The following is a 111,645-nucleotide window of genomic DNA, read 5'->3' on the forward strand; positions in this document are numbered from 1 at the left end:
ATATATATAATTTTCTGTATTGTTCTCAGCAAGATATGATGTGTCCACAACTATGTCCAGACATTAAGATATTCAAGGAGATTGTTTCTTGTTTTGTTGTTAGGTGCCATCAAGTACCTCTGTACAACAGAACAAAAGCCTGCCCACTCCCTTGTCATCCTTATAATGATGTTAGGTTTGAGCCACTTGTTGCAGCCACTGTCTCATTGAGAGTCTTCCTCATTTTCCCCTGCCCTTTACCAAGCATGATGTGCTTCTCCAGGGACTGGTCTCTTCTGATAGCATGTCCAAAATAACTGAGACACAGTCGCACCATCCTCTCTTGTATCATTCTGGCTGTACTTCATCCAAGACAGATTTGCTTGTTCTTTTGGCAGTCCGTGGTACTTTCAATATTCTTTGCCAGCATCATAAGTCAACTGTATATATTTTCTCCAGTCTTCCTTGTTCAATGTCCAACTTTCACATTCATGTGAGTGATTGAAAATAGCATGGCTTGGGTCAGCCACTCCTTTGTCTTCAAAATGGCATTGTTGCTCTCAAATATTTTAAAGACATCTTGTACAGCAGATTTCCCCTATGTGTGTTGTTTAATTTTCTGACAGCTGCTTCCATGAGCATTTAATGCGTATTCAAGCAAGAAAAAACTCATGACCTTCAATCTTTGCTCCATTTATCATTATGTCACCCATTAGTTGAGTTGTGAGGAATTTTGTTTTCTTACATGGAATTGACTTTTACTCCATACTGAAATCTGAAAGTCTGGATCTTCATGTTCCAATAGCACAACCTTGCAAGGAGAGTGCTCAGAAATCATAAATGTTACTCTTATTTTTTATCTGAATATTATGAATCCCCTTTTGGCATACCTCACTGCCATTGAGTTGATTCTGACTCATAGTGACCCTACTGGGGAGTAGCTCTGTTCCTGTGGGTTTCCAAGATTGTAAATCTTTACAGAAGTGGAAAATTTTATTGTGCTCCCATGGAGACTCTGGTGGTTTTACAGTTATAACCATATATATAATCATATGTAACACTGACCTTATTGTTAGCAGCCCAATGTGTAAACTACTATACCACCAGGACACCTGTATATACCACTAAAACCACAACAACAACAAAATAAACCTCACTGTCATTGAGTTGATGCCAACTCATAGCAACCCTAATTGACAGGATAGAAATGCCCCCTTTGAAATCCCCAAGCCCATTTTCTCCTGAGGAGTGGCTGGTGGTTTTGAACTGCTGACCTTTCAGTTAGCAGCCCAACTCATACTCACTATGCCACTAGGGCTCCTATGAACATACATGCAAAATGGCCCAACAATATCCTAGCCAATATAATCCAACAAAATAGCAAAGAATAATACAACATGATCAAGTGGGATTCACTCCAGGTATGTAAGAATGGTTCAACCTTAGAAAAACTATTAATGTAATACACTGTATAAATAAAGAAATTAAATACATGATCATATCGTTTGATGCAGAAAGGGAATTTAACAACATCCAACTCGCATTTGTGACAAAAGGAGTCAGCAAAACAGAAATAAAACGGACTTTCCTCAATGTATAATAAAGATCACATCCGCAATATCAATGGCCAGTTGTCACTCCATGGGGAGGAAGTTAAAGCATTCCCCTTTGAATAAAACTACTCATATTCAATATTCTGCTGGAAATCTTAATCAAAGTTATTTGACAACAAAAAGAAATCAAAGCATTCAAACTAGCAAAGAAGTAAAATTCTATTTGCAGATTGTATAATTCTATATGTACAAACTTCCAAGTACCTGACAAAAATAGTTGGAAATACTTGAAAAGTTTGGGAGAGTGCCAATGTACAAAACTGAACTGGAGTCCTGTATACTAAGGAAGAGAGCTCTGGAAAGGAACTCAAGAAAGCAGTGCCATTTACAATACCCACACAAACAATGAAATACCCAAGAATTAACCTAACCAGAGAAGCAAAACACTTGCACAAAGAAAACTACAAAACACTACAACAAGAAACCAAAAGGTGCCTTAAAATGGAAGAATATACCATGATTGTGGATTGGAAGCCTTAACACTATAAAAATGTCAATGTCACCCAACCGAAAATCAAACTCACTGCCATTGAGTCAATACTGACTCATAGCAACCCTACAGGACAGGGTAGAACTGCCCCTGTGAGTTTCCACAGTTAGAAAGCCTCATTTTCCTCCCTCTGCATGGTCAGCAGTTTGAAACCAAGGGAGAAAGACTGAGCTTTCTACTCCTATAAACAATCACAGGTTCAGAACCCCGCAGGGGTAGCTATGAGTCAGCTATGAACTTGGTTTTTTGTTTTGAGTAGCAGGTTTTGAATTGCTGCTAGCAGCCCAACATATAACCACTATGCTACCCAAAGCAATCTATAAATATAATGCAATTCTGATCCAGATCCCAACAGTCTTCTTTAAAAGTTACGGGAAAACTAATTGCCAACTTTATCTGGACAGAAAAGAGACCATGATAAGCAAAGAAGAAGAAGAACAAAACAAAAAAAAAGAGACCATGATAAGCAAAGAAGAAGAAGAACAAAACAAAACTTCCAAACTACACAGCCATGGTAGTCAGAACAGCCTGATCCAACAGCAGATACACAGACCAAGGGAGTGAGTAGAGAGCTAATAAATGAATCCATTCATATGCATGAAACCGATTTTGGACAAAGAGCCAAAATACATTAACTGAGAAAATATGGTATCTTCAACAAATGGTGCCGGCCAATTTGGATCTCCATTTGTAGAAGAAAACAGGATCACTACCTCATTCCTTATAGGAAATGAATTTGGGATGGATCAAGGGTCTAGATGTCAGCCCTCAAACTATAAAGGTTGCTAATTAAAAAAAATAAGCATAAACTTAAGGGGCCTAATATGTGGACTCGAAACCATATGTGACCTAGAAATTGCTCTACTTTGGTTTGTACCCTAAAGAAATAAAGAACAAAGCATAACCAGCCATATGCACACCCATGTTTATCACAGCACTAATCACACTAGCAAGAATATGGAAACAAGGTAACGAACATTGGTGGAAGAATGGATATTCTTTGATATATACACACACTGGGATACTGTGTAATGATGAAACTGTGAAGTGCCTCACGACATGGATAGGTTTAGAGGACATTATTCTGAGTGAAGTTAGTCACACACAAACATTTTTTTTAAACCCTCAAGACAAAAGTTTTTCATACCCAGGCAAACAGACTTTGATGGTCACTAAGGTTGTAAGGGAAAGCAGGAACAGTGAAGTAATAGGCTGAAAGGTAAACAGGTGTTAACTTGTGTGAAGGGGAAGATAGTGTCCTAAAAGAGATGGTCAAAAAGGGGGGAGTGGGACTAGACAAGTCACTAGGAGATTTCATAAGTTGGTCATGTTGAATGCAAAAATGATGATCTTATATGAAAACTCCCACCTAATTCACAATAGAAAGTTTTTTAAAACTTTTGTTGAAATCTTTACAGCACGTTTGTGTATATTCACTAAAAGTTGAAAATAATTAAACTCTCCTTCCATAGATGTACATATACAGAATCTAGGGCAAATTTATATATTCCATAAAATATTCCATTTAAGATAGAAATGGTTATCAAGGCACTAAAAACATTAGTGAATCATAAATGTATTTCACTGATGGGGGTAAAACAGTCTGGAAAAGCTAGAAATTCCATGAGTCCAAGTATCCGACTCTCTGGAAAAGGTAAAACTATGGAGACAGCAGACAGGTCAGTATTTGTCAGGGTTCTTTGGAGAGGCCAGAAATGGGAAGTGATGGAAAATTAAATAGGTGTACCACAGTGATTTTTCAGACCAGAAGAACTATGATGCATTGAGGATAAATGTAATTTTTCAAAACCCACAGAAGTTTACAGCACAGAGAGCAAACCATAATGCATACAAATTTTAAAAATTGCTTAGTTTAGTTGTTAGTAAATATTTTTTTCTAAAAGAAAAATGGATGTATTAGAATGTCAGCATATCCAAGGATGGAATGCAGAATACGTTCAAAGAAACAAGTGATCCAAAATCAATGGCGAGGAGGGTGTCAGAGGCCTGGTAGAGCTTAACCAAGGGTAATGTAACCAATGGGAATCACTGAAACCCAAATGAAGGCTGAACATGATAGTGGGACAAGAGAAAAGTGAAAGGAAATAGAGGAAAGAACTAGGGGGCAAAGGGCATTTATAGAGGTCTAAATACAGGCATGTACATATATAAATATATTTATATAGGACTATGGGGAAATAAATCTGTGTGCATATATTTATAAATTTACTATTAAGGTAGTAGATGGATATGGCGCCTCTACTCAAGTACTCCCTCAAGGCAAGGACACTTTGTTCTACTGAACTGGCATTCCATGATGCTCACCTTCCTAGCATGATCGGTGAAGACAAATGTGTGCATAAGCAAATGTGGTGAAGAAACCTGATGGTTCCCAGTTATTACAAGACATAGCATCTGGGGTCGTAACGGCTTGAAGATAAACAAGTGGCCATTGAGCTGAGAAGCAACAAAGCCCCCAAGGAAGAAAATGAGGTGTCGATGGGATCAGGTATCAGGCATCAAAGAACAAAAAATCGTATCATTGTGAATGAGGGGGAGTGCGGAGTGGGGACCCAAAGCCCATCTATAGGCTTCCCTTTACATAAGGGTCACAGGGAGGAGATGAGCCAATCAGGGTGTAGTATAGCACTGATGAAACGTACAACTTTCCTCTAGTTCTTTAATGCTTCCTCCCATCATGATCCCAATTCTACCTTACAAATCTGGCTAGTCCAGAGGATGTACACTGGTACAAATAGGAACTGAAAACACAGGGGACCCAGGACAGATAAAGCCCTTAGGACCAATAATGAGAGTAGCAATACCAGGAGGGATGGTGGGGGAGGAGGGAACCAATCACAATGATCAACATATAACTCCCTCCCTAGGGGACAGACAATGGAAAAGTGGGTGAAAGGAGACATCGGACAGTGTAAGACATGAAAAAAATATATAAATTCTCAAGGGTTCGTGAGGGAGAGAGGGTGGTGGAGGGAGGGGGAAAATGAGGAGCTGATACCAAGGGCTCAAGTAAAAAGAAAATGTTTTAAGAATGATGATGGCAACAAATGTACAAATGTGCTCGACACAATGGATAGATGTATGGATGGTGATAAGAGTTATACGAGCTGGCAATAAAATGATTTAAAAAATAAAACCTAAAAAAAGAAAGCACTTCATTGCTATGAATTGAATTGTAGCCACCAACATTTATGGTGTAAATTCTAACCTCTATATCTATGGTTATTATCCCATTTAGAAATTAGTTGTCCTTGTTATATTAATAATGTAGGATTACTGTAAGGTGTTTTCAAAGCTATTCTCTTTTGAGATACAAAGCAAATTTAATGAGCAAATAAAAGCGGTAGAGATGAAGTAAAAATAGATGCCAGGACTCATGGAGATTTCCAATCATGGAGATTTCCAAGTAACCAGGAAACAAAGGATGAAAAGACAGGGACCCTGATCTAAATCCAAAGGAGAAAGAAAGCCTCCTTGAATTTGTACTCTTAGCCTAACTGTGATAAAATACATTTCTCTTTGTTGATCCACCCACCTGTGCTATTTCTATTATAACAACCCTAGATAACCAAGACAGTCATTGAAAGGAATGGTGGAATAAGGTGATTACCAAAGAAATTTAGGAAATGAGTGCAGTCTATAAGCTAAGTAAAAAGTGATTGCACTTTGATACCATTGGTTCCTATGCAAGTATGGCTGAGAGTTCTAAAGCCATTATACATGTATACTGGAATTGAACGATTAAGTAAATGGATGGTTGATGGTGAGACCCAGGTTTCTTACCATTTGAGTGGAAGGTTACAGATAAGTAAGAGAAGCAGGCTAGAACAATACACGTAATAACGAATTAGTGTTGGGAAAACTCATTTAGCTTAATATAGATTCAGGGTTATATAGAAAATATTTAAATGTGTGTGATATACATAGACAGGCGTATACACACATTGTCTTTTACTGGCCACTGAGAGATCCTTGGAGCAATGATAGAATCAACAAGCACATCTAGAGCCCAAGTCTTGGTTACTAACACCATTCTCCAATAAAAAGAAGCAGGACTCTAGGGAGGAATATTCTTTAACTTATCTGGAATTCAATAATTGACTCAGGAATTTTGCAAGAGATCCTGCAGTATCTTTTAGTGCTTTAAATGAGAAAGTACTCAAACACACACAATGGTGGTGATGTTAGAGAAATACAAAAGCCAACGGAAGGTGTTCCCAGTTACCACAACTAGGACAATAGGACCAACAAAAAAAGTAATATTAAATTCTAACCAGAAGTATAAAATAGCTATCTATGGGTCCATCATGATATAAATTAATGTTGAAACAAATTTTAAAATAGGATACAATAAGAAAAACTTCCTTGTAGAATTCCAAGTAATTTACGGAATATTTTGCTCTTTAAGGATGTGGAGAAGAATTTCCTCTCTTAAGTTTTAGTACAGTTACTTTCTTCAAAAGACTACAGTGAAACAGAGATTATGAGAAACTAACTTTAAAGCAAAAATGCAGAAAAACACTGCCTCAAGCTAAACGATCAAGGCTAAAATCAACAGTGATAGGTCTTATTGATATTATATACTTGCGATAATTAAAGATTTGTGTCAACTTGGTTGGGACAGGATTCTCAGCGGTTTGGAAGCCAACATATATTAATCCTCTGTGATGAAATTTAATACCATGTAATCACTTTCATGATGAGATGTACTGTGCTTGCTTTTAACTTGGCCTGGATCCTGCATCTGGCTCATTATCTGACCTCCAGTTCTTTGAACTTGAGTCAGTGATGTGCTGTATTTGCTTGCTGATCCTGGGAGTCATTCCCCTGTTCAACCAGAAGCCTGTCATCTGACCTACTGGCCTTGGGTTCAATTAGTCTTTGCAGCTAGGTGAATCAAGATCAGCTTTCAGCTTGGTATCTGATCCACTGACTTGGAATTTACCTCCATCTATGACTGTGTGAGCGATATCCTTGATATAAATATAAACTTCACTTATTTTGTGTCTCTAGAGAACCAACCTAGCCTGAGGCAATACTCATGACATGATATGATGAGAATGGCATTTTATTTTTGTTAACTTCCTCTAAGAATATCTGTAATAAGTCTCCTTCAAGTCTGTTCAGATTCATAGCAGCCCATATATAATAGAACAAAACACTGCCAGATCCTCTTCCAATCCACAATCCTTGTTATATTTGAGTCCATTGCTGAAATCTGTGTCAATCCATCTCTGACAGTCTTCCTCTTTTTCACTGACCCTCTATTTTCCAAGTGTAACGTCTTTCTCTGGAGACTTGTCCCTCCTGATAACATGTCCGAAGTATATGAGATGAACTCTCCTCATCTTCCCCTTCTAAGAAGCATTCTGACTGTACTTCTTTTAAGTCAAATCTCTTTGTTCTTCTGGAAGTCCATGGTGTATTCAATGTTCTTTGTCAATATTCTAGTTCAGAGACATCAATGCTTCTTCAATCTTCTTTATTTATTGTTCAGCTTTAATATGATGTTGATGGAAAATCCCATGTCCTAGGTCAGATGCACCTTTGTCTTCAAAATGATATTTTTGCTTTGTAATTATTACATGGGCTAAGGGTGAGGGAGATAAATTTTAAAACAAGTAGATTAAAGTATCTTACCATGAAAAACAAGAAAATACTGTGAAACTATCACAACCAAGAAGAACCTAAGGAATTTTGGTCTGACACTTAATTCTAGCCCCAATCTAAGAACAATTATTTATTGTGACATGGCCCTGCTTCATATTTGCTCTCAGAAAGACTTCACTGAAGATATTGGTACTGCTCCCTCAATGCAAGAATACTTTCTTCTATTAATTTGGCATTCTATGATGCTCACCTTCCCGACACAACCACTGAAGACAAAGAGGGTGAATAAGCAAATGTGGTGAAGAAAGCTGATGGTGCCCGCTATCAAAAGATATAGCGTCTGGGGTCTTAAAGACTTGAAGGTAAACGAGCGGCCATTAAGCTCAGAAGCAACAAAGCCTACATGGAAGAGGCACATCAGCCTGTGTGATCACTAGGTGACAAAGGGATCAGTTCTCAGGGATCAAATAACAAAAACTCATATCATTGCGTGCTCACCTCCATGATATGATCGCTGAAGACAAACGGGTGCATAAGCAAATTTGGTGAAGAAAGCTGATGGTGCCGGGCTATCAAAAGATATAGCGTCTGGGGTCTTAAAGGCTTGAAGGTAAACAATCAGCCATCTAGCTCAGAAGCAACAAAGCCCACATGGAAGCACACCAGCCTGTGCAATCATGAGGTGTCAAAGGGATCAGGTATCAGGCATCATTAGAACAAAAAATCTTATCATAGTGAATGAGAGGGGGAGTGCAGAGTGGAGACCCAAAGCCCATTAGTAGGCCACTAGACATCCCCTTACAGAAGGGTCTCGGGGAGGAGACGAGCCAGTCAGGGTGTGATGTAGCAGTGATGAAACATACAACTTTCCTCTAGTTCCTAAATGCTTCCTCCTCCCCCACTATCATGATCCCAAGTCTACCTTACAAATCTGGCTAGACCAAAGGATGTACACTGGTACAGATAGGAACTGGAAATTCAGGAAATCCAGGGCAGATGGTTCCTTCAGGACCAGTGGTATGAGTAGAGATACTAGGAGGGTAGAGGGAGGGTGGGTTGGAAAGGGGGAACCGATTATAAGGATCTACATGTGACCCCCTCCCTGGGGGACGGACAACCAAAAAGTGGGTGAAGGGAGACATCAGACAGGGTAAGATATGACAAAATAATAATTTATAAATTATCAAGGGTTCATGAGGGAGGGGGGAGCGGGAAGGGGGGGGAAATGAGGAGCTGATGCCAGGGGCTTAGATGGAGAGCAAATGTTTTGAGAATGATGAGGGCAATGAATGTACAAATGCGCTTTACACAATTGATGTATGTATAGATTGTGATAAGAGTTGTATGAGCCCCTAATAAAATGATTAAAAAAAGATATGGATACTGAGCAAAGTGTGGTTGAAGAAACTAGATGGTACTTGCCTATCATCAGAAAGAATAGCATCTGGGGTCTTAAAGGCTTGTCTTAAAACAAGGAGCAATCTAAGGGAGATGTCAACTAAGTCCACATGGAAGAAGCAAGCACACAAGTCTGTGTGACCCAAGGATTGTAAATAATATAATCAAAATCCGAAGGAAGGAATGGTATCAGAGCTTAAATTGTGAACTTCTGGTTTGCAGAGGGCTGTGGATGACAGTGGAAACCCAAAATCCATTTGCAGGATCTACACATAGAATAAACCTCCAACAATATAATAATAATAGAAAAGAATAAACCTTCAGTGATTTCCCTTTGACCAAATCTGAGGGAGGTGAATAGTCTGGTTATCAGACAGAGTATTGCAGAGAGGATTATAGTAGGCTAAAATGTAATCTGATTTGACCCTCATTTTGACACATCAAAAAATTCTAGCACTTTGGGGAAAATGCGTGTGGTCTGTCTGGTGACTCCCCACTGAATGAGACCAGTCGGGCAAACAGTCTGGCTATCATGCAGAGTGCATTGGAAAATGGAGTATGACAGATAGAACTTGATTCAAATCGAAGGTCCTATCAGTTTATTTCCCTTTGAAACCACTTTAAATTTGTTCTAGTTTTTAGTATTTTGTTTTCTTCCAAACTGAATTTTTTATTTGTTTTATTTGGTTATTGTTGTTAGCTTTTTTAACTCTTTGTTTGTATTTTTGTATGTTTTTTGACATATGAAATCCAGAATGAGTGAGTCCTGGGGGGAAATGGAGAGCTAAAAACAAGGAGTAAAAGAAAAAAGAAAATGTTCTAAAACTGATTGTGTTAATGATTGTCCAGCCAATCTTGCAAGCTTTGGGAGGTGGAAGTCAAGCAGCAACTGGTTTATTTTGAACATCATATTTTGTTAGGAAATGTGAGAGACAGACACACTAGAGGTAGACAAGTTCTTTCTTGTGCTTCCTCGTCACCATGTGTCCACACATTGTTTTCCACTCACAGGTTCAGTAGTCATGAAGCCTCAACCCATTTCCAAGGAGTTGCATAAAGTTCCTTTAGGTCGCAGATAGCAGCTAAATATGCAGAGTTTACATATTTCTGTGCATTTTCACAGGTGCCAGTATTTATTATTTTCCTCTGATTTGTAGTTTTACTATTTATTTCTCACAACCCTTTCCACAGTTGCATAAGATCTAATTACTGTAATAAATTCTTTATTCCATAGGAGTGCTACTGATTTTGCATCAGGATTAGAATATACCTGGTAAGAATAATAGAGTAAAATATTTATAGAAAAATAATTCTCATGTACAGAGGAACAAACAATATGTCACCAAATTGAAGTTTAGCATTAAAAAGGAAAATACATTTAACAAGTGAAATTTATTCCACAGTCTGGTTTAACATTAAAAAATGAATCAATGTAGTATTAGAGACTTCTGGTTCTGGATGAGATGGAGTAAATGCATCCAACCATATTTCTCCCTCTGAGAACAACTAACTAATTATATATACTATATAAATATGTATATATGGCAGTATATGTTATATATATGCAATATATGTTATAGGAGGCAATATGTGTGTATATACATACGTGTATTATACATATAGGTGTGTAGATGTGCCTTCATCTATATAAGGCAACAATTTATATACAGTAATCAATCAAAGCAACAAAAAATTTCATTTTTAAAATGTACAGAACATAAGGCGGATATTTTTGTTTCGTTTTATTTTATTTGGCTGCCTATAACATGGCCTAGGCTCTAGAAAAGTCTATTTAACAGAAGGGGAATGGGTGAAAAACTATTGTTTTTTAATATTCAAGAAAAGTTGTTGAAAGGATTTGGGGAAGATAGTGGTGTGAGAGAGTATCTAAGATCCACACATAAATGGCAAGAATAGCAGCTAGAAGCCTGGAACCAATCCAGTCAGAATTCTGACATTGTAGATGAATGGACACAGCAAGAAACTACAAACGGAATAAAAATAAGGACATATCCTATAGTAGGAAAAGCATTTGGTCCACAACTGCTTCTCTTCATAGTGTGGCACATTGATGCCTGAAACAGGAACACAGAGTCACTTCCAGCCAATACATGCCTCTCCTGTGCACCGAAAAGGGCCCTGATATCTGGCTCCAAATATATATATTATATACATAAAATTCTGCACAGAGCGTTTTTCAAAATGTCACTCTCCTTCCTCTCCCAGCAGGGCAAATAGATGACTTCACTTCACTGAACCCTACCCTCCAATCCCACAATAAATCCTTTATTATTGATAATTACCTAAAATATAAATACAGTAAATCTTAAAAGAAAAACCACTGAGTGTGTCAGAATGGAGTTTAAAATGATTAATGTGCATGCTATCTACAAGAGACAAATTGTAGATCCAAAGACACAAATAGGTTGAAAGTGAAAGGTTAGGATATTGATTTCAGGTCTTTCTTCCTTTATAATGTATGTGTTTACCACAATACTAGTGGGAGCGTTCATTGTACTATTCTCGATAATGGTCAAAACAGGACTTCTGGCAATGTAGAAAACTAGGCAGATACACTATACAGATACTCTACAACCAAGACACAAGAGATGAAATGAAACAGATATAAATGATATTCCCAGAACCCTGAACTGCAGAGGAAAGCACATAGAAGTGAATTAAATGGCAATGAGGAAAAGAAGCTAAAAAAAAGCAGCAAGAGAGAAGGCAGATAGGTAAATTGTTGGCTAGCCAGAGGCAGTGCAGTCATCTTGTACTTTAGCAAGCTGCATGCATTGAGACAGCAGCCTGAGAACACAAACACACACTAGCGATTGGTAGCAAGAAAGGTAGACTCCTCCTTTGTTCCCCACACCCTCTTAATAGCTAGGAGTGTGGCCAGCCCCCACTTTCACGCATCTAGGGATAAATGACACAGTTTACCCTGCACAGCACCTGATCCACCTGAGATGGAGCCACCTCCTTATGGATCAGGCACTAGGCACAACACCTCTGTATCTAGAGGGGCATGAACCCCATCTCATCATGCCTGCAGAATGTACAGTGCAGTATGAGCAACTTGTTTTTTGCCACCCCTGGCTACTTCTTGGCAGTGCAGATAAGAAGTCCTTTCATAAACATGTCCCTTGCCTCCAGATGGTCTCTGAGCCCAAAAGAGTACTGTCAAGGTATGAGCACCTTAACATCAGTCATCTTCTGAGCTGGCATAAAGTACTTCCTTATCAGATACCTTTCTCCTAGAAAAAAAAAATCAAGGCCAGCAGGATCCCCATACAGAACTGAGCATCACCCACCTCCACCAACATAGGCTAGCAGGCCCCTCATAGTTTTCTCCTCTCTAGATCCTACCACTAACGCATTTTCTCCTCTGTTGGCTCATTCTTCCTTTTCTTTTCTTTACCTTTCCCTGTTCTTACTCTCTGTCCTTTTTTCCTTTCTTTCTTGTTTTTCTTTTCCCCTTCTGTTCTTCTTTCTCAGTTGTTTTTCATTATCGTTCTCTTTTCTTTTTCCCCCTTCCTACCTTTCCTTTTTAAGGATATCATTTTGACTGGATCCACAATTAATGCTTATGTAAGCAGAAGTCAAGAAATCAAAGTTTGTATTCCATTTAGCACATCGACGGCATTAGAGCTCTTTAAAGTATTGAAGAGCAACGACTAAGGTGTGCCTAATCCAAACCACAGTATTTTCAATTGCCACATATGCATATGAAGATCAGACATTGAATAATGAAGAACAGAGAAAAATTGATGCATTTGAATTATCAATGGAGAATAATATTGAAAGTATCATGGACTGTCAAAATAGTAAACAAATATGTCCTGAAATAAGTACAGCCAAAATATTCCTTAGAAGTGGGGGTGGCAATATGTCCTCTCACATACTTTGGACATGTTAGGAGATACCAGTTTCTGGAAAAGAACATAGGAAGAACCTCGGTGAGATGGATTGCCCCAGTGGCTGGAACAATGGTTTCAATCATAACGATTGTGAGAATAGTGTAGGACCAGGGAATACTTCTTTCTGCTGTGCCTAGGGTAGCTCTGAATTAGAACTGATTTAAAAACTCCTAAAAACAATAGTTTTGCTTGCGGTTGTTCTTATTTCTCTCTTGTCTGTTTTTATTTCTTTCCTTATTTACTTTTTAGTTCTTAAATCTTTTGTTTTTGCTGCTGAAACCCAACTCTTGTTTCTTTTCTTTATTGTTTGAATTTTGCTATTATTTGTTTTGGTTTCTCTCTCTTTCTTTTCCTTTTTATCCCACCCGAAAGGAGACAATAACCATTTCCACACTCCTAGCCATACCCATAATTCTCAATGCCCCACACACTGGGTCCTAGCTGGTACTCATACTGGAGCCCACATCAGCCAAAGCTGCCTGAACAGTAAAGAGAGAACTGCACACACACACACACACACACACACACACACTCTCTCTCTCTCTCTCTCTATCACAGCCACCATGATAAAGTGGGTGATGCCCAAGGAAATATCAACATACAATCAATAAATGTAAACATAATAGCACCACAATGTTTCAGAGACAATCATTTCAGTTCACACAAACAAGCATGATAAAGTAGCTCAAACAGGTGATCAAAATACAGACAGGAATTCTTTCTCAGGAAGAAATGGCATTGTAACTACCTAATAAAGAATTCAAAAGAATAAAATTTAGGTAGCTGAAAAATAAATAAACAAAAATATGGGGGGAAATTATGAGAATTCAAGAAAACACTATAAGAACAAACAGACAAAATAAATGAAAAATTTGAAACCATATATAAACAGCAAACACAAATTGGAAAAATTAATGCTTAGGTTTTAAAATTTGATAAAACACTGATAGAGCAATAGGGTAAAATTGAATCAATAGAAGGACAAACTAATGAGTTTGAAGACAATCTCTCACTACGAATCCACTAGAGGAACAATCAGAAAAGAGAACAACAACAAAAACCTCTGAAGAAATCCTAAGTATTATATGAGACACCATCAAGAAGATAGTACATTTAAGCACTTTCAAACCTAATGGAAAACACACGAACAGCATAAAACAAAAATTAGCCAATTAACTGCATCAAAAAGACTTCACCAAGAAGTAAACATAATCCACATACTGTGAAACAAATGTAAGTGACATATTGGACAGTGAAGTAGTCTCTAAAATGTATAGAAAACTTTAACATCTCAACAATAAAATAACAAATAAAAGAATTTAGAAAAATTGCAGAGATGATAAACAGGCAGTTCATCAAAGACCAACAAATACCTGAAGAAATGCTCACACTTGTTAGCCATTTGAGAGATGCATATCAAAAGAACAATGAGATACAACTCACCCCAGCATTTGTAGCAAAGTTCAAAAACAGATAACAGAACATGCTGAGGAGGGTGCAGAGAGACTGAAACCTTCACACATTGGTGTGACTCAGAAAATAGCAAGGCACTTCCTTAGAAAGTCAGACATATAAATACATTTGATCTATTAAGCTCATTGTTAGATGTATATCCTAGAGAAATATTTTATAAGAGTAGTGTTATCAAAAGTCAAGAAAAATTTTTTTACATAAAAGGAAGCATTCTTTGTTGGTTACCAGGGATGGAAGAAGATGAGATGGGAAATCATTTAATAAAGGGTAGAGACATATTAACTTGAGTGAAGGGGAAGACAATATATCATAAGGGGAAAGCCAGGGGGGAATATGTGTGCTACAAAGTTAAAGACAACAGAGAAAAATGATATTATGAAGATAATCCTGAAATAGAAATCACCTTTCAGTGGATGCAAGCTGAAAAAGTGTGGAAAGTTAATGGGAGAATGCCCACAAACTTATATACATAACTTTGGTAGAAGAAATTTCTACACATAAATTTACCTGTACTGCAAATATATTCATTAATATACTAGCCCGTATATTGGATAACATACTGAAAACCAATTAGTCATAACCAAAGACCTCCAGGGCATGACTTAGTACCACAATCTAGAGGACATCCACCTTAATTGGCTAATGGAGTTGATTCAGACAATATTCTACATCCTACTTGAGGGTGGCATAACCATGCTAGCTGGAAGTAAGGACAACTTGAAGTACTTGCTAATGAAGATCAAGGATTGCAGTCTTCAGGGGGGATTACAGCTCAATGTAAAGAAGACACAAATCCTCACACAACTGAACCAATAGATAACATCATGATAAATGGAAAGAACGTTGAAGCTCTCAAGGGCTTTGTCTTGCTTGGATCCACAATCAATGCTCATGGAAATAATAGTCAAGAGATCAAAAGACTAGTTGCATTTGGTAAATCTGCTTCACAAGAGCTCTTTAGATTATTGAAAAGCAAAAATATTACTTTGAGGACAAAAGAGCGCTTGACTCAAGCCATGGTGTTTTCCATTGCCTCAAATGAATATGAAAGTTGAACATTGAATAAGGAAGACCAAAGGAGAATTGATACATTTGAGTTGTGGTGCTGAAGCAGAATATTGAAAGTACCATGGATTTCTAAAAGGACAAACCCATCTGTCTTGGAAGAAGTACAGCCATAGTGCTCTTTAGAGGCAAGAATGGTAAGACTTTGTCCTACATACTTTGGACATGTTGTCAGGAGAGACCAGTCCCTGGAGAAGGACATCATGCTTGGTAAAGTAGAGGGGCAGTGAAGGAGGGGAATGACCTCAGGGAGATGGATTCACACTGTGGCTGCAACAATGAAATCAGGCATTGGAATAATTGTGAGGATGGCACAAGACTGGGCAGTTTCACTCTGTTGTGCAAAGAGTTTCTATGGCTCAGAACTGGCTGGATGGTACCTAACAAAACCAGCAACTTCAGGGATCAACAACCGGAATCTTAAAAGCTTGCAGGGGCGGGGAAGGGGGGAGTTGAGATGTACGTATTGGCCTGTCATCAACAAGAGCAAAGAAGAGTGAGGAAAATTAGATACTTGAGGGAAAAAAGTACTTCAATGAACTAAGGGACAGCATGAATGTCAATTTCCATAACCCTGAGACCAGAAGAACTAGATGGTGCCCAGCTACCATTACCACCCACTCTGACCAAGATCACAATAGAAAGTCTGGACAGAGAAGAAGAAAAATAAACAGACAACACAATTCAAAATTATAAAAGTAGGCCACACTTACTAGTCTTATCAATACTAGAGGAACTCCTGAAAATGTGGACCTTAAACACCCTTCAAACCTGCAAATGAACCCACCCCAGGAGATCAAATTTCAGCCAAACAATAGACAGGCCAGTAAAGCAATTAATAGCAGGGACAAATGTACTCCTCAGTACAATCAACCATCGCAAACCAAAAGGACAACATTTGCTCTGAGATAAAGTTGAGATAAAGGAAGTGTCAGGAAAGAAGGATGAATAGAAATTGGGAACCCAGGGAGAATAAGGGAAGAATGATGTTACATTGAGGGGATTGCAAACAATTTCACAAATCAAAATGTGTAAAAATTGTTGAATGGAAAGCTAATATACTCAGTTAACTTTCACCTAGAGTTTAAAAAAAGAAAAACAAAACCTACAGTTTACATCCTATTTAATGGTGAAAGAATGTAAGCTGTTATTTTAATATCAAGAGCAAGATAAGGAATTCTACCCTTACCACTTCTACAAAACATTGTACTCAAGGTACTAGCTAGGGAAATTAGTAATATGAAACAAAATGCATCCAAATAGGAATGGAAATTAACCATCTATATCTCTACCTTCAGATAACATGATAGTATATATAGAAAGCCTTACAGTATCCACACACAAAAAGAATATTATAACTAATAAATGAATTCAAGCCATTTATAAGAAATATTATGAAGATACAAATATCAATTGTATCTATGTACACTATAAGTAAATGATCCGAAAATAAAATTAAGAAAACAATCCTGCATAGTATAGTATCATAGATAATAAAATACATATTGGAATTTAACAAAGTAAGTGCAAGACTTTTATAATAAAACTCTAAAACACTGCTGAAAAATATTAAGACATAAATGAATTAAAAGCCATTTCATATCCATGTGTTGGAGCTCTTAATATTATCAATTTACATTTACATATTTCATATAATCACCACCAAAATCCCATGGACTGTTTTGCAGTATTTGACAATCTGAATCTAAATTTGAAATGAAAATACAAAGGATCTAGAATGGCCAGAACAATTCTGAAAAAGAAGAGTTAACTTGGATAACTCTCCATTTTAAAATATGGTATAATAATCAAAAGAGTGTGGTACTATTTAAGGAAAGATACATTCTTTCATGGAATAGAATAGAGTCCAAAACTAAATTCTACATTTATTGTCAATTCATTTTCTATAAGGATGTAAAGACAATTGGATATAGAGTAGTATTAACAAATGGTGCTGAGACAACCAAACATTCACATGCAAAAAGATTATGTTGAACTCTTATTTTACACCATACACAAAAAATGTTCTCAAGTGGATCATATACATAAATATAAGCATTAAAATGATAAAATGCTTATAAGAAAAATTAAGAGAATCTCACGAATCTGTTTATATGAAATCAAAAGCACAGATAAGAAAAGAAAAAAATGAATAAATTGAACTCCATCGAAATAAAAAAATGTACCGTGAAATAAATCAATAAGGAAGTGAAAAGACAACCCAGATAATGGGAGAAAATATTGAAAATTAAATACATGAATATGATAAAAGATTTATCTACAATACTTACAAAGAAAGTTCATATCTTAATACTATGAAGACAACGTAACTAAAAATGGGAAAAGTAGCTAAACAGACGCTTATCTAAAAATATTCAAATGACCAATAAGAACATGAAAATTTGTTATAAATTAATTATTAGGAAAATGAGATACCACTTCAAACCCAGGAGGAAGGAACAGGCAGTCTACTTCTGAGAGATTAACTACTGAAAACCTTATATTTAGCAGTGGAACAATATCACAACCACTAAGAGGGCTATAATAAAAAACACAAGCATTAACAATTATCAGTGAAGGTATGCAAAACTATAATTCTTTTATCTTGTCGATGAGATGGGAAAAGGGTGCAGTCACTTAGGAAAAGTTTGGCAGTTCATCAAAATAATGAGCCACAGTTTTTATTTGACTCAGCAATTCCATTCCTAGATATTTATTCATGTGGGAATATATGTCCGTGCAAAAAGGTACAGAAATTTTTATAGCAGCAATAATATAATAGCCAAAAATGGAAACACATTTTTTATTTATTTACCCATCAACTGATGAAGGAATAAATCAAAGCAGTGTATTCATGAAATTACTTGTCAATATAAAGACATCTATAAGTTATACATACCAGGATATGGATAAAGTTGGAAAATATTAAGCTACGTGGAAGAATTCAGTCACCAAAGGTCGCATTTTGTATGATTCCATTTATAGGAAAAGTCTATTCTAGTCAAATGTATAGAGAAAGTATTTGATTATTGTTGCCTTCAGCATGGGAGCGTGGGAGCAATAGAGAATTACTGCTAATGCATACAGATTTCCATTTAGGACAGGAGTAAATTTTTAAAATTGGATTGCGGTGATGCTTATCCAACTCTTTTAATTAAAAAATTGCATTGAATACTTCAAATCAGTAAATTTTGTAGCATGTGAATAAATAAATATGTCTTTAAAACTGAATAAATTTGAACTGGCTATATTATCTGACAATGTAAACTTCAAAACAGGCAATATTAACAGAAATAAAATAGGTCATTACATAATCATGAAAGGGTCAATTCACCAAGGATAAAAAAGAATTCTAAATGTGTACTTATCTAACAACAGGGCTTTAAAATATACGAACCAAAAACAGAAGTTAAAAACAGAATAATGTATATCTATACAGTTGGAGATTTAAACATTATTTCCACGGTAATTGATAGAACAAGTACAGAAAAATCAGTAAGTATATTGGTATTTTATTTTGATGAAATTCAATTTATTCATTTTTTTCTTTTCTCATCTGTGCATGAATGATGATACTATTAACAAGTTGCATTATTTGATATATGGGAAACATACAATTCAACATCAAAATAAACTTTGTTTTCAAGTGCACATGCCACATCTAATAAGAAATATATTTCTGTATCACAAAGCAAAACTAAACAAGTTTAAAAGATTTGAATCAAAGTAGAGTTTGCAATTGTGTAGAAATAAATTTAAAGTCTCAAAATTCAATGCCATTGAGTCAATTTCAACTCATTAGTAACAAATTAAAGAAAAATATCTAGGAACTGCATAAAGGTGGACATGTCAATAATTACACATCTGGATTTCCTTATGAACAAGGAGTAACAGAGACCAAAGTTACCATCCTACTTTACACAACTGAAGGAAAAAAATCCAAAATATATGAAATACTGGTTGTCAAAAATGAAATAAAGGATAGTGATCCCTGAAAGATGCAGAACAAATAAAATGAGCCAACTTCCAGCCTGTAAAAGATACCAGGGTGTAACTCAGGGAAAAGGAATCCACCCATTACCTAGTAGTCTCCCTGTGCTGAGGAAGAAGGTCTGGAAGTCTTGTGGGGACAAGACATTTAAAGATCTCAGGAGAACAGAGCTGCAAGGTCAGAGCTGTACAGATGAAAAACTGTGGAGATACGTAGAGGGTGCTCATTCATTACAGACAGAATCACCTGAACGGGCTAGGTATGAGTCTACCAACTGGCTTTCAAGCCATATGCGGCCCTTTCAATAAGTACACATGGTTCTGACGTAAAATTGAACATTTTAAAAGGATAATATTCAGGCAATAGTGATTGTATTTGTTTGTAAAAATATATTTATGGCTCGCAAATCATTTTTAAATTGTAGTAAAAGACAGAATTAGCAGTTTCATCTCAAAAGCTTGCCAACCCCTAGGTTTGAGGGAGTATTACCTGACACTCACCCAAGGTATGTTATTATCAGCCAGAGTAGAAGATCTCTTAATTCATGGGCATATCACAGACTCCTAGGAGCCCTGATGGTGAAGTGATTACACATTCGTCTGCTAACTGAAAGGGCATCAGTTCGAAACCACCAGCCACTCTGAGGGAGAAAGACCGGGCTTTCTACTCTGGTAAAAAGTTACAGACAACAGAAAATTGGGTGAAGGGAGACGTCAGACAGTGCAAGATATGACAAAATAATACTAATTTATAAATTATCAAGGGTTCATGGGGGAGGGGTGAGTGGGGAAGGAGGGGGAAAACGAGGAGCTGATACCAAGGGCTCAAGCAGAAAGTAAATGTTTTGAGAAAGATGATGGCCACAAATGTACAAATGTGCTTGACACAATGGATGTATGTGTGGATTGTGATGAGTTGTACCAGCCCCCAATAAAATGATTTTTTTTAAGTTACCGTCTCAGAAACCCACAGGGGCAGTTCTTCCTGGTCTATACGGTTGGTATGAGTTAGCATTAACTCCATGGCAGTGAGGGCTTTTCTGGTTTGGTTTGTTTTTTTAATGGTAGACTTCAATACATTGGCCCTTTGGTATATGACAATGAAAATAAGGTTGTCATTGGTTAATTCCTCCAAAGTGGACAACCGATTCTCCATAGTCTATTCTTAGTGTGGAAGTTCCACTGAATCCTTCTCCACTCTGGGTGACCCTGCTGGCATTACCAATGCCATTGACATCGCTTCAAGCATCAGAGCACCATAGAAGTCATCACAGTATGACAGGCAAGTGGGGTGGCGTTTCATTCTGTTGTATTTAGGGTCTTTGAATGGAACTGACTTAATGGCACCTAACAACAACAACAACAACAACATGATAGACTACTCAGAAAGATCTTTCCTCCAAAGAGAGCAATTCAACCCTAGACTAAATGCTGGTCTGGTCTCATCTGAAAAGAAAAAAAAAAAGATTAAAATCAAGACAAAGAAATATCAACATGTTTTAAAGTGATTAAATGTCATTCTAGAACCACGGTCAACAATAGGTATATTTTCTAAAACCGAACTCATTGTTATTGAGTGGATGCCAATTCAAAGACAGGGTAGAATTGCCCCAGGTGGCTTCTGAGACTGTAACTGTTTACCAGACTTGAAAACCCCATCTTTCTTCGATGGAGCAGCCTGGTGGTTTCAACTGTTGACCTTGCTGATTGCAGCCAAATGCATAACTGCTAAGCCACCAGGGCTCCTCAAAAATAGGTATAGGAAGGTAAAAATATGCAGTAACCACCAGGTTAAAATTCACAGTAACAAGCCAAACAATGAGGTCAGGAATATGACCCATAAAGAGGAGACAATCCAGTCAATTAAAAGGGATAAAAGTTGACATTGATGATAAGCATTGAAACAATTGTTATGCTTATAGTCCGTAAACACATAATGCCATGTATGGAATATAATATTTTTTCAAGGTACAATGAACTGTAATTGCAATCTTTTATTCTTTTTTCTTTTAGTACATCAAGGGGACTTCAAAAAGTTTATGGGAAATGGGATGAAAGTAAATAGAAGTTTTCCAAATGATTTTTTTCTTTCCTCATTTTTATTGGGAGCCCTTGCAGATATAACATTCCATAGTTCAAATATATCAAGCAGTATTGAACAATCGCTACCACAATCAGTTTCCAAACATTCTTTTCTTTCCTGGACTCCTTGACATCAACTCCCTTTTACCCCCACACCCACCCCACTCTACACTACCCCCCTCCCCCAGAAACCCTTATTCTAATTGATGTCCCTATCGATGCATCAATCCTGGGTTTCCTATACTGGAAAACATATAACACAAATTCAAGAGGATGACCCCAATGACATAACATAACACATCTAAGAAAACCCCCAATATGAACAAGCTGTGTGTACGTGTGCATGTGTGTGTGTATAATTGAAAACCAATTATATATTAAAATAAATAATTTCTAAAACCAAATATATATGCAATTGAAAATGTTGAAAACCAGATCAAGCCTAACATGTATCAGAGTGGGGATCAACTGACATGGTTTTAACCATTCATGTCAGGTTTATCCCTTTGATCTTATATAAATCCACTCTGTTTAGTAACCACTTTCCTCCCATGCCTCTATTATGAATAGAGGAAAATCACTAGAGGCTTATTTTCTATAACATTCCCAAAAATGTATCTTGGGTTCCCACTGTCATCATAGCCTTCTGCAAACTGGATTCTCACAATTTAGGCTCTCATAGTATCCCCTCCTTTGACTTCAGATTATATGATGTACAATCCTGCGGTGACTGATGTTGGTGTGCTTCTTCCATGTGGACTTAGTTGACATCTCACATAGATGGCTGCTTGTTTGGAGACAAGCCTTTAATACCCCAGATGCTATTTTATTTGATAGCTGGCTACTATCTAATTTCTTCACCACACTTTGCTATAGCACCCATATCTTGTGTTCCCTTCCTGAGGGCGAGTACTGAGCAAGGCCATGATGTAAGAACTAATTGTTCTTGAAGTGGAGCTAGGATTTAGTATGAGCCCAAAACCCCCTTCTGGTTTTACGTTTTTTTGTTTGTTGGGGTTTTTCATATGCCTTTGGATCCCTTTCTAAACTACCTTATTAATTTATGGTAGAGAGTTTTATTGGTCATAAAGAGCTTCCATTGACATTGTCTTTAAAGCCCTTTTGAGGGAGGGAGATTGGGCCAATGTAAGCTAACACCATATCACAGTACCTGAAGTATTCACTTGTACAGAATCTATCATTTTATGGCTGGAGGCTATTTATCCAAACAAATGGGGTTAATTGTCAGGGGAAATTTACAATAATGACCACTGAGAATGTCAGTCACAGGTTTGCCAGAATAATACCTATCTTAATACAGCGTATAGGGCATTTATGTAGCAAGACACGGTTTGTCCACCTACCAACACTTCAACAAGCTTGATACAACTGTCTTCCAATTCCTCAGACACCGTGTATTTCCCGACGTCCTCAGGTTACAAGTGTGTCTGAGGTTGAGTCCAGTTCACCCAGTGGAGTTTCCCATTTAGATCTCACGGATGCATCTCTGGAACATGCTGTGCTCCGTGAAGATCCAGGACTCAATACCCCAGCATGCCATGGCACCTGGCTTGGGTCCCAAGGATGCACCAAAAAGCCTGAGCTAATGTGGCCCATTCGGTGCATACCACTAGGGCCACTACCCACTAGGGTCCCCAAAAGCATTCTCAGTCATTGTTCTTCCCCAACTGGAGGTCAGTTCTCCCTCTTTTCCTACCAACAGACATGCATTTGTGTTCCCCCAGATGTGCTTATTTTCTTTCCACTCTCCTGTGTTCTTTTTCCCATCAGTATCCCTCATCCCTCTTACAGGGCTTTCGACCTGTCCTCATCATAGACTAGCATGGCAACCACTCAGTAAAACACATCCCCTTCCCCTCCCTTATCCATTTGATCCCAGCTCACATGAGGTGTCCTCCTGCAAAGTGATTTTCAAAATACTTACCTAGTGCAGATAGTGCATGGTTCATTGACACCAGTCAGTCTCTCTATCAGGCTGTCTGAACCTCCTGGCCAGCAGACTGGATGCCCTACATGCCTGAACTTATGCCCATCCTGCTACTTGTTCCTAAAGCAGTGGAATCATGCAGTATTTATCTTTTTGTATTTGACTAACTTCACTCAGCATAATATCTCCCAGATCCCTCCATGTCTTCAAGTGTTGCATAGTTTCGCTGCTGTTTTTTGGGGATACATAGTATTCCATTGTGTGCACATGCCAGAGTTTTCTTAATGCAATCTTCTTCTGATGTAAGTTTAGGCTGTTTCCAACTTCTTGCTATTGTGAACTGTACTGCAATGAACCTGGGGGAGCATACATCTGTTAGTGACCTATTTCTTATATCTTTGGGGTATATGCCCAATAATGGTATTGCTGGGTCATATGATATTTCAACTGCCATCTGTTTTTGGAAATGCCCTATCTCTTTCCACAGTGGCTGTACATATTTACAAGCAACCAGCAGTGAATAAGTGTTCCAATCTCAGAACACCCTCTGCAGCATTTGTTGATCTCATTTTTTTTAATTGAGCGATGGTTATGGGTGCTAGATGCTATCTCATGGTTGTTTTGACTTTTATTTCCCAGATTACTAGTTAATGAAAGTGTTTCCTCGTCTGTTTATTAGCCATTCTAGAATAATCCTTTGCGAATTGTCTGTTCAGGTCCTTTGCCCACCTTCTCAGAGGGTTGTTAGCTTTTTTCTTATAGACTTGTAAAGTTCTGTAGATTTCAGTGACTACTCCTTTGTCCATTATGTCATAGCTAAAGTCTTCTCCAAATCTGTGGGTTCTCTTTTTACTCTTTCAATGAAATCACTTGATGCACCCAAGTGTTTTATTTTACTAGGTCCCATTCATCTATTTTGTCTTCCACAAAGTGTGTGTCCTTTGGTATCTCAGAGAGCCCATGTAATCCCAGCACCTGGGCACTTACACTTGTCCTAATTTTGTCAAGGATGTTCCTAATAGCTTTGGATTTTACATTTAGGTATTTTATCCAACTAGAGTTTGTTTTTGTGCCTGGGGTGAGATATGGATCTTCTTTCACTCTTCTGCAGGTGGATATCCAGGTTTTCCATCACCATTTATTGAAGAGGGCATCTGCTTCCCATTTAATGCTTACTGGGATTTTGTCAAAAATCAGTTTTCTGTATGCAGATGTTTTTTATTTCTGGGCTTTCTCTCCTGATCCCTTGGTATGTGTATCTATCATTATACTATTTCCAGGCTGTTTTGACAACTGTGGCTGAATGGTAGGTTTTGAGATCAGGTAATGCAAGACCACTTACTGTGTTTTACTTTTTGAGGATTTATTTGATTATTCTGGGCCTCTTCCCTCTCCATGTGAAGTTGGTCATTAGGATTTTTCATTTTTTTAGAGAATGATACTAGACTTTGGATCAAGATTGCATTGAATTTGTGGATTGCTTTAGGTCGTATTGACAATTCACAATATTCAGTCTTCTGACCCATGAACAATGGATTTTTCTTCCATTTGTATAGGTTCCTTTTGGTTATTTGACTAATGTTCTCTAGGTTTTTTTTGTATAGATCTTTTGTTTTTTTGGTTAGATTTATTCCTTGGTATTTCAGCTTTTTGTAGTTATTGTGAATGGTATTGTGTATTTTTGGATATTCTCATCTCTGGCATATAGGAATTCAATTGATTTCTGCTTGTTGAACTTGTATCCTGCTAATCTACTAGCTACTCTACTAAGCTCCTTAATTGTTTCCAATAATCCTGTTTTGGAGAAGTTAAGGTTCTCAATATGTAGAATCATATTGTTTGCAAAAAGTGAAAATTTCACTTCTTCTTTACCCAATTGTACTCTCTTGATTTCTTGCTGCTGTCTATGGTACTGGCTAGGACTTCCAGCACAATGTTGAACAAGCGTGGGGATAAGGGACGTCCTTGTCGGGTCCCCTTATTCAGTGGAAATTTTTTCAGCTTTTCTCCATGGAGTGTATTATCGGCTATTGTTTTTCATATATGGCCATTACTGTGTTGAGGATTTTGCCTTCTAATCCTATATTCTTGAGAGAGATTATTAGGAATGGGTTTTGGATATGGTCAAATGCTTTTTCTACATCAATTGATATGATCATATGGTTCTTTTGCTTTTTCTTGTTAATGTGGTAGATTTTGTTAATTATTTTCCCAATGGTGACCTATTCCTGCATCCCTGATATGAAGCCCATTTGGTCTTTTTTTTTTTGGGGGGGGGGTTACTGGATTCTAGTAGCCAAGACTTTGTGGAGAATTTTTCATCTATGTTCTTCAGTGATATCAATCTGTAGTCCACTATCTTTGTGGGGTCTTTGCCTAGTTTGGGTATCAGGGTTATGCGGGCTTCATATAATAAGTTTGGGAGTTTGCTTTCCCTTCCTATATTCTGGAAGAGTTTGTGTAGGATTGGTATCAGCTCTTCTCTGAATATTTGATAGAATTCTCCTGTGAAGTCATCTGGACTGGGGCTTTTGTTAGTTGGGAGTTTCTTGATGGTCTTTTCTATTTCTTCTTTTGCTATGGGTCTGTTTGAGTTCTTAATATGCATATGCGTCGATTTGGGGGGGAAACGTTTTTTGAGGTATTTGTCCATGTCATCCAGATGATTAAATTTGGTGGAATACAGTTTTACATAATACTGTTATTAATCTTTTCATTTAATTTTGTTCTGTTGTGACTCCACCTGTTTCATCCCTAATTCTAGATATTGCCATCTGCTCTTTTCCTATGTTAAGTTTGCTAGCAGTTTGTCAATTTTGTTGATCCTTCCAAAGAAACAACTTTTGCTTTGCTGATTTTTCAGTTTTGCTGTTTAGCAACTCATTTATTTCAAGTCTAATTTTTATGGTTTCTTTTCTTTTGCTGTCAAGTTTATGCTGTTGACTCTGTTCTAGTTGTTAGAAGTATTGTGTTAAGGTGATTCCTCTTTTATCATATGCATATTAGTAGCTATAAAGTGACCTCTGATAACTCATTTTGCCATGTCCCATAGGTTTTGGTATATTTTGTTATCATTATCATTAATTTCTAGGAACATCCTAAATTCTTCTCTGATTTGGGCTATTTCCCAGTCTTTTTTTATTAGTCCACACAATTTTTGGAAGCTTCCTTATATGTACTACATACTATCATTCAGTGCACAGTGGTTACAAGCTGCTAGCCACAAGTCAGCAGCTCAAAATCACCAGCCACTCCGCAGAAAGGCAAGTTTTTCTACTCCCATAAAGATGTTGAGTCTAAGAAACACATCAGGGCAGGTCTACCCTGTCTTATAGGGTCACCATGAGTAGAAATCAATTTGATGGCAGTGAATTTGGTTTGTTTCGGTAGCATTTTTCAGATATTCACTTGAAAATGTTAGAATTTCTTGTTCAAAATATTATCAAATACATTTCATTTTCTAAATTAAATCTGGAACTTCAGTTGCTTGAAAACTCAGACCCAAATGCCGACTTGCCAAAGTTGAGAAAATAACCATTCAGATTACCATCACTAATTTTGTGACTAGAAATGCCAGCCTCATTCACAGCAGTAATTCAGCAGTAAAACTTCCACAAGTTGAGTTTTTACCCCAAACGACAAAATGCCAACTTTGTCCAACTCCAGCTTCATCATTGGAGTAAATTTTTATGATTGATGTATGTGTGTGTGTGTATATATATATATATATATATATATATATATATATATATATACACATATATACCAGTAAGTTTATATACAATATAATATATAATGCTTTCGATGCCAAAGGTAAATATTAAATTTATTAAGCTACTGATAATAAAATGCTGTGATTAGAAAACCTAAAAATATTGAGGTATTCAATTTATAACTGAGTCTTCAGAGCATAATGTTGTGGTAGGTTGAGACTATTGAAGCCTATATTCAATATATTTTAGAAAATGTGGAATATATTAACTCATTTACTGCTATGGAGCCAATTCTGACTTATAGGTTTTCTGAGAATGTAACTGTGGAGGTAGAAAGCCTCAACTTCCTAGAGAAATGTAAGATTTAAGAAAAAAATATTACTGTTGGAGGATGTAAACTACAATCTCTTTGATAAAAAATACTGTACATATTAGGTGGGATTAATACAAGATCATAAATTCTAAGAGAAAATTAAATGAAAATAAAGACATACAAACTAAAACTCTTGATAATGAAATACAGGGAGGAGATAATAAATAAAATGAGAAACACCTTTGAGCTGTGGGATGGTTTTAAGCCATTTTAATATACATGTATTAAAGTCTTTGAAGGAGAGTAGTAAAGAGAAAAATATTTTTTAAATTAATGGCTAAAAACGATAAATTTGATTAAAATAGTTAAAAAATCTCAATGTGCTCAATGAAATGCAAACATTAATGACATTTAAAAAAAACTACTCCAACGCATTTTAAATCAAATTGCTCATAGCAAATGATAAAGAAAAGTAATTTTAAGCTAGACAAAGCAAAGATACTTTACGTAAATCAGAAGCAAGGTAATACCAAATGTCTTACCTGAAATCTTGTAAGCTCTAGTCCAATAAAGCAACATCTTTATAACACTGAAAGAAGGATAAATTCAAACTCGAATTCCATAACTAGAAAAATAGGTCTCAGAAAAGAAAAAAAATAAATTTTCAGAAACAGAAATTTTGCAAGAATTCATTGTCATCATATCACTAGCAGATCTGCACTAAAATAATTTTAAAGACATTTTAGAAGATATAGTTATTGTTGAAATCGTGTGCTATCAAATAAATTCCAACTCATAGATACCCTGTATGACAGAGTAGAATGGCCCAGTAAACTTTCCTAGGCTGCGATCTTTAGGGTACAGATCACTAGGGTTCTTCTCCCAAAAAGTAGCTTGTGGGTTCATACTTTATATATTCCAAGTCATTGTTATTAATAGATGTATGCATCTGGTTTTTATAATTTTGAGTCATATCCATCAGCAAAAAGAGGTCCCCCAAACTTTACTCCATCTGCATCATATGTTTGGCACTATTTTAATAAAGCACATCTTAAGTGTCTTCGAACCTAAAGGGTTCATCTTCTGGCACTATATCTTACAATATTCCACTACTATTCAAAAGGTTTGTACTGGCGCATCACTTACAAGTGGGTGGTCTATTCCTTCTTATTTCTTTGCAGTCTGGAAGATCCACCAAAACCTGTTCATCCTCGATGATGCTGTTGACATTTAAAATACCGATGACATAGCTGCAAGCATCATTGCAACACAAAAGCCATCACATTACAACAAATTGATAGATGAATGATGGTTACAACTCAATCCAATGGAAAATCTAGCCACTGTAATAAGGTAAGAAAAAGAAATATAATACATATATATTAAGAAGAATTGGAGCAGTTGCTAATGAAGATAAAAAATTATAGATTAGTATGGATTACAAGTCAATATAAGGAATACCAAAAGTTTCACAACTAGACCAGTAGGTAACACCATAAAATTTGGATGAATAATGCATGAATACATCAATATACCATTGATAAAAAAGCTCAAAAGAAAATGTTAAAACATTTATGCTAAACTAAAAATCCAAATGATGCAAATTGGTCTTATACAGAAAAGGCAGTTTTTACAAAGAGGGTTTTATAACTTTAAACGTATCTCTTTGAATATTTTAAAATGTTCAAATCAAGAATCTCTAGTTCCATCCTAGGAGATTGAACAAAGAAGAGGGAGTTATGTGTAGAACAAACAGAAGAAATTAAATAATTAAGTGGGCAGAAATCAATGCTATTGAAAATAGAAAAACAATCGATATAAAATCAGCGAAATCAAAAATCAGTTCCTTGACAGAACAATAAAATGACTCACCAAGGGAATAAGAAAAAGGGAAGAGATCATTAATAACAAACATAAAAGGCATGACTACTGATTCTGTAGACATTAAAATGATAATAATTGGATGACATGAGCAACTCTGTGCTAACAAAATTTTTAAATCATTTTATTGGGGACTGATACAACTCATCACAATCCATACATACATCAATTGTGTCAAGCACATTTGTACATTCGTTGGCCTCATCATTCTCAAAATATTTGCTTAAACCCTTGGTATCAGCTCCTCATTCCCCTCCCTCCCTCCCTCCCAGCTCCATCCTCCCTCATGAACCCTTGATAATTTATAAATTCTTATTATTTTGTCATGTCTGACACGGTCCAACGTCTCCCATCACCCACTTTCCTATTGTACGTCCCCCAGAGAGGAGGTTATATGTAGATCCTTGTAATCAGTTCCCCCTTTCTACCCCACCTTACCTCCACCCTCCCGGTATCGCTACTCCCACCACTGGTCCTGAAGGGATCATCTGTCCTGGATCTCCTGTGTTTCCAGTTTCTATCTGCACATCATCTGGTCTAGCCAGATTTGTAAGGTAAAATTGCGATCATGATAGTGGGGGGGGGGCATTTAAGAATTAGAGGAAAGTTGTATGTTTCATTGTTGCTACACTGCACCCCGAATGGCTCGTCTCCTCCCCAAAACCCTTCTGTAAGGGGGTGTCCAATTACCTACAGATGGGCTTTGGGTCCCCACCCTGCACTCCCCCTCATTCACAATGATATGATTGTTTGTTCTTTGATGCCTGATAACTGATCCCATTGACACCTCATGATCACACAGGCTGGTGTGTTTCTTCCATATGGACTTTGCTGTTTCTCAGCTAGATGGCTGCTTGTTTATCTTCAAGCCTTTAAGACCCCAGATGCTATATCTTTTGATAGCCAGGCGCCATCATCTTTCTTCACCACATTTGCTAATGCACACATTTGTCTTCAGTGATCATATCGGGAAGGTGGACACACAATGATATGTTTTTGTTGTTGCTGTTGTTGTTCTTTGATGCCTGATACCTGGTCCCTTCGACACCTCGTGTTCACACAGACAGGTATGCTTCTTTTATGCTAATAAATTTAATAATGTAAATGAGAAAAACGTATTCCTTGAAAGTTACAAACTACCCAGACTCAAGGAAATAGAAATATACAGCCGGGGTAGCCCTATATGTACTACAAAACTTGAATCAACAATATAAAATCCTCTTTTAAAAATAAAAGCATTAGGCCCAGATGATTTCACTGGGAATCCTGTCAAACATTTTAAAATGAAATAATACCAATGCTCCAGCAGGTTTCAAGAAAGTAAAAGCAGAGAAAACACTTCCTAAATCATTCTACAAGGTTTATTCTCAAAAATCATCATTTTCAAAAATCAGATAAACATTATAATAAAAGAAAGCAACACAGACACGAAAATAGTCAACAAAATAATCTAGCAGGTCGAAAATAATAATGTAAAAAGAATTATATAGCATGATATAGTGGGATTTATTTAAGGTATGTAAAGCTGTCTCAGCACTCAAGCATCAATTTATGTGAAGAAAAATATATGATCATATCAATAGATGCAGAAAAGGCATTTAACAAAATCAAACACCTATTCATTATAAAAACTCTTAGAAAACTAAGAGTAGAAGTGCACTTCCTCAACTTGACATCTTCCTCAAAAAGACATCTTAAAAACAAAACAAAAGCAAAACCCTAAGCTTGGCATAATATTTAATGGTGAGAAACTAGATAAGATTGGGATAAACGTGCTACGATTGGAATCAAAGAAAAGATGTCCTTTCTCACTACTTCTATTCATCATTGCACTAGATATCCTAACTAGTACAATAAGCAAAACATACAAATGAATAAGATGAAAATCATAACTATTGTTCTGTCCCTTTCTGGAAGAAAAAAGAATTATGAAAATTAGAAGATACATGGATACAATTAATCTAATGAGCCATGCAAACAGCCATCTCCAAAAATACCAGAAGTAGATGGTGACTGGTTACCACTATCAATTGCTCTGAAAACAATTACACACATGGTCTTGTATTAAGTGGGAGAAAAACGTGACAAAACTCAAAATTTAGGAGACTAGCCTCGCTTGTTGAAAAGCGATTAGTGGAACTATATAGACTATGGCCTTTAGTAATTCTTCTAATCTGGAATTGGGCTCTCCCCAGAGGCTCAGTTTTAAAACCCAGCATTAGATCTATAAGGGGGCAAATAGTAATATTCTAAACATCTTAGAATAATCAACCATTTACAATTAAAAGGGAAGGATTTACCTAAGAACAAATTTCAGAGAGTTAGGAAACAGGAAACAAAGGAAGTCAGTAGGATAAGTGTTGGTACACTGAAGGAGTTGCAATGAAGGAGTTGGAACAAAATGTAGATGAATTGTTGGACATAAAACTGATGACTGGCTCTGCAAAACTTCACCCAATTCACAATTTAAAATAGGGTTTCTTCTTAAGTAAGTGAAAAGAAGAAGAAAAAGGACAGGCACTAATTTTCAACAGCAAATAAAACTGTCTTTATTCACAGATGAAAGTTATATCTATGTCGAAAATCTCAAAGAATCCACAAACCACACACACACAAACACATACACCTCAACCTGGAACAAATAAGTAAGTATAGGCAAATATAAATCTATGAAAACTACTGCTTTCCTTTATACCAGCAATGAAGCTCAACATTTGAGAGAAAGTACAATTTGTGTGGTTGCTGCTGTTAGGGTTCATGGAGTCTATTTCAATTCATTGTCCAAGCTCATCATACATCAGAACTAAATACTGACCAGTGATGCTCTATCCTCACAATTGTTTCTCGGTTTGATCTCATTGCTGCAGCCATTGTGTCCATCTACCTTGTTAAGGTCTTCCTCTGCACTAACATGGGTCGGGTGCACCTTAGTCCTCAAAGTAACATCATGCTCATCAACACTTTGAAGAGGTCTTGTGCTGCAGATTTGCCCAATGCAATACATAGTTTGATTTCTGGACTACTGTTTCTATGAGCACCGATAGTGGATGCAAGCAAAATTAAATAGCAGTACAACGACAGGAAACTACCACAAATTTGAGCTGGATTCAGAAGAGGACATAGAATGAGGAACATTGTTGAATAATAGATCAGGAAAATAGTGACTGAAGGCAGAAAATACCAGAAAGAGGTTTACTTATGTTTTATTGACTATTCAAAGGCATTTGATTTTGTGCTTCATAACCAACTATGAACAACATTGAGAATACTGGGAGTTCCAGAACACGTTATTGTGTTCATGTAGAACCTGTGCATAGACCAAGAGACCGCCTTTGAAACAGAACAAAGGGATATTTACTGCATGGTTTAAAATCAGGAAAGGTGCAGCTCAAGGGCGCATCCTTTTACCATACTTATTCAATGTGTATGCCGAGCAAAAATCTGAGAAGCTGGATTATATGCAGAAGACTGCGGCATGAGAATTGAAGGGAGACTCATTAACAACCTGTGATTTGCTTGCTGAAAATGAAGAGAACTTAGACCATTATAAATTAAAATCAAGGAATATAGTCTTCTATATAGATTACAACTTAATTTAAAGAAAACAAATTTTCTCACAACTGGATAAATAGACAACATCATACTAAATGGAGAAAAGATTGAAGCCGTAAAGATTTCATTTTACATTTATCCATAGTCAATGCTGATGGATGCAACAATCAAGAAATCAAATAACGTATTTCATTCGGCAAATCCACTGTATAAGACTTATTTAAAGGGTTAAAAAGCAAAGGTGTCACTTTGAGGACTAAGGTATGCTCCACTAAACTTAAAGCATTTCCAGTCACCGCCGAAGCATGCGAATGCTGGACACTGAATAAGGAAGACAGGAAAATAATTTATTTAGTTGAATCATGGCATTGCCTAAGAATATTCAAAGTATCATGGACAAATTGATCTGCCTTGGAGGAAGTTCTAAATAGAGAAGTGAGAATTCTACTTAGCGTCAGGAATGGAAAGACAGAGAGACTTCCTGTCATGTGCTTTGGACGTGTTATCAAGCGAGATCAATTCCTGGAAAAGGATATCATGTTAAATAGACTAGAGGTCAGGGCTTATCTCCTCGCCGCAACCCTTCCGTAAGTGAATGTCCGGTTACCTACAGATGGGCCAGTCAGGGTGCACTGTAGCAACGATGAAACATGCAACTTTCCTCTAGTTCCTAAAGGCTTTCTCCCTCCCTCCACCCCCACCCCTCACTATCATGATCCCAATTCTACCTTGAAAATCTGGCTGTACTGGAGGATGTACACTGGTACAGATAGGAACTGGAAACACAGGGAATCCAGGACAGATGATTCCTTCAGGACCAGTGATGAGAGTGGCGGTACCAGGAGGGTGGAAGGATGGTGGAGTGGAAAGGGGGAACCGATTACAAGGATCCACATATAACCTCCTCCCTGGGGGATGGACAACAGAGAAGAGGGTGAAGGGAGACGCTGGACAGTGTAAGATATGACAAAATAATAATTTATAAATTACCAAGGGTTCAATAGGTTCAAGGATTCAATAGGGAGCGGGGAGGGAGGTGGGAAAATGAGGAGCTGATGCCAAGGGATTAAGTGGAGAGCAAATGTTTTGAGAATGATGAGAGCAACGAATGTACAAATGTGGTTTACACAATTGATGTATGTATGGATTGTGATGAGAGTTGGATGAGCCCCCAATAAAACGATTTAATAAAAAGAAGAATAGAGGTCAGGGAAAACGTGGAGACTTCCCAAAAGATGGATTGACATTGTGACTGCAACAATGAGCTCAAGTATAGCAACAAATTGTGAGGATAGTGCAAGGACTGGGCAGTGTTTCAATTTGTTGTACAGTTTGCTGTGAGTTGGAGCTCACTCAGAAGCAGTTAACTTCAAAAAATGCTTTTAATGAAGATACATTTTATATCAATAATGATTGCAAGTCATCTTCTGAATATGGTTTTAATTTCTGGCAGTTTCTTGTAGGTATATTGCTGCAACCTTTTCTGTATTATCTTTAGCAAAATTTTGCTTGTGTGTGCTATTAATAATACCTTTTCAATAATTCCTGCATTTTGGTGGGTTATCTTTCTTTAGAATGTGAACAAACATGGATCTCTTTCAGTTGGCAGGTCAGATAGCTGTTGTTAAATATCCTTGTCATAGACGAATTAAGTGTGAGTGTGGCATCAAGTGGTCAAAATGTTTCGACTGATATTCCATCAATTACTAGGGCCTTTTTTTTGGCCAATGACTTCAGTGCAGCTTGGGCTTCTTCCTTCAATATCATTAGTCATTGATCATGTGTTACCTCCTGCTGTGTTTGACCATTACCCAATTATTTTAATATCGTGACTTTATGTATTCCTTCCATCCTCTTTTGATGCTTCCTATATCATTTAATATTTTGCCCAGAGAAAGCTTCCTTATTGAAACTCGAGGGTTGAGTTTTTTCAGTTCTTTCAGGTTGGGGAATGTTGTGCATGATCTTCCTTTCTGGTTTTCTAATTCTAGGTGTTTGCACATTTATTATAATGCTTTACTTTGTCTACTTGAGGTGTCTTTTTTAATTTTCTGTTCTGCTCTTTTAGTTAATCCTTGCTTCCATTTACTTTAGCTATTCTTTGTTTAAGAGCAAATTTCAAAATCTTTTCTGACATCTATTTTGGTGTTTTCTTTCCTCTTTTTTCAATAGCCTTTCACTTTTCTTCATGCATGAAACTCTTTATTTCATCATCCAGCTAGTTTGGTCTTTGATAAATAGTGTTCATTGCATCAAATCTGTTCTTGAGAAGGCCCCTAAATTAAAGTGGGATATACTCAACCTTTCACTTTGGCTCTCATGAATTTGTTTTAATTTTCTTCAGCTTCAACTTAAACTTGCATTTCAGCAATTGATGGTCTGTTCTGTAGTTGGTCAGTAGAATTGCTGATCATAGAAGACTGTCTGTTCCCATACATTTTCAGTTTGATTCGTGTATATTCCATCCGGATATCTAATTGTGTAGTCACTGCTTATGTTGTTGAAAGTAAGCTATTTGCAATGAGTAAGTCCTTGGTTTTAGAAAGTTCTATCATTCAATCTTTGCCATCATTTTTCTCTCATCGACTATATTTGAATGTGTTGTTAGGAAAAACCAGTCCCTGGATAAGGACATCTTGCATGCTGATGTAGAAGATCAGCAAAAAAGAGGAAGGCCCTCAGCAAGATGGAGTGGCACAATGAGTACAACAATGGGCTCAAAGCATAAGAACAATTGGGAGGACGTTACTGGGCCAGGCAGTGTTTCGCTCTGTTGTACATAGAGTCACTATGAGTCAGAATTGCTTTGATGCCCTAACAAGACTATATTTCCCAACTACTTATCCTTTATTGTCACTGTTTGCATTTCTCTCATCATCCTCAATGCATCATGATTTCATGTTAAAGAACCTTCAGACTACAGAAATTGATTTTAAAAATTCAATTTCTTCACCTTTGGCAGTACTGATTGAGGTGTAAATTTGAATAATAGTCATATTAAGTGGTTTTCCATGTAGTCATATGGCTATTATCCTATCACTGACAGCTTAATATTTCAGAATCTTACATGTTCTTTTTAAAGGTGAATATGGTACAATTCCTTTTTAATTTGTCTCTCTCAGCATAGTACACCATATAATAGCCCAATTCCAAATAGCCAATACCAATCTATTTCAATTTGTTTTCTGTTTTATTTTTGATGATGTCAGTGTTTGTGAATTCATATTTTGTGTATCCCAAGTTCCTATTATTAATGAATTTTACAGCCATTTAAGAATTAGAGGAAAGTTGTATGTTTCATCATTGCTACCCTGCACCCTGACTGGCTCATCTCCTCCCCACAACCCTTCAGTAAGGGGGTGTCCAGTTGCCTACCGATGGGCTTTGAGTCTCTACTCTGCACTCACCCACATTTACAATGATATGATTTTTTTGTTCTTTGATGCTTGATACCTGATCCCTTCAAGAGCTCGTGGTCACACAGGCTGGTGTGCTTCTTCCTTGTGGGCTTTGTTGCTTCTGAGCTAGTTGACTGCTTGTTTATCTTCAAGCCTTTAAAACCCCAGATGCTATATCTTTTGATAGCCGAGCACCATCAGCTTTCTTCACCACATTTGCTTATGCACACATTTGTCTTCAGTGATCGTATCAGGAAGGTGGGCACCCACTCTGTGATGCTCACCCCCCGCCATCTTTATCCCAATTCTACCTTACAAATCTGGCTAGACCAGAGGATGTGCATTGGTACAGATAGCAACTGGAAACACAGGGATTCCAGGACAGACGACTCCTTCAGGACCAGTAGTGAGAGTGGTGATGCCTGGAGGGTGGAGAGAATGTGGGGTAGAAAGGGGGAACTGATTACAAGAATCTACGTATAGCCTCCTCCCTGGGGGATGGACAGCAGAGAAGAGAGTGAGGGGAGACGTCAGACAGTGTAACATTTGAAAAAATAATAATAATTTATGAATTATGAAGGGTTCATGAGGCAGGGGGAAGTGGGGAGGGAAGGGGAAAATGAGCAGCCGATATTAAGGGAACAAGTAGAAGGCAAATATTTTGAGAATGATGAGAGCAACAAATGTACATATGTGCTTGACACAATGGATGGATGGATGAATTGTGATAAGAATTGAATAAGCCCCAATAAAATGATTTTTAAAAAAGAATATTAACAACAAAAAAAGCAAAAACAAACAAACAAGAATATTTATAAAGAAAAGACAACCAGCCATATTAAATTAAGGCAGAGAAAAATCCATGTCGAGAAACAAGCAAGAAATATTTAAACCTAGAATAAATCCAGAATGGGTCAAGGGGGAGATCAAATGACCAGCTATCATATTATACCTTAGTGCCATCCACCATAATCAAGTTTACAATCGTCTCTGTTGTATTTCAAAGCTATTTTCTTCCCTCAACTGTGGTCAGATGGAATCTACCAGAGGCTTAATCTGCATCCCTGCAGATTGATTTTGGGTTCCCACTGTCATCCACAGCCTTCCGCAAATTGGGTATTCACAATTTAAGCTCTTATATCTTTCCCTTCATCATATTTGGGTTTTGTAATTTATTATCTTTGGATCACACAGGTTGATGTGCTTCGTTTATGTGGACTTCATTGATGTCTCACTTAGATGGCTGCTTGTTTGAATGCAAGTCTTAAACCCCAGGTGTTATTGTTTTTGATAACTGGGCACCATCTGCTTTCTTCACCATACTTTACTGTAGCATCCATATATCTTCAGTGATCTCTTCATGAGGGCAAGTTCTGAACAGGGCCATGTCATAAGAACTGAATGTTCTTAGATTGGGGATAATTGAAATAAGTGGGAGCCCAGAATCCATTCACTTGTCACTGCTTCACTTTAGAAGTCTCGTTATCATTTTATGACAGGAATTATCAATCATTCCCCTGGGACATAAGGCATTTCCATTGAGAGTGGCATTGAGTTATTCAATGGCATAGGGTTTAACACACTTTTGAGAAAAGGAGGCTATGCAAGTACAGCCCAACTCCAAGCCGAAATTCATGACGACAGCCTGAACATTAGACTGTCCTTTCAGGGTGCACAACAACCTTCATAGACCACACCAGAAGAATCTGATTTGGAAATCCCATTAAGAGAGCTGGACTTCACCTATCCCAGATTAAAGGTAATAGAATAACTCTCTTGGACTGAAGACTGAAATGTCCAAGACAAGCAGAAGTAGGTGACTACTATCCCCAGGTTATAGATTTGGAAATCATTGGACTTTGATTCAAATCTCTTGTTTTGAGGGTGGCCAATAAATAACAATTGAAGAATAGGATATATTTGATGTTTTCATATTCTTTGCTTTTTTGTGACATGGCTTAGTCAAGCCATGTCTCTGTGAATGAGCGTTATTGGAAGTTTCACCCTAATGCCAGCCCTCATTGTTTGCATAAATACTGTCCAGTCACTTACATTTTTAATCTGTGCTAGTCAACAATCCATGTATTTTAGTCTACTTCAGATCATCAAACCCCTTTACTCCACTTGATAGCCCTCTCCCTTACTTCATTGTCTTTATTCTATGTACCACGCCTTGTCTATCAGTTTATCATACTGTGGGGGCCTGTGTGTTGCCATCCCTTCTTTATTCTATATCAATACCACCCCCTTTATCCTACTTAACCTTCATTATCCTACTTGAACTTCTTTGTCCCATGTCACCCTCCCCTTTATGCCATGTCACCACCTCCTTTTTATTCCATGTTACCTTCTCCTCTTATTCCATGTCAACCCTCCTCTTTATTCTGTCACCCCCTCCACTTTATTCCCCTTCACAGCCCTTTATTCTATGTACGTATCTCTATTCCTTGTCATCCCCTTCCTTCTATTCCATTCCACTCCCTACCTTTTGTTCCATATTACCCCTCCCTTCTATTTCATGTGACTCCCCTCCTTTTATCTTATAATGTTCTTCCCCTTTATTCCATGTTACCCTCTCTTCTTTATTCCATGATATCCCTCACATTTATTGTACATCACCCATCCCCTTATTCTATGTCAATGCCCCTGTTTTATTCCACTTCACTGCCCTTTATTCTACTTAACCTCCTTTATCCCATGCCACTCACTCTCCTTTTCTAATGTCAACTTCTCCCCTTTATTCATGCCTCTTTCTGGCCTTTATTCCATGTATGCTTCCCCTTTATTCCATGTCTCCCTCTCTCCTTTACTCCATGCCATCACCTGTCTTCCTTTCACTTCAGTCTCCTTTATTCTACTTCACTCTCTTCTTCCCTGTCACCCTTTCCCTCTCATTCCACATCAACATCCCGTTACTCTATTTTGCTTCTTTTATTCCATGCCACATCCTTTTCCTTGTTCCATGTCACTCTTCTTTTTATTCCATTTCCTCACTCCTTTATTCTACTTTACTCCCCTTTATTCTACTTATCTCCTTTAACCCATGTCACCCTTCCCCTTTATTCCACATCACCTTCTCGCTTTTGTTCCATGTCATCGCTGCATTTTGTTCCACTTGAGTTCTATTTATTCTATTCCACTCTCCTCCATTCTACTTACATTTCCCATGTCATCTTCACTTTATTTGATGTCACTCTTCCACTTTATTCCACTTCACCCTCTCTAATTTAGACCATGTCACCGTCTCTATTTTAGACCACGTCACCCTCTCCCATTTCTTCTATGCCATCATCCTCTTTAGTCTACTTCATGCCCCTTTATTTCATATAATTCTCTCCCTCTTAAGGGGCACCCTGATGACATAGTGCTTTTACATTGGGTTGTTAACCCCAAGGTCAGCAGTTCAAAAATCATCAACGACTCCACAGGAGAAGGATGAGGCTTTCTACCCACAGGGGCCATTCTATACGTCTGATAGGGTCGTCATGAGTCTAAATCAAATCAATGACATTGCGGTTCAAGTTTTCTCCCTCTTATCCTATATAATCCCGGTGACAGTTAGATTTTGTGGCAGATTGGCTGGGCTAGGAATCTCAGAAATTTGGCAGTTGAGGCCTTGCCCATGATGTGACCTAATATAATGCGATAAACTCCATGATGAGATTTGCTGTGGGCAACAAAGAAATTGCAAGAGGCTTAGGGTGAAGTATAGCCCTCCTATTCAGGTCACTGTCCTGCTGTTAAAAGAAGTTTCCCCAGCGGTGTGGCCTACTCCTGTTTACACACACTCTATGGAAAGGGCTTATGTCTTCTTGCTAGTGCATCATTTGCTTCATTGACCTCCGGTTCTTTGGACTTGATCCAGGGTTCCACCATATCGCATGCTGCCCCTGGGGTCTGTCTGCATCCTGTCATATTGCCTACCAACCTTGTATTCATTTGACTGTGTAGCCATAAGCCAGACATCCTGGCTTTGGATTCATCTGCCTCTGCTTCCACCAACATGTGTCCTTACTGCTTCCAGGCTCCTCTTCCTGCTTCTTGGTTCATCAGCCCCAGCAGCTACATTTGCCAGAAAAAACCACCAGCTTAGCATCTGACCCATAGATTCAAACTGGACTGGACTTTCCTTCTTTTACATCGATGTGTGTCACTTTTTGGATATAAGTGTCACTGCTTTTGCTTCTTTAAAGAACTCAGCTTAACAGAATCTCTTCCCTTTCTCATATCACCCTCTCACTTTTATTTCATGTCAACTCCTAAACTTTACTTCATGTCACTCTCTCTTTTGTTCCAAGTCACTTCTTCCCTTCATTATATGTTACCCTCTTCCCTTTATTCAATCTCACCCTTCCCCCGTGTTCTATGTTCTCTCCCCTCCTTTATTCCATATCTCCTCCTTCCCTTTATTTCACCTCACCTACTCCTCTTTGTGCCTGATCACCCTCTCCTCTTTATCTTATGCTAACCTTCCTTTTCATTCCATGGCAATGCCCCACTTTATTATACCACACTGCCTTTTATTCTACTGAACCACCTTTATTCCATATCACTCCCTAGAGTCCATGTCACCTCTTACCTTTATTCTACAACACTCACTTTTATTCCATGTCATCCTTCACCTATATTCCACATCACTCCTCGCCTTTATTCTGTGTACCACCCCCACTTTATTCTATTCCACTCTATCTCCTTGATTTAATGTCACCCTGTTGCCTTCATTTCATATACCAATCTTTGTTGTATGCCACCCTCCTCATTTTATTCCATGTCACCTTCTCCCCTTTATTCCCTACCATCACATCCTTCATTGCATTATAGTACCCTTTATTCTACTTCATCCCCTGTTCCATAGCACCCTTTCCCCCTTACTCCACTTCATTGCCCTTCTTAAATTCCATTCCACTCCCTATTCTCTGATCCGTGCCTTTCGTCCCTTTATTCTACTTCAATCCTCTTTATTCTGCTGGCCTTATTTTTCCATGTCACTCTCTCTACTTTATTCTGTGACACCCTCTTCCTGTATCCCATGTCATCCCCCCTTTATTTGACATCACCCTTTACCCCATATTCCTCGTCACCCTCTCCCTTTTAGTCAGTGTTATCATCCCCTTTATTCCACCTCACGCCCTTTATCCCATGTCACCGCTCCTCTTTATTCATGTCTTTACTTCTCCCTCTTATCCCATGTGAGCTCCTGTTCAGTTCATGTCACTCCTTCTCCTTTATTCCATTTTGCCAGATCCCTCTTATTCCATGTCATCACCCTTTCATTCCACTCACTAGCTCTTATCCTACTTCACCCTCTACCCTTTATTCTGAAGCACTCCTTTCCCCTGATCCCATGACCCTTCCCCTTTTATTTTCTCAACCATTCCCTTTATTCTACATGCCCCTTTACCTTTATTCCATGCCATCCTCTCCCCTTTGTTCCAGGTCACCCAGTCCCCTGATTTCATTTCCACGTCTCCCCTTTATTCCACGCTATCACACCCTTTCTTCCACTTCATTCCCCTTTTATTCCATGTTACCTTCTCCCTTTTATACCATGTCAACCCTCCTCTTTATTTCCTGTCAATCTCTTCCATTTATCCCACATCACCCCATCCCTTTATTACATTTCCTGTTCTGAAATTTATTCCATATCAACTCCTGTCCTTCATTTCATGTCACTCCCTCTCCTTTATTTCATAGCTCCCCCTACCCTTTATTCTGTCTATTTTCATGCTACTGTATCTTGTCCCCACCACCCTATTATTCCCTGTCAGTCTCCCCACTTTATTTCATGGTCTCTCTTTCCCTTCATCCTGTGTTCGTTATCCCCTTTCCTTTATTCCACATTACTCCTTTACTTCTGTCCCTACTTCCCTTTCCCCTTTCAGCTCTTCAGTCAGAGCGTCCATACTGGACCCCAAAATTCAAAAAAATAAAGCACACAGTAAGTCATGAATATGCTGCTGTCACAACACAGATGTTTATTAATGATTAAATGCCAGAGAAGTTTTAACAATCACAAATCTTCGAGCTCTGTGGTTGTTACCCATTGTATGATCAATTTCTATCCCTCAATACAATGCATTCTTCATTCTATGGATCTTAGCAGGTGTTACCCATCACTATCAGCTATAATTTTGGATGTCATACATAACCCATATCTGTGTGTTACCAGAGCATGTCCCGCAAATGTGTACCGCCCTGCATAGAGGAACTACAGAGACGATAATAAGAACATTTGTAATCAGGTGACTTTAACTACTTGGAATAGATGTCAGTACCTAACTAGTTGTTGTACTGACAACAAGGTGTGAGTGCCAGCTGTCTTTAAAACAAATCCAGGTTGATAAATCCAAATCTTTTCCTCTAACTTTTGACCCCAGAAAAGCTAGTTAAACTTACACTTGAGGTTTCCCTGGTGACTGGACCTGAGCATAACTGCACAGAATTTTGGAATTGGCTGTTGGACGATCCTTCAGTCTAAATAGTTTTGGGGGGGAAAAATCCTGAGGTGGTGGAGTTGCTGCGGGGACACGGCTATGAGTTGGTGTGACGTGGTTTAGCATTAATTGTCAGTTATCAATAGGCTGACCTAATGTCCTAGCATGCCTCTTGAGGGCCTTTCCAATTGAGCTCTCGGGAGGAGGGTAGGAAAGTCAGGAAAAACATGCAATCCCCTTTAGGGGAGGGAAAGCACCTCGAGATTTGTGAGCTTCTCTGGGACAGATGTTTACCACAAATGTCACATCAATTAAAGATAGGGTAGTAGTATGGGAAAGCCAGGATCAGGGTTCAAAGGGAAAGGCAAGGTAGCACCAGGGAGCCTGGGCATGACACAGAAACATCTCTGCTTTTACCACCTGAAGGGACCAAGCATCCCCAGTGAAGGGGCTGGCAGTGTGTTTGGAATTCCCAACCTGACCCGAGCATCAGGCTGGAACTCCTTCTCTCCCTCAGATCTTTACCTTCAAGACGCTCCTTAATGTTTCCTGTGACATTCCAGGTCTACCCCCACCCCTTTCCCCCTGTCTGGCACCTTATAGAAGGAAAAACATCTAAGGGAAAAAGTAGCCGATGTCAGTTTTGGCCTCCTTCTCCTGGGGCACGGCGAGCTCCGGAATGGGAGGGTTACCCGCTCCTTCCTTATCGTCATGGGAACGGGTAGTGCCAGGAGGCACAGCTGGCTCCTCAGAGGAACCTGGAAAATAGAAACAATGTTAACATCTTATGTTTCTAGTTTCATACTTTGCACAATACCAAAGAGACTAAGACCTAATTTGTGTCCTCAAATGTAGCAAGAAGGTGGGGTAGGAATAATTATTCCCACTGGGATGTGAAAAAGCTGCGAAGATCCCCAAGCCTAGGTCTGCCTTTGAAGCCTGTGAAGAGGACAGTTAAGTAACAGAAAGAGAGTCATAGACCCCAAACTCAGAGCAAATAGACAATTTCACCAGGCAGACAGGGAAGAGGGCAGCCTCCTAACAACCACCACCACCCTATAACTAACCTGACTAATTTTACTAAGCAAATGAGTAACAAAGCTGGAGCCAGAAGCTTACAGGATTGCATTGAGGGGAGAAAGCAGGCGTTACTCTTTAATGATTCTGGGGAGGACTCGTAGTCTATGATTTGGCCAAGCTGAGAATTGGTTTTAAGGAGTAAGGTATCTAAAGGAAATGCAACGTCTACATCTTTGTGGCCCTTGGTTGGCTTTGGGTTCTGAACTTCTTTGGGGTCACTATCTTTAGGCATTGGAACCCCTTCCACATCCATGACTTCTTCAAGGTTGATGGCCAGGTCGTTTTGAAGGTCTGGAATTGTATTGATAATGAAGACATCTTCCAGGTCTGGAGCCACAGCAGGAACTTGGTCTTCTTCAAAAGTGTTGACCCAGTCTTTCTGGGGATCTGGAATTTCACTGAGAGTTGGGGCATCCTTAGGCCCTTGGACTACATCAGCAACTAAGTCTTCTTCATGATTGAGGTTTTCTTTAGAGTCTTGGATTCTACTGACCTCAGAGGCTCCTGTGTGGCTTGCAATTTCCTCAACATCTGAGGCTTCTTCATTGTTTAAGACTTCAACTTCACTGAGGATTCATCATAGTCTTAAATTTCATCAAAATTGGGACATCTTCAGACCCTGTGGCCATATGGAGAGCTGGGACCTCTTTTGGGTTGGGTTGGGGTCTTCTTCAAAGCCTACAATTCCATTGACCTCTGGAACTCCATTACCTGAGATTTCTCCAACATCATCATTTGGGACTCCATCAAGTCCAGGAACCTCTGCAATATTGGGATCCTCACCAGTCTGAAAGTTCAGTAACCTCTGGGGGGAATTCTTCATGATTTGGGATTTGATGATTACCAGGTGTTTCTTCAGGGTACGTATCACATGAAGAGCTAGAGCTTCTTCAAAATCAAGGCCTTCTTCTGAATCTGATATCCCATTGACCCCTGGGATATTTTCATAGTCTGGGAAGACTTCAGCATTTGAAGTGTCATGATTTGGGATTTCATCAACTGCTAGGACTTCGTCAAGATTGGGGTCTTCTTCAGAATCTGAACTTTCTGCATTTTCTGAGGAATCTGCATAGTCTGGAATTTCATTGGGGTCTGAGGTTTCTTCATTGTCTGGGATTACATCAAGATAGGGAACTTCTGACAGGTCAAGATTTCCCCCAGAGTTGTGAATTTCCTGCATGTCTGTAGTTCCTTCAGGGCCTGGGACCATATCAAAATATGGTATTTCTTCAGAGTCTGAGATCTCAATGAGTTCTGGACTTTCATCATCAGTTTCTAGTATATCTTCAAGGGGAGGCAGATCATCAAAATTCAGGGTATCATCATTATCAAGATCATTACCATCATCTTTCCCATTGAGTTCTGGTATGCCTTCTAGAGGTTGACTTTGAATTTCAAGATCTTTGGAATCTCAGGACCTTGGATCTCCCCAATAATTACCCCTTGATTAAGATATCCAAATATTAGCTCTTCATTGACTGACCCATCTTCCTTAGAGAATTCACCTTCCTCAAAGGGCTCATCTTCAGTAAGAACCTGGCCTTCAAGAAGGGCCTGACCTTCACCAACAGACTGACCTTCAGCAAGAGTCTGACCTTCACCAAGGGCCTCACCTCCAGCAGGGAACTGACCTTCATCAAAGGGCTTGCTTTGCCCAAGGATAGCAGCCCGGACCTCAGCCGAGGTTTCCACTGGATCAGAAAGTAAAGCATCCTCTTCCATCTTTATGCGCGCACTCCTGAATGAAAAGGAATGTGGGGAAAAAAATCCAAGTAAGTTGGTGAACTTGGATTAAGTAACTAAGGACACTCTGGGATTTGCAGCCCCCTACAGGAGAGTTGGTCTCAAGCTTAACATAAACCCAGAAACACTCACTGGATCCTCCTCAGATTCCTGCGTCTGATAAAGTCAAGTGCTTCGGGACTGGATGTCCACACCCGTTTAGCAACCTGCCTCTGGATATGAGGAGGCACCTGAGGGCAAAATCGGTAACATTAGCTTTGTTACACCTCACTTCTTTCTTTCATACCCTATCAGTCACCTAGAACTTGCCACGGCCTCCTGGAAGCTCAGTGATCCACATTGTTAATGCTACTAACAAGGCTGTCCTTCCTAGAAAGACTGACGTCACCATGATCAGTTAGTGAAAGAGGAATTTTTAGTCTGTTTTGTGGCTTCATGCTGTGGCTGTCTTCAGAAATGTATGGACACTATTTCTCTAACCTGTGAACAGAATAAGGAGCAATTAGTAAGTGGGTGCAAAATGTCCACCCACCTGGAAGAGGATGTCCCAGTTATCAATCATGGAACGGACCACATTGACAGAAGCAACGTAGTGATCAATCCCCAGTTTAGTCTTCCTAGACTCTCTCTTGGCAAACCTCCCCTTCTTCAGAAGGGCAGATCCAAACACCAGGGCCAAATTGGTGGAAGTCATACGGTTGCCTGGAACCTAAACAAAGGAAAGCAAAACGTGACTAGCCGTGAGGCACTACTGGAAATGGTATGATATCTCTTTTTGTTTTCTGTTGTCTCCCTCTCCCTCAGGCTGTCTTTCTCATATACTCCCACTCATGCCTATTACTGCACACCACCTTCACTACCCCTTCCCAGAGCTTTTTACCAACTGTCCATCAATGCCAATGGAGTCCTCGCAGTTCTCAGTAATTTTATGCAGGGCCTTCAGCAGGCGCTCCAGGGTGTCACTGTGGCAGGGTGGCATTAGGTAGACCAGCAATTGCAAGGCAGAAAGTTGATCCTGCGGCTTCAGAGCTGAAGGAAGGAAAGCAAAGGCAGGCTCATGAGGCAGCCTGCTATTGACAAAGATTGAACTCTTCTTGAAAATTGCTGAAGGTTACAGAGACAGGACCCAGGCATCTTGCCTTTGCTCATTTCCAAAGCCTTTGGGCTTACGATCCCTGAAAGCAAGAAATGCTCCTATCAAAGGCAGACTCCCCTCTATAAAATCTGGGCTCTTCTTCACTCCAGGAGGGCACACAAAGCTTTAAAAATTCTAGAGAAAATTACAACTAGTAACCCTATAACAGAATACAAGGGAATCTATAGCAAGTAATATAAGGAAAGTCACTTAGCGACATAGAGGTTGTTGTTTTAGTTTGGTTTTTTATTGTTGTTTTTGGGGTGTGTGTGTGTGTGTGTGTGTTTACCTTCTTATGACATTCACTCACTTTTGTTCTTCGGAGTTTCTGTGGCCCAAGTGCTGCTCCTGGACCCTCAACATTACCTTTCTTGGCCAATAGAGGAGGGTAGAAGACTCACTTGCTGTCAGAAGGAAGGACATGTACAGATCATCTGGCAGCAGAGAGTCCTTCATGTCACGGAAAAACTCCTTGAGCACTGCAGCCACGTCATGCACGTTCTGAGTGTCATCCAGCACGACATCCAGACCTTGATCAAATTCTTCACGGAGCTAGAAATAAAGGAAAGACATGTACTATCTGCTGGCCCACCACAGACTCCCTCCTGGCTGGCTATTCCTTCAACTAGTCTAAGGCATAGATTAAGTAGCCAGCAAGCAGATGTTCCTATAGATAACACCTTCCCCCTCCCCACTAGGTTCTACACCCACTTCAGTTCTACTGAGGAGCCCCCACCCCTTCTTGATATTTTTCACCCAAAGGAAAAAAAGCGTAAGTATAGCTGGCTTACCTGATGCACTCTGGCGGCAGAGAATTCAAGGGTGAAAAGCCCCACTGTGCTTAAGCCTGAAAAGAAAATACCAAGGTGCTAAGCATCTCTGGATCCCTCGCCTTGGGTGTTTGCCTTCTCTTCTCTGACGCCCACCTCTGTATCTCAGCCCCAACTTCAAGTCCTTCATTTTCCCTTTATGTGAGCTCTCCCTTGATCTAACAACCTCTGTGGGGTTCCTTACCATGTTTCTCAATGAAGTTGCAGCAAGCCTCCACAACATGGGGGATTTGTTTAGCAATTGGATTGAGGCTCATTTTCCTTTTGGATCCCAGAAGTCGCTGGCCAATGGGAAAGGAAATCTTGGAAAGGTGCAGGGTCTGCAGCAGCAGAGCCCCATCCTCCAGCTCAGCCAGGCTGTCCACAGACACTGCGCCCTGTGGAGAAACCCAGAGTTTTTCAACAGCAGTGTCCCCAGGCACCTTCCTGGGGTCTCCCAGTGGTGAAAAAATGCTGGACATTCAAAACAAGAGACCTTCTTTTCCCTCCATGGCAAGCTAATCCTAGCCCCCACCCCCTAACCAGCTCTCCCTACCAAGAAGGCTATGGACATTGACCCTCCCACTCTACACCCCTGCAGATAACTCTCCCCTAGGAACAATCACTGCCTGAAACCTAAGTTGGGGTGGGGGATAACTCACTCGACGACCACGGCGAGTGAACCCCGCGGGCAAGGAGGGTTCCTCACGCCTGCGATTGAAAAAGCGCCGCATGCGGCCAAACATCCTTTGCACCACATTCCCGCGACGGCGCACAGCCTGACCAGTGGCTTCTTCAACCTGCATGGCAGCTCTCAGCTCCAGTTGCTTGCGGCGGGTCAGTTCATTCACCAGCGCCTCTTCCAGAGGAATGCCAAAGGTCTTGAGAGAGACAACTGGGGAACCAAGGAGAGAAACGTCTAAGCCCCGCAGTGCTCAAGTCCAGAGGAACTGCAGGGGCTGTGCTATGCCCACAGCAACCCCACTCCTCCAGACCCGCAGCGCTCCTCCCGGGCCAAGACTCCCTGGACAGAGCTCAAGGTCCCTGCCTGAAGTCCTACCAGGAAATGACCACCTTGTAGAAAGGCAGCTGATGTCTTCAGGGTGTGATCTGCCTGGGCTGGGTCCACTGGGAAAGCTAAAATAGGTCTGAAGGGACCGCCCCCCTCTCCCACAGCCAATGCGCCATTTCCTGAAATCATCCCCTACGGGGTTTCTCAGGAGGGGGGCAGTGCCCACAGGGGCAGTGGGCACCGCCCAATCCCATGTAGCCAGGGGCATAACACAAACGAGGTACTGCCCTCAATGTCACCCCCAGTGGAGGTATGAGAGCCCCTCACCCCTCTGTTGTCCTCTCAGAATCAGAAACCACTTCTCCAAGGTGTTGGGACGGTCAACAGGTACTATGGGAAAAGAGTGAGAGAGAGAGAGAGAGAGAGAAAAGATACGCAGACGCTCACAAATTGGACTTCATGAGTGAATAAAAACACATAGCAGTGCACCCCTCCACCAGAGAGCACAGTTCCCTCTAGCCCCTGAAATGCGTTTGCTTTTTCCCAGACTCAGTTTCCCCGTCTGGCAAGGAGATCAATTCTATCTATCGCACTGAAGACTCCAATAATTCAACCAAATAAAGCCATCGAAGGCATGGAGCGCGCGCATCAGGAATGGCTCAACAGAAATCTTTAAAACGTAAATGTGCACTGAGGTTCCAGGACCCAGCAACAGGCTAGGGGCGGGCCTCTGTCTGTGCCCCACTGCTGACAGGAGTCATCAAGTTGTGGGCGATGCGCTCCCACCTGGGATGCGGTCGCCTTCCTGGGCTGCAGTGAGAGAGGTAGAGGCACCTGGCTGTCTTGCGCCCGCCCTCAGCTCCCCCTGGTGTCTCCTAACCCCGCAACTGTGCTGCGTTCAGGCTACGCTAAGGGCACACACCCAAGGCGCCCACTGCACTCCCTGGGCACTTTCCATCCCTGCAGTCCTGCGCAACACCGCTCCGCCCCTCCTCTGGGCTGGGAGGCAGAGTCTGTCTGTCCCCTTGAGACCCCCTGGTAAGCTCGAATCCCGTCGTTCCCGAGTGTCACACACCCCCACGCCCACCCCGCACAGCCAGTCGGAGGGGTCTGCTTTGATAGCGCACTGCTTGTGGAGCCCGCACCTCCGTTCAGCTCCCAGCCGCCGCGCTTGGCGCGTGTCTCTCAGACTCGCTCTCTCCCTTGATGCTGTATCTCGTGGCTACACTGTCTCTGCTTATCCCAGTCCTCTCTCTGAAGTCCCCCTGTGCCTCAGTCTCCTTCTGCCTTCTGCTCGCACTACACTTGGTGCGCCTGCCTCTTCACCTGTCCTCCGTCTACCTGTCAGTCCCTAGCATCCTCCTGTCTGTCTTCTTGCCTCTGGAGCTCCTAGGCTTGGATCTAACTCAACTCATCTTTACCTCTTCCTCAGTTCTACCCCAATCCTTCAACTCCCACTTTCTGGGTTACCCCGGTATCAGGAAAGCACTCCCGGTCTGGACTAGAACCCCTTCCACCCTCCTGGACCCCCTACCCGTCCTGTCCAGTCCCTGTCAGTTCCCATCCCGCCGGGGGGTCCACTCGCCCAAAGGCGAGGACGCCACACTCCGGGGTATAGCTCACCTCTGTCAGGATTGAATTCAGTGAGGAAATGTCTGGCCACGAGTTCGTGGTAAGCAGTCTCTTGCAGCTTCAGACGCTCCAGCTCAGAGAGGCTGTGGATTGATATCATCTTGGTCCTGCGGTCCGGGTTGTGTCCTGGGGCTCCTCCCAGGACGCTCACTAAAAAAATGAAGGCGGACAACAACAATAAAGGGGGCATGATTCTGGGGCAGCGTGTCCTTGCTGCCTTGAGAAAAGGAATGCAGCCACCCATTCTGGGATCCGATGATTATCAAGGCTGCATCATCCAACTGTCAGTGGACCTAGTAGAGAGAAGTCTGTAGGGGGAGGGTAGAAGGGGGAGGGAATACTGGGAGGTGGCTTCACCCTGGAGCAGAGCTGCCTCTGGTTGCTTATTTAAAAAAAAAAAAAAAAAAACTTAAAAAAACCAGCCCTGAACAAACAGTCCACCAAGAAGAAAACATACATAGAAAAAAACCCAAAAAAGGGAAAAAAGATTCAAAATCAACCAACATCACTCACAATAAAAAAATACACATTGAGACAACAAAAGGTAGCCTTTACCGTAATGTGAACAGTATTGGAGTTTATTTTTTAATCTTTACTAATAAATCCTAGTGCTGTTCAGGGTGGGTGAAATGGGTAATTTCATCTAGGTTAGAGACACTAAAAATAGGTGTAACTCTTCCAGAAAACAAACTGGAAACATGGGTCTGTAGCCAAAATCTACCCTTAGGTCCTTTGATCCCATAATTTCCCTTCTAGGAATCTATCCGAATGAAACCTTCCAACAGACAGGAAAAACCATATGCATATATGGAAAAAGGTAGTAAGACAATGAGACAAGTTATATAAACCATGGAAGGGCCAGAGAATGGAAATCTATGTAATCATTAAAGCGATGTTTAAAAAGATGTTTCTGGAAACAAATATAGAACTGAGATTGCATTAATTAGTATGATTAAAACGCTGTGAAGAAAATCATGCATAAGAATAATATACCCAAATATTAAACCTGCATTTCACTGATAGGATTTAGAGGTCTTTGCCTTTTCTCTATTCACCAAAATTTTCTCAAAATAATGACATGAATTTGTTCATGGAAAACAATTCATTTTGTACCAAAACAAACACTTCTGGGCTGTTTCTAGTGAGAAGTCATATCCAAGATTGGTGATCAGAGTGGTCTGTCTTTATGTACTGGGAAACCTGCTTCATACGTTCCTCCTCCATGATGTCCATGACCACATACTGCACCCAGGCTGGGTATCTCTATGGACCCCCAGCAGCAACCTTTCCAGCACATTATCACTTCTATTATTCATTAGACCCTTTCATTTACTCACTAATTAAAAAAAAGAAACCTGCTTCAATTGCCCACTTTGCGCCAGGCACTAGAGATTCAAAGATGAGCAAGATAAAACGACTCTTTTCATAAAGAATTTAATAGCGCAGAAGGAGATACATGGGTTAGTAACAATTTACAGAACCTTGTGATAAGTCAATCAGGCAAGACATAAACAAAGTACTGTGAGAACAGAAAGGAGGAAACATCTAAGTCTGCCTGGAGATAGGGAGGGGGCAGAGTCCAGAGAAAGAACAGCTTGTGCAAAGGCAGGGAGATGGGAAAGAGGTTGTCATATTCTTGAAGCTGTCTGGAGGGGACAGAAGGAGATAAATCTGAATAGGCAGGGATGAGGTCACCAATGGCCCTCTAAACCATGTTAAGGAGTTGGGCTTTCTTCTTAAGGCCATGGGGGAACTACTGCAGAATGTGAGATTAGGAGTGCCAATCAGAGCTACAGCTTAGAAAAATCAGTGTGGTGAAACACCTGGTTTGGTTAAAGGGCCTCAGGTACAGAGATTATCCAAAAGGCCAGAGATGCTGACCACAAGGCAGTCACCGGGGCTGAGTAGGGGATGAATTGTATGGGACAGCAAATTTTAATTCGCGGGGAAAGGAAAACACATTAGGGTGGCTTCCAGGTTTATGGTGTGAGTAACTATGGATGCAAATTCCTGACAAGAAACATAATTTGAGACATAAACCTTTGCAAAACAATGACAGTGGCCGCATGCCACTCGTTTGAGCGCTCTCTCCTATATATTTTGACAAGAAATTTCTGTGTCTCATTTGGGGATTTATATTTCAAAGACCAGGTAATATGACTTTGACAGATACAAAGTAAACATGGGTTTAATAATAAATTACTGAAAAATCAAAAATTTAAATGAATATTCTATCCTATGTCCAACAACAACAACAACAACACAGAACCCCCCCTTAATTTTGTCTCCAAAATTCTCTCTTGCCCACTTTCCAAAATGGCTAAATTCCCACATATCAGCAATGTTTGCCCGAGATCTGAGTATCAGAAAGGTCTGCAGCATGGGGAAGGATTCCAGGACAGCTCTTCCTATGGCTATTGAACTGAGTTAAGAAGAAAACCTCTAGCAGAGAATTGTAAAGCTCCTCGAGCTGCAAAACACCACCCCCTGGGCCCAACAACAAACTGGCATTTTAACCAAAGGCACATGCAAAGCAACTAACCAACAGCCCCAGACTAAGCCCAGAGCATGCCCCCATTTGTGACAACAGGTCAGTCTATGAGCAGAATCTCATCCTGCACACACAGCCTAACTCTGGCTTAATTTTTCTCCTCCTTTTCCTTTCTCCCAATTCAAACATTTGTGTACCTGTGTTGGAGCTTCAACTCTTCTTAGCGACGCGGCTTAACAGATCTGGTCAGTCAAGAAGCCTAGCTGGTTCTTTTCACCCAAACAAATATCTGGATGAAAACCAATCCCTCCCTCCATTAAAAAAAAAACACACACACAGAAAAATAAGCCAAAAAAACCTCACCAGCCAAAAGAAGAGGGAGAGGCAGAGAGGAAAGCCTTTGAGAGATGAGTCAGCCTAGACGCTTACAATTCCAAAGGAAATCAAAGGTCTTAGAATAAACCATTTGTCATTACCTTCTGCTCAAAGATACAGGGCTAAACTTAAGCAGTCATTTGCTGCAGTTGTGCTGGCAAATTTGACACTGTCTTGCTTGCCTTCAACTCTCTCAAGACACCAACAGAGTACAAACAGAAGTAGAGTTAGGAAGACCAGTATAGCCTGTTAAGAACCAGTGCGGTGTGGAGTGCGGGGATGAGGCTGAGGGGAGGGTGGGTGAGGGGCGCAAGTTGGCAGTCTGCAGTCCTCTGAAGAGGTACATAGCAACTTCTAGGGATTTAAATACTTGTCCTTAGGTCAGATTTTCCAAACTGAACAGAAAGGCGGTCCTTTATAGAGCTGCTTTCCAGTCCAGCATGCCATAGCAATGGCCTACAGTGGCCATGAGATAAAAAAGATGATAAATAAGAAAAATGAAAGAAAGCAATTCTGTTTTGACCTAGAATTAAAGACATTTGCAAAAGCACTATCCTTAGACAAATGTCTGTTGTGGACACTGGAGTCAAAGCCAAACAGAATTGCTTTGAAGGCACACTTTTCGATGCCTGTGCTGTGTGACTTTAGGAAAGTCAACTGACATCTCTGAGCCTGAAAGGCCTCCTCTCTAAAATGGGGAAATAACACAGTACCCATTTCATCAGCTTTTGAGAATTATATTAAATAATGCATGTGTGATATTTAGCATTTTTAATAAACATGTTGCTGAAGTTGCTTTACAGAAGGTCTAAGTGTGCCAGAAAGCAGTGGCCTTCAAACTGAATTATATAAAATTAGAATTTGTATCAATGCACCTCAAGACAAAAACTGCTCAATTTCTACTAAATGTGAATACAATTAAAATAGGTAAAGGGATCTGGGGAGATTATCTGGAAGAGTTTTGTCTTCTTCACGCTCCAATTTAACTAAAGTCAAGTATTTAAAAAATTATTTCATAAAATTTAGAAACACTAACTGCATAGGTCACTATTTCAGATATTACAACCCACCCATACTAGCAAAAGATCTACATGTCCCCAAAGTTAATTCTCTTTCAAGTCAACCAATTTTCCACTGTCACTAGCAAAAGAAACTTTTATTTCTCATGGATCATTAAACGGCTTAGGATATTAGCTAATACCAGGAGAGAGAATTTTAATAAAAGGGGGAGGGACCCCTCGATCAAGTCTCCAGCAATACAAAAAGGAGAAACACACTTGGGTGTCATCAAGCCTATTCCTCACATCCTCCTGAAATGTAAGGCACAGATGGAGAAACCAATTAACGTCAGAAAGGTCACCACTTCGACATTGAGAGGACAGAGATGGTTTCAGCTAGGCATAAATCCTCAGCCTTTACAATTTGGATGGCTAATTTACTCAGATAGTTAGAAGGGTGTGATGGTCACTGGTAAACACCTACAAGAAAACAAAACAAAACAAACAAACAAACAAAAAACAGTGACTGCACTGACGCCATGGCTTGAATCCTTATAAATTAGGCACTTTATGACTCCTTCAGAATTTTGTTTCAAGCTCTGAGAGCTCTTCAGAGCTTGAGAATTGATAGTGGACAAGGCCGGGTGCCCAGAAGGTATTGCATCTGCTACGTTATTCAAATAGCTACAGACAGGGACAATAGATAGATATCCCCATTAATAGATCACAACACGGGAAAGAGATCCGGGTCTCTAGATGAAAATGTTTAGGCACCAATTTGGTCTGTTGGCACATTATCTCATTCATCCCCAAGCTTTAATGAGTTAGCCTTTAAGTTATTATTCCATAACCTCCATTTCAGCAAAGGCTTCAGATGAAATGAACATGACTCATTTTATCCTATGCAGTGGTAATGTCCCAAGTTAATTAAACTTGGAGATGTTGTTCGTCAATGCATGGAGTCAACCCATCACAACATCGTAGAGGCTTATAAACTGGTGAGAGTATTGCTAAACTATGCTGTAAAAAGCCCCATAAGCCCCCAAAAGAATGTTTAAGAAACTGCTCATAATGTGAGGATGGTTCCGAGATAGAAGCTATCTAATACCAAACCCTCCATTGTACAGTTTAGAAAACCGAGGCTCGTTGAGGAACCAGAATGTCCCAAGGACAAACAGAAAGTAATATAACAACATAGTCTAGACAAGAACCCAGTTCTCCTCAGTCCCAAGGCTCTCCCCACTGCCCTATCAACCTTTGCTCTTAACAGCTGCAAAGTCCTGCATAGAAAAATCGAAAGAATGAACATAACAATCAAAAGCCAGATTTGATAAGCCAGGGTAGGTCAGAATGGAAGGCAGTCTGCTACCACAAATTACAGCCTCTTTGTAAAACAAGTATAGTCGTCATTCCATAGATCATGAGGATGCCCTTTTAAAATTTTATTGACTAGAGAAAAACTCAAGATCAGGGTGATGAAAGGTAAGCTTTATGATATATAGCATAAATCAAAGAATGGCATAAAAAAGTGACGTGAAACAAAACACAGCAAAATGCAGTTATTCTCACTATTATCGGCAGGATACGTCAAAGTACATAATAATGCTGGCATCACACAGCTATGTTACTGTATATCTCTTGATTACTACTTATATTAAGTTACAGTGGAAAAATAAAGAGAAATATGTTCCATTAACAGGAGGTAAAATATTTTTAACTGCCAATGAGCTGGAACTGACCGGATGGCACCTAACAAAAATTTGTCTTATACTTTTCACTTGCTCAAAAGCATTTTATGCCTATTATCTCCAGTCCATAGCACACAGTAGGTATTCAATCAGTGTTTGTTGGATGAATCACAGGATTAGAAAAAATCGCAGGGTATTGAGAGAACATGTAGGTCTTATAATTGAAACAGCTAGCCATGATTCATGAATAAATGAATCATGCCATTTTATTCTCACAACAACCCCTGGGAAGTAGGTAGGTTGGGGTTATTTTCCCCATTTTCATATAACAACAAACTAGGGCTATGAAGAACTTATAACTTACTTGGAGCTGCACCGAAATGCCGTGGAGGAACGTGACCTAGAACCCAGGTGGCCTGACCTCTTTCCAGGACAAACCACTTCGCTTCCTACCAAATAATGCTATTTCATGGTATTTATCACCAACCTCTGCCATCTGTATGTCACTGGAAAGATTCAAGTGAAAAGAGTGCCTACTTTCCTAAGTATGTGGCTGGTTTGTGAGGCCTCCTCCTGTATTCTTCTTTGGGAATTAAATAGGAATATGTCGATATAAGAGTCTAATGGAGTGGAGAAAAGAGGAGAAGGGCACCCAAATCTCTATCTTTTCCTCCTACTGCCATCTCTAATGCTAATCCACCCCTAACCCAATGCTCCTGAAACATGAATTGGGACCTGGGTTCAAATCCCAGCCTCACCACATGTAAGTTTCCCATGCTCATCAACTTTAAAAAGAATCAAGCATAAATAAGTAAAAGTCAAGATGGAAGGAAAATTCCCTGCATAGGATAAAATACTGGTTCTAGATAAGGGAATTTCCCCATAATATCCGAGAGTCAAATGGAATGGGAAGACTGAGCAGAAGTGCTCTTATCTGGAATGAGGTAGACAGAGACCTCATTGAAGAATGCCCATTTGATGGCGAAAATGGCCACTCAGCCACTGTCAGCAGAAGGCACACTGTCGGGGGGTGGGGTGGGGGGCGTGAATGGTTTCTTCACAGGGTCTCTTAAGATCAGAGGTGCAAAGCAGCTAACTTGAAGGGGATGAGGATCTAATGTACACAGAAGTTCACTGGGTCACAAAGGGAATTTAGCCCTGCCTTTGGCTTCCTCAGCGCAGGAAGCCAAACCATTCATGCTTGGGATGGTAGAGGGAAGGAGTGTGTGTGTGTGTGTGTGTGTGTGTGTGTGTGTGAGGGGGGGGGTGGCATCTGGAGTGGAAAACCCCATTTCCTGCCCTTGGAATCTTGCAGCCTTGTGGGAAGTCATATAAATGTCAAGGGATGGAATAAGTATCCAAGAAAGACCCTGGGACTACTATCATCCTTTCCTGAGTGAATCTAAATAGATTTCTCTCCTTTGTTCCTTTAAGGAATATTAAGAATTCACCATTTCCCAAGGCCTTGCTGAGAAGACCTTTACTTCCCTGTCGGTTTCAGGTTTGTATTCGGCAAACTCTAATTCATTCTTCCCATCATCCAAGACCCTCTTCACTGCTGTGCCCACCATCACCGCCACTATTACCAAGCACCCCTACCAACCAGCTCCCCTCTCCCCACCAGAAAATGTATCTCCAGTGGATTCACTACAAGAGAGAAAGGGGGGCTAGGGAGTGAGGCTCTGAATTCAAAGTAGGGTCATTCAGCCTTGGCCCTTTCAGGTCATAGCTGGGGCTACTACAGAGTGGGTGAGAGGGTAGACCATGGAAACCTCCAGAACAAAAGAAGGCTCTTGCAATGAGTGCTGAGGGCTTTGTCTCCTTCCTCTTTGCCCTTTGCTCTAATTTGATAAGATCTCCCCCCAACAACAGCCTTTGTTGTTGATGGTTTCCATTTCCACAATCATGTCTGCATAGAACAGAGAGTGGGAGCTGTGGGAAAGATGTTTCCTTCCCATGTTCAAAATTAGAATGGTGGTGGTGGTGGTTAGTTGCCATGCAGACCTTTCTGATAGGAGCGGCCTGGGCCTTACGTACAGCAGAATTAAGCCCTGCTCAGTCCTGGGCCATCCTCCCAATTGTTCCTGTGCTGGATCCCATTGTTGCAGCCACCCATATGGGTAGTATTTTGAAACAATATTAAAGTAATCATATTATTACTTTTAAAATCAGTTCCTTCATAGAACTCCCTATCAATCCCACTCCAAAGGTCTTGGCTCTCATGCTGTGGAAAAGGGCCTCCAATAGAAGTCAGGAGACCTGCTTGGTTACTAAGCAGCTGGGTGACCTTGGGCAAGTTGGTGAGCACCTCCTAGCCCCCTACACAACCTGACAATTTATGATTATCCTGGTTATCTCAGAACACCAATGTTTTTCTGCAGGGCTCGGTCAAGTCCTAGAACCAAGGCTGCTGGATGTTTGCTCCTGGTCCACAGCAGGAAGACCGGACGCCCTGCAGGCAGCAGGACCAGCCACACCCTGAGTGTGGGGTCTGCATCAGGTCGTTCTGGCCCTCCTTTACAGCCCCCAGCCCAAGGCCAGGTGGTGGCAGAGCAGTGAGCAAGGAACCAAGAACACTAGAGGTGAGCTCTGAGGTGGCTGTGCCCTTGGCCCTCCTCATACCTCCCCAGAGTGGCCTTGGCCTCCGACAGCCCTCCTCATACCTCCCCAGAGTGGCCTTGGCCTCCGACAGCCCTGGAGCTGCAGAGCTTGGCCTTCAGGCAGCATTGTGTTGTCCTGGCGCCCAAACTTAGGTGGCTCCAGAGAGCAACCTACAAAGTTCAACAAAGCCTGCTGGTGCAAAAGTCACTCTCTGTGGCCAGCCCCTGCTGCAAAATCCAACTGTGTCCTCCCAAGGAGCTCAGCCTTCCCTCCAGGAAACGTAAAAGCCCAGGCAACTTGTTCAACATAGTCACACCTCCCCCAAATCCCTTATGTCCATAACCCACTTGGAGATCCCCCATCTCTCACTCCTGCCCCCCAGTGGGTCACACTTGGGCCCCTAGAGCCCTGCCCCAGTGCTACCTCTTGGCGACTCTCCGGGTGCGGCCAGGAAACAAGTGGCAGTGTGACCTGCTTCTCTGTGAGGCAGCTTGACTGTGGCCCAGTCATGGGATGTGGGATGAGCTACAGAAGCTGCGAGTGCTCTGTTCTGCTGCTCAGACTCCCCCACTCTCTGTAGAGCCCTCTGCGGCGAAGGGACTGATTCATAGCAATTTTCCACACAGCAGTCAGCTCAGCGCCTTGCGCATGCATACCTGTTTGCTGGATTCCCTGGGCTACTCCCACTGTTTCTCATTGCACCCCACAATTTGATCTTCCCTCTCCTCCATGGATACAAAGCCTATCTCTTCTTTTTCAAGATCTAGCCCAAAAGGGTGCTTCTTTCTGGGTGCTCTGCATCTTTCTCTCCCCTCGGGAAGGGGCCATTGCAGGTGAAGAAAAAGCAGATGCTGAAATTCAGCTGGTCAAGAACCTTATTCAAGGACATAATTAGTGGCAGAGTCAAGAAGAAGACCCAAGGATCCCTGGATCCCAGCTCAGGAATTTTCTTTATTTCTATAGCAGATTACTTCTCTTCTGCTGTGACTTCTGTGCGTGGCACTAGAAGGCAAGGGGCACCCCTTGTTGGCCTTTTGCACCCAAGACTGTACACAGAACAACCTCACCCACTACCCTCATTCTACTCCTTGATTCAATGTGCCTTCTCCTTGTGTCCTCCACTTTTCCAGGGACAGTGCACTTCCAAATACACACACACACAAGGTTGTTTTGTTCAATGCTCATTGAGCAGCAAGATCAAACAGAAGCAGACTTAAAAAGGCCACCACCCACCAGAATGAGAACGGTCACTAACCCAAATCCACTACTCTAGTCTACAGCTTTATCTTTGCTCCTGCTTTATAGACCTGGGGCATCAGAGGAACTTGGCAGGTCAGCCATGCTTACCCAAAGCACTCTACTTTCTAAAATCTCTCCCAGGAGTGCTCTCTTCTAAGTGAGCCTAGCATAGGGAAGAAGGAAGGGAGAAAGTAGAGATTCCAATGCGGAATATATGAGCTGCTGGCTCCGAGCATACCCAGGAAGCCACAGACTTATTTCCCAGATGTTCAGGGATATAGTTCTTCTGGTTTTAGATTGGAAATGAGATCCCAAAGCCCCTTGACAACACATCAAATGCAGAGGGAACTTCTCCAGGTAGCACTGAGGTGGCGTTGTCAGTGCTTCCTTTGCTTCCAGAAGGACCACCTTGCCACCACCACCAAGAGGCTCACTTCTCCTCTTCCTGCCCTACTCCCACTTCCCTCTAGCATCAAAACTCACAACCCAACTCACTGCTCCTCTCATAATGTAATTCTTTACTGGAATTCAAGGCCTAGGGTGTTTTGTTTGTTTTTCCCCAAGGGGTAGCTGGGTGGTTTTGAACTGCTGATCCTCTGGTTAGCAGCCCGATGCTTAACCACACACCACTAGGGCTAAGGAATGGAATAAACTTTACCCAGCAAGGAAATGCCCATTTATCCCTATCATTTGGAGAGTATTTCTCCCTCTCCTCCTTTGAGAAATGGGCTGAGTGCTGCCTCTTTATACATTCTAGAACAGCAGAACAGAAGAGGAAGAAAAAGAGCACCAGTTGGAGGCTGAACCAATTCCTCCCTGGCATCCTCTTTGGCATGGTAGGTTCTCTGGCCCAGGCAGCTCTGTTCCCCTTCCTCCTTGGAGCATCCTGCCCGCAGTCCTCCCTTGTGACAAGACACCGATACTGGGGTCTCAGCTCATTGAGGATGTTTCCTTTTAAATTGAGGGTTGACACTAACAGGCCAAGGAAAGACTTGAGTTCAAAAGGGGAGATGGTGGTAAACCACACGGGATCAAAGGAGAAATATACCCAGGGAGTCAGCAACCACCTCAGAAAGGTAACACCCACCTGGAGATGGGTGGGAGGGGGCAGCTTGGCCACATAGGTTGAACCCAACTTTACAGAAAGCCGATTTAGGCATAAGATCGGCAGATTGTTGGCTTGGATTGCCGTAATCGCCTTGGTAACAAGTATACAAAGACCACATGAGAGAAGGTAGATCTCTTCATCTCATTCAACCTCAGTCTCTACACTGTGGAATAGGGGGATAAGCATTTTCCCTATAGCACTAGGGGGAGGATTGTATGACAGGACAGAAATAAAGTCCTTAGAACCAAGCCAGGTACAGAGTCCCTTTGCCAATGGAACCTCCTTTGGGGGTTGGTCACAGGAGAAGCTACAGGCTGCAGTCAACAGCCAGACAGGAAAGAACCCAGGACACTTGCCCCAGACACACTTCTCCTTCTTAGTTTGCTTCACACTTTGTTTTAATGTTGGCACATTATCACATTGTATTTGAACTACATCCCATCAATGTGTGCCCTTGCTACTGAAGCCCCGAGAGGGAGAAGAGCTTGCTCAGGGTCACACTGTCAGTAGCAGAGTCCCAATGAAAATATAGGCTTCCCACTATCCCATGAGGTTCTATGAAGCCTTGTAAGCACTTTCTATGGGGACTTGGTGGAGATGGCAGTGGGGAGGTGTCTTTAGGAGCTGACTCTGTGCACATAACTGTAGCCACTAACTATAGCCACTCTACCACTTAGCCCCAGCCTCAGGGCATTAGGATCCAACCTCATCCTCTTCATTTCTCAGGTAATCTCCTCATGCCATCTTAATCTGATTCACGGCCACCTCTGCTGCCTGACTCTGCGGGAGTGAGTCACTTGCTAGCTGGCCAGTGCCTCTGCCCTCCAGGAAAGAGGCTTTCTCCTTAATTGACTGCAGAAGCCTCCCCTGCAGTGAGACAACACCCTTCCAGTCAGGCTTTGAGCTGAAGGGCTGTAAGGAGGAATGAAGTAGGCCTTATAGGAAGTTGCTGCCCTCCCCACAATAGAGCTCAGAGTGCCACTAGATTCTCTGTCTAGATTCCTTTGATAACTCCTTAGTTACCTTTGAGTTCCATCGTCTCTGGGAGATCTTCACAAAGTGCCTATCTCTGCAGAATGTGGCACTGCTAGAATCTAATGGGACATAAGGTAAAGCCAGACAACCCTGGAACCCAAGGAGCACTCATTGCCTGTGTGCGAAGTTCTAGTGGCAGCTGTCTGTCAAAGGGGAAGAGTATGGGGGGGGGGGGGTTAGGAAGTCCCTATGAGGGTAGGAGTCTCACCACAGTCTCCAGGACCAGGATTGGGACCTAGAATTTCTATGGCATGTATTCCTTTCAAGATGACACATAGTTTCAGAAATTGAATTTTAACACCACCATCCCCCCCTCCATTCTTTGCCTTTCTGTCCTGGCTTTGGAGCATCAGCCTGTGCTCAGGTCCCCTTCTAGGCCTCTGACTTTCCCTTGCCCAACTCCCAAATCTGCATCTTCCATAAGGTGTGTGTGTGGGAGGGGGTGGCAGGGGGAGGACAGAGAATGGAAGAGAAGGGGCATCTTTGAAATTTAATTGGGAAGAATCACCTAACTTATGTGACTACCTTTAAACTTCACAATTACACTGTGAGCTCCGTAGCAGAGCTGGGATTAGACCTTTCAAAGGCTGTGAATCACAATGCATCCCAAGCCTGTGATCCCATTCCGCCACCTCGCCTTTGTTCTCCCCTCTCTCCCCTCTGGCCCAGCACTCTCCCTGGAAAGGAGACAGGCTTTTCAAAGCCAGAATGGCCTTGAACCTGGGAGGATTCTGGAGTGTCTCCCCTAGAGGGCTAACACAGTGGGTGGGGGTGGGGGATACAGATGGGGGCGCGACCAAGCGGGGGCTACAGCGGCTAGAAGTGCGATGCACCTTGGGCCACTCTACCGCCCCCTGCCGCTGCTCTCCGGAGGGTCGGACTGACTGCCCTCCAGTGGTCTTGGGCAAGGGGATGGGCTGCCTAAAGCTCGGTGGGATGGAGCGGGGGAAGCGGGAAAGAAACTTTTAGAATGCCCTACTACGTGCTCGGAGCCCCAGGGCTCACTGGCTAAGCGCTGCGCTGCTAACAACATGGTCTGCGGAGAAAGCCGAAAAGACCCGCTTCTGGAAAGAGTACCGCTGCGGAAACCCTACGGGGCCATTCCGCTCGGTCCCAGCGGGGCACCAGGAGTCCGAAAACACACCCTGCCAAGGAGTTTGTTTTACTGGGTTCACTCCGTGCCTAGCGCCAGCCGGCGCTTTCGAATGGCCTTTTCTGTCCGAAAGCAGTGGTTTGTCCAAACAGTCAGCCCTCCTTGGTCTTCAGACGAGACGAGAACAGGTTTCGCACAAAGCTTGCGTGGAGCTAAACTCCTTACTTCTGAAAACCAGGAGGGAAGCGCACTCCCAGCCCTGCAGCCGGGCCGAAGTTAGGATGGCGCCCAGCCCATGGTGGGGGAGGGGTGGTGCTGGAGGTGGAGCCTGCCTGGGGGCTGGGGCTGAGTCAGGGTCTGCACGCAGCCCGCCCATCCACCGTTCACCCGTGCACAGACTGCCCGCATCCTCCCGTTTCCTGGGCTTCTGGGGACCCCGCCTGGACCCAGCCCACTCATTCCTTTTGCAAGGGACTAGAGAGCAGGAGTATAGATGGAGCAACACCCCAGGTCAAAGGGAAAAGGGTGTCAGTACGCCCGCCCAGGGTCCTGGCAGCTGCTGGCTGCCCCCAGCCCCGCCCAGCCTCCCCCTCCTCCACTCCTCGCCCCTTCCCTTCCGCCTGCAGGGAAGGCGGGGGCGGGCTATGTGTGTAAGTCTGCATGCATGTGCGCGTGTGAGCGCGCGGGTGCAGGCAGGCTATGTGTGCGTTTGGTGTATGACTGGGGTGTGTGCGCGGTGCGTGATTAGCCCGGGCTCAGTGTGATGTGCCTTAGGTCTGCGCTCGGACATGGAGGGTGTGTTTGCCCAGGGTTTGAGTGTGCATGCTTATGGGTTGTAGGGTTCTGCCACATGGGGCAGGGTGACTATGTGGGGGCGATCTGGACGTGTCTTCGATGTGCGTTTCTGCCGGGGCTGGTGGTTGTTCGGTGGTGAGTGTGGATGTGTGTGTAGTGTGTATAATATACGCGTGTACCTTTTGAGCATGCGCATGTGTGCATTTGATGTGTGCTTACACTTAGATTTAGTGTGTCCATGTGGGTTTACATGTGATATCTGTTGTGTATTTGCTCATGGGCAAAGTGTCTCCATATGTGAGCCTACATAAGGTGCATGTGTTCCAAGGTGTTTTAGGGTGAGGTGTGTGTGTGTGTGTGTGTGTGTTAGGTGTATTTACCTCCCATGGAGCACTGGAGAGCAAGTGTATCTTGCAAGGGGGAATCCCTGCATGAATGTGCACAGGTGCGATGTGTGAGCGCATGGGGTTGTCTAAAAAAAAAAAAAGAACACGTCCCTGAGAGCATGGTGTGTGAATTGGGAAGGGGTGCTGTGTTTCTTCCCAGAACTGGGAGGAGGAAAGGTGTGAAGGCCAGCGACCCTGCAGGGGCACCCCATGGTCTGACCTTCCTGATCCAGTCAGCCTGGTGCTGGGCCTGCAGGGTCCTCTGGGACAGGCTGTGAGCTCACCTGACTGCAGAGAGGGAGAGAAGAGGAGAGAGCATCACGTGATTGACAGGTAGGATGCCTGAGGGCACGGTGTGCGGGATGGTGGGAGGAAGTTGGAAAGATTCTCTGGGTCACTGACCCCGGAAACCCTTAGGAGTTTCAGTTCCATTCCCAGAGGTCACCAACTGTTTGCTGGTGGCCTGGCAGTTTCGCACCTTCTTGGCATTTGTGTGGGCAGATCCTATTGCCTGGAAAGCCCTACCCTCCTGTGCCTTGTAATAACCTTCTACCTAATTTTTAAAGGCTTCCTCAAAAGTCACAAAACATTGGCAGCTTTTCTGCACCACCCGCCTAAGTTGAGGGAGCCCGCCTTTGAGGCACCACAGTTCCACTCTTCATACTTCTCACATCATCATCATACATGTGATTATTTGAGCTTCTGGGGAGAATGCTTGGTGTATAGTAAGAATAGTTATGGTCATCATCATAAAATAGTTACTATTTAGTAACTACTTACTCCAGAGCAGACAATGTACTAAGCATTCTTACACCTGTTCTCTCTTTGAATGCTCGCAATGACGCTGTGAGGTAGACAGAGCTATGATGATCACTATTTTGTACATCACACATCAGGCTCAGAGCAGTTGGTCACCCATATCTGCCAGGCTTCCTAATCCTTTCTTCTATACCAGGAACCCTTTTTTAGAGTGTCCGAGTTCCTTCTAGACATAAAAAAGCATCTTTTTCCCCCAACACGCTTTCCTTTTGAATTTACTGGCAGCACCAAGAGTGCTCGACATAATTACTTTATTTGCCTCCCAGATCACTGATACCTTCTCAAATCAACTCCTTTGTGGAGAACCTGGAAGTCTTTCCTCTAGGCACATGAGCACCTCAATAGTTCCAGTGCTGGGAGCTCTCCTTAGGTGGGTGCTGAAAGAAACAGCTGAGAATGAAGAAATTTCTAGCCATAAAATCAGGAAAATGGGTTAAGGAAGGAACATTGAGAGATGTAGAGGGAAACGGGGCTGGAGAGAGTCAGGAGAGATAAAAGAGTATTCCTACACCCCACCCCAGGTTAACTTCCACAACATCACCACCGGAATTTGTTATGCAGCGACAAGCAGATCAGACATATCAAAATGCACATATAAAAACACGTAGAGCTTTCCCGCAGGAAAAAATAATTTTGGAATGGGCCCTATTTTGTATTATTCATGTTTGGGGGAAACTTGTGTTTGCTTAAGGGGGCTTATGCTGTTCTAATGTGTTCAAAGCAACCTCATTAGAGAAATCCAAATGAAACAGTACAGTGCAGTTTGAGAACACGTGTGTGTGTGTGTGTGTGTGTGCGTGCGTGCGCGTGCGCTGCTGGTGGTGTGGACCCAGTTACAGCTAAAGCCCCACCTGGTTTAATGAAGACCCTGTGCTCATGCTTGTCAAATGGGGACAAACCTCAACACTGAAGAAGTCCAAAGATTCAGTGCTGAGCCTGAGGCTTCAACATGACAGAAGGCTGCTTTTTTTCTTGCCCAGACTCCTATAAACCACTGGTTGGGAGGGGCTACCAGGACCTCTGCAAATGACACCACTATGGGGCAAGCACTCTCTCTCTCTCTGTCTCTCTCTCTCACACACACATACACACTTCTTGAAACTTCAAATGTTAACCAAAATTCCCTCTCCTCTGTATGCAGAAAATGTGTCCCCATAACATAAGAATGGCATGGGGAATTGTGAATGTGGAAAAGCCCTTTGGTAACCCCATCACTGCCCAATGTAAACAGAGATACATTTAATTTCACGGTAAAGCTAAAAAATCTATAGGAACAAGATAGACAAATGTGAATTGTATTGAGGAGGGAGATCCATCACTTTCTTAATATGTGACCTTGGGAAGGTTACTTTACCTCTCTGAGCCTCAGTTTCCTCATCTGTAAAATGGAGGGCTTAACACATGCCTCAGACTCCCTCTAATGACTGAAAAAAGGGAAAGCTCTGGCCAAGAGCCTAACAAGTAGAATAAACTTCAAAGACAAGGTTAGTTAATTCCATCCTCTGCCCCACCCCTCCTCTGCCCCCTGCCCGCCTTCTCAGTGTAGAACCCAAGGGGTCTCAATCAGGATGTTCAGGGAGTGAAGCCACCTGACTGATCTGCCAATTTACCTCATTACTGCTTTGTCTGTCACTCCTCAAATAGTCCCTTTTCTTTTAGGATTGTGTTTTGATCAGCCTAATGCAGCCTCGGAAGAATTGAACCCCAAGTCCAATTCGCACCTTGCAGCTTCTCCTGGTAGTGTTAATGAGACCAAGGTTTCAGATATAAAACTGCACACAGGAAAATCTCAAACTTTCCACTCAGTGTCCAAACTGCTACCATCTCCAACCAATCCTGGCTGCAGCCCCAGCCCCAACCTAGTCTCCTCAATCTGTGCCATCGTCCTCAAGAGAATGAGAACAGAATATTTCCTAGCTGCGTTTTTCCCATGGCTCCTGTTTTTACTCTCACTGTCTTCCACCCTAGAACTTGAAAAGGGTTGCCAAGGCCATCCTATTGCTATCAGTCACCAAGGTTGGGGGCATATGGGGAGATGGATAGATGGGATGATAGCGAGAGGGATACTAGTCCTCTGAGCTAAAATAAATCTAATGTCAGTTACTATTTGCCTCTTCCCACCACAAGGAAAGCAACATGTGTGTTTTGGAAAAAAATAAATGGCGAGGTGGTAGAAGACCCCATCTACGTGGTCCCCTTTTTTCCTTGATGCTGTTGTCTCCCTCTAGAGTCAAAAGCCAGCTGCTATGAGAGTGAAGGTTGTATTTATGCAGTGTCCTGTGGGGAAAGATTAAAAGTCGTTGGGGGTGTGGAGAGCAGGGATCTTCCCAGGGAAAGCTTGAGAGTGGGAGTCCGGCTTTCAGGAATTCCCATTTTCTGGAAATTTCCTTTGACTCTTCTCTCTCTCATTATTATTCATCGTGGTTATTCATTTTATCACTATCCATCTTGCCTGCTACCCACACTGACCTTGCAAAATAATCTAGGAGTTTAGAACTTTTCCAGCTCCAACCCCTGTCTACTTCTAAGGTAGTCTGGCAGTCTCTGATTTGATGAAAGGAATGGGAGGGATAGTGGCCAAAGGTCAGACAGATCCTACCTGAGTGGAGGGTCAAGACAAACAAATTTCCCTGAGTGCAGGGAACTGGTGGCTTCTGGATTTTGAGTGCTCATCCCGAGGAAGCTATGTGGTTTTTCATAGGTATATCTGAAACAGAAATCATTTCCTAATGACTCAGAGCCCCGGCTCTGAGGACACAGGTGGTGTTTTTATTGCGTTGGCCTGGTGAATGGTGCACCTTTTCATAGAAAGGAATCTGTAGGTCATCAATCATGTCAAAGAGCAGAATTTGGGCTCTGACCAACAGCAAATCAACCAGCTAGTAAAAGATGGTGTGTTTCAATGTAGTGCTAGGAGCTTTGCAAATATTCTCTTTTAACTCATGCCACGTTTGAGACCAGACCCAAAGAAGTTGTAATGCTCGCTCCGCCACTGTGGCAGGAAACAAGGTACTGAAATCTGAGCTGTAGTGTTTAAAACAGAGATAAGAAGACTTACCTCAGAGAATTGTTATGAAAGTTAAATGTGATTGTTCATGTCAAGTGACGGGCACACGGTTGATTTCGTACATGGTAGGAGAAGGAGTAAAACCACATCTTTTGCTACTTGAAGGAGCCCCCGTGGGGTATTGTCTTACACACTGGGCTGTAAACCACAAAGTACTCTGACGGAGAAAGATTAGGCGTTCTGCTCCTATAAAGAGTTACAGCCTTGAACACCCAAAGATGCAGTTGTACTCTGCCCTGTAGGGTCGCCACCAGTTGGAAATGACTCAATAGCAGTTTGGTACTTAAGTCATAAAGAAAAAGAAACGAACAACTTTAGTATCACGTCAATTCTGGCTCACGGAGACCCCGTGTGTCACAGAGCAGAACTGCTCCAAATGGTGTTCTTGGCTGCAATCTTCACCGAAGCATACTGCCAGGCCTTCTTTTTTTTTTTTTTTTTAATTATTTTATTGGGGACTCATACAACTCTATTTTTAAAATTATTTTATTGGGGGCCTGTACAACTCTTATCACAATCCATACAGACAGGACTTCTTTCATGGCTCCTTCTGCGTGGGTTCAAACTGCCAGATTTTAGGCTACTTGTTCCAGTTGCTCTGTGCTTCTCATTTGATTTTAACTCCAGATTGTTAGTGGTCAAGAGGAAACCAGTTGCACTACCTAGAGACCTAGTTATAGAAAGCATTTCATAAGTGGCATCTATCACAATAACTTCAGCAACAGTAATAATAACAACAGTTATTATTGCTACTACTGTTATTTCTAAACCTGCACTGAAGCTATCCTTTTCCTCTATTTAGAGAGGGTTGGTTGCTTACAGCATGATGGTAAAAGCCACTATGGGATTCAAATGCGTTCAGTCCGATTCCAAAGCCCACTCAGTCATAAGAAACATTTCATAATCATTGGGGAACATCCAATTTGGTTAACCTGATCCAGTCATTACATTTAACTTCAATTTGAAGGGGAAAAATACCTGAGATTATTGTAGGATTTTCCATCACTGTAGAGATTATTTTCATATCATAGATTCTCAGATTTTTGAAACTTTGGTAAGTCATAAGAATAAGTTGAGAACAAAATTGATAGAGATTTGAAAACACAGAGGAAACCGAAGGAGGGCGTTATGCCATTTCCTTGATGCAATCTCTAGCTTTACTTTTTAGCTGACTTTTCCTCCAGTCTTTCAAAATTGTGTATTTGACACAGTTGTAATCATACTCTTTTCCAGGTTGCTATATATCACTCATTTTTTTGTTGTATATGCTTGTATATGAATGTCCACCTTTATTTAGCCATTCCACTATTATTGGACATTTACGTAAATTGTCTCAGTAGATAAATGGTGGGAGGGAGAGAAAAATGATGTTGCCATAGCCACTCTGAGGGACTGGCGTCCTGCGCTATTAATGCCCAATATGCACTCTGTCATTTGATATTTAAACTTGATGAATGTTAGATCTTCTGCTGGATGTACAGTCACACGGGTATTATTTTTGGCCAGTTTTCAGTACACAGATTCTACAATTCACCCTCACAGAGGGTGAAGTGTAGGCTAACCCTAACCCAAGAAACTGAACTCTAGAAAGTCACAAGCTTTGCTTGTAGAAAATTTATTTGAGGTGCAGAGGAGTAACTTACAAAGGAACTTTTGGAATCTGACCAGGGGAGTGGGGTGTCTAAGTGGCCAACCATCCCAGCTCTTGCAAATGATCCTGCTGCAGCTCAACCAGACCTGGCCTCAGCAAATCGATTGGGTCCCATCTCCAAGAAAAGATCAAATTTGTATGTAAAGTGGGCCCCAGGGTCTCTTCAGCTTTAGACTTTTGGCTGCTTTACAGAAGTTCAATTGTTTGAGGCCTAATCCAATGCCAAGAGTGAACTTGGGAGAGAATTTCAAGAGGGTCAATCTTGGTATTCCTTTCCCTGGGAAAGAAGACTATTTGGGGGACACCATTTCTCTTAGATCACAATGATGCCTCTCCCAAATGCCTTCATGAGGTTGCCCATTGCCTATTGTCACCCAGAGAAGATTGGTCTGGCAGGCCATCTGTCTCCGGAGCAAGGGGTGAGGGGTGAAGGTACATCTAGATTACCTCCCCCACTCTGTCCACTCAGTGGCCAGCTTCTCCCCCTCTCTCACTCACCTTTGACTCCTGGGGATTTCTGAAAGGCATTTGAAGGGAGGCACCAAGGGCAATTAAAGCCACAGAGAATATCAATAGTTACCACAAAATTACCCTGCCCATCACACAACATTTCTCAGTATGAGAGCAGCATCCTGGGAAATGTTACCTGGTCCAAAAGATGGGCCCAAAGATGACTTAATTGTTTCAAAGGGATGCTGTATGACTGAAGTGAGAGTATATATCTGAAGAATTGGGACCATGTTCCAACATCTGAGCAGTATATCACACTTATGAGCTGTTATTGTAGCAAGTAGTAGAAGGGTGATATGAGGTCATGTGGGGGGACAGATCTTACCAGACAAGAAATGCACTAGTGAACTTAAAAGTCTTGCATTTGGGTTCCAACACCAACTAAATGTAAGATGGAGACTCCAAAAAGAAACTGAGATTACATTTAAAAAATACAATACAAATAAACTGTGTAATGTGTTTGTAGTGTATTTACATGGTATTTGTCTGTGCACAAATGATGTTAATGTAGTGTGCTGGATGCTATATATGAATTGTGTGCATATGTGATGTGTGAGTAGTGTGCATGTGTGTGTTTTCTCCCAAGTATTGTGTGTCCACTTGTCTATGTGAGAGCTGGCTTGTCTGTGTATATGTGTATGGCTTTGCATGTGGGTGTGTGTTGTGATGAAAATGTGTGTGTGTGTGTGTGTGTGTGTGTGTGTGTGTGTGTGTATGAATTAGGCATGGCATGGCATAGATCTCCAAAAGAGGGCAAGCCAGTCATCCAGGACTACATTTATGGAATTGGGGTGGTGGCCAGAAATCCTCTTTTGGCACATCCCTGCCTTCACAACTTGGAGCATGCTCACTGAAGAGCAGCTCTATGTGAGTCGGGGCCTTACAGCCATGTCACATGTTGAACAGGGGAGGTTTGGCCTAGATATGGATAGGCAGGAGTAGGGGGTGAGAGAAAGGGAAGGAAGAGCCTGAAGGTGAGTGCCAGGTCCAGAAAGTAGAAACTTCTAGACACTAGTTTGGGATTCAGTTTAAGGACAATCCAGCTAATGGACATGGTTACAGCTCCTGGGTGGGGCAATAGTTAATAGGCTAACCCGCTAACTGAAAGGATGACAGTTCGAGTCCAGCCACAAATACCTTGGGGGAAAAAAGGCTTGGCAGTCTAGTTCTGAAATAGCAACCATTGAAACACCCCATGGAGCACAATTCTATGCACACACACATAGGGTCCCTATGAATCAGAGTTGATTTCCTCGCAACTAGGTTTTGGCCTTCTTTTCTAGATGGGGATGGAGTGCGTTTGTGACACTATGAGCTTTCATATTCTTGATCTCATTGGAATCACACAACATCCTTGTGGGTCAAATAGGAATGGAATGGTCCCTCAGCCCCTTCCAGGGGAGAGTGTTAGTTCTATAGTGGCCTTATCCAAATCCAAATCACGGCCATTGAGTCATTTCTGGCTCATAGCAACCATATACAGGGTTTCTAGGGTATAAATGTTTACAGGAGCAGAAAGCTTCATATTTCTCACTGTGCATTTGAACTACAGACCTTTAAGTTAGTAGACCAATGCTTACTCAATATCACCTGCTTGTATGGATGTAGAGGAACGCATATATACTAGGATTACATATATCCTTGCAAAACTATATAGAGCAAAAAATGTGCATGCAGAGCATTTTCCTTGTCAAAGAACCGTGACCTCAGTGAGAGACTGTACTTGAACTTGCTAAATGTGCCACCAGCTGTTATTGGGAGGCTACAATCCAAGGATGGTTCTCGGCAGGGTGCTGGGGCTGGCAATAACTACAAACAAGTCTATGCTGAGTTAAGTTGCTGAGATCCCTCCTTCTCCTCCCTTCCTCCCCCCTCCTGTGAGGGGGCTGAGGAAACAGGAGACAACCCTAGGTTTGGTCTCTGGCTGGTGAACAATGACGCACTCTCACCAATATAGATTTTGGAGGTGGAGACTATGGAAAAAACAGGTGGCCATGTGGCCAGGTGGCAGCATGGAGGGGTAGGGCCTACCAAGGGAGAGTGAAGGACAATGTAGATCGGGGTCTTCAGGAATTGTCAAAATGAAAACACATGTGTCTTGAAACTTGAAGGAGGAAAAAGAAATGTTTGGAACATGCATTTGCTAGAAGCAGTTCCAAAAAAGGGGTGCAATGAGACGCACACACTTACACCCATCCGGGGAGTTTTGCACACAATACATGTCCTCACCTCCACAGGGACAGATAGGAAAGTCAAGCCTTGATCTCAAGGACCCAAAGCCCTGAGAGGTCCAGATGAGAAACGCAGGTCTCAGCCACGGGGCAGTTTGAGGCAGTGGGCAGTTGGTAGGACCTCAGCAGATCCAGATCGGAGGCCAACTCCTTGCCTGACCTTGGGCAGGCCTTTCTCATCTCTAGTCCCCATCTATCACATAAAAGCTTTGAACTAGGCGACTCTAAGGGCACTTTCCATGCTGATATTCGCTGGTTGAAATTGGGGCACAGGGGACTAGCTTCAAGACCTAAGGGGGTCACCAGGAAGCCCCACCTCGACCGCCAAGGCCTCTGGCCTTTGGCTGCCAAGACCAGGACATTCATCCTTGGGCGCCTCGGCCCACGCGCTAGCCTTCCCTGAGGGCGCCCCTGCCAGCTACTCCGCCTCCGCGCTCGCCTGGCTTCTGGGCCGAACCCTTAGCGGGATCGCTCGCCATTCCAGGCAAAGCTGGGGATTTCTGTGGGGCTTCGACGGGGCTGGCCCGCGGTCCATGGACAAGGAGCTAAAAGTCGGCAGGGAGGGAGGCCGGGGGCAGGGAGCCAAAGCCAGGGCGCCCCACCGGGGGTGGGGGGTGGGAGGGCAGCCGCCTGGTAGTCCCCTCGCGCCCGCCCCGCAGCGCGCACCCAGCTCCCCGCGCGCCTTGGGGGCCACTCACCACGGCGGGGGCGGGGCTCGAAGGCCGACGCAAAGAGGCAGTCCAGCATCCACGCCATAGCCAGGCGCGCGCTCCGTGCCCTTGGCCTCGCCTCCAACCTCGCAACCTCAGCGGCCCGCTGCGCACTGGCCGCCCTAAGTAGCCCCCGGTGACCACGCCCTGAGCCGCACCCTGCACCCAGCTAAGAGTGCCTTGGTCACTGGACACCTCAGGCCTGTCACAAAAGGGGCAGGGCTTCGGCCACCCCCACGCCCACCCCGGCGGAAAAGGAGGCTGCTCCTGCAGCCCCTTCCTCCAGGCGGAGGGAGCCCTGAGACTCAGTGCCCTGCTGAAGGTGCTCCCCTGCCCGCTGGGAGCCCCGGAGTTGGAGGGGCAGAGGGAAAGGAGGTCTCTTTCTCAGAGTCCTAAGTCAGACACATCAAAGCAGAGCTGTCTTCAGAAGTTGGAATTGCACGGGGTGGGGGCGGGGGCGCTGTTAGTTGGTTCATCCAGGATGGACCACTGCAGAAACTCTCTCCAGGGCCCGCTATGAGCAGGAATAGGCTGGACTGCTTGGTAGTGGGTACTTGCGCCTGACCTGAGTAGCCATGGGTGGATCAGGGCGTGAGGCAAGATTCCAGCCCTGGCAAACCCTACGTTTTAGGCGTGCTGTGAAGAAGCCCAATCTGAGGCGTAAGCAGTACCTGCCCCAGGTATCTTGAAGACTAAAGGGAAGGTCCTGGTTCAGCTCTTGAGAACCCCCATTCTTAGGGGAGGTACCACCTCAGCCCTGGGTAGCTCCCAATGTGATGTCAACTCACTTTCCTACTCCAGAGGACCTAGATGGTGCTGCCCCTCCTCCCCCAAGAAGTCCCTAAGGTGAACCTGGGAGTGACTTGACTGCCTTGGCTCTGGAGGTCCCTCAGGAAGAGGAAGATGCCCCCTTGGCCTGGAAACCCTTGTTTTGAGGTGGCCAGTCCCCCCTCAAGTCAAAGAAGCACACCAGGCACGATCAGTGTGGGATGTTCCCTTCCCCTAGTCGCTGCTGGATAGCTAGGCCTCTTTTGTCTCAGGCATGGGAGGGGCCCCAATATTTGTTTGCAGAACGAATTTGATATTTCAATGAGGGTGATGCTATGTTGGGTTTCTCTATACCTCATGTGTAGCTTTATATTTATTCATTTGTAAATACATGGGGTGGGGTGGGGGACTGCCACCAAGGCTGCAGTGTTGGGGATTCCAACCATGCTCCCAAGTCTTGGGATAGAAGCAGCCTCCAGAGTTGGATAGACTATTTTTCAGGCAAGGCTTCTAAAGGAAATATTCCTTTCTATTCAAGCCCAGGGGCCCCAATTCTTTTCTCCCCCAAAGCTTCATTGACAGTTTCATGGTGCTGATTCCATACACTATTTTTCTCCACTTGGAAAATGGGGTTTTGTCTATCAAAATGCTAGCACGGAATATCCTCTTGCCATCAGCTCCATTGCAGGCCTGAGGAGTGAAAGCTTCAATCATGGGTCCTTTGGGGAGAACAGTTATTACATTTGCTTTGCTAACCATTGATACTAGCATTAACTTGGCAAAGGGGATGCATAACATGGAAAAATTGCCTCTACTTTGCCATGCAATTCCTAGCAAAGTAGAGCTGTAGTAGGGGTTTAAAGGGCTTCCACTAATTTTCGTTCCTTTCGGGGAACCGTGGTCCTTAGCTGCCTTTGGCACAGATTTCTAATTCACTTTCAATATTCTCTGTTTTCAAAATGCAATCAAAGACAACAGACATTCACCAATTTCTTCTTTACCAATTTCTGCTGTGCAAATACCCAGGCATCCAAGCCAAACAAGTCTGACATCTAAAAATGTCCAGTTTTGGCCTTTGGATATTGAAAATCTCGGCCTTACCGCTCTCCATGAGTTTATTGGCTTTCAGAATTGCCTCCCCGGGTTTCTGATCACAGCCCACCCTCACTGCCCCAGTTGAAGAAGCCTCTCTTAGCTCAGTCATGGCAGAAAGAGCTTTTGGAGCTGACTTTCCTTTGCTTCCGGAACAGCTCTACCTGAGAGACAATCCCATTGAACCTGTCCTTCCTCATTGCTTCTTTTTCACTAGTGGTGTCAACGTGTCATAAAGGAACAAATCTGGGGTACTCATGAACTGAAGCTAGAATCCCAATTCTGTGATGTACTAGCTATGTAATCTTGGGAGGGTTATTTAGCCTCTCTGTGGTTCAGTTTCTTCATAAATAAAAATAGGGATTTAATGACTGTGTACGAACTCCAGTCAAGCCATGGTCTATTCACTGGAGAAGGCGTAGAGTTTGTGTGTGTGTAAAATAATAAAAATAATAAAATTTATATATATATGTATATATATCAGCAAGTTTTTAGTTCTACCCATTCACTTTTCCTTGATCCACTTTCCATCCCTTAGTGTAAAAATGTAAAGTTCTCTTTGGAAATATTGAACACTAGCTAAGTATCACTGAATACAGGAATGCATTTATCCATCTATCCATCCATCCATCATTCTCCCCTCTACCCATCCACGTATCCATCCATTCTTCTATTCAACAAATATTTTTCAAAGGTTCTGTAAATGCCAGGCATTCCTCTATGTAAGTAATGTTGCATGTACTCAAAAATGAGCTGCAATTATTTTTAAACATAGTCTTGTAGTTTATATGTGAATCTGAAAATGAAGTTATAATTCTTTTTTTAATTTAAATTGTTTAAGGAGAAATATCTTATAATTATTTTAAATGGACAAAGAGCGGGATGCAAAATGTGCATGCCTTATAATATACCAGAAATAATGCAAATAAGTAATAACCTTATACATAGAAAAAAAGGCTAAAAGGAAACACAGCAGAATCTTAATAGTGATGGTATTTAGACAATGCAATTACAGATGGTTTTAAACTGATTTAGTATTTTCATATTTTAGTATTTTCCAAATTTTCTCTAATAAACATTTATTATATTCTAGAATTGGAAAATACTACTCATGGGGTGGGGGGTGGGAACTCTGTAACTTTACCTCTGCTGAATAAAAGACTAGGCTAGATAGGGCAATGGCGTGGACTTTTAGGCTGAGGGTGTATTGGTGCTATTGCACTTGAACTGACTTTGGTGACCCAGAAAAAGATGAGGAAGTTGAGTTATGAGTAAAATGATGGGCACGACACATAAGCAGTCATAGAACCCGCCTTCTGAAGGACACAGAAGTCCTCAGTACTCCTATCAAGCAGCTAGGAGTCTGCTACCTTGCAACCTCTCACCCCACAGTGTGTGCTCTGAAATGGGGCTACCTATATAACCTCACCCTGAGAGTCTAAGGCCTTGAGCGGACCAGTTTGTTGCCTCTTCGTGGTCTCTCCTTGTAATGTCAATGCCCTGTTCCTTGCTTAGATGATTGTATGCCATGCTGTCTTTAGCGAGAAGAAAATAGATCCTAGAGGGGAAGAAACCAGGCTAATTAAAATCAAAGGTCCTCAAGTCTGGCTAGACCAGAGGGTGTACACTGGTACAGATAGGAACTGGAAACACAGGGAATCCAGGGCGGATGAGCCCTACAGGACCAGTGGCGTGAGTGGCGATACTGGGAGGGTAGAGGAGAGTGGGTTGGAAAGAGGGAACCGATTACAAGGAACTATATGTGACCTCCTCCCTGGGGGACAGACAACCAAAAAGTGGGTGAAGGGAGACGTCGGACAGGGCAAGATATGACAAAATAATAATTTATAAATTATCAAGGGCTCATGAGGGACGGGGGAGCGGGGAGGGAGGGGAACAATGAGGACCTAATGTCGGGGGCTTAAGTGGAGAGGAAATGTTTTGAGAATGATGAGGGCAATTAATGTACAAATACGCTTTACACAATTGATGTATGTATGGATTATGATAAGAGTAGTATGAGCCCCTAATAAAATGATTGAAAAAATAAAATAAAATCAAAGGTCCTGACATCTTGTCATAACACAGTGTTTCCTAAAATATGGTCCATGAGGGCTGTATTTTTCCCACTGTAGTTAGAGAAAGTCTAATATATAGAGGTCTTTTCCTGCAAACTTTATTTTTCCCATTACACCCCAGCTATAGGGAACTCTGGGCCAGCCATCAGGAGAAAATGATCACTTTAAGTCTACCTTACTTTGCTTGGGTCCATGGGTAAATAGACAGCATGGGGAATGACCAAGTGGCAAAACTTGACTCCTGATAGGGTCTAGATTATTCACAATGAGCATATTCCATGAAGTTCATGCATTTGGATTTTTAAGAATTATTGTGTGCAAACAGTTCCCAGGGTATGGGATTTATTCTGTGTCTTTTAGAATGTGTAGGTAAGTCAGTGTAGGTGCATACAGGATGTTCTTCTACTTTAGCTTTACTTTAGTGCAAGAATAAGTGAACGTGATTGTAATGGAGAATTTGTTGTGAGTAGGCATTTGGTTCAATGGTCAAAGTGAGGCCAGATTTCTTTTTTTTTAAATCATTTGATTGGGGCCTCATACAGCTCTTGTCACAATCCATACACACACCAATTGTGTCAAGAACATTTGTACCTTCGTTGTCCTCATCTTTCTCAAAACATTTGCTCTCCACTTAAGCCCTTGGCATCAGCTCCTCATTTCCCCCTCCCTCCCCGCTCCCCCTCCCTCTTGAGCCCCTGATAATTTATCAATTATTATCATTTTGTCATGTCTTACAATGTCCAACGTCTCCCTTCACCCACCCTTCTGTTGTCCATCCCCCAGGGAGGAGGTTATATGTAGATCCTTGTAATCTGTTCCCCCTTTCCACCCCACCCTTACTCCACCCTCCCGGTATCACCACTCTCAGCCCTGATCCTGGATTCCCTGTGTTGCGGGCTCCTATCTGTAGCAGTGTGCATGCTCTGATCTAATCTGATTTGTAAGGTAGTACTGAGGTCATGATAGTGGAGTGAAAGAAGCAACAAAGAACTAGCGGAAAGTTGTGTGTTTCATCGGTGCTACACTGCACCCTGACTGGCTCCTCTCTTCCCCATGACCCTTCTGTAAGGGGATGTCCAGTTGCCTACAGATGGCATTTGGGTCCCCACTCTGCACTCCCCCTCATTTACAATGATATGATTTTTGTTCTTTGATGCCTGATTCCTGATCCCTTCAACACCTCATGATCACACCTCATGGTGTGCTTCTTCCATGTGGGCTTTGTTGCTTCTGAACTAGATGGCCACTTGTTTACCTTCAAGCTTTAAGACCCCAGACACTAAATCTTTTGGTGGGACAGATTTCTATAGCACCAAAGGGCAAATAAGAACTTGTCCGGGAACCTAGGTCTACCTGTATATATATGTCTATCTAGCACTTTTCCTTAGTTTATATGGTTTGAGCTCCTTACTTGGGTCCTTTGTATTGGCTGAGAGGCAGCTATAGCACAGTGGGAAAAACCATGACATTTAAAGTTAAAATAGCAGGAGTAAAGCTGGGCATGCCAACTGACTGCCTGGGTGAATGTGACTATATCTGCTACCCAACCTGAGCCTGGGGCTTCTCTTCTATGAAATGGATATCCCATTCCCACTATGTTCCTGCCTTAATGAATTTTTGTGAGGATCTCCCAATTTTAGGAGGGTGAGGACAAAGTCCTCTGCCCCAAGTCCCATGAAGGGGCTTGTTAGATTGGTAAATCTTTGAGAAGTCCCATCGAATGATTCTCATGTCGGGTACAGAGACCATAGGTATTCCCTCAAGGAAACGCCAAACCCCAGAACCTCAAGGTCTACCTCCCTGCCTTACTGTCTAGGGAAGATTTATAGGAACTGAAAGCATATTGGATTTGGGTGGAGCCTTTCTGACTCTCAGAAGAATCTCCTTTCTAAAACGGGATTTTACAAGGCAATCTTGAATTTCCCTTTCAACTACTTTTAACGGCATTCCTAGAACATCCTCTTTCCATAGCACTCTTCCTTCCAAACACTTTCTTATCACCCAAGTCTGATGGTACTGGCAGTAACCTTGTGAAGGACGAAGGGGGCAGAGTTCTTTCCATGATTGTTTAACTTAGAAAAGCTGAGACCAAAGACAGTCAGTGACTAGCACAAAGCCACTCAGGGGAGGACAGATGAGCCGAGACTAGCTTCCACATTGCTTGCTGCCCTGACCATTCTTTCCCAGTACTCCTCACGAGATCCCAGGAGCTGTCTGTCAGTGCGCTGACACCACTCAGGAACATGTAAGTCTCATCCTGACACCAGAAAGACAGAGCTATGATTTCACTTCAGTCCCCAAGGAAGCAGAGAAATTGCTTTTAGTTGACAAGTGCATCTCCCACACACATACCCCTCTGGTTGAATGAAGAGATAAAATCAAGTTAAAAATCCCAAATGCTCGCTTAATTTTGGAAAACATTTTGTTCTTCGAGCTAGGGGTAGACAGGATGATAGGATCTTCCAACTCTGGAAGTTTGGGGAGGCGAGGCAATAGTTGGAACTAAGCAGGCAGAGAAAAGTATGTTAAAAATAAGACGAGTCAGGTAGTGAGTGAGCTTTTAGTTTTGCACTACAATCAATAAGAGGAAAGGGTGTTATATGACATAAAAACTCGAAAAAACTGGGGGAGGGGGTTGTCTGCATCTTTGAACAGCTCTGAAAGATTCACATTCTTGGCAGTTCCATGATGGCTTCTAGTAGCAAGAGTTTGAGGACTGGGCGGTGGGACCCACTTCCAGATGTTGCCAGAGACCCCCAGACCTGGGGTCAGAGCAGCATCGCTCCTGAGTTTTACTAGCTCTGATGGTCATCTGCGTGAGCCACATGCCCTTATATGTTAAAGTGGAGCAGCTTCCAGTGTGCTCCCCTCTGTTTTCACATTTGAATAGCATATAATTCCGTGACATGTGTGGTTGACTGGATGGAGATTAGCACAACCTCGCACACTTTATAGATAAAGAAACTGAACCGAGGAAAGGAAATGGCGTTTCCACCCTTCTTTTCTTTCTTTTTTGAAAAACGAACACACATTGGAGCCCATTCTTAAGCCGCTTTGGTGCATAGCTCCCTTTCATACTGCCCACATGGAGCTTGAACTCTGGTCTCTAGATCTTACATTCCTCCTTGACTGCCGCCCCACCACCTTTGGACTCCAGGGATTGGAAAATATACTCCTTTCTTCTTGCAAAGGCCCTCAAAACTTTCTAACCCAGAACATCCTTACTCTTAAGAGATGCATGCGAAAGTATTTAGGACTGAAATACTATTAAATTGATAACATATGAGAGGCTTCAAATAGTTTGTGAAAAAATGGGTTAAATAGGACCTTTCCACAAAATATTTTTTGAAGCCCTTGGTGTAACAGTTTTGTGTGTGTGTGTACGTGTTCGAGAGAAAGACAAAAGAAATGTGGCAATTGGTAAAGGTATAGATATATTTATTATGTCATGTTTCCACGTTTAATGTACATTAAGAATATTAAAAATACAAAATGGAAGGCATTCTCCCCATCTACGTAGCCACCCCACCTGTCCCACCCTAAAATCTGGGTAGCAACGGTGTGCCCATACACAAGGTTTCACCACTGGACTCCATGAAGATTTCCCAACCCAAAGCACAAAGGGAACTCAGTAGAAGGTATAGGCTACACCTATGGGTGGGCTCCCTGTTTTACAATGGCTGTATGTCCTGAGTGGGCATTTCGGTGAGGGATTTGGTGGCAGAGCAGCTGCTAAATTGGATGCTTCAGAAACAGTTACCCCCCTCCCCCTTAAAATTACAGTTTGCTATCAGGAGCTGGAAGAATCATTAAATAATCAATCTCGTCTTCTCACACCAGAGAGGGTACATTGAGATCCAGGGGAGGAAAGTGACTTACCCAACATCACCCAGCAAGTTAGCAGTGGAAATGGGACTAGAATCCGAGTAGCCAACCTCCTAGTCCAGAGCTTGGTCCATTACATCACAATGCCATCCCAATTTGGGTTCCGGTGCTTTTGGAAGGTCATCTGTATGCCCCAAAGCTTGCTCTCTTCGGACCAACATGGCACATGAGGGATTTGCAGTCAGCTACAGTCCCTGTCACTGGGAGCCTAGCCAGGCTCCTGAAGATGGCACCTGTCACATCCCATTGGAATGAATGACCGCCCTCTGAAATTGAGCCGGGCCAGGAGGAATCTGAGAGCGGTACCTTAAGAACAGAAGCAGTTCAGCCCTGCTCAGTTGGTTCACCGTGGACATGCAAAGCAGAGGTGGTTATGGAAAATGTCCTGAGCACTGTTTGCTGGAGAGTTCTTCACCTCTCTTGGACCCCATGTGATTTATTGACCATTTTCAGGGTAGCCACTCTGGTTCATTGGTTTACCTGCCATTACCCTTGGGGGATGGGTTGTGAGGGGTCTGCCTACTGCTTCCTTTGGTCTGTCTGCTCACAGGATTGGTTTATGGGACAGCTGAGCTGGACCCTTGTGAGCCTGTCAGAATTGATGGCATTTGACTGTAGATCATGAGCAATCACATCAGTAGTTATGGGTGGAGGTGGAGAGAATGAGGAGACCAGCAGAGGGAGCAGAGAGTGGTGGGCGGGGCTGGAAAGGAGGAGGGAAAAGAGAAGAACATGTAATGAAGGATTTCTCTTGCTCACCAATTCCTGACATTTCTGAGCCTGTAGCTTCTCTCATTTTTAATGCCCTCCTCTGTTAATTGCTATTTGTCAATGCAAAGAAGTCTTTTTCCACGATAACTAAATCCTGGGACAAACCAAGCCTTGAATAAGATCACAGGGCCAGCTCCAGAGCTTTAGTTTTCCCTAGCTAATGAGTTATTTGTTCTTCTCTCCCGTGTTCCTACATCCTAGACAACATTCAGGATGGTATGTGAATAACAGAACTGGCCCTGGGTCAAAAGATGTCAAGGGCTTATTTTATTTTCTCAGCTGCTTTTGGCCTGGCACTCACCCAAGCCATCCCTTTCATGCCTCCTGGGACTCAGCAATCTCCCAAGCACCCAGGGCTTATAACTGCCTTGCCACAAGGTCACTATGAGTGGGAATGGACTTGCTAGCAGTGGGTTTGGTTTGGTTGGTTGGTTGGATCGGGTTTAATCCACCCTTCAGATCCCAGGGAATTTGTTAGACGTGGAGCTAATGGACAAGACAGGGAGGGGCCATTAGAATTACAGGAGCCTAGGATCAGAGCACCACCATGTCAGAGACAAGGGACCTTAGCTGGGGCCGGATCAAGTGGCAGGAAAGTTCTCTGATGCATCCGGGTGGTTGCATGCACATGTCAAAGAGCTGAGGACTAAACTATATTCAGAAAGCCCTTCTCTCTTGGCATCATTGAAGGAAATATTTGGCTGGATCACAGGGCTCTGGGCCCCAGTGCCTTTGTAAATAACAGGGATATTCGCTGGGAGACCATGGGCTCAGACTTTGTTTCCAAGAGTGGGTCCAAGGAGGCGATTTCAGCACCAGGGGAGAGAGAGACTTGTGGAATGGATTCAGGTCATGGGTGGTAGGCCTTCTCCCACTGGTCAGACTCTGAGGCCTAGTATTCAAGAATTTGGCCTACAGCTCCTATCCAACTGCCCACTATTCCTCAAATTATATCCCTTGCTATTCTCAGAAACTGACCCTCAAATCCACTCCATTATAGTGAGATGTCCTTTAAATATATGGGGATACGTGTAGTGATATTAGGGCCCAAGATCAGGTTCATGGACTAAATGAAAAGCCCTGGTCTCTTAGGTTTTCCTGTTCTTTCTTTCACCTCATGGATAGAATAGATCCTGTCTGGGACTCTCCATATTGGGGCTCTAAAACCCAGTCCCTTCTATTGTTACCATTTCAACCAAGAAGCCTCTCACTGCCTCATATCATCATAATCTCTCTCTTCTTAGACTCCCTTCCCTTTGCCCACACATATTGCACACACACACACACACACAATTGAAAAAGGTGCTGTGTCTGAAACACTTCTCGAATGCATTGTCTTTACATGCTAACTCACTGGACATCCACTCACTATTTGATCTCTTTCCACTCCAAACCCATATGGATTCCCCTCCTAGTTCCACCTTGAAGCCCCTCATATTAAGCCCCTCATATTTCCTTATCCTTAATCCCTTGTCAGTCCTCAAAGGAGCCCTGGTTGAATATTGGGCTATGCATTGGGCTGTTAGCTGCAAAGTCAGCAGTTTGAAAACCACCAGCAACTCCACAGGAGGAAAATGAGACTTCTAATTCTGTCAAGATTTACAGTCTTGGGGGCCCACCGGGGCAGTTCTACTCTGTCCTACAGGATCAATATGAGTCAGAATCAATTCTATGGCAGTGAGCCTTGCCAAGTCTCACTCCTCTTGATCACTTGGGAGCATTTGCTACCCCATTGATCCCCTTCTTTGTATTACCTGAAAGTTCCTCTTCCCTTAGGTAACTTTGCAGTTAGCTGAGCAGTTCTCTGAACTGTCAGCCTGCTTGATATCGCTCTCTCTCATCTTGTCTTCTCCTTCCCAGTGGGTTTCTTCTTCATGGTCATAAAGATATTCAAACTCTCCAATGTGAAAACAACCCTCCTGTGACCCAGTATCTTCTTCCAGCAGCCATATTCCTTAATGTGTTCAAAGAGTTTTCTAGAATTGCTATGTTCACTTCTCACCACACACTATTTCCTCAGTCCATAAAATGGGCCTGCCAAGCCACCACTCTACACACTTGGACAACACTCCACTGAGGGTCCTTTCACGGCAGTTACCAGCATCCCTTTGGGGACCTGATCCGAATGGCACAACTATGTCCTGGTTTTATTTGACTTCTCTTCAGGATCCCACATTGTATGTGGACTGCTCTCTACGTAATGGAAGTTTCTCTTCTATTGGCTCATACTAGTCTTTCCCCCTCTGATTTGTTGTCTGGTTCCGCTATCTCCTCTGTTACCCCCAATGGGAGCATCCCTCAAGGTCTTGTTTTTAATGCGTTGTTCTTGTGAGGAGAGGCTCAATCAACCAGAGGATCCGTATCTCTCTGGATCACTCAGAAGGCCTACAACATGGGTGTGCATAGAGTAGACAGGTAATCAGTATTTTCCCAATCGATCAGTATTTGTTCATTGCACAATGCCTGGCTCAAAATAAGGTTCCCATAAAGCTACTATTGGCGTTCATAGTTCACAAGCATTTCCTGCACATTTACCTGGCGTTTTACTCATAAGAACACAGTGAGGTTGATTCGGTATTATTCATACTTTTACAGATGTGGGAAGGGGAGTGGAGCTCAAATTTGTTTTCTGCATATTCTGGGCCAAGTGCTTCATACACATTGTCATTTAATTCTCACAACAGCACTGTGAAGTGGCTGTTTGGGGGCCACAATTTACAGATGAGAAAAACTGAAGCTCAGAGAGATACCCATGATGTCAAGAACTACATACTTTTACCTCTGCTATTTCATTGTTCTGTAAATATGACCATACCACATTTCGTGTGTGCAGTGCTAGGGAGGCATATAAAAGGTGTAACAAAGTGAACTTATAATTATTGTTTACATAGAAGCATTTTGTTTCGCTTGCATTCCTACAAAATGTAATGTCACTTATGAAAGGAGCTGAAAAGGAAACTAAAACCCTTCTATTTCCAAACACTCTCCGCCTTCCTCTGTGCATATTACAATAATAGGAACTGATTATTGAGTGCTTGCTATGAGCCAGCACTTTATGTTTAGCACTTTATAGGTGTGATTTAATTTAATCCTTGCCACAACCCTATGAAGCAGGGACTACCATTATATACCACTCTATAGGAGTGACATAACTAGTCTGAGGGGCCCTGGTTGGCTTGTGAGGTAAACTGAAATTTTAAGTTAAGTTGGTCTCACTCCAAAATGAATGTTCTTTCAATGGTACCGGGCTGCTTTTCCCCAGAGGAGGACAGTGAAACCAAGGCTTGGAGAGGTTAAGGGACATCCAGTCTCCCAATTCTCCCTCTTCTATTTATTCTACGTGGTTGCAGCTGCTTGCATCTTTTTGTTAAAGGGACAGTTTTGTATTGCCAGTAATCTTTATATATTCTGTGCTTTGTCTCCTCAGTGACATTGCCAGCCCCGGCAAACCTCTTTAGCCCCCCCCCTCCCCGAGGGTTTTCAGTAAATACTTGTCAATTGATAAGCACTCGGCTCTATTCAGTTAAAGACCTATTAATAAAGCACCAAGTTTTGACAAAGCCCTTCTCATCTCCAAGAGGAGTTGAGCCCTGGGTGCTTAGGAGATGTATCAATCCCTCACCTTCCTGCAGCTGGAAGTCAGGAACCCACACCTCTGCACGCAGTGGCCATTCTCCAGGGAGTCTCGATAGCGTCAGAAGCATTTCACCAAAGGCTGAATTATGTGCGTGACTATGAGAGGATGAGGCCCCAGGAAAAGGGGAAAAGACAGGCTGTGAGTCTGCATGCAGGTGGACTCTGGGGATATTTGTCACCATCGGAGATGATCTGTCAGCCCCTAGAAGCCATACACTATGGAATGAGTTCTAAAGATTGATCGTGGCTGCTCTTATCAGAAATATACAAAATCATCCTTACATCTGTACACTGAATTTCTACTTATACACAAGGCTCCTGCACATGATTTCCTGACTTTTGTATATGTGTGCTGGCCTTCGATAAGGTCTCTTGGCTTCAAAAATCTCCAGATATAGTACTCTGACCAGCTGCTGGCGAAGGAAACACAGGCAGCTGAGCCCCTGAGAAGAAGAATGTTAATAGACTGCAACAGAAGGTCAACAATTGATGCTGTTAAGCCCTGAAGTGAAGTGCATCCCCAGACCCCCTTGGTTGGGTTCCCAGAAGTGACTGGCCAGGACCTCTCAGCCCAAGCAGAATCCTTAGCACTGCCTACCATCAGAAACCACCCCTCCAGTCCCCTTTCTCCATCTGTGGCCTCAGGGACACTTCTGTGGAAGCTGCTTCATCAATTATCTCCTCCCCGCCCCCAGACAAATTTCCTCATGCATTTGTATGAGTTCTTCCAGTATCCTGGCAAAAGACGGGCAGTAACAATAATCATATCTAACACTCAAGGAGTTTTTACTATGAGCCAGGCTCTGTCTTAAACACTTTACATGCATACTTGCTCCTCATCTTCCTAACAATCCTATGAAGAAGGTATTATTAGGATCCCCATTGTATAGAGGAGTCCACTGAGATTATGAGTGAGTAGGCAACCCACTTAAGACCACACAATCAGCTAATACCGAGCCAGGATTCAATGTCTGACAATGAGCTCCTCCTCTAGGCTGTCTCAGTTTGGGTTCCCTTTCCAGATTAAAGGAGTGAGAACCCCAAATGGATGGCCATGTAGCATTCATAGAAGACAAGAGGCTCAGGCAGTCAGAACATTTGTTTTCCGCCCAACAAGCTAGTTGACTCTGGGCAAGTCACTTAATGGTCCTCGCTCCCGAAACTGCATGTGGAGCCCACCCTTGCCTTTGAACCACATTTTAAGGTTCACTCGAGGTAATAAAATTGAAAAGTGTCACAAAAATACAAAATTTTCCTTATCATAATACCTAACATTATTATTCAAGCCTATTTATTTACCAATGAACCTGGAATAGAATCCTGGCTCTGCCCCTGGATTCTGGTGCCATTTAAGTGCCAAGACAAATGGTCTCAGGGAGTCAGGGGTGATCCATTATCTGGATATGGATTATTTCTCTGGAGTAAGCCGTTAGCCCTGTCGGCCGGCTGATGAATTCTCCCACCGCACCTGGGGGCTCATCGTTCTGCATGGGACGTGCAGCGAATGCAAGCAGCAACTGAAGTCGCAGTGTGACTGTGCAGATGGGGTCCTGGAGGTGGGGAGCAGAGATGTGCAGATTCAGTTCCAGGGAGCAGCAACAACCTACCCCCAACCCCCAACCCCCAAGACTAAGAAGGCAAACAAGGAGCCATTCCCAGCCACAGCCCAGTCCAGGGCAGAACAGGGCCACACCCACTCTTTCCTGACGCTTGAAGCATTTTGGGGGAAAACAAATCAGAAGAGAGGATAGATTCCTATACAGGAAGTAGATGAGGAGACGGGTCAACAGAAGAGAAAGTGGAGGACGGCAGTCAGAATAAAAAGCAGGGCAGGGAAAGGAGATACAACATGAATAAAGTCAAATGAAGAACCACCGAAAAGAAACATGCAGAATTAGAGGAGCCCAACATGAACGTAAATCCAGAGGGAAGGCGGAAAGAGAGGAAAGGGACTAAAAAGAGACTCTGAAAGAAGCAAACCGAAAACAAAAAGGGGCGGAAGGGACAAGCAAAGAAAGATACATGATGGAAAAAGAGGAAGAGAAATGGATAAACAGATAGAATAGGAACAATTAAAAAGGATATAGAGAATTAGAAAATAGAAACAAAACCAGATCAAATTAAAAGGGATAGGCGAGGGAGAGTGGCTGGGAAGGAAATACACCGAGAAAGGAAAGAAACATGAGATAAAAAGAGACAGGTCTTGAGGGGCACCAAGATTGGGTTTCCGATTTGCCATTTTTTCGTTTGGCTTGTGCAGCACACAGATTTCAATGTGATGCCACAGGGCTGGTCCTAGAATGGTCAAAATCACCAGGTTTCCTCCCGTGCTCCGGAAGCTCACATTTTCACTATGAGGCATTCCTGTGCGGTTTGACATTGAAGGGAGGAACAGAAAGGTAGAGACAACTGCCTACTCAAATAAAAGGCACAGATACAGAGTCTCAAGCACAGAATGGACAGGAGTGGGCATACACCCTCACACTCTTATGCCAAATCAGACAGACGCAGAGACATATTCTAAGTAAACAGACTCATGGTAGCACAACAGATACACAGGTGCCGAAGGACTTGAGACATAAGCATAGGCAGACGCACAGCAGACAGGTGTCAACAGACCAACCCGGAGAGACACACAAGGATGGACACAGGCAGAATTACATGCAGAGCTACCCGCACAGGGCGACCTAAAAAGATGGTTACAGGACCAGATAGCTGCAGAAGCCAGGCTGGGAGGGCGAGTTGCACACTCAGCTTTGCGCCTCTCTTCTCTTGGCCTTCATGAAATTATCTTAATAACAGGCATGAGCCACACTCCTTGTGGCACAGTGGGTTAAGTCCAAGGTTCAAACCCACCACCTACTCTGCAGGAAGCAGATGAAGGATCCTGCTTTTTTTTTAAGCTAAGGGGAAGAAATTTATTGGAGCCCATATGGGAAACCCTAGAGGGGCCCAGCATCCCCTACTGTGTTGGCATGCCCAGCAAAGGGTCACACAACTCCCTGTACACCTATGTCCCAGAGGGACTCCCCTTGAGCTGAGTCCCAAAGCTCCAGGACTGGCTGGGGCTGGGGAAGTATCCTGCTTTTTAATAGCCATGGAAACCCTACAGAGAACTTTTACTCTGTCCTATAGGGTTGCTATGCGTCGGAATCAATTCAGTGATGGTGGGTTTTGTTTGGCTACCTGCAACTCAGAATTATACTCTGGGTTTTGTGTGTGACAATTGCTAGCCATGTATTCTGTTTAAACATATTCATGAGTTTTTTGGTTACTGGGTCACCCCTCTCAGGGAACAGGTGGCCCCAACCAGTTTAAATGACCACATCCCCTTTCAGCCCATTCCCCCCCTGAGCTGAAGTGGTAAAGTATTAAACTCAGTGGCTAGGACAGGGTTTGAGTCTGACGGTACTCCTACCCTAATGCTGAATTTCCCTGAGCAGCTAGTTCATCACGGTCCCTCCTGCCTTTATTGGCTTTTCCTTTTCTCCTCTGCAGTTTGAGACAGATGAGGTGCAGTGGTGTGCAGTGAGATCTACTACTTGCACCCCAACTTGAATGAGAGGATCATAATTTAATTTTAATGAAGAAGAAAAACGAGTTCCTTGTCAAAATTAAAATGTTGGAAAGCGTTAAATCACAAAGGGCCAGATGAGCTCTAAGGGTCCTTCTAACTCTGACATTCTAGGATTCCATGACTAAGAGCTAATTCGTTCAAATCCCAACCAGCAGTAATTGGACAAACTTGATTGAATTTTCCTAGCGAGCATGGCGTCATTGTCTGCCCCAATAAATATTTAGCTGTGGCCTCAGTTTATTGACTTTGCGCAGTATCAATATTTCCTGGCTCAGCTTCTGACACTGACTGGGAGACCCATGATGATGTGCTATGTGCAGGCTCAAGATGCTTGCCTTGAAAAGTCACAGATGGTTATTGGTGTTTCCATCTGGCTTGGGCTGACACAGAGATACTCCATCCCTCTCCCCTGAGCTCTGGCCTGCATGGGGTTGGGCATCCGGAGGTGTGAGTCAACTACCTTTGTGAGGGCTAGAATGTTTGACTGGGTGGATCGGTAGGTCAGTTTAGTTTAGAAGCTTGGGGGATTATGTAGCAAACTGATCACAAAGGGAACCTTGGTGAACAAAGTTTGCTTGGTGCAGCTTCATTTTGGAGATAGAAAAATAGCTTTTAGGACTTGGTTCATTATGCAAAGGGTGCCTTTTCTATGCCAAACACTGTGTGATAGCTGGAGATGTAGGCATGGACAATACATGTTTGAATCATCCTCAAATATCTCATGTGTGGGTCAGAATTGTGATAAAACAAATGGGTCTAGATGAACTAAAGCGAAGAGATAGTGATACCACTCAGCATCAACAAACTTAGACCACGGATAAACATTTATGAGAATAAATCATTTCATAGGAATATTACTATATATGCACACTTTCAATTATTCCCAGTGACAAAACTGATGCATCCCAGACCCCTTTTTTGTATGCAGTATTCAAAATGCATAAAGCCTAGTAATTAGACTAGGTAAAATAACTTGATAGTTTCCAAAGTATAACTCTTAAAGAGTATAAGTTACTTTAATACTTACTGTTTTAGCGTTTAACTACACATTCTCAATGACAAGGCGAGAACTAAGGCATTTACTGTGTGGAGGGAAAGATCATGCCTCTCTTTGATGTCGCTGTGCAACTAGCCTTGTCATGCCTGAGCAGACCTAGAGATATCTGAGTTGGCGAATTTGTTCTTCTGATCACGCCTTCGTTGGCTTTTTCTGTCTTTTGGCTATCCACAGAAGCACTTTCTCTGCAGGAGGCATTGCACCCAGCGGGGTGGGAATACTCTGGGCAGAAGCAGTCCCTGCTTTTTGGAATTTACACGCCAGAAGGGCAGCTTACCAGTAACTTGAGGACTTTATTGTGTACCAGTTGTGAAGAAAAAGGGGAGCTGATGAACTAAGGCCCACAAGGTGGGGGGGAAATGGGACACAAGAGATGAGAAGCTTTAAGAGACGAGTTGACCCACGTGAGGCCTGGGGTTAGGAGGTTTGAAAGGTAACCTTGCTAGTCACAGGGGAGCTACATGAAATTCTCAGCATCCCCTCAGCTGTTTGTTATTTATGTGTATCACTAGCATGTATTTATAAGAACTATCGAGCTACAAAACCAGCACACCAGTCCGTGGCCTGGGCTATCCTAGGAACCGCCTTCATTGTAACCGTCTCAGTTCAGGATGAAATATATCCATCTTTTTAAAAAGCAGAATGAGGGTTGTCAGATATGTGTTCCTTCCTCCAACACCGGCTTCTTGAAATCAGATTTCCCTTCTCCTTCTTATACCTCCATCTAGCATGAGCAAATAGGTTTGAATAGTATTGGGTACTGTGGTGGCTTTCAAATTATTCACATTCCAAAAGAGCCTTAATGATTTCCATGATAATTGGTTGTAGAAATAAGTCCTCCTATAAACCCAGCAATAGAATATTCGTGATGCCACAGGATGATTCAGAGCATTTGGCCTTAATTACTTTGATTGTCCGCCAGGATTTAATATATGAATATTACAGTTCAATCTTCAACTTAATTTCTTGTGTAAATGGATTGTGGCAGAATCCTGTAGTCCTGGAACTGGCACATAATTCAGCATGGGAGACACTATCTTAACTCACCTCATTACTCAAGCCATTTGTTGTCCTCAAGGCTTTGACAGCCAGGAGATGGGGAAGTAGCAGAGGTGATGTGATCTCTCAACCTGGGTCCGGGCAGACATGAGCGATAGTCTCTACCAATTACGTTGTTACACAGACACGACACAGACAGCACGTATATTTGGAGGTGGAGGTGGGAACCATGCTATTCAATATGCAGCTATGTGTTCTGTTCTTTCATAGCATAGTGGAATGGAAAAAGCTAAGAAGCAGATGCAAGAAGACCGGGTTCTAGTCCTAGCCCCGCTACTGTCAGTATGACTCTGAGCAGCTCCCTTAATTTGTCTCTGAGCTTCCAATTCCAGATCATCAAAGGAAGAGAATTAGATGATCTCGAAAGTCCTGTTCAGGATGAAGATTTTCTGATACAGCGCATGGCAAATATGGTTACAAGGAAAGGGAGGAAAATAGGGATCAAGGGACAGGGGAGATCAGTGGAGGGAGAAAGGAAAAAGGAACAACTCCACAAGGAGCTCTGGTGGTGGAGTGGTTATGCGTTGGGCTGTGAACCATAAGGTCAGCTGTTCGAAAACTCCAGCAGCTCCAGGGGAGAAAGACAGGGTTTTCCACTCTCCTCAGAGTTACAGTCGCAGAAACTCACAGGACCAGTTCTGCCCTGTCGGACAGTCGCAGAAACTCACAGGACCAGTTCTGCCCTGTCGGACAGTCGCAGAAACTCACAGGACCAGTTCTGCCCTGTCGGATAGGATCACTATGAGTTGGCATCGCCTTGATGGCAAGGAGTGAGTCCACAACTGTAATGAGGACCTTGGTGAGTTTGTTAAGAACTAAGAAAAATTCTAATCATGTAAGTCTGGGGAAGTCCTTTAGAAATCAGAGGAAGAAGATAAGACTTCAAACATCTGAAATGGGAAGCCATAGGACTAGAGAGGTTCACAGGTAAAGGATTTGCGTCTAGAATGTATAAAGAATGCTGTCACATGAATAAGGGAAGACCATTCCATAGAAAAATGGACAAACGACAAGATTTGAATTGGCACTTTGCAAAAGAGGATATCCAAAAGTTTGGCCAATGAACATGAAAATGTGCTCAGCTTCACTAGGGGAATGCAAACTAACCACAGAAAGATACCACTGCACACTCACCAGAATAATAACAAAATGTAAAGTCTGACAGTACTGAGGGTTGATAATTATTTAGAGTTAACAGAAAAGTGTAAAGTGCTAGAGCACTTTGTAAAATTATTTGGCAGCACCTACCAACACTGAACACGTACAGACACCATGATTCATAAATTGCGCTCCTAACAGAAATGTATCACGCATGTGAACCAAAAGTCAGGCAAAATTTTCCATACCAAAAAAAAGAAAAGGAAAGGGAAAAAACCAAAAACAAATGAAACTCACTGCCACTGAGTTGATTCCAACTTATAATGATTTCACAGAACAGGGTAGAATGGCACCCAGTGAGTTCCTAAGGCTGTGAACCTTCACAAGAACAGAAAATCTCATCTAATTCTCTTGAAGTGGGTGGTGAGTTTGAACTGCTTACCTAACTGCTAGCAGCTGTGGTAGTTACATAATCTGTTGTCAATTTGAGACTTTAGAGTGAAGGGGTGGAGTTTAGCCCTTTAGAGTGAAGGGGTGGAGTTTAGTTCAATCAGGTCACAGCATGATGACCTCATTTGGAGGTGCTAAGGAGATAAATAGCTCACTGGAGGTAGGACACAGGCTCACTCATTGGGAGACATTGCTGTTGGCAAGCCACATGGAGAAAGGCTGATGGAGCCAGAACCCTGGAGCTAAGAAGTCATGTGGAGACCAATTCCAGTGCTGAGATGCTTCCACTACCACTGAACACACAAGACTTTGCACACTCTGGCCTGTGATGCTACTGTACTTGGGCATTATTGCATGTGTTATGTGAGTCTGAAGAAAAATTTCCAGACTGGTAATGGACATATGGGCTAATATTGGATTTATGTACTTGACCTGGACTGGGCTGGGATGTTTTCTCAATATTCAATTGCTCTTGTATATAAAGCTCCTCCTTATACGCATATGAATATCTCTGAATTTGTTTCTCTAGTCATCCCGCACTAACACAGCAGCCACTAGCCCACATGCTCTCCTTAAAAATATCCATAATAGGTCTTCAATGTTTCTTAGTAGCCACTGTAGCCAAAAAGGTGCAGCCATTGGGCTCTCTCCAGAGAGTGATCAAACTTAGAAAACATATGGAACCAAATCATCCAATCAGTCTCCAGGATCATGAAATTAGAAGACTTAGATCGTGTTTGGCTACAACCATCAATTGCTCTAAAAAGGACCACAATAGAAGGTACTAGATAGATTGGAAGAAAAAAATCCAGAATAATATTCAAAAGCAGAAAAGAGAACAAGGTTCTGATTGGATAGAGACTGGTGGCACCTCCTTAACTTTCAGGTCTGGAACTTAACCCATCCCTATGCTAGAACAATCAATCATTTAAGAATAGAAGGGCAGCATTTCCTCCAGGGCAAAGTTCTGAGGGTTAGGAAAGAAAGAGGAAAGGAAAGGAACGACAAGAAGGAAGTGGCATGGGTGATGGTATATTGTAGGGATTGCAATGGATGAGTTGGCTCAAATATATATGAATGATTGAATGTAAATCTGATGATATGTTCTGTAAAGTCTCACCTAATTCACAATACATTTTTGTAAAATATCCTTAGTAATGTTAGTTACAATAGCCCCAAAGTAGAAAAGATCCCAAAGCCTGTCTATAACGGAATATGGATAATTGGCGGCATATTAACAAATTGAATATTATATAGTAATGAAAAGGAATAAAATAAGTTCCATGCAACAACATGGATGCATCTCACAAGCATAATATTGAGTGAAGCCAAACTCAAAAGAAAATATGCTAGATAGCGGATAGTGTAAGATATGAACATAATAAGAATTTATCATTTATCAAGGGGTCATGAGGTGGGGGGAAGGGGGAAAAGCAGGGGAAAAAGAGGAGCTAATACCAAGGGCTCAAATAGAAACTAAATGTTTAGAAAATAATGATGGCAACATATGTTCAAATATGCTTAATACAATGGATTGTTATTAGAGCCCCCAATAAGATGATCTTTAAAAAAAACCCAAATAAACAAACAAGAAAAAAAGGAAAATTTACTGATTTGTTACATAAAAGTTAATCACTGGCAAAACTATAGTGTTTAGGGATGCAATCTTAGGTGTATGTATAGAAATAAATACAAGGAAGTAACTTATGTAAACGTTAGGCTAGTTGTTATTTTTAGAATGGAGAGAAGGAAGATGTAATCAGCAAGGGCAATAAATTGGTTGCCTGAGGTGCTGATGATAATCTATTCGTTGACTGGATGATTGTTACACAGGTTTTTTTCTAAGCTGTACATTTACAGTTCATGTATTTTTCTTCATGCGTACAATATCTCACAATTTGTATACTTAAAAAAATTACAGAGGTAGGGAAAAACCAAAGGCAGCTCCTTGTTTCAAACTAATGTAACCAAACATTCCCTCCATCCTCTCAGGACTCTGCTCCCCGCTAATGGGATTCTAGTCTTTTTACAAAGGAAGGTAGAAATTCTATCTTTTGCCTCTTTGTATCCCTTTGCCACAACCCTCCATCTTTAATGGGATTCTAGACTTTTTACAAAGGAAGGTAGAAATTCTATCTTTTGCCTCTTTGTATCCCTTTGCCACAACCCTCCATCTTTAATGGGATTCTAGACTTTTTACAAAGGAAGGTAGAAATTCTATCTTTTGCCTCTTTGTATCCCTTTGCCACAACCCTCCATCTTTAAAACCATCCTTACCCACCTTTGTACCTAACAACTGGCAGCCAATTGACTGGAGTCAAAGATACTGTACTATCACTGCTGCTACCTAGGATCCTCCTCATTTCCCCCATTCTTATACTATTCTTGTTCCATTTCAGTTCTTTCCTTCTCCCGACTCCTTTATTTTCTTTCATTTTCAGCCTTGTTCGTGCCTTTGGACCAATGGCCACATGACCCAACTGAGTTTCCTTGGCCTGAACCTCAGCAAGTCCTTCGTCTCTCTGTGCCTCCTCCCTTCTCTGGGCAGCTTCCTCTGCTCCTGGATGACTCAGGTAGGATCTTCTCCTCCAGCTCATGCGCAGATCAGACATGGTTAAATTGAGTTAGCGGAAATCCTTGAGGATAGATGTGTTTCAAAATTTAGAATTTTGTGAATTTTATAAATGTAAAATTTGCTTTTTCTACATACTAACCCCTGTGGGTTGTGGCATAATTCCTCATAATTAAATATATTCATATCCGTGTAGTAAAATAGATGAATAATCACACTAAGAGGGATAGTTAAACACTCTCAGGATCTTAATGTTAGTTGAAATGAGATTTAATGGCAAGCTTGTGAAAACTGGGGCAGGGTAAGAGTGGTTTCATAGAATTTTGGTTTGGAATTGCAAAGAAGGTATTGGTTTGTAGTTGTAACCCACTGATTTTGGGTGAATGGATGGGAGGATAGAGTCATGAGTGGACTGCAATGCATTACATATATTTACCCTCTTAAATAAGTGAAAAATGTGCATTGTAATAGATGTCTTCAAAGCTTTATTAGACTGTCCAACTGTGGGCACTCTAGATTCCATTGTTGGCAAAAGTAATAGTTTGTTTTTTAAATCACCGCTTATTACATCCTAGATCATGGATGGTCAACCTTGGGTCAGTTAATGCAACCTTGGCCTGTCAATGGCCAGCCCTTTTCTTGACCATGGAAATTTGGATGATGTAGTTCTAACTAAAAAGGGAAAGATAGGCATAGCAGATACTTGGGGCTATGCTGTTGTATCCAAAAGCCCTGGAGCAGCTGTATCACAATTCCAGGTGGTCTTCTTTATTAATAGTGTTGCTCTGATTTAGTCTTTGCGAAGGTATTGAATGGCAGTGGGTTTGAGATGACCCTCCCCAGCAAGTTCTCAGAATGCAGTGAATTTATATTGCCAGTTAAGGGTACAGTATTTTTGCTGCAGTGCTAAAAGGGCAAAGCATGGAGCTTCTGGAGAGGCTAGTAAGGGACCAAAGCAGTGTTTCCTTAAGTTAGTGAGAACCCCGTCACCCCGGTGGGTGGTGGTGCTGGAATGATCAAGGTGGGGGGCTACAAACGCAGATACTTACACTTTATCCTGGATGATGGACTATAGTAAAAAAAGTTTTTCATTGACAGGAGGGTGCTGAGTAATTTTTTTTCAGAAAAGGAGACCGTAGGGCAGTGAGTTTGAGAACATATGGCTAGAGCATGAGTCAAAGCCAAACCTTCATGGCTTTCCCTGGAGACTATAAGGAGTCATGAAAAAATTCTGAAGTAGCAAAACCTTGCGTCCACTTCTAGGACCAGTGCTTGATGGGAAAGCCAGTAGGGTTTGCTCCTAAGAGTGGAGACTGAGTCCTCAGGTCAGTAGCTCCCACTAGAGTGCCACTAGGACTTTAGTCCTTTAAGTAAGGAGACAGAACTTACATGATCTCTAAGATCACTTCCTGCTGTAACTAAGAACCCATCCACCCGTGATTCCCAGCTAAATAATGGTGATAGTTTCTTACAAATGTACTGCATACTTCTTCTTGGACATTTGGAAAATTAGGCAAATCTATCTTCCGTGTCTTTCTTATATTGTGGTCATAGAGTTTTCTAATTTGAGTCATACAGAATACACAGTGAACATCTTCCCAGGTCATTACAAAATCTATGATTCTAGTCTACTTTGAGTGACCAGCAGAAGTTTGGGGGAACAGTAAAATGTTTAAAATGTGTTCCTGTCTCTCTGGAACTTACAACCTAGTGGTTGAGAAGGTGAGAGTGATATTCATGAAACCAATAGCGAGAAATGCAAAATAGAATAAAATTAAATGTCACTTCTTGGGACAGGCTGAAAGGGCACTAAGTGGAAGAGATTGATGCAGACAGCACTAGTTTGAGAAGACTCCCAGAAAAGGCAGGGTTTAGTTGGCCTTTAAAGGATAAGAAAAGGGAAATGAGGAAAGGAAAAGCATCAATGAAAGCAGAAGCAATTAGAAGACGATAGAGTGGGCCATCAAAATCCTTTTATGCTTTCTTTTGTTGATGGTGATGCAGAGAAACCCCCCCCCCATCGCCAGGATTTCAGGGTGCATCTTACATATGAGCAAATAAACCTGGGTCTCAAGCCAAGACGGTATTTAGAGGATAAATGCCTGAAAACTGAAGCACTCATAGTAATACGACTCAGACCCGTTCCCACTTACTAATTGGTTTGCTGCTTTGCTACATCTCAAGTAGTCACAGTGCTCGTGGCCAGGATCCCCATTTGGACAAGTTCTTCTGGAAATAGTTGGTTACATGAGTCCATAACTCTGATGGCAATCAATTCACTACTGAGGTTAGATAAGCACAAGAAGAGAATAAACAGTGAGCTATCTCGTCTCCCTTATTGAAGACACAGCTAAACACTAATAAGGAATGTTAATTGAGTCACATTTGTGGTCTGAGAATGACCTCAATGGGACTAGAAGTTTCCCAGGGAGAGAAAAACTGGGGTTTGAAGAACAATACAAGAAATACCACTATTAGAGATTAATTTTTGATGCATCAGAAAGTGCCTTTGCCTACAATCAAAAGACTTGCCACTAACTAGCTGTATGACTTTGAGCAAATGTCATTCTCTTCCTGAGTTCACCTCAGTTTTCTCCATCATCTGTAAAATGGGAACTGTCTCAAAGTTCTGTTTCAGCACAAGAATTCTATTACCCTATGATTTCTTCGGGCCATCAAAGCTTTACAGACTTCAGGAGTCACCTATGACAATGCAAATAATCCTGAGAAAAGGCTACATCTTACCCTGTGTTGCCAGTCACCACCACACCTGGGAATCGAAGTCCTTTGGGGAAAGGGACCAGAACAGCAAGCAGGCCCAGCCCGAGGGGAGATGCACTGAAAGAAGTGGGTGGGCCCCCAAGATGTCACCAGTTAAGCTGAGGGAGGAGTTGGCATTTCCTCCTCAATCTGCCTCTCTCCTCGGTGCCCAGCAGCAGACTGTGCCTGACTGCATGCCTACGTAGGTGTCTGCTTGCCACAGGGTGCCCTAGCTGCCAGAATGCTGTTCTAAGCCAATGGGAGAACCATGAAGTAAAGTACTCTGGAGCCAATCACAGGTGGAAGTATTTCTTTAATGGCCAGAGAAACTGCATCTTTGGCCCCTTTTCATTGGCTCAAGCCAACTGAAGGTTCTCTGGACTCTCAGCCAATGCCAAGCCATCATCCAACAAAAGTAGGCTTAGCTGCTGGATCCTGTTTTCCTCTGGGGCTGTTGGGTAGTTCTGTCTCCCTATTGTCATCCCTGCCTGAAACCTATTGCCACGAAGCACAGAAGGCATGAGAATTGAGACCTACTTGAGACAGCCTTATGAGAGGTAGGCATGCTGGGGGCTAGGGGCCAGGCCTGTGCCCAGCCCCTGTGTACACCATTGTGTACAGGTGAACCAACAAATGGAGAGAGCAACTAGGTGGAGATATTGGGAGTGGGCAGTGTGGGACTAAAGCCAAGGTCGGATCCAGATATGTCAAAATCTCTTTACTTTCCACCCATAAGCCATGAAAGTTCTATGGGTACCCCTTCTATTATTTCCTTAGAGACAAAACTATAGCCAAGAGAATGTACATCCCAAGAAAAATGAGGCACATTAGTTGGAGAAGGTGTGTTGCTTCCCATTTGGAACCTTCATTCCCTGCCTTAGGATGCACTCAACCCTCAGAGACAGATTTGATTCTTCTGGACTCCAGTGACACACAGATCCCATGATCTTAGCTTCTTACATCTCAGATTTCATCTGGTTAACTCCTCCTATGCTTCAAGGATGTCTAAGGTTGTGAGTTCACACCTGAGTAGAAAGGATAGCCTTTATTTTGCTCCCTGATCACTGACAAAATTTATTCATTCCACTGAGGGAAAAGATCCTAACACAGGCAGCCATTTCAACACTGTACACAGGAGGCGAAGTGATAGAGTATGGAGGGCTCAGTGCAAATTCTCGCCTATTTCTAGATACATACATACATTCATAAAATATTGCTTAGTGCTCTTTATGAGGCAGGCAGTAGGCTATAAGCTAAGGAGCAATGAGGAATAAGATACGTGAACTTTTGATGCATACCATCTAAGGAGGGTGAAGGGAGGAATGTGTTTTGAGCACTGCAGTGTAATAGACTACCTTAAAGTCTTTAGTGATTTACCTACTAGTTTAGTTGGATTCAGACTGCCTCAGAACTAGCCCTAGTTATAGAACTGGTCAAACTGGTTATAAAAATCTTTTCTCAGTGCCCTTTGGGTGTCCCCCTTTTAAAAACCTCCTTTTATTTCTAAAAAAAAAAATATTTACTACAAAATTGCTGTAAGACTTGATCAAATCAGTTCTCATCCCCTCACGTAACATAAAGGGTTGGGGATACAGATCAGAAAGCCCTTTACAAATGGGATAATCCATCTAAGAGTCTGTAGTAGCAGTCATTTTACTCCTTAGTGCAAATTTGTATATTGATACACTTTCTCCATGAGTTTAGCTACATTTTAAGTTTGTTATTCAATTGTGGGATGAAAACCCACTATCACTTGGTAAAGCAATTCCCAAGACTTGTCTTTAAGAGTGAGAATGTTTGTGAAAGGGGAATGAGGAGGGAAGGGGCCCATAATAAACCTCCAAATTCCCAGGACCCCTTTTCTCAGACTGTAGTCATTGATTATAAGAAGCATTGAGAAATAAGCCCTTTGGAGGGCGGGGTCTTAAAATAATTTAATGTCAAGGAATTGTTATAAAAATGACAGCAAAGAACCTGATGAAAATTCTGAGCACATACTCTTCAGACCCGGGATGCAGTGTCTCTCCCCATTGCTCTTTGGTCTTGCCTCTTTGGGCTGTCTTCAGAACCCAGATTGCGGTCCCTCCGGCCACGAATATTTTGAATGATGAAAGGTTGAGAGAAGACACAGCAATTCAGAAATGCGCACCATTCCTTAAATACATTTAATTGTAAAAGACATCTAATCAATCCACTCCCCTGTCTGATCATGGCATCTGGGTTAGGCAAGGCAAAGCTTTCGTATTTCACTCTAAACCAAAATAAGAAATCAAAGGAAGGTGGGGCAGGGGTTGAAATCAGTGCATCCAATCAATGGTCTATATTAATGTTTCTTATATGATAGTGCTGATTTGCAGCTCTCCAGGTGCCAAATGGCATCTGGGAAACATTACTCCATCCCCCAATTGACGTAATAATTAGATTGCATAAATGGCTCCTCTGCGCTCACTGCCAGCCCCAGAGACAAACGTTATTGGTGAGCCAATCAATCTTTCCCCCTGTTCAAGTTTCAACCTGCGTCAGCAATTATGCTGTGGAGGTTGAAAGCACCCAAATGAATGCAAACTGGTCAAGATGAATTCCAGGAGTGGATTATACGACATTCTTTCCCAGCAGCGTAGGTTTAGTTGGGAGCTAGGCAGATATGAAAGCAGACCCACCACTAGATCCACTACTTAGGGACCAGAAGAGGAAAGAAAGGTTTGTGGATGCTTCTGCCAAACTTTGCTTTTCTTCATTCTAGTTGTCTATTTTGTACTTAGATAAACTGAAGGACAGAAGAAAGCATGGCAGTTGAAACATTAATAATCTAGTAATAATCCTTCTGGTAAAATGAATAATGGTACTCCAAAACATCTATGTTCTAATCCCCAAAACATGTGAAAATTACTTATATGCTTGCTTGACTACGTTATGGTGGGGAGACTACCTTGGATTGTCTGAGTGAGTCCTAAATTCAATGTCAAGTGCCCATATAGGAGTGAGTGAGGCAGAGGAAGCATTGTCTGACAGAAACAGAGGAGAAGGGGATGTAACCATAGAGACAGAATGATCCAGTCACAAGCCAAGGAAAGCCAATAGCTACTAGGAGCTGGAACTGGCAAGGGACGAAGTCTCTGGAGGGAACATGGCCCAGCAAATATCTTGATTTTAACCCATGAAACTACTATTGAACTTCTAGCCTTCAGAACTGTGACAGAACAAAGTGATTGTCTTAAGGCACCAAGTTTATGGTAATTTGTTGCAGGTATTAGAGGAAACAAATGCAGTCTTCCATTATTAACCAAGAATGATAACCAACGTTCCAGTTGAAATGTGGAGCGCATCAAAAGCCTCCTCTACCTAAAATCACCTTCTCCATCACAACGCAATGACCAGTACCAGGAACCCAAAGTTTGCATACACATAACAACATTTGGACCTTTCAGCAATTTCTTCTAGCTGCTACATTACAAACAGTATCCACAAGCTCTTGTTTTCCATTAATCATTTTGCATGAATTTATATATCCAATTACATTCAGCCACTAGGCAGGCCTTGAGAGGACAGAAAGGGACACTGAGCAGGTAGGGAAATACAGTAAATATGTCTAAATTGAAACCACAATTGGGCTGAAATCAAATCTCTTTTAGTAATAGCACTAAGTAGGGCCTTTAGGAAAACAAGTCATGGCAGGACTAACTTAATTTACTCTTCTGATAAGGTTACAAGCCTTGTAGATCAGGAGAATGCTGTAGACAGGATGCATCTGGATTTTAACAAGAGTTTTGACTTAGGCTTCATGACTCTTTTGTAGATGAGGGGAAGAAAGACAAGCTGTAGGTGATACTCCAGAGCTATAGGAGGCTGTAGACGTGTGTGGATCAGGGCCTCTACTGTCAAATCACAGGTCTATACAAAAGTCCTGATCAAATCATCATTCCTGTGCAAGGGTCACAAGAGAATGTGCTATCTGGCAGTGAGATCCTGGGATGCTAGAGTATCCAGCTAACAAGTTGGGGTTAAGAATCAGGATTCAAAACAATCTCAATAGACCGGAACAAGAACTGATCTTTATGTGATGCAATGCCCAGCACTCAACTCCCCACTCACTGCCAACTAGAGGTCAACGAATAGTGAGTGACCCTGTAAGACAGAGTAGAACTGCCTTTGGGCATTTATCACACTATACATCTTTACAGGAGTAGAAAGCCTCATCTTTCTCCTGTGGAGTGGCTGATGCTTTCAAACCTATGACCTTGACCTTACAGTTTGTAGCCCAATCAGCAACCCACAAAGCCACCAGGGCTCCTATGCCCAGCATTAGGAACCCAAAATTCACATGTACAAAGACAGATTTATGTGAAGAGCAGCCATCAATGTACAGAAGGCAGAAGGAAGATAGATAGCTCAGAGTCCAGAAGAACAATAGCAAAGGTGAGGCTGGCAATAAGCTAAGCAAATCGGGAAAGATCCATACTGCCACTTGATTATTACTCATTGCCCAGCCCCCTTTGGGGTTCCTTCTGAGCAAGATTCTTTTTATCTCCCAAATATGTATTTTCTAAAGACAAAAGAGAAGGAGGAGGAAGCAGAAGAGAGGGGGGAAAGGGAAGGTGGGAGGGGAGGGTTTCTCAAACGCCGGTGGCCTAGAGGGTTAAGTTTTAGGCTGCTAACCACAGGGCCAGCGGTTCAGACCAGCAGCTACTCAGTGGGAGAAAACTGAGGCTTTATCCTCCTGTCAAGATTTAAAGTCTTGGAACCCCATAGGGTCAGTTCTACTCTCCTATGGGGTCACTGAGTTAGACTCGACCCAGTGACACTGAGTTTTTACATATTTAGATAAAGTAAAAGTGCCAATCAAATGCCTTCTAACCATTTACCCCACAGGTCAACACTATCAACATAATGGCGACTAGCCTTCCACACATGATTTTCTATGTGGTCACTTATTAACATAATTTTTTAACACCAATGAAAGTATGGAAAACATATTGTTTCCTGCCTTATTTTTATTTAATAACACAGCGTGAGAACTTTCCAATGTCAGTGCTTATTGCTGTTGTTAGTGGTCGTCAAGTCGATTAGGACTCATAGCGACCGCAAGTGTGCAGAGAACGCTCTCCCTGCCATCGAGTCAATGCTGGCCCATAGCTACCCGCTGTGGGTTTCTGGAAGCAGAGTCTTTCTCTCGGGGAGCTGCTGCTGTTTTTGAACTACTGACCATGTGGATCACAGCCCAATGCCTAAGCGCCACACCTCCAGGGCTCCTGCTGAGAAGCACTCCATGCCATTTTCAAAAGTGTGACCTTTCTGAAGCAAATCGCCAGGCCTTATTTCTCAAACATCTTTGGGTGGGTTTGAACCTATGAATGTTCGGTGTAGTGCTTCACCATTTATGCCTCCAGGGACTCTATCAGTGTCATGTAGACCAGGAAGTCAAAATGTATTGCTATAAAATCATAGAAATCTTTATAAAACAAAAATATCAATATGTGAACCTGTAGTATCTCCGCAAATGCTCCATGTGGTTCTATACACCTCTGAAGATGGCGCTTCCACGTCTCTGGAAGAGTTCTCTGTTCTCCAATTCACACCCCATCGCAATTGCCGTTTGGGCATCCTATAGAGACTCAAATCAGGTTTCTTTGAAGTAGTCTTTGAGTTTGAGGAACAAAACAACATCTGAAGGGCTTAAGCATCGGCAGAGTAATGTTTCCCTATGACTTTCTAGTAGGGCAGCCCTTGCTACTCTCAATAAGTGGGTGCGCTGTCCTGATGGAAAAACATTTCTTGGTGCAACTTTTCTGACCTTTTTTCACCAATGGCATTTTCCATTCTCTTAAAATGTATTCCTCATAAGCACACATGCTCGCCTGGCAGCCTTTGAGAAACCTATCCAGGTACCTTGGAACTGACCTCCCTTCCCCTAACCCTCACATGCGAAACAATCTGAACTGACCCCTCTGCCTGTAATTTAAAGGACTTGGCAGATCTCCTTAGAAGCCATCCTTTGATTGCCACCCGCCCCCCAGCTCTTTTTTGGAAGTCATCCAAAGGAGACTAAGCCACGTGTATTACTGACAAAACTTGTCTGTAGCCATCCACTGATTGCAGAGACATATGTAAATATGTTTTGTTTGGTGTAAAACCATGCATGTATGAACTGAAACCCTAGAAGCAAGACTTTCATACATCTCAATTCAAACCCTAACAATTATTGATCATTTTCTATGTATCAAGTACAATTATAAAGACATGTAATATTTTATTTCATTTAAAATGCACAATAACTTCTCTCCATGGTAGAGAAAAGAAAACTGAGGTGCGGGGAACTTTCCTAAGATAGCAGAGTTATTAAATAGTGGAGCTTGGATTTGAATTCCGGCCCTGATGACTTCAGAGCTTATGATGGAGGCAGGAGAAGATGCTGGGAGGAGTGCAAGAGTTAAAGGAAACAAAGGCCAATACTATCACATACACAATCCTGGCCACAATGGTCTAATGATGGTCTGTGTGTAGATGCATGGATAGATATGCAAGTTGGATGGGTGTGGGGAGGATACCCACAAATATATTTGGGTTTGACCAAAGATATTTGAAACATGGGTATTTTACCTTTGCTGAAAATCTAACCACAAATGTGGTAGAATATACAGGGAACAAAGTTACTGAAAATGTCTTAGATATAATCAAATACCTTAAGGGCATGAGTTGCATGACCTGAGTGGGGTCTCTTGGGACACCAAGGTCACTGGGGTAACATAGTCACAAAGACATGTTCCACATACTACTTTGGTGAGTAGTGACTGAGGGCTTCACCTGTGAGTGGCCATCTGAAACGTATCTATCCATCTATCCCTGTCTGGAAGATAAAAAGAACAATGAAAATTGAAAACACAAAGCAACCATTGGTCCAATGGACTAATGGACTATGTGAACATCAGACTCCATGAGCTTGAGACCAGAGTAACTAAATGGTGCCTGGCTACCACTGCCAACTGCTCTGAAAGAGATCACATTAGATTACAAGGGTGGGTAATGTCCAACCTGCAGGGCCATGAAATCATCAATACCAGTTAATATCACATGCCTCACCAAAGAAAAGTAGTTCCAGCCATCACATTAAGGGTGAATTAATTAAATGTTTGACCAGTGTGGCCCTCGAATGATGTTATAACTATCCAAATGGCCCTTGGCAGAAATAAAGGTTTCACATCCCTGTATTAAAAGGTCTAGAATAGATCGAGAGAGAAATTAGGAATGAAACTCAAAATCACAAAAATAATCTGACTTACTGGTCAGATAGAGATTGGAGGAAGCCCCAAGATGATAGTCCTTATTCACCCTTTAGGTTGTGTAATGAAATCACCCCCATGGCTCAATTTTCAGTCAAACAGTTGGTATACAAGGGAAATAACACTAAAAAGGCGTGCACACCTTAGAATAATCAAACATTTGAAATCAAAAGGGCAGCATTTCCCAAGGACAAAGTTCAGAAAGGTTAAGAGAAAAGGAGGAACGGAGGCGAGAAACACAGGGAGGGGCTGGGATGGGTGCTGTGCCAATAAGGGGATGACAGTGAGTGAGATGAAGCAACATGTGTATGAATTGTTGAATGTAAAACTGATCATCTGCCTTTTAAGCTTTCACCCATTCACAATAAACGGTGTGTGTGTGCGTGTGTGTGCAAAAGGAAATGTTTACTAGAGAAAAAAATTCATTTGGAATAAACCAAGCATGTAGGAATAGTATCCTAATCGCAATGCTTTTTAAACTTATACTCATAAGACCTAAACATTGTTGAGAACTTTGAAAAATACCAAGTACATTTCTAAAAGTATTTCTTATTTTAATTCATTCAAAAGTCACAATAACCCATATTTAGAGAATAGAAAATTGAGTTGTAGGTCACTTTCCTAAGACAACACAGTTATTAAGTAGTACATCTTAGATTTTAGTTCAGACCCTTATGACTCCAAAACCTATGTTCTTAATATCTACATCAGTATTCTGATGCCTACCTTATTTTAAATAGATAGATGATAGATAGATAGAGCATAGGAGTTCATTGTGCCTATATCATAATTTAATAAGTAGAGAAGCCCTGTTAGTGCAGTGGGTTACACACTGGACTGCTAACCACAGAGTCTGACTTTCTTCTCCTGTGAAGATTTATAATCGCAGAGACCCACAGGAGAATGTCCACCTTGTCCTATAGGGTCACTATGAGTTGGAATTGACTCGATGACAATAAGTTAGTCCTATAAGCATTAGCTCATTTCGGCTGAACCACAGATGCCCTCCATTGTCAGTGGCGGCTTACATGTTGCTGTACTGCGGAGCAAATTTCAATGGTGCTTCCATACTGAGATAGAGTAGGAAAATAGACCTGGTGATCTTTGAAAATCAGCCAGTGAAAAAACCTTATGGATCGCAATCGCAGGATCTGCAACTGATCATGGGGACAGCACAGTAGCTGGCATCATTTTGTTCCATTGTGCATGGAAGTGCCTTGAAGCATGGATCAACTAAAAACATTTAGCTGCTAGCTAAAAAAAAAAAAAGCATGCTAGCTAAAAACAATTAAAATATTAATGGAAAGACTTCTTAAAGTCTTTAATATGCTACTGTGCATTATTGATCTTTTAAGAGGGAGACAGAGTAAGAAATGTGTTCAAATCTCACTTTCCTGTGTATGTTTTTTTCTCAGAGCGTTTGAGGGTCTGAAGTGAAATGCTGGGATGCATTTGAGAGGCTTTTGAAGTTCAGAGTCCCAGGCTTCTACTAAAGTGTTTTTATTAGAAATGCTACTGTGTGTTATGACATTGCTCTATAATGTACAAAGGGAATGTACATGCTGAGTTAACCACAGTTTGGGATAGGCCAATGGTATTAATAGCTGAAGGAGAAGAGTAAGCACCCTTTGGCTGCTTATTCATCTGAACTTTAGTCACCTGAGTATCAGAAGCCCACAGCTTAATGTACCATTTCTCTTGGGGTTCCAGTGTGCTCTTAAGTTCCCAGGAGACTAAGTCCCTAGTGGCCATCACACTGCTTTACCTCTCATATTGAAGAGCTGTGCCAGTGCTGAAAGGGCAGGCTAAAAACGGGTGGACATTTCCAAGGAGTTCCTTCCATGTAGATTTAAACTTTCCCTATTGGCTTTCTCCCTTACAGTTCTCTAATTGATTGACGCATTAGGAATAGCTGAAACATCTGCTGATCAAGAATGAACTCAAGAGGGATAAAAATGTGAGCGAATAAGAGTCTATTTTTTTTGAATCACGAGCTCAAAAAAGTAAAAAATGACCTGTTCATGCTCTCAGATGATACTTAATATCACCAAATCAAGTTGTACTTAATATTTCCAAGTCCCATGTACCCTTGCAGGGTCGCCTGAAGCTGGATTGGGTGCAAGAATGGGGGGACTCATGGAGAAAGGATGGAAGAGGAGGGTACAATCAGTCTGCCTACAGGAATGCTTGGAATGGGGGGGGGGTCTGAGACATGCTCATTTCCAGTGAGTAGACAGGATGTTTACTAAAGAAAGTGCCAGAGCAGCCCAATGCTGGTTCAACCCAAGGCGTACACTTAAAAACACTTCACGAAGCTCATGCTGAAGTTTTAAAAGCAACCTACCTTCAGATTCTCAAAGATTTAAGAGGGCGATGGGGCACTGCTACAAATTTTACTGGAAAAGACAGCCTCATCTTTTCCTTTATCCCTTTCATAAGTCACTTCGTGTCTCTAAGCCTTGATTTATACAACCTTCTTAGCTCTCTAATGATGGGCTAAGATATCAACTGAGGGATAAGGAAAGGAAAGGAATGGGAAGAGAAGTAAAAGACAGAGATGCTGCTGTGATTGCAGGTTATTTTGGAAATAATGCTTTCAAATATCAAAGGTGGTGGCTGTGAGCATGAGTTGAAAATTGTGAAGGGTTGTTATGCAAATAACAAAGGCTATTGCTATTTATGATCCTTGTTGCCCACCCGCCCGCCCCATAGACATGACACACAGCCACACAGCTGTGCACACACATACATACACACACCTTCTGAAAACTATTTGAAAATCCACATTGGATTCAATTTTCTTTTCTATTTCGTTGAGATATTGCCTTGAAGTTGATTTTATTACCAACTACAAAGAGTCTGTTCTTTGCTTGTTCCTAACCAATCCAGCTAGTAACAGATATGGATCCTTCACCACATATGAAACACTTCCCCTGCATAGATTATTCTGTCATTAACAGTGTCATCAACATAGCTGATATTCTAGGATTCTGCAGTACAATCATAGTGATTAAAAATACAGCCTGGTTCAACCAGAACAGGATCCGGATCTCTTTTTTCAAAACCAGATTAATTGGCTCATTAATGAAAATCCCTCGCCTGTGTCCAGAGTGTATTCTTTTCAAAGAACCCATACCCTCTGTATGTTTCTGGGGCCTTGTAGAAGCAATGGAATGGAGCCATGATCAAGGGAGCCAGGCATGCTTACAGAGCAGAAAGAGAGTACATGACCTGTCTTATATTCATGAGTGTGTGAAACATAATAGAATCTGAATTCATGGAACTGGGTTTCTTCCATCAACCATTTCTTCTTTCTTCCATGTATTCACTTATTATGTCTATCTACATACATGCACTGGACTTCTTGTATTGTGATTAGTGCTCATAGGTAAAAATAAGGAATGGTAGGACTTGGTTCAGTCCCTGAAGGATTTAAGTATAATTTAGGGGGGGAAGTGGAAACATATATGGCTAACCCCATATCTGAAGTACAACTAGGATGCTCTTTAACAGCAAGAATGGGGAGATTTTGTCTCACAGACCTCACCTATGTTGGACATGTTATCAAGATAGACCAGCCCATGGAAAAGGACATCATGCTTAGTAGAGTATCAGCAAAATAAAGGAAGACACTCAGCAAGATGGATTGACACGTTGGCTGTAACGTTAGAACACCTGTGAGAATGGTGTGTTCTGTCGGACATAGGGCTGCTATGAGTCACAATGAACTCGATGGCACCTCATGCCAGCAACATGGCTAATTCCAACTACAGAACAAAGTAGGGTTCATGATCAAAAAAAGCAAAATGCTCTGCGGAGTGTCAAGAGAGAACTCAGATTGGTTTAATGAATCAGGAGCTTAGCCTATGAAGGATGAGTAGGATTTGAAAAAAAAAAGAAAGAAGAAGAAAATGGAGGAGAAAGGGCTGCCAGGGAGAAAGGAAGGCATAAGGCAAGTCACAAAGCTACCACTTGTCTATCAGTTTGTCGAACTGTGTTGGCTTAGGTGTTGCTGTGACGCCAGAAGCTCTGTCACTGATATTTCAAATGCCAACAGTAGCACTCAAGGTGAACAGGTGTCTGTTCTTACTAAGAACAGATGATGGGGAAGGAGTAGACGGTTCACTTCTAAGGGATAAGCCACTGATGAATAGCAGTGGAACATTGTCAGATATACTGAAAACATTTTGATTGACAGCAGAACATGGTCAGATACGGTGTCAGAAGCAGCAGTCAAGAAATCAAATGCAAATCTGCTACATAAGATTTTTTAAAAAGCTTTGACAAGTAAAGATGTCACTTTAAGGATTAAAGTGTGCCTGACCCAAACCATTCTATTTTCAATTGTCAATACCCATACAGAAATTAGACAGTGAATAAAGAACACTAAGGAAAAAATGTTACGTTTGAATTATGGTGTTAGCAAAGAATAGTGAAAATGCATGGACTGCCAGAAGAACAAATAAATCTTAGATGTACAGGCAGAATTCGCCTTAGAAGCAAGGATGGCAACATGTCTTCTCAAGTACTTTGGACATGTTATCGGGAAATAAAGGAAAAGGGTAGCAAACAAACAAACAACAAACAAGGAAGACCTTCCAGGAGATGGCTGGAAACAATGGTTGCTGGCATGGGCTCAAACAATTGAGAAGATAGTGCAGGACTGGGCACTGTTGTTTTGCTGAGTTACCTAGAGGGTCGCTGTAATTCAGAAGTGACTTCCTGGCACCAAACAAGTCAACAAAGTGAGAATGAATGATTCTAGTTAGATTGGGCTGGGGTTAGATCTAAGAAAGGAAAACTGAGATGGAAAAGTACGTTTGGGCTAGCTCGCCCTACGTTTTGAGAACTGCAGGCCTGAGAGTACAGCAGCAGTGACTGCTCAAGAAAAGGTCTGAGGGACAGTAAGGATTCATTCTGCTCAACGGGATTCAGCAGAGTCCCAGGACAAGAAGGTACTGTAATGCCTATATTGACTCCCAAAGAGGAGAAGCCACACGGAAACTCCTTGGCAGGACAGATTGAAATGACAAACTGCTTTGAAAGAACAAACCTAATTTTGTTCATTGACGTTCTTGCCTTCAGACTTTTCCTGGTCCCACCCTCGGTGCTTTTACTCATGTTAAAATCCTAAAAGCCTATAGCATCATTTTTAGGTTCTCTCCAACCAACTCTGCTTTTTGAGAAAGTTAATGGTTTTCAAGGTGTTTCTCCTACTCTTCGTCCATAGTCCTCAGTTCTCCCATAGTTGAAGCGACTGTGACCTGTTCCTGTTCCGTCTCCTTCTTGTCTCGTCCTTGCTACATCCCTTTAGAGTTGAGTTCCCTGGAGTGAAATCCTTGGTCTTATGTTCACAGTCTAAATGAACGCACTGTCTTTGTGTTATATGATCCACACCCATAATTGCCAGTATTGTGCTAATTATTTATGATTTTATACCTCCCATCTTCCTACCGACACATCCAGTTGCCTATTAGACATCTCTACCTGAAAGTCTCATACCTATTTCCAACTCAGCATCTCTCCATCAGAAGTAATCACCTTAGCATGCAAAATGTGCTTTCTGACTAGTCAACTCTCACAGTCTCTCATCCAAATTGTTATTAAGTACCATCAAATCAATTCTGATTCATAGCAACCTGGTGTACATAAAATTAAAAACAAAGAAAACACCACCCAGTCCTGTGTGATTCACAAAATAATTGCTGCATTTAATATCATCTATTTGCTAAGCATGATGTTCTTCTCTAGGGACTAGAATGTCCTGGTAACATGTGCAAAGTACGTGAGGTGAATTCTTGCCATCCTCGCTTCTAAGGAATATTCTGTCTGTGCTTTTTTCAAGACTTATTGGTTCGTTCTTTTGGAAGTCCATGGTATATTTGATCTTCCTTGTCAACAACATAATACAAACACATCAATTCTCCTCTAGTCCTTCTTATTCATTTAACACCTTTTCCCCCCCATATGTTTGAAATTAACTTGTGTATCCTTAAAGACAGTTTAACTTGTCCTCCTTTTTCAACCACTCAGACCAATCATATTTAGGTTCAAGGGGTAAGGAATATGGAGGGTTTTTTGGGGGGAGGGCATATTTTAAGGCTGTGAGCCTTCCACCTAGCTTTAAAAAATATATTTTGTCTTTTAAAGAATCATATTGTATATAGCTACATAGTCCATCTCAACAAATGATATCAGTAACAATATTCAGTTAAATCCCTCATAAATGTGCTCTTTCCTTTTTATTTTTCTCCTCTCAATCTTCCTCCCTCCCCCTATAAGTTCCTATTAGACCCCCCTCCATCTTCCCACTGCTCACATCCCTGGTCTCCCAGTCTTCAAAATCTTATCTTTTTTTTTTTTTTAAACATTTTATTAGGTGCTCATACAACTGTTATCCCAATCCATACACACGTCAATTGTGTAAGGCGCATTTGTACATCATTCTCAAAACATTTTCTCTCCACTTAAACCCCC

The 111,645-nt window shown here is 42.1% G+C and overlaps 1 protein-coding gene across 3 annotated transcripts; it reads right to left on the bottom strand.

The window, feature by feature from the left end:
* Positions 1–42,396: 42,396 nt before the first annotated feature.
* Positions 42,397–97,900, bottom strand: ARHGAP36 (Rho GTPase activating protein 36). 3 transcript variants are annotated; one of them, XM_045288366.1, is made up of 12 exons: positions 97,877–97,900; positions 50,283–50,441; positions 48,987–49,049; positions 48,310–48,542; positions 47,853–48,045; positions 47,630–47,685; positions 47,240–47,390; positions 46,584–46,732; positions 46,236–46,412; positions 45,836–45,933; positions 45,592–45,698; positions 42,397–43,638 (listed from the first exon to the last, which is right to left on the bottom strand). In XM_045288366.1, the coding sequence occupies exons 2-12, from the start codon at positions 50,389–50,391 to the stop codon at positions 43,496–43,498; spliced, it is 1,479 nt and encodes a 492-aa protein (XP_045144301.1). In that variant the 5' UTR covers positions 50,392–50,441; positions 97,877–97,900; the 3' UTR covers positions 42,397–43,495. The 3 variants fall into 3 exon arrangements, with proteins under 3 accessions (XP_045144301.1, XP_004715437.1, XP_045144300.1); XM_004715380.4 differs by lacking the exon at positions 97,877–97,900 and adding an exon at positions 73,077–73,135; XM_045288365.1 differs by lacking the exon at positions 97,877–97,900 and having other exon boundaries at positions 50,283–50,592.
* Between the last annotated feature and the right edge of the window lie 13,745 nt (positions 97,901–111,645).

Source organism: Echinops telfairi, unplaced genomic scaffold (assembly GCF_000313985.2).
Source record: "Echinops telfairi isolate 266 unplaced genomic scaffold, ASM31398v2 ScPeMD7_20;HRSCAF=75, whole genome shotgun sequence".
In the NCBI taxonomy this organism is placed as follows: domain Eukaryota; kingdom Metazoa; phylum Chordata; class Mammalia; order Afrosoricida; family Tenrecidae; genus Echinops; species Echinops telfairi.

Excerpts from the sequence above, each read along its gene's own strand:
- ARHGAP36 (XM_045288365.1), bottom strand. The coding sequence starts at position 50,535 with ATGGGTGGCTGCATTCCTTTTCTCAAGGCAGCAAGGACACGCTGCCCC. Across the intron at positions 49,050-50,282 it reads TGAATTCAATCCTGACAGAG|TACCTGTTGACCGTCCCAAC; the intron begins GTGAGCTATACC and ends CTTTTCCCATAG. Across the intron at positions 43,639-45,591 it reads AAGCAAGCCCTTTGATGAAG|GTTCCTCTGAGGAGCCAGCT; the intron begins GTCAGTTCCCTG and ends TCTATTTTCCAG.